This window comes from Mustelus asterias, unplaced genomic scaffold (genome assembly GCF_964213995.1).
Source record: "Mustelus asterias unplaced genomic scaffold, sMusAst1.hap1.1 HAP1_SCAFFOLD_1233, whole genome shotgun sequence".
In the NCBI taxonomy this organism is placed as follows: domain Eukaryota; kingdom Metazoa; phylum Chordata; class Chondrichthyes; order Carcharhiniformes; family Triakidae; genus Mustelus; species Mustelus asterias.
In genome coordinates this window covers 1-106341 of record NW_027591178.1, presented here as the reverse complement: position 1 = coordinate 106341, position 106341 = coordinate 1, and the positions used below count along the sequence as shown (strand labels likewise).

General features: G+C 44.6%; 3 protein-coding genes across 6 annotated transcripts; 1 reads left to right on the top strand and 2 right to left on the bottom strand.

The window, feature by feature from the left end:
• Positions 1-4355: 4355 nt before the first annotated feature.
• zbtb5 (zinc finger and BTB domain containing 5) lies at positions 4356-55910 on the top strand. 3 transcript variants are annotated; one of them, XM_078206065.1, is made up of 2 exons: positions 4356-4916; positions 51822-55910. In XM_078206065.1, exon 2 carries the CDS (start codon positions 51826-51828, stop codon positions 53866-53868), a length of 2043 nt encoding a protein of 680 aa, XP_078062191.1. In that variant the 5' UTR covers positions 4356-4916; positions 51822-51825; the 3' UTR covers positions 53869-55910. The 3 variants fall into 3 exon arrangements, with proteins under 3 accessions (XP_078062191.1, XP_078062190.1, XP_078062192.1); XM_078206064.1 differs by lacking the exon at positions 4356-4916 and adding an exon at positions 5439-5913; XM_078206066.1 differs by lacking the exon at positions 4356-4916 and adding an exon at positions 49978-50108.
• Positions 55911-59195: 3285 nt separating this feature from the next.
• Positions 59196-73815, bottom strand: LOC144488041 (glyoxylate reductase/hydroxypyruvate reductase-like). Of its 2 annotated transcripts, none has more exons than XM_078206063.1 (9): positions 73636-73815; positions 70123-70253; positions 68182-68254; positions 66653-66769; positions 66454-66542; positions 65094-65198; positions 63447-63582; positions 62001-62131; positions 59196-61766 (listed from the first exon to the last, which is right to left on the bottom strand). In XM_078206063.1, exons 1-9 carry the CDS (start codon positions 73719-73721, stop codon positions 61753-61755), a joined length of 882 nt encoding a protein of 293 aa, XP_078062189.1. In that variant the 5' UTR covers positions 73722-73815; the 3' UTR covers positions 59196-61752. The 2 variants fall into 2 exon arrangements, with proteins under 2 accessions (XP_078062189.1, XP_078062188.1); XM_078206062.1 differs by having other exon boundaries at positions 59196-60425.
• An 8023-nt stretch (positions 73816-81838) lies between these two features.
• On the bottom strand, positions 81839-104734 carry LOC144488040 (glyoxylate reductase/hydroxypyruvate reductase-like). The gene is made up of 7 exons (XM_078206061.1): positions 104660-104734; positions 101535-101651; positions 97283-97371; positions 90110-90214; positions 87218-87353; positions 82335-82465; positions 81839-82142 (listed from the first exon to the last, which is right to left on the bottom strand). Exons 1-7 carry the CDS (start codon positions 104704-104706, stop codon positions 82021-82023), a joined length of 747 nt encoding a protein of 248 aa, XP_078062187.1. The 5' UTR covers positions 104707-104734; the 3' UTR covers positions 81839-82020.
• Positions 104735-106341: the final 1607 nt, after the last annotated feature.

Below are 106341 nucleotides of genomic sequence, written 5' to 3'. Positions count from 1 at the left end.
CGCCGCGCTCGCCCTCCTGCCTGCCACCGCTGCGCTCGCCCTCCTGCCCGCCCCCGCCGCGCTCACCCTCCTGCCTGCCACCGCTGCGCTCGCCCGCCCGCCCGCGCTCGCCCCGCCCACGCCGCGCTCGCCCCCCTGCCCGCCGCTCTCACCCCCCTGCCCGCCGCTCTCACCCCCCTCCCCGTCGCTCCCACCCCCCTCCCCGTCGCTCTCACCCCCCTCCCCGTCGCTCTCACCCCCCTCCCCGTCGCTCTCACCCCCCTCCCCCGCTCGCCCTCCTTCCCGCCCCGCCGCGCTCGCCCTCCTTCCCGCCACCGCCGCGCTCGCCCCCCTGCCCGCCCACACGCCGCGCTCGCCCCCCTCCGCGCCGCGCTCGCCCCCCTCCGCGCCGCGCTCGCCCCCCTCCGCGCCGCGCTCGCCCCCCTCCGCGCCGCGCTCGCCCCCCTCCGCGCCGCGCTCGCCCCCCTCCGCGCCGCGCTCGCCCCCCTCCGCGCCGCGCTCGCCCCCCTCCGCGCCGCGCTCGCCCCCCTCCGCGCCGCGCTCGCCCCCCTCCGCGCCGCGCTCGCCCCCCTCCGCGCCGCGCTCGCCCCCCTCCGCGCCGCGCTCGCCCCCCTCCGCGCCGCGCTCGCCCCCCTCCGCGCCGCGCTCGCCCCCCTCCGCGCCGCGCTCGCCCCCCTCCGCGCCGCGCTCGCCCCCCTCCGCGCCGCGCTCGCCCCCCTCCGCGCCGCGCTCGCCCCCCTCCGCGCCGCGCTCGCCCCCCTCCGCGCCGCGCTCGCCCCCCTCCGCGCCGCGCTCGCCCCCCTCCGCGCCGCGCTCGCCCCCTCCGCGCCGCGCTCGCCCCCCTCCGCGCCGCGCTCGCCCCCCTCCGCGCCGCGCTCGCCCCCGCTCCGCGCCGCGCTCGCCCCCCTCCGCGCCGCGCTCGCCCCCTCCGCGCCGCGCTCGCCCCCTCCGCGCCGCGCTCGCCCCCCTCCGCGCCGCGCTCGCCCCCCCTCCGCGCCGCGCTCGCCCCCCTCCGCGCCGCGCTCGCCCCCCTCCGCGCCGCGCTCGCCCCCCTCCGCGCCGCGCTCGCCCCCCTCCGCGCCGCGCTCGCCCCCTCCGCGCCGCGCTCGCCCCCCTCCGCGCCGCGCTCGCCCCCCTCCGCGCCGCGCTCGCCCCCCTCCGCGCCGCGCTCGCCCCCTCCGCGCCGCGCTCGCCCCCCTCCGCGCCGCGCTCGCCCCCCTCCGCGCCGCGCTCGCCCCCCTCCGCGCCGCGCTCGCCCCCCTCCGCGCCGCGCTCGCCCCCCTCCGCGCCGCGCTCGCCCCCTCCGCGCCGCGCTCGCCCCCTCCGCGCCGCGCTCGCCCCCCTCCGCGCCGCGCTCGCCCCCCTCCGCGCGGCGCTCGCCCCCCTCCGCGCGGCGCTCGCCCCCCTCCGCGCGGCGCTCGCCCCCTCCGCGCGGCGCTCGCCCCCCTCCGCGCGGCGCTCGCCCCCCTCCGCGCGGCGCTCGCCCCCCTCCGCGCGGCGCTCGCCCCCCTCCGCGCGGCGCTCGCCCCCCTCCGCGCGGCGCTCGCCCCCCTCCGCGCGGCGCTCGCCCCCCTCCGCGCGGCGCTCGCCCCCCTCCGCGCGGCGCTCGCCCCCCTCCGCGCGGCGCTCGCCCGCCCCCCTCCGCGCGGCGCTCGCCCCCCTCCGCGCGGCGCTCGCCCCCCTCCGCGCGGCGCTCGCCCCCCTCCGCGCGGCGCTCGCCCCCCTCCGCGCGGCGCTCGCCCCCTCCGCGCGGCGCTCGCCCCCCTCCGCGCGGCGCTCGCCCCCCTCCGCGCCGCGCTCGCCCCCCTCCGCGCCGCGCTCGCCCCCCTCCGCGCCGCGCTCGCCCCCCTCCGCGCCGCGCTCGCCCCCTCCGCGCGGCGCTCGCCCCCTCCGCGCGGCGCTCGCCCCCCTCCGCGCGGCGCTCGCCCCCGCGCGGCGCTCGCCCCTCCGCGCCGCGCTCGCCCCCCTCCGCGCCGCGCTCGCCCCCCTCCGCGCGGCGCTCGCCCCCCTCCGCGCGGCGCTCGCCCCCCTCCGCGCCGCGCTCGCCCCCCTCCGCGCCGCGCTCGCCCCCCTCCCCGCCGCGCTCGCCCCCCTCCCCGCCGCGCTCGCCCCCTCCCCGCCGCGCTCGCCCCCCTCCCCGCCGCGCTCGCCCCCCTCCCCGCCGCGCTCGCCCCCCTCCCCGCCGCGCTCGCCCCCCTCCCCGCCGCGCTCGCCCCCCTCCCCGCCGCGCTCGCCCCCCTCCCCGCCGCGCTCGCCCCCCTCCCCGCCGCGCTCGCCCCCCTCCCCGCCGCGCTCGCCCCCCTCCCCGCCGCGCTCGCCCCCTCCCCGCCGCGCTCGCCCCCCTCCCCGCCGCGCTCGCCCCCCTCCCCGCCGCGCTCGCCCCCTCCCCGCCGCGCTCGCCCCCCTCCCCGCCGCGCTCGCCCCCCTCCCCGCCGCGCTCGCCCCCCTCCCCGCCGCGCTCGCCCCCCTCCCCCGCCGCGCTCGCCCCCCTCCCCGCGCTCGCCCCCCTCCCCGCCGCGCTCGCCCCCCTCCCCGCCGCGCTCGCCCCCTTGCCCGCCCCCGCCCACTTGCCGCGCTCGCCCCCTTGCCCACCCAGCTCACCTGCCCCCGCCGCGCTCGCCCCCCTGCCCGCCACCGCCGCGCTCGCCCCCCTGCCCGCCACCGCCGCGCTCGCCCCCTGCCCGCCGCGCTCGCCCCCCTGCCCGCCGCGCTCGCCCCCCTGCCCTCCGCGCTCGCCCCCCTGCCCCGCGCTCCGCCCCTGCTCGCCCCCCTGCCCGCCGCGCTCGCCCCCCTGCCCGCCGCGCTCGCCCCCCTGCCCGCCGCGCTCGCCCCCCTGCCCGCCGCGCTCGCCCCCCTGCCCGCCGCGCTCGCCCCCCTGCCCGTCGCGCTCGCCCCCTGCCCGCCGCGCTCGCCCCCCTGCCCGCCGCGCTCGCCCCCCTGCCCGCCGCGCTCGCCCCCCTGCCCGCCGCGCTCGCCCCCCTGCCCGCCGCGCTCGCCCCCCTGCCCGCCGCGCTCGCCCCCCTGCCCGCCGCGCTCGCCCCCTGCCCGCCGCGCTCGCCCCCCTGCCCGCCGCGCTCGCCCCCTGCCCGCCGCGCTCGCCCCCCTGCCCGCCGCGCTCGCCCCCCTGCCCGCCGCGCTCGCCCCCCTGCCCGCCGCGCTCGCCCCCCTGCCCGCCGCGCTCGCCCCCCTGCCCGCCGCGCTCGCCCCCCTGCCCGCCGCGCTCGCCCCCCTGCCCGCCGCGCTCGCCCCCCGCCCGCCGCGCTCGCCCCCCGCCCGCCGCGCTCGCCCCCCGCCCGCCGCGCTCGCCCCCCGCCCGCCGCGCTCGCCCCCCGCCCGCCGCGCTCGCCCCCCGCCCGCCGCGCTCGCCCCCCGCCCGCCGCGCTCGCCCCCCGCCCGCCGCGCTCGCCCCCCGCCCGCCGCGCTCGCCCCCCGCCCGCCACGCTCGCCCCCCGCCCGCCACGCTCGCCCCCCTGCCCGCCCCCACAGCGCTCGTCCCCTTTCCCGCCCCCGCCGCGCTTGCACCCCAACATCGACCCCCGCGCGCACCCCCTCTGCGCTAACCCCGCGGAGGGCTAAATTCTCCCTCGGCGTACCCGAACAGGTGACTTCGGGATTTTTGCAATAACTTAATTGCAGTGTTAATGTAAGCCTACTTGTGACACTAATAAATAAATGTTGAACTTAAAAACTCCTTCCCCCCCCAATATCCTCTCTGGGGACACCCATTGCAACGAGTCCTCCAGAAGGGACCCTGACTACTTCCTGCACTCAGTCCTCTCCAGGGACCTTGGATTTTAATTGAGCTGTGTCCATTCACCCAGTTTCCTGCAGATCCAAATCTGGTCCCTTGTTCGTGTCGGATTTTCTTCATTTTACAATTACCAACTGTGCCTTCAGCTGCCGAAGCCCTTTATTTTTTTTATACTTTTCCAATTCAGAGTCTCAACAAGTTGAGACATTTCAGATCCAGGCTGACAAGACAGGGCGAGTGACCAAACCACCCTGTCCTGGGCCTGATCTACATGAGCCAAGCTGATTGGAGAAGGGGGAGGTTCCTCCTCCAAAACTTGAGCTCATTTGCATCTTAGCCAAAAGGCCGAGATGCCGCTTTCAAAAATTGCTTCATATGAAACATATGAAGCTTCAGTGTAACCTAATGACCTCAACCAAGTGCGGCCGACCATGGGCTGCCGACCATACTACACTTGATCTTAGCCAAAAGGCCGAGAAGCAACTTACGCATGAAGAAAATTCTGGGCTGGTACCAGCAGGCTGCCTATTGAACTGTTTCAGCAATAATAAGCTGCAGAGGGAGCAGTTTATATCTTTAAAAATTCAGGATATTGCAGGGAGAATTGAGTGGGAGATTTGGGATTAACTGAAAAGAACTGGTGCAGATTTGTCTCCTCTGTGTTGTACTATATACACAAATTTAAATCTCTGCCTTTCTAACCTTCCTACTTTAGTGTAGTGTTAAACCCATCTCCCCATCCTTGTATGCCCCGGTATCTGGTGTCACATTTTGTTTCATAGCTTTTGTGTGTATCAGTTTGAAACGTTCCACTACGTTAACGGTACTATATAAATGTAAAGTTGTTGCACCGCCCCTGTGCATAGCAACCCATCATCCCACTCGGTTATGTCCCAAAATCCGGGCGACTCTGGCCAGGACACCCCAGTTGCAGCGGCCATCCCCATTAAGTCAGCTGTCCGCATCAAATCCACCGAATCTCCTCCAACCTATCCTGCCGTGCAACTTGTCCGCTTTACCTCGGTGCAGTTTCTGGCCTCTTGGCTGCACGATGTGGGATTTGCTTCTCTGGAGCCGCAGTATCGTTACAGCTCGAGTCAGGCCCCCGGAGCTGGGAGAGGCAGCCTCACTCCGCTTGACATTTGCACTCCCAAGTTTAGCATCGGTATGAAGTGGTTTCCTTTTTTTGTGTGATTGCAATGCTTTGTATCCACTCAGACTGTGCAGGTTTTGTTGGAGGTCTGTATTTTCACCCTCTTGTCATAAATCCTTACTCTCATCCAGCCGAAGGATGGTGACAACAATCTAGTTTCATTCCTTCAACGTCAACACCCACCACCCAGCAAAGAAACGGAGTATTGCTCCTCTGGCCACGCTTAGCTGCTGTTTCTTGTAGGCACTGAATACTCTCCCAATGAGTCCTATGCATAGACTTTTTTGAATGTGGTTGGATGGTTATGTAACATTCTTAGGTAAATAACTGAATAATAAACAGACCATTTGCTAATGCATCCGCTACAACGGTGCATTGCAAGATGACAAGGCTGTAAAGAGCCATCAAACACCTCGGCACACTGGAATGGCAGCAGCTCCTGGGCTGAATGTATTACAGTTCCTGAAAGCAGCTGAATTGAGACTGGGCAGGCGCGGTATGGAGGGGGAGGGCAGGTCAGTGCACGGGAAGACTGGTGGGAAAAGGCGCTTGGCAGCCAGGGAAAGCCCGGGTGAAGAGGGAGAGAGAAAGGAAGGAGTGAGGCAGCCAGCAGTTTATGGTGTGCTGGCGGCTGGATTGTGAGCGATTGCATTTTGGCGGATGGCGCTAATCCTTCAATGCATCCGGTTTGCAAATGTGGATTCAGTGTTGTGTTTGGACGGACTGCACACAGGTTATTCTCAGTGCACCGTCCAAAACATGGTGTCAGTGTTATTGCAATGTCAAACGGATTCGTAATGAGAGTAGAGACAGTGCCGAATGTGTCCGCACCAGGGGGAAATTACCTTCCAGTTGGGACGCGAACCATTTACTGAGCAGGTTGAAGCTGTCAAATTGTGTTGAGGTTGGTCAGGATACGGCAGACACCGGATTAGATACACCAGAGCAGCAATAACTGGGAGTGTAGCCCAGGGGTTCAGATCGTGATATAATGTGAAGCTTAAATCAGGTAAGAATTGGATTTGCACCCTTGTCTGAGATTACTGTCTTGAAATCACCCCGTGTCCATTTACTAAACATTGAATTTTAAGCGGTCATTTTACTCCGTTTCTTTGCTGGGTGGTGGGTGTTGACGTTGAAGGAATGAAACTAGATTGTTGTCACCATCCTCCGGCTCGATGAGAGTAAGGATTTATGACAAGTGGGTGAAAATACAGACCTCCAACAAAATCTGCAGAGTCTAAGAGTGGCTTAGTAACAAGTATGCCAGTGTTTTAGACTGCAGATATTTCCCAAATCAACTACTTCAAATCAGCACGGGACTAGAAAGCCTGTTGATTTGTAGGGTTCCCTTTGGGGGTGCTTGTTACTTACCATTGAATAGTTTTCTTCACAGAGCTGTAATTTGAAACGTCCGATGTAACAGGGGGTTTGCTGTTTGTTTTTCTTCGCTCAAAGTTACCTTCTATTGGAAGTATTTTCTCAGCATGCACTATTTGCTGCATTCCTTAATTTCGGAGAGCGCTGTATGTGTAAGTGCTAATCTTGGTCTTTTGGCTAAGATGAAGCGTTAGATCAAGCCCCAAGGGGGTGTAATGCCTCATCCTGTCACTTGGATCTTGTTTAATCGAGTCCAGGATGGGATGCAACGTCTTGTCTTGTCAGCTTGCATCTGATTTGTTCCTCATGTGGGGACCATGATTGGACTTGATTTGATTTTTTTTTGAGAAATACGTACTGAAAGGTACTCAAAAAAAGTTTGCCTTTCACAGTTCCAACAGCAACAACTTACATAGAAGCTATAACATAATTAAATAAAACATCCCAAGGTGCACAAATTCATAAGAGCATTAAGGAGTAATGGCATCAAGTTGCATGAGGAGATATTGGGTCAGATGAGCAAAAGCTTGGTCAACTCTTGCCCGTTGAATTAGTGTTCTGGGTTTATCTTTCAGTATTGTTTGCAGCCTTGTAAGAGGCCTTTGTGGCCCCCCCTCCAATTTAATTCAGATTTAAACCTTCGAAAAGGAAGTTTGGATTCAGTATAACCAACTTGTATTCATTATCCAATGGTTTACTAATTCAGGTTGTGTGCAGTGTTTTAATTTTTTTTGTGATATGAGCATCGCTGGCAAGGCCAAGATTTGTTGCCCATCCGATATTACCCTTTGGGTGGTGGTGAGCTGCCTTTGTGGACCACTGTAGTCCATGTGGTGTAGGTATAGCCACATAATATTGTTAGAGAGGGAGTACCAGGATTTTGACCCAGTGACAGTGAAGAAATGACAATAAGTTCCAAGTCAGGATGGTGTGTTACTTGGAGGGAAATATGCAGTTGTTTCTGTGTTTCTGCTGCCCTTGCACTTCTAGGTGGTAGCAGTCACAGGTTTCGAAGGAGCATTAGCAAGTTGCTGCAGTGCATCTTGTAGATGGTACACACTGGAGAGAGTGGACATTAAGGTGGTGATTGGGGTACTGATGGCTGCTTTGTCTTGGATGGTATCCAGCTTCTTCAATTTTGCTAGAGCTGCATTCATCCAGGAAACTGGATAGGCTTCTGGGAGTCGGGCCGAATTCCCAACCTCTAGCCTCTTAAAGCCACTGTATTCATATGACTTGTAGTTTAGCTCCTGGTCAGTGGTAATCCACAGGATGTTGTTTGCTAACTGAGTTATATATTATCCTTGTGCTGATTTTGCTTTTTGCTGCTGTTCTGATTCAGCTGGGTCTAGCCTTGTTGGATGTGGTTGAGCTGCCACATCTGCCTCTATCCTGCGGGCACCTTGTTGAACTGGACCAGATTGTGAATGTGGACTGTTCAGTGCACTATGGTTAGATGGCACCTTGGGACAGAATAAAGCAGCAAAGGAAAAGTTCTTTACTGCCTCGGAGTCCCTCAATTTCTGGAGCCATGTAAGAATGGGATGTTGAAATTGCAAGTTACTTCTTGGCTGCCCTGATTAAGCATATTCGATCACGGACACAAATGACCTGGTAAAAATGGATTGATCTGACCTGTAGGGTATTTTACCAAATGGAACTTTTAAAATATTAAATAAAAGATTTAAAATAAAATGACAGCTAGTATATCTTTAGGGAAGGTTTCAATGAATATGAAGGCTGTTTTAACAGGTTTGTGTCGGACAGTGTACAAGAGAGAGCTTCATTAGCCCAAGTCAAGAAATGTAAAGCTGCGTGCTTGAGATAAGCTGCATGTTTGAGATAATGCACATGTGAGTTCCTGATCTCTGAGGGAAAGGAGGAGGGTAAATTGGAGGACTGACTGTGGGCCATTCTTGTGACCAGTGTCAGAGCAGCTTTAGTTGGCACTTGGAACAGTGTGTCATGCAACAATACCTAGAGAACAGGGAAAAAAGATCCTTTAGTGGAAAAGTCTGCTAAATAACAAAATATAGCCAGACTGATGAATGGTGCAGTGTACGATGACATATTGCGCTGTGCAGCATAAATACTTCAGGACTGTTTATTTTTTTGCTTCATAATTTCCTAAATTATGAAGCAAAAAAATAAACAGTCCTGAAATATTTATGGTCCATGTTCACAAATGGTGGCAGCCATTTGCTTTTCAAATCTATTTCAGTATAAACTCAGCGGAGTTAAGTGTTTCGAATACTCAGACATTGAACATAATTACCTTGGAGTAAAGAGCAGTATCACTGAGCTGGATGATAAAAGCGAAGCATTGGAGGATGCTGGTCATGTAACTGTACCACAGATGGTGTCAGTGCTTCAGGGAGGATTGACGGATAAAGGAGCTGGGAGAGATGAAAAACAATGTGAGCTGGATGATGTAGGAGATCTTGTTGGGATTTGGACTAAACCCCAATGGAAGAAAATTCTTGTCAGGAATAGCCATATTGGCAAAAATGACAATTGCTAATATAGAATGTAAATTAACAAGGTTTATTGAACAACAAAGATTAATACTTAACATGCCACCAGTCAAGGCATGACACGATACATGAGTCCAACATGTGTTGATCTGTCTTCTGTGGATCCCAGGACTTCTGGGGTCTTCTCTTTCTTTTCGTTCCTTGAATCTGGTTTCTTGACTCACAATGTACTTCAATATTTTAACTGAGTCGGCTTTAACATATATACATTTATATATATATAATTTATATTATTTAACATGTATATATTTAGCATTGTACTACTGCCTGCAGCTGAGTCTCTCTTATTTCTAAAGTAGCTTGACTTTCCAGTATTATGTTTCCAAATACAAGGATTTTGGCTTTAAAGTGACCAATTGTAGGTTCAATATATTGGCTATTGTCAGCTTCACACTTTTTAAATGTGTGTATAGATTTATATTTTCTCAATTTGGAGATCACACTTAAGACTGTGGTGATGCTCCCATGATGGAGTTAGGAAGGAAATTCTAGATTTTTTGATGTAGCAGTGATGAAGAAATGATGATTATATATCCAAGTCAGAATGATGTCTGCCTTGGAGAGAAATTTGCAGTTAATAAGTGTTTCCAGGATTTTGCTGTTGTCCTTCATGTTAGATGTTATGGTGCAGTGAGTTTCTCGTGGAACAAGTAAGCCTTGTTGTTGGCTGCGGTGCACCCTGTAGATCGTAAATACTGAAGTGTACAGGTGGAACAAGTGGACATTAAATTCAGTGTCAGGAGTACTCATCAAGGTAATGCTTTGTCCTGGGTAGTGTCAAGTGTTTTGGCTAGGTATGGATTGGTAACTCCTATGAGCTTTTGATTTGAGTTTGTAGATGGAGAGCTTGAGGGATTAGAAGATGCTTGTCTGAGTATCCAGTGTCATGGTGTTGATGTGGTCATTCCAGTTCAGCATCATCGATGAATACCAGAATTTTGATTGGGAAATTAGAATTTTAAAAAAATGTTCACGGGATTTGGGCATCATTGGTAAGACCAGCATTTATTACAAATTCCAAATTGCCCTTGAGAAAGTGCTGGTAAACCACCTTCTTGAATTGTTGCAGTCAGGAGGTGAATTACTTGCCACAGAATTCTCAGCCTCCGACCTTCTCTTGTAGCTACAATATTTATGTGGCTAGTCCAGCTAAGCTTCTGGTCAGTGGTAACCCCTAGGGTGTTGATGGTGTGGGATTGAGTGATGGTGATGCCATTGAATGCCAAAGAAAGATGGTTGGAGTCTTGGAGGTGATCATTGTCTGGCACTTGTGTGGCATCAGCATTATTTGACACTTAGCAGCCTAAGCCTAAATGTTGTCCAAGTCTTGCTGCATATGGACACAGACTGCTTCAGTATCTGAGGAGTTGCAGATGATTTTAAACACAATGCAATCATTAGCGAACATCCCCACTTTCAGCCTTGTGTTGGAGGGAAGGTTGTTGATGATGGTTGGGTCTAGGGCACATCCCTGAGGAACTCAGCAATATCCTGGGGCTGAGAATCTTCTGCAATAACCTCAACTGTTTTCCTTTGTGTAATTATGGCTCCAACCAGTGGAGAGGTTTCTCCTTGGTTCCCACTGATATCAATGTTATTAAAACTCCTGATGCCGCACATTGTCAAACGTTGCATTGATGTCAGGAGCGGCCATCCACCTTGCCTTTTGAGTTAAGTAAGTTATTTTGTCCATGTTTGGACCAAGGCTGTAATGAGGTCTGGAGCTAAATGGCCTTGGCGGAACCTAAACTGAGCATTGGTGAGTAGGATACGTGTGAGTAAGTGCGACTTGATAGCACTGTAAAAGACCCTTTCCAAGACTTTGCTGATTGAGAATAAACTAATTGGATGGTAATTTGCTGGATTGGATTCATCATTTTTGTGGACAGGACATAAGTTGGACAGGTTTTTACATTGTCAGTTATATGTCAGTATTGCAGTTGCATTTAAACAGTTTGACTTGTGTTGCAGACAGTTCAGAAGTACACATTTTCAGAACTACAGCTGGAATAGGGCGCAGAGCCTTTGCGGTATCCAGTGTCTTCAGCTGTTTCAAGATGATATAAGGAGTGAATCAATTTGAGTTAAAGCTGGTATCTATGGTGCTGGGGACCTCGGGAGGAGGTCAAAATTGATCATCCACACAGCACTTCTGGCTCAAGGTGGCTGCAAAACCTACACCTTGTCTTTTGTACAGATGTAATGGGCTCGTCCATCATTGAAGATGGGGATGTTAGTAGAGCCGCCTCCTCCCATTCGTTGTTTAATTGGCCGCCACCATTTGTAACTGGATGTGGTATGTTGGAGTAAAATCAAAATTAAAGGATACAAGATGGTTACCTGGCACAAAATGGACTCTGGGAAAAGACATTAAGATGTGCTGACTTGGGCACAGACATTGCAAGCAAGTTAAAACCTGTTAGTGTCTAAATTGCTACAGGAAACAGATCAGACCTTGAGGCACCTTAGCTTGAGATAAAGCAGAACTAAAACAATGAGTTTTTGTAACGAGATCAGTCTTTGATGGGGGAAATAAATGCATTAAAAACTCTGCTAACTGCCGATGTCCGTCCTTGTCTACTCTATGTATCACGATGTGCTAACGGCTAATGTCCGTACTTGTCCATTATTTGAAAATGTATAAAAGATACTCAACAGCCATTTTAAAGTTGAGAAGGTGACTGCGCACTGCAGAGAGCCCAGTGCTTCTCCCAAAGCTTTGTCCGCTAAAACTGTGTGTTGAATCTTTAGACCTGACTCTGTGTGGTGATTTTCCCACAACAAATTGGCGCAGCGAGCAGGGTCTCACTGCTGGTGAGTTGATCGGTTGGCCTCGATCGGCGAACTGGAGTAGAGAATATTGAATCTGTGGGAGTCAGACTGAGCCAACAGTGCAGTTAAAAATGGGTGAAAATTAGGGGAATTTATGGTACTATCGGATAGAAATAAGTATTGATTGTTACTTGTGCTGATTGACTACAGACAAGGAAGTGTCTGTCTCAAATGTGCAGCCTTAGACCGGTTGTTAAGAGGGGAAAATCCCCCACGCGAAGGTCAGGACCCTGAAGTGGGTATAGAGGCACAAGGGCACTTAGGATCATGAAGCACAAGTGACAAAGGTCATTTAGCATCAAACTCTGTAGTGGCGAACAAACATGGAGTTTGCCACCTGTTTGCATTAAAGTTTGTGTACTTGTCTGTCACGTTGTAAAGCGGTGCGGAAAAGGAGCTGATCACTCTGACCTAGAGCCGGACTCCGGTGGAGGAAACAGGTTGCCGAGGAGGTAATCGTGGCCGTGAGTGTAAATAGAAACTCTAATGGTGGAGAAAACACGTTGCTAAGGATAGAGAAACTAAGTGGGACCTGCGGGTTCTCTCATTGATAAATATATGACAAACAGACACGTGCTGATTAAGAAGATGCAAAGGGATGGCTGGGATGTTTCTCAGACCTTAGAACAACAGAGAAAGTGGGTAGATGGGGAAAAGAGAGACAAAACAAAAAAGGCAGGGGTATTATTAGTACATCAATTAGCTGGACTAATTGGACAAGTAGTCGCTTCCACTAGAAAGTGGAACGAAGATAAGGATGAGATTAAAAAATTAGAATCCAGAGTAAGGGAATTGGAGAAAAAGAATTGAATATTAGAAGAGAATCAATGGGGAGGGGAAACTGTTCCTCTGCCCCCTTATGAGTCCATACAACAGGGACCAACCGCCCCTCCAGAGGAAGAGGAAGTGCTAGAACACAACTTGACGCCAGTAACCGGGGGGGGGGGGGAAACAGACGCGCAGCCAAAAGGAAATTACAAACCATTTACCCTGGGCGAAAGACAACAGATAATGGCCTCCCTGGGTAAACTACAACCTAGAAGCGCAAATACGAAATTTTGGGAAGAATTAGATACAATTTGGGTAGGACACCAACTGCACCTAAGGGATATACACCAATTGGTTAGGGCCGCATGTCCAGCGGATAAATCATAGAAACCCTACAGTACAGAGAGAGGCCATTCGGCCCATCGAGTCTGTACCGACCACAAACCCACCCAGGCCCTACCCCCATATCCCTACATATTTACCCACTAATCCCTCTAACCTATGCATCTTAGGACACTCAGGGCAATTTTTAGCATAGCCAATCAACCTAACCCGCACATCTTTGGACTGTGGGAGGAAACCGGAGCACCTGGAGAAAACCCACGCAGACACGAGGAGAATGTGCAAACTCCACACAGACAGTGACCCAAGCCGGGAATCGAACCCAGGCCCCTGGAGCTGTGAAGCAGCAGTGCTATAACCACTGTGCTACCGTGCTGCCCCAATGTAGGCAGGTAGCCGGAGGGCCTGCCAGTCCCCCAGCACAAGACTACAGTGGGGGACGTTGGACACACGCAGTAGCCCTAACAGCAGAAATAGATGCCCAGCAGGCACCCTTCGCCCTGTTTAAAACAGAAATCCAGTGTGTTTTAGGAAATGCTCCTACTAATTGGAGTAAAATCACAACGACCAAGCAACAAAAGGGGGAAGGAGCTTCTGAATATGGGGAATGGTTGTTCCAAGTATACCAGGAATGCTCAGGGCAAGGAAACCCAGACCGTGGGGATCGAGCCTTCATCCAGGCTTTCAAGGATGGGCTCTCTAGCGCTCACCAAACCATCCTAAAGATGGGAGTGATCATGTCCCAGGATTATGATGAACTAGTGGAATGGGCTAGTGGTGTACTCGGAGGCGGGGAGGAGAAATCTCAGACGAAGATAAAACCAGGGAGAGTAGCCGCCTACGGTAGTGGGAGCGGAACTAAGCCCAAACTGACCTGTCACAATTGAGGCCAACAAGGACATTTTGCAAAGGAGTGCTGGGTCCCAAGGAAAGGAAATAAAATTGGAAACAGTGGGAGACATTGTAATCACTGTAATAAAAAGGGACACACGGAAGCAATATGTTGGGACAAACATGGGAGACCCCCGTCCCGATCCATGTCCACAGCAGAATCGGAGGAACTAAGGAACCTCCGAGGTCAGCCAGACTGACGGCCTGCAGCCCCCATTCATGAGGGTAAGAAGGAGGGAAGGATCTATGTGTCTGCACTAGTAGGGGGCAGGCAATGTGAGATGCTGGTGGACACAGGAGCATCCATATCTGTCACCGACCTTCCCTTACCCACTACAAGTAGGATGATTTATCTAACAGGGATAGGAGGGAACAAAACACCCGCCTACCTGAGCGAGGCCACGTTAGTAGAAATACATAATTTGTATATCCCTATGAGATTCTATGTATGTAAAAATAACGAGGGTACAATAATGGGAAATGATTTAATGAAGGAGTATGAGATTTTGATTGACTGTGGGAAGGGAGAATTAATCTGGCCAAAACGGGACGGCCAGAAAACCGGAATAGGAAAACTCACAAGTCACCTCGAGACTATCAAGGGGTGGCCACAGCCACCAACAGAGATTGGCGACTAGAAACAGGGGTTTGGAGCCATCTGTGCCTCCATCCCCGGAGTTTGGGCCGAAACGAAATTGGACGCTGGCCTAACCAAAACTGACCCAATAAAGGTGCCCGGACTGGAGCACAAGCCCCACCGACAATACCCGATAAAGCCGAAGCAAAGGCAGCTGTAGCAGAAATAGTTAAAGGGTTAGTAGAGAAAGGAATCCTGAGGGAAACTACGAGTACCACTAACTCCCCAACCTGGCCAGTGAGCAAACCCGACGGAAGTTACAGACTCACCATAGACGACACCGGCCTCAATAAAGTCACGTCCAAATTGCAGCCCATTGTAGCAAGCCCCTCGACAATCCTGAATGAACAAAGAACAATACAGCACAGGAACAGGCCCTTCAGCCCTCCAAGCCTGCGCCGCTCACCTGCCCAACTAGACCATTTGTTTGTATCCTTCTATTCCCAGTCTGTTCATGTGGCTATCTAGATAAGTCTTAAACGATCCCAGCGTGTCCGCCTCAATCACCTTGCTTGGCAGTGCATTCCAGGCCCCCACCACCCTCTGTGTAAAATACGTCCCCCTGACATCTGTGTTGAACCTTGCCCCCCTCACCTTGAACCCGTGACCTCTTGTGTTCGTCACCTCTGACCTGGGAAAAGCTTCCCACTGTTCACCCTATCTATGCCCTTCATAATTTTATACACCTCTATTAGATCGCCCCTCATCCTCCGTCTTTCCAGGCAGAACAACCCCTGTTTACCCAATCTCTCCTCATAGCTAAGACCTTCCATACCAGGCAACATCCTGGTAAACCTTTTCTGTACTCTCTCCACGTCCTTCTGGTAGTGTGGCGACCAGAACTGGACGCAGTCTTCCAAATGTGGCCTAACCAACGTTCTATACAGCTGCAACATCATATGCCAACTTTTATATTTTATGCCCCGTCCAATAAAGGCAAGCATGCCATATGCCTTCTTGACCACCCTCTCCACCTCTGCTGCCACCTTTAAGGATCTGTGGACTTGTACACCCAGGTCCCTCTGTGTGTCTATACTCCTGATGGTTCTGCCATTTATTGTAGAGCACCTCCTTACATTAGATCGACCGAAATGCATCACTTACCGTTTATCTGGATTAAGTTCCATCTGCCATTTCTCCGCCCAATGTTCCAGCCTATCTATATCCTGCTGTATTCTCTGACAATGTTCATCACTATCCGCAACTCCAGCAATCTTTGTGTCGTCTGCAAACTTACTGATCACACCAACTACATCTTCCTCCAAATCATTTATATATATCACAAACAGCAGAGGTCCCAGTCCAGAGCCCTGCGGAACTCCGCTAGTCACAGACCTCCAACCGGAAAAAGACCCCTCCACTGTTACCCTCTGTCTTCTATGGCTAATCATGATGTGGAGATGCCGGCGTTGGACTGGGGTAAGCACAGTAAGAAGTCTCACAACACCAGGTTAAAGTCCAACAGGTTTATTTGGTAGCAAATACCATAAGCTTTCGGAGCACAGTTCCTTCGTCAGATGGAGTGGATATCTGTTCTCCAACAGTGCACAGACACAGAAATCAAGTTACAGAATACTAATTAGAATGCAAATCTCTACAGCCAGCCAGGTCTTAAAGGTACAGATAATGTGGGTGGAGGGAGCATTCAACACAGGTTAAAGAGATGTGTATTGTCTCCAGACAGAACAGCCAGTGAGATTCTACAAGCCCAGGAGGCAAGCTGTGGGGGTTACTGATAATGTGACATAAATCCAACATCCCGGTTTAGGCCGTCCTCATGTGTGTGGAACTTGGCTATCAGTTTCTGCTCAGCGACTCTGCGCTGTCGTGTGTCGTGAAGGCCGCCTTGGAGAACGCTTACCTGAAGATCCAAGGCTGAATGCCCATGACTGCTGAAGTGCTCCCCCACAGGAAGAGAACAGTTTTGCCTGGTGATTGTCGAGCGGTGTTCATTCATCCGTTGTCGTAGCGTCTGCGTGGTTTCCCCAATGTACCATGCCTCGGGACATCCTTTCCTGCAGCGTATCAGGTAGACAATGTTGGCCGAGTTGCAAGAGTAGGTACTGTGCACCTGGTAGATGGTGTTCTCACGTGAGATGATAGCATCCATGTCGATGATCCGGCACGTCTTGCAGAGGTTGCTGTGGCAGGGTTGTGGTGTCGTGGTCACTGTTCTCCTGACACGGATGCCATCATCACGGATGTCCCGAGGCATGGTACATTGGGGAAACCACGCAGACGCTACGACAACGGATGAATGAACACCGCTCGACAATCACCAGGCAAAACTGTTCTCTTCCTGTGGGGGAGCACTTCAGCAGTCATGGGCATTCAGCCTTGGATCTTCAGGTAAGCGTTCTCCAAGGCGGCCTTCACGACACACGACAGCGCAGAGTCGCTGAGCAGAAACTGATAGCCAAGTTCTGCACACATGAGGACGGCCTAAACCGGGATGTTGGATTTATGTCACATTATCAGTAACCCCCACAGCTTGCCTCCTGGGCTTGTAGAATCTCACTGGCTGTTCTGTCTGGAGACAATACACATCTCTTTAACCTGTGTTGAATGCTCCCTCCACCCACATTATCTGTACCTTTAAGACCTGGCTGGCTGTAGAGATTTGCATTCTAATTAGTATTCTGTAACTTGATTTCTGTGTCTGTGCACTGTTGGAGAACAGATATCCACTCCATCTGACGAAGGAACTGTGCTCCGAAAGCTTATGGTATTTGCTACCAAATAAACCTGTTGGACTTTAAGAAGTCTTACAACACCAGGTTACTGTTCTATGGCTAAGCCAGTTCTCCACCCATCTAGCTAGCTCACCTTTTATCCCGTGAGATTTAACCTTTTGCACCAGCCTGCCATGAGGGACCTTGTCAAACGCTTTACTAAAATCCATATAGACGACATCCATGGCCCTTCCCTCGTCAATCGTTTTTGCCACCTCCTCAAAAAACTCAACCAAATTTGTGAGGCATGACCTCCCTCGTACAAAACCATGCTGTCTATCGCCAATGAGAGTATTCAGTTCTAAATGCGCATATATCCTATCTCTAAGAATCCTCTCCAACAACTTCCCTACCACAGACGTCAAGCTCACCAGCCTATAATTACCCGGGTTATCCTTGCTACCCTTCTTAAATAATGGGATCACATTTGCTATCCTCCAATCCACTGGGACCTCACCTGTGTCCAGTGAAGAGACAAAGAATTCTGTTAGAGGCCCAGCAATTTCATCTCTTGCCTCCCTGAGGATAGATGCCATCTGGCCCTGGGGATTTGTCTGTCTCAATGTTTCCTTAAAAACCTAACACTTCCTCCCTTGTAATTGAGGTTTTTTCAAACGGGTCAACACATCTCTCTGAGACAATACCAGTCAACATGTCCTTCTCCTTTGTGAATACTGATGCAAAGTATTCGTTTAGGATCTCTTCTACTTCCTTTGGTTCTCAGCATAATTCCCCTCCTTTGTCCCTGAGAGGTCTGATTCTTTCCCTAACAACTCTCTTGTTCCTAACGTATGTATAAAATGCCTTAGGATTCTCCTTAATCCTGTCTGCCAAGGACATTTCGTGACCCCTTTTTGCCTTTCTAACTCCCTGTTTGAGTTATTTTCTACTTTCTCTATATTCCTGTGTTCCATCTGTTTTTAGCTGCCTGGACCTCATGTATGCCTCTTTTTTCTTTTTGATTAGACCCACAATTTCACTGGTTATCCATGGCTCCCGAATCCTACCTTTCCTATCCTTCCTCTTTACAAACACATGCCTGTCCTGCAGTCCTATCAACTGCTCCTTAAAAGACTCCCACATGCCAGATATGGATGTACCCTCGAACAGCCTCTCCCAATCAACAGCCACCAAATCCTGCCTAATCCGGCTGTAGTAAGCCTTCCCCCAATTCAGCACCTTACCCATAGGACAACACTCATCTTTTTCCATTACTATCCTAAAGTTTACAAAATTGTGGTCACTACTTGCCACATGTTCCCCTACTGAAACTTTGATGACCTGACCGGGCTCATTCCCCAGTACTAGGTCCAGTATAGCCCCCTCGCTAGTTGGACTGTCAACGTATTGTTCCAAAGAACCTTCTTGTACGCATTTTATAAATTCTTCCCCGTCCAGGCTCCCAGCCCTAAGCAATTTCCAGTCTATACAAGGGAAATTAAAGTCTCTCACTACAACAACCCTATTTTTTCTGCACCTGTCCAGAATCTCCTTACATATCCGTTCCTCAACTTCCCATGGGCTGTTGGGAGGCCTGTAGTATACCCCCAGCATAGTGACTGCGCCCTTCCTGTTTCTGAGCTCCACCCACAGTGACTCGTTACCTGACCCTTCCAAATTGTCCACCCTCTGTACCGCTGTAATATGCTCCCTAACCAGCACTGGATTGTCACCAGAGCATAAAATCTTTACTGTATTGGATATAGCTAATGGATTCTGGTCCCTACCCTTGAATCCCGAATCCCAAGACAAATTCGCCTTTACAGTGGGAGACAAACAGTACACTTGGACTCGCCTACCGCAGGGATTCCACAATAGCCCCGCTTTCTTCCATCGAGTAATGAGTGATATCCTGAACAGGGTAGAACTACTAGAGGGTAGCACGATTCTACAATACGTGGATGATACATTAATAGCCTCAGAATCTAAGTCAGGACACCAGGGAGCACTATACCTAGTGTTGAATGAACTGAAAACCGCAGGGTTAAAGGTGAGCCCCAAAAACGCACAATTCGGGAAAGCACAAGTCCTGTACCTAGGACACTTACTATCACAAGGGCTTAAAGAGATGCCAACAGACCGAAAGAAGGCGGTACAACAAATGCCACGGCCAGTCACCGTAAGAGGAGTCAGGAAGGTGCTGGGACTGTTTAATTAAAGCCGAAGTTTTATCCCGGAATTCGCAAAATTGGCATAGCCAATACAGAGACTAGTTAAAGGGGGAAAGCCAGCTTTAAACTCTGTAGAATGGGGACCTGAACAAGAAGAGGCCTATAATAAATTAAAGGCAAAATTGATATCAGCCCCCGGACTGGGACTGCCAGATTCCAATAAAGATTTCCATATTCACTGTAATAATGAAGGGGGGTTCTACTCTGCAGTAGTAACGCAAGATCATGGCGATAAACGGAGACCCATAGGTTACTATTCAACAGCAGAAGGGCCGGTAGTTACCGGACTGCCAAGGTGCATAGCCGCCTGAGATTGCGCCGCCTGGGCCGTAAAGGTTAGTGAACCAATAGTAATGACAGGAAATATAATCCTCCACACCAAACACACCTTGGTGGAAATGCTAAATACAGGAAAGTTAAGGTCCGTCTCGAACATGAGAAGGGCTAAATGGGAAGCCGTCCTCCTACCTCCCAGCAAATCAGTTATAATAGTAAGGGATACAGGAGATAACCCAGCAGAATACAGGATACAGGAGAACCGCATAACTGGAGACGTAGATACAGATGTAGAAGAAGGTAGGGTAAAGGATGAACCTTTAGCAACAGCTGAGGAGACCCTTTTTGTAGATGGCTCACGTAAATACGTGGAAGGATCCCCCGGACGGGATGGGCAGTAGTAAATGACAAATTGCAAATGGTAAAGTCAGAAAGAATTGACGGAGGTCTATCTGCTCAAGTGGCGGAACTAGTGGCACTCACAAAGGCACTAGAATTGTCTGAAGGAAAAACGGTAAACATGTATACCGATAGTAGGTACGCATTCGGGGTAATACACGATTATGTGACGGCATGGGGTAGAAGGGAGTTTGTAACCACGGGAGGAACTCCTATTAAACACCAACAAAGGATCGAGGCATTACTAAAGGCCAGCGAGAAACCCCGAGAAGCGGCAGTAATAAAAATTAAAGCGCATCAGAAGGAACCAGAAATGGATAACCCTGATTGGTTAAATTACAAAGGGTACCAAGCCGCAGATAGAGCAGCGTAATTAGCGTTAGAGCAGGAGGCAGTTGGTGAGCTGCCAATAGCAGTAACGGGCCAGACAGGAGACAAAATAGATATTCGGGACTTACACGAGGATACCTCGAAAGAGGAAAAGGGGAAGTGGGAAGCACAGGGAGCGAGCAGAGGGACTGATGACGTTTGGAGACGAAATGACAAGTTAATGGCACCGGAGTGCATACAAAACACCCTCTTGGAACTACACCACGGACTCTCATATGTGGGAAGAGAGGCCATGGCAGCTAGTATAGGAAAAGAATGGTGGTGGAAAGGAATGGGAAGGGACATAGCCCGACATTGTCACCAATGCGTGACGTGTGCGCAACACAACCCCGGTCGACCCATAAAAATTAAGATGGGACACCAGCCCCGACCAAAGGGGCCCTGGGAACATCTGCAAATAAATTTCACAGGGCCACTACCACAATCCCACGGCAAAACCTATTGTTTGGTTATTATAGACCAGTTTACCAGGTGAGTAGAAGCGTTCCCTACCAGAAATTGTACTGCTATCACGGTGGCTAGAATATTGGCAGAGGAGGTAATCCCTAGATGGGGAATACCCATACAAATTGATTCAGATCAAGGAACACACTTCACCGGAAAGGTGGTAAAAACAGTGTGCCAACTGATGGAAATAAAACAAAAATTCCACATCCCTTACCACCTGCAGAGTTCTGGAATGGTGGAACGCATGAACAGAACCCTTAAGAATGCCCTGGCCAAGGCCATGCAAACGTCAGGAAAAACATGGACAGAAGTATTACCTACTATATTAATGAGGTTAAGAGCCACCACAAACTGGACAACCGGATTAACCCCTTATGAACTAATGACAGGAAGGGCGATGCAATTACCAGAAAGCATCATAACAGGTGGGGCCGATGTAGGTCCACTCAAAGACAAAATTAAACGATATGTTTTGGAACTAAGCGCCCAACTAAAAGGGATGCATAAATTAGTAAAGGCTAATCAGGAAGAGAGAGACGCACAGAGAGAGCTTGAAATGCTCCCTGACGTCCCAACAGCGGGAAGTCGCGTCTTTGTAAAAACATTACCTGAAAAACCAGGGTTTGCACCAAAATGGAATGGGCCATATGAGGTCATAATTAGTGGAGATACCTGTGCCTGTCTGGACATAAGGGGGAAAGGTGTATGGAAATATTGGACCCAGCTGAAATTATACAAAGAAATGAATGAGTGATATTGAAGTGACCAGAGTGCTTTCCCCAAAACAATTGACGACGACAAGCAAGATTAACTGACGCGTTCGGGTTGGCAATATAGCCTTTAGAAAGTTGTTAACATAAAGTAATAAGATTGATACTTGCCTGTTGCGAACATGTCTAAGATTGTGTATATGATTGTATTACTCTATGTTATCGCGATTGTAAAATTGACAGGGCTAGAGGATAACTTATTCTACAAGGCTCATGTACATTTACACGGTAATCGAACCGTGTGTTACCCGCTAGCCCAATCTGTAGAGGCCCTATTTGTGGCCACCCCTGGGTGGGCCCCCCATGACTTATATACGGCAGATACCTCAGACGCACCCTGTAAAGGACAGATAGACAAATATAAAAGTAGTATACAGGGAAGATGTGTGGAACTTATAAATCCCACAGATCCTGTGTGCAGGGGGCTCCAGGGAGTGGGAGGAAGAGTGGGCTCAGGTGATGCAAGCTACCCGCTTTGCTTCTCGGGGCAGGGATGGGGATGTGCATATGCCTTGGTCCCCAAGAATGTTTCCTGTGTACAAACACAGTGTGTCGTTCAGCATTGTCGGGTAAATAGAGGCCAGTTTACTTGTACCTGTGACGAGCAGAGATGCCTGAACGTAACCGCAGGGAGGCAACTCATTTGTGGTCAATGTAATGGGACTCATGTCAGCTCAGCCGAATGGACATACCCGTTTGATACCTACCAAGTGGTAGGATCAGGCAGGGAGCCAAGTGAACCAAGCAATTGGCGGTATACACAAACCAATAACCAGGATATTAAATGCTACCGGACCAAGAAGGGATTTGTGTTCCTCCTCAACGGCACCTTCACGACGGCAACACCAACCCTCCCGATCTTTTTTGCAGTGGGGACAGTAGGGCCACTCACTGTTCCATGCCCTCAAAAGGGGCATATCCGGAGAAAGATAGTGACACGGGCCATCAGCAAGGAATTCTGTGCCGATTGGAAAGTCCCGACCACACTGGGATCGTCACTCGGCTACGGGTTCCTTGGGACCCGGTCTCTGGGGGGGAGAGGGTGGGCAGCAGGAGTAATTAGTGCCAAAACTAGAAATCATATTATCTGTGGATTAACCATCCTGGGAAACAGTACATCAAAGACACTGGAGGCCGTCAACCAAGAACTGGCTGAATTAAGATTATACGCGCAGCAGACCCGCTATGCAGCAGACTATCAGTTAGCCCAACAGGGGGGAGTATGCACAATAATAGGAGACAAATGTATAAAGCAGGTTACAGATGAATCCTACAACATCACCCAAGTCATTAATAACATAAGAAAGCAGCTCGATAACTTTAGACAAGGCCCCAAGGAGGGGAATAGCTGGCTCGAATGGTTATTGGGGGGGGATCCTATTTAATGCATGGACTGATTATTCTCATTGCGATAATAATTGTCGGATGTCTTGATGCCTGCTGTAAAGTCATGATGACTCGGATTGTGCCAGGGGCCAGTGTGGTCATCGAAGAAGAACATCTGGTGGGAACTCTCGAAGACACCAAGGACAACAATGATGAAGGAAAGGGCGAGAAGGTGGACGTCTACCTGTGAACGTGCGACGTGTTGGTTGTGAGTCCGGCATATCAATTGCCAGACCCACGATGCTGCTATTGTTGGTCCATCGGATTATTAAATCATAATCCTGACCAAAAAGGGGAGTTGTTGGAGTAAAATCAAAATGAAAGGATACAAGATGGTTACTTGGCACAAAATGGACTCTGGGAAAAGACATTAAGATATGCTGACTTGGGCACAGACATTGCACAGCAAGTTAAAACCTGTTAGTGTCTAAATTGCTGCAGGAAACAGATCAGACCTTGAGGCACCTTAACTTGAGATAAAGCAGAACCAAAACAATGAGTTTTTGTAACGAGATCAGTCTTTGATGGGGGAAATAAATGCTTAAATGTGTCTACTCTATGTATAACGATGTGTTAACTGCCAATGTCCTTGTCTACTCTATGTATAACGATGTGCTAACTGCCGATGCCCGTCTTGTCTACTCTATGTATAACGATGTGCTAACGGCTAATGACCGTACTTGTCCATTATTTGAAAATGTATAAAAGATGCTCAACTGCCATTTTAAAGTTGAGAAGGTGACTGCGCGCACTGCGGAGAGCCCAGCGCTTCTCCCAAAGCTTTATCTGATAAAACTGCGTGTTGAATCTTTAGATCTGACTCCGAGTGGTGATTTTCCCACAGCAGGTAGGATTGCAGAGCTTAGATTTGTTGATTTTGCGATAATTTAGTTATATTGTATTATACTGCTTCTGCCATTTAGCTTGTATGTAGTCCTGTCTTGCTAGTGGTAGAGTGAGGGATACCCCAGACCATGAGGTTATAGATTGTGATGGAAGCCCAGTTTTTTGTCCTACCCAGTGGCTAGGCTGATGCTTGATTGATCTCTCTTGCTTTATTTGTATTTGACTTTTCTGTAGTGCTTTGATATAACTGAGTGGCCGACGAACCCAATTCAGAGGGTTTTAAGAATCATTCACGTTGCTGTGGGTCTTGAGTCACATGTAGGCCAGACCTGGCAAGGACTGCAGATTTCCTGCCTTAAAGGACATGAGTAAACCAGATTTTTTTTCTCAAACATCCAGTAGTTTTATGATGATTATTATTACAGAGATTATCTTTTAAATTCTGGATTTGTTTGAATTCCCTTCTTGCCTCTGAATTACTGGTTCAGTAATATTATCACAATGCCAGCATTCCCAGTGATGTTACTATAGGTTGGGGAAGATTTCTTTTATTGTTGGAAATAGCCTCCTACTTATGTATTGTGTAAGTGCAAGCTTGAATGATGTTCATGGAGAAATGCTGATGAATATAACCTGATTATTTCATTTTCTGATTGTATATCTTTGTTTTACCCATCAGAAAACCCCTGCTGCTAGATCAATGCAAAATGGTTCATTGAATGACGATGGAATAGAATCATGTAACAGTCACAGTATTCTTCCAAAACTAGATATTAAAGATTATAATCTTGAATTGCCCGGGGTTACAGGGGTAGGGTGGGGAGTTGGGCCTGGGTAAGATGCTCTTTCAGAGAGTTATAGAAACTAGAAGCAGGAGTAGGCCATTCAGCCCTTTGAGCCTACTTCACCATTGATTATGATAATGGTGGATCAACAAATTCAATATCCTGATCTCCCCTTCCCTGCATTTCCCTTCATCTTTTTAGTCCCAAGAGCTATATCTAATTTCTTCTTGAAATTACAAAGCATTTTGGCCTCAACTACTTTTTGTGGTGAATTCCACACATTCACCATCCTCTGAGTGAAGAAATTTATCCTCACCTCGGTTCTGAAGGGTTTACCCCTTATTTCCAAACTATGACCCTTTTCTGAGATCTCCTTTCGCTCATCTAAACTCCAATGAACATAATACTAACTGACTTAATCTCACCTCTTGCTATGAAGGCCAACATCTGGCCAACAGGGTCCACTGTTATTTGTCATTTATATTAATGATTTGGGTGAGAATATAAGGGGCATGGTTAGTAAGTTTGCAGATGACACCAAGATTGGTGACATAGTGGACAGTGAAGAAAGTTATCTCCAATTGCAACGGGATCTTGATCAGTTGGGCCAGTGGGCTGATGAATGGCAGATGGAGTTTAATTTAGACAAATGCGAGGTGATGCATCTTGGTAGATTGAACCAGGGCAGGACTTACTCAGTTAATGGTAGGGCGTTGGGGAGAGTTACAGAACAAAGGGATCTAGGGGTACATGTTCATAGCTCCTTGAAAGTGGAGTCACAGGTGGACAGAGTGGTGAAGAAGGCATTCAGCATGCTTGGTTTCATCAGTCAGAACACTGAATACAGGAGTTGGAACGTCTTGTTGAAGTTGTACAAGACATTGGTAAGGCCACACTTGGAATACTGTGTGCAATTCTGGTCACCCTATTATAGAAAGGATATTATTAAACCAGAAAGAGTGCAGAAAAGATTTACTAGGATGCTACCGGGACTTGATGGATTGAGTTATAAGGAGAGGCTGTAAACCTCTATGACTATACCATTTATTTGCCTTCATTACTGCCTGCTGTACCTGTGTGCTTAATTTCATTGACTGATGCACGAGGACACCAATGTCTCGCTGTGTATCTCAATTTACCTTTCTCAATTTACACCCATTTGAGTAATAATCTGTCTTTCTATTATTGCTACCAAAGTGGATAACCTCACATTTATCCACATTATACTGCATCTAGCATGCCCATGCCCAATACGTACAGCCTGTCCAAATCACACTGAAGCATCTTTGCATCCTCTCTCCCAACCAACTTTGTATCACCTGCAAATTAGGAGATAATACATTTAGTTCCCTCTTCCAAATCGTTAATATATAATGTGAACAGTTGGGGTCCTAGTACAGATCCCTGCAGTACCCCACTAGTCATAAGAACATAAGAAATAGGAGCAGGAGTAGGCCATCTCACCCCTCGAGCCTGCCCCGCCATTCAGTAAGATCATGGCTGATTTGATAGTGGTTTAGTTCCACTTACCCGCCCGCTCCCCATAACCCTTAATTCCCTTATTGATCAGAAATCTATCTACCTGTGACTTAAACATATTTATCGAGGTAGACTCCATTACTTCAATGGGCAGAGAATTCCAGAGATTCACTACCCTCTGAGAGAAGAAGTTCCTCCTCAACTCTGTCCTAAACTGACTCCCCCTTACTTTGAGGCTGTGTCCTCTAGTTCTTGTTTCCTTTCTAAGTGGAAAGAATCTCTCTGCCTCTACCCTGTTTAGCCCCTTCATTATCTTGTATGTCTCTATAAGATCTACCCTCAGCCTTCTAAACTCCAATGAGTACAGGCCCAATCTACTCAATCTCTCCTCATTAGCTAACCCCCTCATCTCCGGTATCAACCTGGTGAACCTTCTCTGTACTCCCGCCAAGGCCAATACATCCTTCTGCAAATAAGGGGACCAAAATTGCACACAGTACTCCAGTTGCGGCCTCACCAGTACCTTGTACAATTGCAGCAAGACCTCCCTGCTTTTATACTCCATCCCCTTCGCCATAAAGGCCAACATTCCATTTGCCTTCTTGATTACCTGCTGCACCTACAAACTGAGTTTTTGTGATTCATGCACAAGCATGTTGTAATTTTTCACCATTTAAATAATAGTCCATTTTACTATTATTCCTTCCAAAGTGGATAACTTCACACTTGTCAACGTTATACTCCATCTGCCAGATCCTCGCCCACTCACTTAGCCTATCCAAATCTCTCTGCAGACTTTCCACATCCTCCACGCAATTCGCTTTCCCACTCATCTTTGTATCATCTGCAAACTTTGTTACCCTATATTCAGTCCCCTCCTCCAGATCGTCTATGTATATGGTAAACAGTTGAGGCCCCAGCACCGATCCCTGCAGCACGCCACTAGTCACCAACTGCCAACCAGAAAAGCACCCATTTATTCCAACTCTCTGCTTCCCGTTAGATAGCCAATCCTCAATCCGCGCTAACACCTTACCCCCAACTCCGTGTACCCTAATCTTCTGCAGCAACCTTTTGTGAGGCACCTTATCGAACACCTTCTGGAAATCCAAAAACACCACATCCACCGGTTCCCCTCTGTCAACCGCACTCGTTACATCTTCATAAAAATCCAGTAAATTCGTCAAACACGACTTTCCCTTCATGAATCCATGCTGCGTCTGCTTGATCGAACCATTTTTTTTCCAGGTGTCCTGCTATTTCTTCTTTAATGATGGATTCCAGCAATTTCCCAACTACAGACGTTAAGCTAACTGGCCTGTAGTTACCCGTCTTTTGTCTACCTCCTTTTTTAAACAGTGGCATCTCATTAGCTGTTTTCCAATCAGCCGGCACTTCCCCAGTGTCCAACGAATTTTGATAAATTACAACCAACTCATCCGCTATTACTTCTGCCATTTCTTTCAGTACCCTGGGATGCATTCCATCTGGGCCCGGGGACTTGTCTACCTTTAGTCCCATTAGCCTACCAAGCACTACCTCTTTAGTAATAGTAATCGTTTTAAGGACCTCACCCCCTACAGTCATTGCCTGCCAATTGGAAAAAGACCCATCTATGCCAACTCTTGGCTTCCTGTCTGTGAACCAGACTTGATGGGCCGAATGGCTTACTTTTGCACTGTAGGGATTCTATGGTTCTAATCCTGGGTGGAGATATGTTCTCCTCAGGGATGCATCTTGACTGTTTTCTTCCCCTGCAGTTGGATGTCATCAAGAATATTTTGGGATGGGGAGGAAGGGAGAAGACAGAAGAAATGTCTGAGATGTTCTGAAGCAGATGGAATTTAATATGGATAAGTGTGAGGTTATCCATTTGGCAGGAAAAAAAGGCAAATTATTACCTAAATGGAAAGCAGATTCAAAACTGTCTGGGCTGAGAGATGTGGGTGTCAATGTTCATAAATCGCAGAAAGTTGGTATGCAGGTACAGCATGTAATAAAAAAAGCAAATGGGTTGTTGGCATTTATTGCAAAAGGACTGGAGTATAAAAGTAGAGAAGGGTTGTTGCAATTGTATAGGGTGTTGGTGAGACCACATCTGGAGTATTGTGTTATGTCTCCTTATTTGAGGAAGGATGTGGTGGCACTTGAGGCAGTTCAGAAGAGGTTCACCAGATTGATTCCGGGGATGAAAGGGTTGACGTATCAGGAGAGATTAAACAGTTTGGGTTTAAACTCCAGGGAGTATAGAAGAATGAGAGGGGATCTGATCGAGGTATATAAAATTTTAAAAGGGATTGATAAGTAAACCTAGACCAAACATTTCCCCTTGTGGGGCAATCTAGAACAAGAGGTCACAGGTATAGGTTGAGAAGCGGTAGATTTAAAACTGAGATGAGGAGGAACTACTTTTCACAGAGGGTGGTGAATTTGTGGAACTCGCTGCCCCATAGCACTGTGGAGTCTGAAAGGTTGAATGGCTTCAAGAAGGAGATAGATATATTTCTAATAAAAAAGAGATAAGCGGATATGTGGAACAGGTGGGGAGGTGGATTTGAGACCAGGGAGAGATCAGCCATGATCTGATTGATGGAGCAGGTTCGAAGGGCTGAATTTGCCGCCTTCTGCTCCTAATTCCTATGTTCTTCTGACCTGCTTGAACTGTATGGTTGATCTTCCTTATGATTGAACCATTCACCCCGTCACCCCTGTGCTTACTGACACATAGACCCCTGGTCTACCAATGCCTCGATTTTTAAATTCATGATGACCGTGGCCCTCCCTATCTGTAATCTCCAGTGTCACACACCTTTGAGATATTTGTGCTCCTCTAATTCTAGCTTTCTGAGCCACCCCCATTTTAATTGCTGTACCATCAACAGCCGTATCTTCAGTTGCCTTGTCTCTACCTTGACCACCTGCCCTTATACTGCCTTATATGATTTGATGCTAAATTTTGATTTATAATGCTACAATGAAATGTCTTGTTGCATTTCATTACATTTACGGCGCTACAGAAATCCAAGTTGTTGTTGAAGATTGTTTAGTTCAATGATGATAAAAGCTTTGTTACTTGGTTATCAGTTTCCTCGTTGAATACATGGAGATACCCTATAGTTGTGTGGAGAATCTGTCAGGAATTGATAAAGTTGTATATCCCCTTTTTCTAAGGCTGATGAATCCTCTCAAGTTGTAGCTAGTAGAAAAATTGGAAATTAGTTAAATTGACAAATAATGAAGCATAAAATTACATGTAAAGGAAAACCTGAGTGGCAAATAAACAATTCCATGTAAATCACGGTTGCTTGGGCCAAATATCCTTGTCTACAAAAAGATAGTGATTGTCAGGGAACCTTTCCTGCATTGGAATAGTAGATGAGAGCATCTCACTGTGAAGTGACCCTTGATTTGGATAGGATTGAGTAGTTAGCTCATGTGTGACATTCTGCTACTCTGCTCGGGATTATGTAGTAATGAGGAATATTAATTCTCAAACCTTGTGAAAAGGTTAGCAGCAAGTCTCTTTTCTTACAGTTAGAATTAATAGTGAATCCTTTGCACTTTGGTTTGTAAATACAATTAGCTGAAACCTGAAAGAATACAGACTGTAAATTAGACTTTTACAAAGTTGGGTTAAACCTCTAGACCAGCCACTGATGAGGCTATCAATCATAATACTGCTGAATTGTACACTCTGCTCTGTGAGCAAGGGAAGATTATAAGATGAACTTAAAAGATGAGCATGGTGTGTCTTTCCCTTTGGGTTCCTTTGGATTAAAGTCCTCTGGACAGATTGCATATCGGACCAAATGAGTAAATATTGAGCAGTTTCTGTGGAGTTGTTTGCACCACTTTAATGCAAAGCAGCCAATGGGCAAGGGGTGAACTTCTTCAATAAGGACCCAATCTTTACTGACAAGAAGGGAAGAATGCAAAATGCATTTTCGCCCATATAAGGCAACATTTGGCATAGCGCCTATTTTTGGGTATAGAATGTGAGATAGAATCTCTTGAGATAGACAATCGCGATAATAAAAATGTTCATTTATCCTTTGGGTGCTTCACCAGAGTATGTCCACTTTGCATAAGTAATATTGAACCCCAATATAATTGCCTATGGGGTTATCCTTTTATTATATTGGTAGAAGATGATCTTTAAAGATGTTCAACAAGATTAATACTTGCAAAATCTTGCTGACCCATTGTCCTTGTAAATTTGGAAAAAGGAGATTAAATAAATCAGAGCTTTAACATGTTATATGGTACAGCTATATGGAAGCTATATGACACAGTGGCTTCCAGTTGGCTGAACAACTTGGAAATTAGATGAACCTCTAGCCTTGTTACTGGGAAGGATGAGATATTGTATTGCACAGATATCCTCAAACTATTCTATTAGTATCATGCTAATTCTCTCTGCTACAAAGCAAATATTTATCTGATGGATAGCAGACACTTTGGGTAACTTAGAAAGAATGTTCTAGTTATTTTAAGATTGTTAGTGTGCTCGTTGATCATCTTCCAACCTCTGGGCACTCCAGTTTGATTCACTGTGGTTGGCATGTTCACTTACCATAGAAAGGCATTTTGTGAAAGTCTTGGTGCTGTTAAAAATCCAACAAGCAAACCTTATGCTGACAACAACCTCAGGAGATAGTATGAATCTTCAGTGGATAAATTAGTCTAAAACTATGATTCTTGAAAGAAAGACTTTTATTGGTGCAAAACATTTTTTGTCCTTGGGACACTTCATAGCTAATGAAATACATTTTCCACATTTCAAATATGGCCACTTATTATTTAGGCAAATATGACAACTCTTGCTCTTCCGATAGCACCATGGGATCTTTTATTTCCAAAGAGCAGCATCTCTTATAAAACAGCTACTTCTCCATAAAACAGATTGTCTGGTCATTACTATTCATGGAAACTTACAGAGCACTAATTTGCTGCTGTGGTCTTTACAGTACAGCAGCAACTGCAGCCAGTGAAGTGCTTTTGAAGTGTAAATAGCTTTGGAATATCCTAGAGATCTTGGAAATGTCTATATGAATGCAACTCTTCCTTTCTACAATTAAACATCAGTCTAGATCACATTGCCAGCCATTGATTTAAAGGTGAAAGTGCTATCACTAAGTTCAGTTTGCACTTGCCTGTAAATCTGTTGATGGGAGCCAGTCATCTGGGTGCTCTGATCAAATCATGATACTTAGAGAAACATTTTGGGTTTGTTCTTTTGCATACACTTGTCTCACCCTTGGATAATAAACACAGATCCTTTGGTACTATTATATTTGAACAGGAACAGCTTGTTTGAGATCTTGTGGTCTTTGATCATTATACATGCTCAGGGTATGTTTACGAAACCGCTATTAAAAACAGTATTGAAACCTGGACTTGGCAAAGTAGGAAGTCTTGCTGCAACTGTACAAGATGCGAATGAGACCAGATCTAGAGTACGAATACAGTTTCTGTCTCTTTATCTATTAGGAGGGTTATACTTGCATTGGGAACCGTTCAGGTTTGATTCCTGGGATGAAAGGGTTGTTTTATGAGGAAAGTTTAAGCAGCTTGGGCCTATACTCATTGGAGTTTAGAAGAGTGAGAGATGATCTGATTGAAATATATAAGATTCTGAGGGGGCTTGACAGGGTAGATGCTGAGAGGGTGTTTCCCTTTCGAATATCTAGAATGAGAGCTATAATTTCAGAACAAGGTATCACCCATTTAAGGTGGAGATGGGGAGGAATTTCTTCTGAGGGTCATGAGTATTTGTAAGTCTTTGCCCCAGATAGCTTTAGAAGTTGAATATATTCGAGGCTCAGATGGACAGATTTGTGAATTATAGGGGAGTTGAGGGGCATGAGGAACAAGCAAGAAAGTGAAGCTGAGGCCACAGTCAGATTAACCATGATCTTATTGACTGATGGCACAGACATGAGGAGCCAAATGACCTACTCCTGCACCTATTTCTTATGTGCTAATAAATTCAGGTTGTTCCCAATCTAAGGAAGTGAAGTGATTTCCTCCATAATGGATTATGTTACAAGATCTAAGGTATCCGTGTTCTCTGAATTAAATTGTAGGATTTTTAAAGTGGAAATCATGGCTGTGTTTCTGTCACCACAATCTCTTCCTTATTTCTAGCCTGTATGCACGGCTATGTGAACCTCTAGAGACATCACATTTTGATGTCGGATTTAAACTGCTTAATATTAATTGCTTTCTGGAGGAAGTTTCTGTTATTGTTTTTATATTTGTGGCTCAGTGAATATGTTCACACTATTTTGCAATTTCAACAGCCTTGAAATCAAGTTGTGGATTCTTTATAGAAATGGATGATTATTTTGTAAGTTTCTATTTGGCAGGTGTCCATTGATCAGGAGTTTTAATATGCTTAATATGGAAATAAAATCTTACTTTATGAAAAAGCAGGCCAGAGTGATTGATCTGTTTATCAAGCAGATAAGGAAAGCTGCAAATCATATTCTGTCTGTCTAGAATGCTGTTGTCCAGTAGAATATTAATGCTCGTCATAACTGAGGTGATCAGACCACCATATTCGCCACATGATGCAAAATATATGCACGATTAATAAATGAGCAATCTTTTTGAAAATACGTTTTGAGGTTTTAAACCGTCAGTAATCGAGATTGATACTGCTAGAGCCAGGAGAGCAACTTCAAAAGGTTTTGCAATCTAACTGTTTCACAGAGCAACCTTCTGTATTCTCTTTCTCTCAAGGTGGTGACACACTGTTAACTGAACTGTTCTCTTTCTGACACTGCTCCAGTTTATTATTTTTAAAGTTTCTTCAAGAATGAACTCACTATTTAATCAGAAGTAACATTCACCCCACACAAATGCCAGGCTATGACCATTACCAATGAGGGACACTCTAACCACCGCCCACTGACATTCAATGGGGTTACCATCACTGAATCCCCCATTGTCAACATCCTTGAGGTTACCATTGGCCAGAAACTCAACTGGACTCGCCATATAAACACAGTAGCTACAAGAGCAGGTCAGAGGCTAGGAATACTGCGGCGAGTAACTCACCTCCTGACTCCCCAAAGCCTATCCACCATCTATAAGGCATAAGTTAGGAGTGTGATGGAATACTCCCACTTGACTGGATGGGTACAGCTCTAAAAGAAGCTTGACACCATCCAGGACAAAGCCGCCCGCTTGATAGGCATCACATCCATTCCCTCCACCACCGACGCTCAGTAATAGTATTGTATACTATTTACAAGATGCACTGCAGCAATTAACCAATGATCCTTAGCACCTTCCTAACCCATGACAATTTCCATCTAGAAGGACATGGGCAACAGGTACACGGGAACACCACCACCTGCAAGTTCCCCTCCAGGCCACTCACCATCTTGATTTGGAAATATATCGCCGTTCCTTCACAGTCGCTGGGTCAAGATCCTGGAATTCCCTCCTTAACGCCATTGTGGGTCAATCCACAGCACGTGGCCTGCAGCGATTCAAGAAGGCAGCTCACCACCACCACCTTAAGGGCAACTAGGGATAGGCAATAAATGCTGGCCAGCCAGTGACGCCCATGTCCCACTCATGAATAAACAAAAATTAATGTAACTGAGGAGACTGGGAGGGAAAAGAATTGGCTTATCGCAAAAGTAAAAGGTCAAATAGTTCGGATGGGGCAGTTTTTGTGCAGTGTGTGCAGGAGGGTTTCCTGACACAATATGTGGATAGGCCGACAAGAGGTGAGGCCACATTGGATTTGGTACTGGGAAATGAACCGGGCCAAGTGTTAGATTTGGTTGTGGGAGAGCACTTTGGAGATAGTGACCACAATTTGGTGTCTTTTGTTATTGCAATGGAGAGGGATAGGGCCGAACGGCAGGGCAAGGTTGACAATTGGGGGAGAGGTAATTATGATGCGATTAGGCAAGAATTAGGGGGCATAAGATGGGAACAGAAACTGTCAGGGAAAGGCACTAATGAAAAGTGGAAATTTTTCAAGGAACAAATACTGGATGTCCTTGATAGGTATGTCCCTGTCAGGCAGGGAGGAAATGGCCGAGTGAGGGAACCATGGTTCACGAAAGAGGTGGAATGTCTTGTGAAAAGGAAGAGGGAAGCTTATGTAGGGATGAGGAAACAAGGTTCAGATGGCTCGATTGAGGGTTACAAGTTAGCAAGGAATGAGCTGAAAAAGGGGCTTAGGAGAGCTAGGAGGGGACATGAGAAGTCCTGGCGGGTCGGATCAAGGAAAACCCCAAGGCTTTTTACTCTTATGTGAGGAATAAAAGAATGACCAGGGTGAGGTTAGGGCCGGTCAAGGACAGTAGTGGGAACTTGTGTATGGAGTCAGTAGAGATAGGCGAGGTGATGAATGAATACTTTTCTTCAGTGTTCACCAAGGAGAGGGGCCATGTTTTTGAGGAAGAGAAGGTGTTACAGGCTAATAGGCTGGAGGAAATAGATGTTCGGAGGGAGGATGTACTGGCAGTTTTGAATAAACTGAAGGTCGATAAGTCCCCTGGGCCTGATGAAATATATCCTAGGATTCTTTGGGAGGCAAGGGATGAGATTGCTGAGCCTTTGGCTTTGATCTTTGGGTCCTCACTGTCCACGGGGATGGTGCCAGAGGACTGGAGAGTGGCGAATGTTGTTCCTCTGTTTAAGAAAGGGAATAGAAATGACCCTGGTAATTATAGACCGGTTAGTCTTACTTCGGTGGTTGGTAAATTGATGGAAAAGGTCCTTAGGGATGGGATTTACGACCATTTAGAAAGATGCGGATTAATCCGGGATAGTCAGCACAGATTCGTGAAGGGCAAGTCGTGCCTCACAAATTTGATAGAATTTTTTGAGGAGGTAACTAAGTGTGTTGATGAAGGTAGGGCAGTTGATGTCATATACATGGATTTTAGTAAGGCGTTTGATAAGGTCCCCCATGGTCGGCTTATGATGAAAGTGAGGAGGTGTGGGATAGAGGGCAAGTTGGCCGATTGGATAGGTAACTGGCTATCTGATCGAAGTAAGAAGTTTAACAACACCAGGTTAAAGTCCAACAGGTTTATTTGGTAGCAAAAGCCACACAAGCTTTCGGAGCTCCAAGGAATTCTTACAGAATTCCCACTCACCTGAAGAAGGGGCTCGGAGCTCCGAAAGCTTGTATGGCTTTTGCTACCAAATAAACCTGTTGGACTTTAACCTGGTGTTGTTAAACTTCTTATTGTGTTTACCCCAGTCCAACGCCGGCATCTCCACACCTTATCTGATCGAAGACAGAGGGTGGTGGTGGATGGAAAATTTTCGGACTGGAGACAGGTTGCTAGCGGAGTGCCACAGGGATCAGTGCTTGGTCCTCTGCTCTTTGTGATTTTTATTAATGATTTAGAGGAGGGGGCTGAAGGGTGGATCAGTAAATTTGCTGATGACACCAAGATTGGTGGAGTAGTGGGTGAGGTGGAGGGCTGTTGTAGGCTGCAAAGAAACATAGATAGGATGCAAAGCTGGGCTAAAAAATGGCAAATGGAGTTTAACCCAGATAAATGTGAGGTGATTCATTTTGGTAGGACTAATTTAAATGTGGATTACAGGGTCAAAGGTAGGGTTCTGAAGACTGGAGGAACAGAGAGATCTTGGGGTCTATATCCACAGATCTCTAAAGGTTGCCACTCAAGTGGATGGAGCTGTGAAGAAGGCCTATTGTGTGTTAGCTTTTATTAACAGGGGGTTGGAGTTTAAGAGCCGTGGGGTTATGCTGCAACTGTACAGGACCTTGGTGAGACCACATTTGGAATATTGTGTGCAGTTCTGGTCACCTCACTATAAGAAGGATGTGGAAGCGCTGGAAAGAGTGCAGAGGAGATTTACCAGGATGCTGCCTGGTTTGGAGGGTAGGTCTTATGAGGAAAGGTTGAGGGAGCTAGGGCTGTTCTCTCTGGAGCGGAGGAGGCTGAGGGGAGACTTAATAGAGGTTTATAAAATGATGAAGGGGATAGATAGAGTGAACGTTCAAAGACTATTTCCTCGGGTGGATGGAGCTATTACAAGGGGGCACAACTATAGGGTTCATGGTGGGAGATATAGGAAGGATATCAGAAGTAGGTTCTTTACGCAGAGAGTGGTTGGGGTGTGGAATGGACTGCCTGCAGTGATAGTGGAGTCAGACACTTTAGGAACATTTAAGTGGTTATTGGATAGGCACATGGAGCACACCAGGATGATAGGGAGTGGGATAGCTTGATCTTGGTTTCAGATAAAGCTCGGCACAACATCGTGGGCCGAAGGACCTGTTCTGTGCTGTACTGTTCTATGTACTGCAGATGCTTGAATCTGAAACAAAAACAGAAAATGTTAGAGAATCTCAACAGGTCTGACAGCATCTGTGGAGAGAGAATAGAGCAAACGCTTCGAGTCCAAAGTTAAAGTTTATTTAGTCACAAGTAGATTTACATTAACACTGCAATGAAGTTACTGTGAAAGTCCCCTAGTCGCCACACTCCGGCACCTGTTTGGATATGCTGAGGGAGAATTTAGCATGGCCAATCCACCTGACCAGTGTGTCTTTCAGATTGTGGGAGGAAACTGGAGCACCCGGAGGAAACGCAGACAGACATGGGGAGAACGTGCAGACTCCGCATAGACAGTGACCCAAGCTGGGAATCAAACTTATGGCGCTGTGAGGCAGCAGTGCTAACTACTGTGCCATCATGCCGAGTCTGGATGATCCTTCGTCAGAGCTCCCCCACACAGAATACATTATGTGCCATTGTCACCCTCAATGCTTCCTCCAAACTTTGGGTGCCAAAGATGCTTGATGGTCACTAAAATGGAATAATTCTCATGTGTAGACCAAACAGGTTGCTCATGTTTTAAGATTAAATTACCAGAAACAAGCAGTATGAATATGAAGGTTATTCATGAAGTCCCACCTTCTCAACCTTGCCAATCGCCTGAGGTCTGGTGATCCTCAACTATAATCACCACCGGTCAGCCACCTCACCCCCCACCCCTTCCCCTTCCTGCAAGGGGGAGAACAACCTACAGCAATTTTATTTAAAGGTGACACGGGGGTGCAGTCGTAAGTACTGTTGCCTGACAGCACCAAAGGCCCAAGCCTTGGGTAACTGTGTGGAGTTTGCACGTTCTCCCCATGTCTTCATGGGTTTTCTTCGGGTGCTTCGGTTTCCTCCGACAGTCCAAAGATGTACAGGTTAGGTGGATTAGCCATGCTCAATTGCCCCTTAGTGTTCCATGATGTGTAGGTTAGGGTGATTAGCCATGTCCAATGTGCGGGGTGATGGGGGGTGGGGTGGTAGGACGGGACAGTGGGCCTAGGTTAGAGTGCTCTTTTGGAGGGTCAGTGCAGAGTCAATGGGCCGAATGGCCTCCTTCTGCACTGTAGGGGATCTATGGATATGGAAGATTAGAAACTCAAAAATGAAGAACAAAATCTCGAATTCACTCATCCGGCAATGAGGTAAAAAAGATAAAAATCAGATGTACCAATTAGAACTGCTGAAAAAAAGCAGCACCGGCATGATGTGGTTCAGTGCCAGCACAAGGGGAAGAAAATAGTTGCAAGTTATTGCACGGAAGTGGTCGAAAAAATGAGGAAGCTCTGCACAAGCTAAGGGATAGAGAAAGAACCAATATACCATTGACTGCCAAGGGAAATTAAATGCGAGGTTGGTGAGTGGAATTCTGGTTAATCCAATTGGTGACTGCACATTAATTCCACTACATTTATCCTCATTCCAAACTTTAAAGTACATCGACTAATTCTTGAGGATTTTTGAATTATTAACAGAAAATCAGAACTGGGTGAGGAGAAATGTAGGTTCTACCAATTAGTGATAAAGACTTCTCTGTCCTCTCATGCGTAGATCTGATGAGTGTGGATTATTATGCTGTAAAATGAGCCCTTCCTACCATTAGATAGAGGCTCAACTGCTCTATATCGGCGCTTATGCACTTCTACAGCCATCTTGCACCCCTTTTCATTCAAGCCAATCAGTTTATCCTTCCAGTCTCTTTTCCCCTCATATACCTGTACTAACTTCCCTTAAATGCACCAAAATAAGCAGAAACATCATCTTCATTTTTACCCTATCAAACCCTTTCATAATCTTACAGACCGCTATCAGGTTATCCATCAGCATTCTCTTTTCTAGAGAAACAGCCCCTGTTTGCTCCGCCTTTCCTGATAAGTATAACCTCTCTGTTCTAGTATAATTTTTGTGGCTTTTATTGCACCACCTCCAGTGTCTCTATGTTCATTTTATAATAATGAATACTAAAACTGCCCAGTCCTCCTTGTATGGTCTAAGTTCATTGCAACTGTTACGAAACCCTGCCGATGTTATGTGCATCATCATCTTCATTTTTACCCTATCAAACCCTTTCATTATCTTACAGACCGCTATCAGGTTATCCATCAGCATTCTCTTTTCTAGAGAAACAGCCCCTGTTATGTGCGACAGTGTTCCAGCCTGAAATACTGGTTTCATATGGTGTATTTATTTTTGGATATTGGCAAAAAATGTTTGCAGAAATAGAACTCGCACCTCTCTTTCTTTAAACAAACAAATGCAAGTGTTTATTAAGTAGAAGGAAGATAATAAAGCACTACAAAGAACAATATACTGCGACATATTAACAGTAAGCACTTAGTCCCTCAAAGACGGAAAACCCAAAAGTATCTGTTTGCCCCATACCTAAACTCTGTTTCCCAGCCAACAACTATAAACCTATTGGTTAAATCTAGACAAGTGATTACCACAATGTACAGCTTAAGTGACCAGGACTTGGAAATGGTCTTTGATTCAGTCAAGATTATGATCTTTTGCAGGAACTGGTTTGCCTTAACACTTCGTCTCTTGCTGAGCTGTTTCCTGAAATTGGCTGACTCCCTCTCTTTCTTGGTACTGCATCTAAAGTTTAAAGTTTATTTATTATTCACAAGTAAGGCTTACATTAACACTGCAATGAAGTTAATGTGAAATTCCCCTAGTCACCACAGTCCGACGCCTGTTCAGGTCAATGCACCTAACCAGCACATCTTTCAGACTGTGGGAGGAAACCCAGGTAGAAACGGGGAGAATGTGCAAACTTCACACACACAATGACCCAAGCCGGGAATCAAACCTGGGTCCCTGGCGCTGTGAGGCATAAGTGCTAACCACTGTGCTACCGTGCTGCCCTTCAACACCTCATCTGTGTCTAAGCTGCTTGCTGGGTCACAGTACTCTAATTGTGTCAATAGCAAAGAGCACTATTCTTTCCTTCCTCTTGGATAAAGTTGAAGTTTATTTACTAGTCACAAGCAGGCTTACATTCACACTGCAATGAAGTTACTGTGAAAATCCCCTAGTCGCCACACTCCGGCACCTGTTCGGGTAAACTGAGGGAGAATTTAGCATGGCCAATCCACCTGACTCTAAATCTTTATGTCTCTAAATCTTAAGTTTTCTGTCTGCAGACCGATTGGGTGGGCTGAGATGTCTTTTGTCTGCCTACTGATCCTACCCCTCCTGCTTTCACTTGCCAGCACAAACAAGCTCATCACAGTTAATGGGAACTTATGGAAGCTAGAAATTTTCCACTGATTTTCTGCTATTTTTGTAATTAAATACACCTAAATTATTCATGCCATAAACTATAGATATTTTCATGTTATAAACATGAAGACTACAAGAGAGTATAATTATTTTAAACATTCTAATTTGTGTTATAAAATTGTCACAATGATCTTCTGAGAAACAATACTTATCTTGCATTTATATTCATCAAACTATCAACAGGAACATAAATCTTGCTTCTAGAACTGCATTGTTCTTGCTTGCACTTATGATGACTCCTGATGTTCACATGGGAACCTTTCTGGTTGTGGGATGTTATGTGAGTGGTGGGGGGGAGGAGGGCTCTGGTCTGTTCTCTCTTATGTTCTCGGCCCTGGCATTGCTCATTAGTGTCTCACAATTTGGATCAGCCCGTGGGCCATCAGATGATTTTTATTATCCAAGCTGTATATGGCTGCCTTATTCTTCCAACCAAGATGTAAGGCTTATTTTTAAAATGTATTCTTTCGTGGGATGTGGTTGTTTCTCACTAGACCAGCATTTATTGCCCATTCCCAATTTCCTTCAAAAAGGTGGTGGTGAGCTGCCATCCTGAACCACGATGTGGATAAGTCTATCCTGAACCACTGCAGTCCATGTGGTGTAGCTACAGCCACAGTGCTATTGGGGTGGGATGGGGTGGGTTCCAGGATTTTGATCCAGTGATTAATTAGTCTTTAGGATAAATTATTAGCCAGGAGGTATCCCATGCTGTATCCCATTCACTCCATGCACACTGTTGTGATTCAGTTCATGATCCTGTGTATGGAAACATGCGTGAATATTATGGGGCCTACCTGAATTGTGACCTAGTTATTGCCCAACCTCAGTGGAGTAACTCATGATAAGGCTTATCTCAGAAGCGGATTGGTCCTCTCGTGGCCAACAAGTGTAGTCAGACATAGAGCCAGAGACACAAGTGAAATTCAGTCACAATCCAATTTTCTTACTACATTCATGGATACTGTCTAAGCAGAATCTCAAAAATATGGACAACTAATATAATCATGTGCTGTAGAATTGTAGTATTAAAGGTACACTTAACAATCTATGTGATCACACATATGACTAAATCACCCAAGACAAACTGGTATTACCTGTTCTGAGGTAGCTGGCCAGGCCACTTCGATGTAAGGGTCGTTCTCCTGTTTGTAGCTTGGGGGTCTTCTTTGCAAAGGTTTGTCTGCAGTTATCGCTGACGATCAGTGAGTCCCGAAACATAGCTTGACTCGGCCGCAAGCAGTTGACCATTGATCGCAGATGTGGCAATCGGAATCCGACTTTTGTTAAGACATAATCTTGTCTTGTTATGATCTCTTGTTAGTTGTGAGACGTAATGTAGTCTTGCAATGATTTCTTTTGTTAGTTATTCTATTATCAGCCTGACTTTGCAACTCTGTGGTCAAAACTGTTTACTTCTGTATTCCTGTGAGGCATGTCTTGAAGTTGGATTACCAGTTTGGCCATTCTTCCCATTATGCTCTGAATTAGAGCCTTAGCCGTGGGGTAGTGATCTCCAAACCTTTTAAGCACAAGGTCACTTTCGGCATCAAAATGCAGCTCGAGATCTACTCTTTAAAAATTCAACTTTACTAAAACCTCCAAAATGTCCTTATGCATGACACTCACCTATTTTGAGTGTGCCTCACTGAGTGCTGTGAAGTCTGGGTCACAGTTTGAGATGGCCAGTCTTATACAGTCCATCAGACGGGCATCTGTGAGATGAGTGCGAGACTTAGACTTGATGATTTTCATCTGGGAAAAAGCCACCTCACAGAGGTATGTGGAACCAAAATAGGCTTCACCTTGAATACACACGATGTCAGAAGAGGGTCTTTTCTGTTTACAAGTCCCCAAAGTCTTTGTCTTTTGATCTAGCTTTCAGCTCTGCTATTTTGCATGGTGATTGCTTCCACATCAAGTCCACTGCTTTGTTCGAACACCTGCTGAAATTTTGCTGTCAGTTCTCCAATGTCCACTTGAAGAAAAGGATTTGAGATAAACATAATGATTTGTTCCATCTTGTCTAACTCCTGAAATCGTCTTCAGTTCCTTTTCCAATTTGTTCAGGTGGTCACAAAATTTGTTTGGGTGCAACCTTTTCTCTTTGACCTGTCGTTGGATTTTCTCCAGATTTGGGAAGTGCTCAGTAATTTTGTTCTTTAACTGGGAGGACCACAGGCCCAGTTTCAACTTGAACACATTCACTGTACCGATCATGTGTGACTGTCTCTGTCCCTCCCCTGCAGTTCACAGTTCAGTTTATTCAATTTTGCGCTTATGTCCGTAAGAAATGCCAAATCTACCAAACGCGCATTAATTATCTGACAGCTCACTGTACACCTTATTTCTTCATTGAAGAAAGGTGACAATTTCAAGGAGCAGATCTAAAAATCTCTGGAGGGCTCCACCTCGCATCTGAAGGATTAGCTCACCATAGGTGGCATCAAACTCATTGGGTAACCATTTGAACAAACAATGTTGCAGAACTCTGGCAAAAATTGAGTTGGTGATCTTGACAACAACTGTCATTACATGAGAAAAGTCAATAATCTTGCTCACTAGTGCTTGTTGGTGGATAACAGTGGTAATTGAGAAAGGAGGGAAATTCAGGATCATTTCTGCAAAATATAACAAAGCCTTGATTGACATGCAGCATTGATGGTGCACCATCAGTTATGATTGAAACTAGTTTCTTGCTCAGAATGTTTTTCTGCGCCATATACTTTTAAATTAATTGCGGACAACCTCACCCCTTGTCCTCTCTTTGAGTGACAAAAGAGTGCAGAAGTCCTCCTTTGTTGTTGTATCTTTGAATACCTTGCGAACGAATCAGTTGGGCTGCATCTGTCAAGTCTACTGACTCATCACACTGCAGTGAGAAACATTCACAGTCTGATAAATCTTGGTGCGTTTCCTGAGACACATCCTCAGACAACAATTCCACCCTTCTGGCTACTGTTAAAGCATCAAGTAGCGTGCTCTTGATGGCTGTCATAATTTAATCTTTGTTTTTAAAGTCTTTGAACAAGATGTCGGCAGCAACCATCATAAGCCTCCTTAATAACTTTGCCATCAGTGAACATGTATGTTTTGCCAGCAGATGGCTAATGTTAAAAGATACCTTTTTGCTAACCTAGCCTTTAGCCACAGGTTTTGAAAAGAGCGACTGTTGAGCTTGCAACATTCCCATTAACTCCCCAACTTTCTTCATCTGAATGGCGCTGTTTAAAGGGAAATTTTCTTGAAATTTTGCATGCATTGTCTTGTGATGCCGTTCCAAATTGCCTCTTTTACTCAGTGCTGCACTCTTTTGAAAATGAGACAAATGGTCTTGCCTTTCACATTCTTGAAAATAAATTCATTTTCCCATTCCTGATGGAGATGATAGGCTTTTGCCCTCTTAGAGGTCCCTGGCTCCTCGCTCTTCATTTTGTCTTGACCCTGCTTAGTCCATGATTTGGCATCTGTGGTTAACAGCCAATGAGCTGATTCGCTCGTCATCACCAGAAGCCCGAGTCCTGTGCATTTTCGGCAACGGTTTTGCAGTCAATGACAGTTGACTTTTCGAGACTCCAGGATCAACCTGTCAATCACGATCGACTATTTGGAGACTACTGGAGTGTGTGGCTATACCATCCAGGCAAACGTTTGGAATCTTCAAACAAAATCTTCACACACTTGGGGAGAACGCTTGATTATTAGTTACAGGATACCAGAGCAGATTCCTGACATGAACTGCGGGGGGAAAGAAATTACTAAAGTAAAGTAAAAGTAAAGCTTATTTATTAGTCACAAGTAAGGCTTACATTAACGCTGCAGTGAAGTTACTGTGAAATTCCCCTAGTCGCCACAGTCCGGTGCCTTTTCGGGTCAATGCACCTAATCACGTCTTTCAGAATGTGGGAGGAAACTGGAGCACCCGGAGGAAACCCACGCAGACACAGGGAGAACGTGCAGACTTCATACAGACAATGACCCAAGCTGGGAATTGAACCTGGGTCCCTGGCACTGTGAAGCAGCAGTGCTCACCACTGTGTGACTGTGCCATCCCTAGTTTTCTGTTTTGCATTCTGAAAAGGAGAGCATATATAACTTTGTCAGATATGAGACTTGAATGCTGAAAATGAGCAGAATTGGAAGATTGAAGGTAGCTCGGAGAATTTCTACATTGAGGTACAACCCTCAGTATATTTCCATCTACAGTCACAATATACTTTTAACTTTGTATCATTACGGGAACTTCAAATTGTATGTTTGTGAATTCATTGTTTTTCTGGTCTTGCAGGTGTCAATCTGGAAATGTGAAATTATACAGAGAGCAGTGTGTATTCTAACATAAGTCACCTGTAGTGTTTAGTTTGTATTTGCTCAGTTAACACCAACAGTCCATTTAGTTGGATAATACTATAGGCATCAGTATTTTGGTCAGAAAATGCAAAACCCAACAAAGCTTTTTAGTTTCTCTTGTTTCGAGATTAGCCTTGGGCAAAATCCAGTAAATCCACATTGATCTGTGTATTTGCATCAAAGTGCTTTCAGAATGATAAATCTTGCCAATCAAATGGTTGAAAGAGAAAGTTGAGTTCTTTACAAATGGTCAGTAGAATTAATTAATTTCCCTGTGGAACAGTTGGCCATTCGCATGGAAATGGTGATCTGTAAACCAGATGCTTCTAGAATTTTCCAATTAGATGCAGGAATATACAAGGGAATGTTCACTATTTGTCATGTAACAGATTTCACACTACATCATCGTGACTGAATCCTAAAATTTAAAAAAAACGGACAGTGACCTTTTAAAAATGACTGAGAACATGCCTGGCTGTGACCTTTGAACAATAGGAGCTATTCTGGCTATATTGAAAAAATTTACGCCTCTGTTATCTTTGAAGAGATGCTAACGACTCTGTGGACTGCAGAAGCTAAATTCAAAGGCCATCTACATTTCATGAGCCAAGTTAGGCCACTTGAGTCGGCTAGGACAAAGAATCCAGACAAAGGAATATGCCACTTTGTCAAAGCCAAAGTGGAGAGTTGGGAGTGATGTGACATGGACCCCCCCCCCCCCCCACCCCCCTCAGGACAGAACCTGTAATATTGCCTTGTGGAGCTACAAAACTCAGGCTGTCATTTAGCAAGCAGCAGTTCAGAAAAAGGACTGTTTCTACTAATTTGAATTCCTATCTCATTTTGGAAGTAATCTCTTCTGGAAAAGTGAATTATCCAACATCAATTTTAAGCCTATCGTCCTCAGTGAAGGATTCTGGACTTGCATGAGACCATAATTCTTTATTCTGCGGTCTTTTCCGTGTAAATTTATCTCTCTCTACCCCCTCTATTGTGTGAATGGAAAGGAGGCTATGTTGTGACACTCTTCTCGCATTTGAGTGTGGGTGAATAAACTAACCCTCTGAGTTTACCCTATCTTGAGATTGTTGTGGGGTTGCAAGAAACTGATATTTAACTCTTCCATTAAACACCAAAAGTCTTTGGAAAACATTCTTTGATCACTCATATAATCAGAACAAGGCCAATAAACCAGTGTATACAGGTGGATAAGAATAGCATAGACACTTTCCATCTCCTTTACCACTAACAAAACTAATGGATTTAAAATACTCCACAGGCGTCATTGCACAAATGATGTCCGGAGTATTCTTCATTGTGGCCTAGAAGTGAAGCAGTAGAGGACACACCATGTACTTTTTGTGGAAACATCTTTTCAACATTGTGATTTTATTGACATGGTGCAGAGATTGCATCTGCCTGTGTTAGAAGTTTCTTCTGTGCCTCTTAACTCTTTGAATTGAGGGGTAGGGGTAATGCAGCTATATTAATAGACCATTTGCTGTAGCTATAACATAGTGAGATTTCAGCAAACAGTGCCAGGTTCTCACAGATGTTTGTAATCGCTTGGCTGATTTTATTGTCAATCACCTACTGTGTGTTCAGATCAGGGCCTTTCCATTCTGACTGACCCTATTTTCCAATGAATTCTGAATGTTTTCGAAGAAAAGAAAGACCAGGCCAAGGTGTTTGATATATTTTGAATATTTTTTTGGATCGTTATTCCCCATAATTCACTGTTGAAAAGATACTATTTGAATACAAACAGCAGAAGCTGATTGTCAGAGCCACACAAGGCTGTGATGCTGCCAGTAGGTGCTTTCTATTAAAGGAATGAACCCTTGCCGCATTAGATTTAGCTTGTGCAAAAGAAAATGTGACAGGTTCTGTGGGATTCCCTTATTTATAGCCCTGCAGAACGTTTTACAAAAAACCTAAGACAAAGGTCGAATTTTCTTTTCTTGATTTTAACCCTCACTGTAATGCCCTCCAGCGAGGATTCTATATCTGTTTTATTAAATCCAGTTCTGCCAAGGGGAAGATCTGTCTAAGTTCAACAATAAAAATATATGATCTGAAAATTGATAGCTCCTGACTGATTATTATTACTGTTGTCACTGTAAAATCATAGCATGGATTAACTAGAATGAAGGGTGACAGTTTGGAGGAGAAATTTGCAAAGTTCTTAATTTCCCACTGGAGTTGAAGTGGTTGAGGACCGACCTAATGGAAGCCTTCATTATCATAAAGGGTTTTGATGAGTAATATATCCTTGGTTTGTCCATGTAATGTCACACTTCATAGTGGAGATATCCTTATGGTAATATTTTGTCTCCACAGACCTCATAAGGACAAAATCTTGACCATGGATGCTGTTGTGTGCATGTGTTTGCAACAGTCAGGTTGATGAGATTAAGTGTTAATTCCTCATACATCACCATCTGATATAGGCCCTGTCAGGTGTTAAGGATAAGATCAGAAACTCCAAGGTATTTTATGAAGTTAGTCTAGACCCTAACTTTTACATTTGATTTTAGCATTAGGGTGAACATAAGGTGTTTCACACCAGGTATGATTCAAGTGACCCAAAGAAACTTTTATCAAAACAAACTTTATTTAAGAACACAGTTAGAATATAACAAAAAGAATTAGCATAACGTTTACCAATTAAAATATTTAAACATGTCAAAATTTAATTCTGAACAGCTAGTTTCCTCTGTTGTTCCAATTTAGCAGTATCCCCCATAGATATAGATCCGTTCTTTAGACCCAGTTCGCACATAAACCAAAGATGCTTACATGGGTCCAAGATTTCTGCCCTTTTAACACTTTGAGAGTGATCCAGACAGACACCTATCTTCTAATTCCCATAAGACATAGGGCCACTCGGCCCATCAAGTCCGCTCCACCATTCAATCATGGCTGATATTTTTTTCATCCTCATTCTCCTGCCTTTTCCCCATAACCCCTGATCCCCTTATCAATCAAGAACCTATCTATCTCTGTCTTAGAGACACTCAGTGATCTGGCCTCCATAGCCTTCTGCTGCAAAGAGTTCCACAGATTCACCACTCTCTGGCTGAAGAAATTCCTCCTCATCTCTGTTTTAAAGGTTCGTCCCTTCAGCCTGAGGTTGTGCCCTCAGGTTCTAGTTTTTCCTACGAGTGGGAACTAGTAGGAAAAACTAGACTTCCTAGAAACGATAAAAACAGCAACTTCCAGAGAGAGCTCCACCTCCAGACTGAGTATCAGAGAAAGGCACTTATTTCTTGGCAGATTCCAGACTCCACTTCAGACAGAGCAAGAGATACAGGGAAAGCGACCTCTCTCTAAAGACCCCAAAAAGCAGACTGCCTTGAGTTCTCTGTGAAAGCCTATCCCCACCCTGTCATATGAACTTATCTGTCAATCAAGCGAGTCAAGACTTACTCTGCAATATCCCATGAGAAAACACAAAATAGCAGAGCCCTGTATTAGTTCATATTAAAACAAACATGGTAGTAATTAAGATCAACTATGCTGCTGCAGTAACAATACAGTACTGCTAGATCCACCCAAAACTGCTCCGAGTGCATAGAGCAGATCCTGCACAAGAAACGTGACTAAAATACATTTCTTAAAGGCACAGTATCATCTCACAGGGATTGTATGGCCAAGCAACTGTTGATGAGACATTAATATTTCCCTATCCAGAACATATTCTGTGCCATTGATTCCCTTTGCTCAGCTAGGAGGCATGCGCTAATTGGCTACTAACTTGATGTTAGGCAGTCAGCTAAGCACGAGAGATAACATTTATCTCAATAATGCAGTGTTGTTTTCAGTTTGGGATTACAGATTGTTGGGACAGAGAATATGAGGAATTTCACACTGCATGTCACTCCTGTTATACTTGATGTGGAAGTACTTGATGCTGCTGCTGAGTTCACGAAATAAGGAAGTGTTTTAGTTCCCCACACAAATCGATTATTTTGATGAACACAGTATATCATCAAAAATAAGGCAGTGACACCCAATATCATTTTTAATGTATTTGTCAAATACAAAATCTTTTTATAAAATATAAAGCAATGTTGTCGTTCAAACTTCTCCAAGTTTTCAGTAATTTGGACTTGGAGGGAATCATGCAACTGGGAAAATTGTCTCAGGAAATTAGAGAATATGGGATCATGAGACCTTTCTTCTGTGTTTTGGTGGGACCACTGACAGCTTGATGAAGGATTGTGTGTTTTCTTTGTAATTCGAACACTGAAGTTTCCTATTCTGTCAGTGTTATGATTTAACAGCTCTTGTAGTGTGTGGATAATGTAATGTATGTACTGGAAGGGAGGGGTAGCATTTCCTGTCGGGGTAAAGAACCCCAGTACTGGATGGCAAACTGATGCACTTCAAGTTGAGAGATGAAATAAAATGTAAATTGTCACTTAACAATTGGAAACCAAACATCCACAGCATTTTAGAATTGATTTTAGAAGGTGCATCTATCTTGGTTTTTTTAAGTTGTTCTCTGGGGGTCTGATGATGCTGCTAAATCTTAGACTGGTAATATTCTTACAACTTTAGATAAAACCAACATTCATGGAGTTCGTTCATGAGCACTGGACTTTTGGAATCTGATTTAAAAGACTGGCGTAAAAATGTCTTGAGAATTTAGGGATCATTCCAAAAAGCCAAGTACTCCATGTTTATGGCTCTTAAAATGCGGGAGTAATAATTCACTCTCACTGAGTGAGTGAACTATACCACCCAAATCCCTACATCAGCTTAAATTTCAAAAGCTGCATTATAGAATAGATCTGTGAGAAAGAAGGTTCTGGAGACTTGGATGAATTTTTCTATTGCCATGGAAGCTCCCATTTCTGTGGTTGCACATAATTTCATTTGGATCTACCTGTCCTCCAGATTGAGGGCGAATCAGTACTGCCTCAGAATAGGTTTGTATGATGATATAGTAGGAATCCTAGATGGGTGAATTTGTGATCCAGTTAGTGTTGTAAATTGAAAAGAAGATCTTATTAGAATGCGTGATAAATAATCAAGATATTTTGCTGTTACAGTGGATAACCATGTTAAAAATAGATGCCTTTAAAAGTATCTTGAATGGAATACAAAGGCAAAATTCTCCAGATGCTGGAAATCTAAAATCAAAACAATGCTGACAATGTCCAGCAGCTTGGGGGCGTACAGGACAAAGAAGCAGAGTTAATGTTTCTGGTTGATGTTGGGATGAGGGTTTCAACAACAGATAAACTGAAGGAGTAGTGGAGTCACGCTGTTATGGATGTGGAATTATGACAGGGATCTGTATTCATTAACTCTCACCTCAGGGTCAAATACAAGACAAGTAAATATTGTAGTTACAACTACAGATGCTACTTTACCAGCCATCACGTGAACATGTTACATCAATCTAATTAGCATCAGTAATAGAACCATTTATTTCCTCTCTGGTTTTCATTCTTTCTCTTTTCCCAACATGTACTAGTGTTATAGTTTAGTTGGCTTTGCACCCCTCCAACACTTTAATATGAGACTTGATGTGGGCAGTAATAACTGGTAGAATTGATTGCCAAACACACGCTTGCCTTTGCTGAGGTGTGAGAAAGTAGAATACAGATAAAGGGTTAACGCAGAAAATATGGGTTAGCATGACTTGACAGGGGTTAGGAAGGATAGCATGAGTCAAATAAAAACAAAATGAAGGCATACAAATAATGAAATGCTCTAGGAAGAAAGCTAAAATCACATAAGTGATTTTGGGTGTAACATTGTATTCTGGTAAGGGCCTATTGGGTAAACAAGGTAGGAAATCCATTGTATTGAGGAATGTGATTAGATCTATACAGAATTGAATATACTTGTATGACTAGATCCGTATATGATTAGATCTGTATAAAAGACGGCTATAACAGAAGAACTTTAAGTAGATTCTTCTGATCACTGCCAATGGCCATTGTAAGTACAAAATCAAATAATGTGTGGATTTGCCGCAATGTAGGTTGTTCTTTAAAATTTTCTTTTAACAGGTGAACTGATGTGACTTTCCAGTGAGCATTGTTAACTGCATGAAGGGAAAATCCGTGTTTCATTCTGAGCATCAAGAATCAAAGCAGCTGAATTAGAGTCGTGGTTGAAACTCAAAATTTTGAAAAGGACATTAAGATCTGTCACCTCCTGTGAGAGCTTAATTGAATTTTTAAAAAATTGCGGTTGATGTACTTTTGGTTACAACACTGACATACTGTATATTTATAGTATGCAATATATAAGGATTTTAAATTTGCATTAATGGCCCCAGTGAATGTGAATATTTCTAATCTTCACCATATGATTTTAAAGAGGGCGCAGGAACAGAGAGAACTTAGTGGTTCGTGCACACAGATCTTCGAAGATGACAGGACAAGTTGTTGATGCCGTTAGAAAAGCATAGAGTATCCTTGACTTTCGAGATAGAGCCAATAGTGTCAAAAGTAAGCTAAATTTTTATAAATCACTGATTAGATTTAAGCTGGAGCACTGTGTCCAATTTGGCTGGGGGAATGTGTGTATATGAATAGAGGTGCTCATATATTACAAAGTTCTTGATAGAGTAGATGAGGAGAAATTATTTCCACTAGCAGTCAGGTCAATTACCAGAGGTCAGATTTGATAAAATTGACTAAAGAACCAGTGAGAAGACGGAAATTTTTTTATGCAACACGATCTGGAATGCATGACCTGAAAAGAGAATGGAAACAGATTCAAAAGTAATTTTTAAAAGATATACGTAAAGGGAAAGTAAATGCAAGGCTATGGGGAAAAGAATATGGGAGTGGAACTAATGAGTGGCACGCTGGGTTGAAATTCGTATTGTGTAAGATTCTATAATCCAAATTGTTCCTGATAATTCAGAAGTTGTATGCTTCATACAATTATTAGTATATATTGCTCCTGCAGTATTTAATTTTCAGTGCAGTTTTTAAGCCATTTCTTCAGCTCTGGTTATTTTGTTAAAAAAAGTTTTAAAATGAATATTTTGATTTAACTGATTGCAGTTGTCTCTAAAAGCAATCTGGAATCCTCAGAAAACTGTCCCTGACTAACAGCCTAGTTGTGCATGCTTGGTGTCCGTGCTGTCTTGTCCGATGAGATGGTCAGATGTATTGTGTAATTCAGCAGATTTTTGGAGACGTTGACAGTTTGGCCACATGGAAGATCGTGGTTTCAGTTTGCTGCTGTTAGTGCTCAGCTGTTTTGTCAGGTATAAAATGCACATGTGGCCCGCTGTATTGCTTTTAAATTTATCACAGACAAATAAAAATTAATCTCTTTTTAATACTGACAGAAATGTGCAGAGGAGCAGAACTCTTATTTTTCCTCTCTGCATTAGGGAGAATATCTATTTAAAATACTGTCAGAAATGCTCCCGATACGGTAGTGCTTTGTACAGTGTAACTGAGGCAATGAACATCTGAAAGTGCCCATGTCAAGATACAGCTTTTCAAAATTCAGTTTTATAAAAACGTCTTACTAGTGCTGAAATGGATAAGTACTTTCCTCTGTTGATGGCAATCCTGCATTCCTCTGAAAGGGAGAATCTGAATTCCTTCATTTCTGTGTCATCTGGGCTAATAATAAGTATTGTAACATGATCTAACAACAGAAAGCGCTGACAGTCTTTATTGCAAGCAGTAGCTGCTGTCAATAAGTAGAATCATTCATTTTGAAACTGTGCATTAATGAAATCATTAAGCACTTGCTATATAATGACATTTATCTTTGTAAAAGGAACAGCTGAGTCTAAGGCCATTCCATTGTTTTAACACATTCCTCATTATTATTCACTGACTGCAAATAGAATGATTGTGATGAGACTTGTTCAATCACTGACTTTCTTTCTGTTTTAACAGGGTCATGGATTTTCCAGGCCACTTTGAACAAGTCTTCCAGCAGCTGAACTATCAGCGGCTTCATGGGCAGCTCTGTGACTGTGTGATTGTTGTTGGGAGCCGTCATTTCAAAGCTCATCGCTCTGTGCTTGCAGCATGCAGCACCCACTTCCGTGCTCTCTTTACTGTCCCAGAGAGTGATCAGTCATTGAACATGGTTCAGCTGGACAGTGAAGTAGTTACAGCCGAGGCATTTGCAGCCCTTGTTGAAATGATGTACACGTCCACGCTTATGCTGGGAGAGAGTAATGTTATGGATGTGCTGCTGGCGGCTTCCCACCTCCACCTGAATTCCGTTGTGAAGGCTTGCAAGCATTACTTAACAACCAGGACTGTACCCATGTCCCCTACAAGTGAAAGGCTTCAGGAGCAAAATGCTCGTATGCAGAGGTCCTTCCTACTTCAGCAGCTGGGTTTGAGCTTAGTAAGTTCTGCTCTCAGCTCCAGTCAGGCAATGGATGAGCAAGTCAACGTAAACTCATCACTCCGCCATCACTTGGAGGATCAGTCAACTGCGTTTCCTGTCCAGCGACTACAGAAAAGGAAAGCCATTCCTGACGAAAGATCGAAGAAAAGGATGAGACCTTCCGTGGACGAGTCTATCATCACCGAGGAAGCGTCGGATAATGGGCCAGCCGTGGTGCATACATGTGAGGAACTCTTTACCCCAGACTCCCTGAAGCTGGGAGATGGCTCTAAAGCTGATGGGACTGTTGAAAACAACGTGGACAGTGCTATCATATTTGAACAAGCCTTTAGCACACCAGAGGATAATCAGGTACCCAGTCAGTCTGATAACAGTGGAGTGGGCCATTCACAAACATCCATGGCTTCTCAAGCCACTCACATTGAAACTGCTTTTAGTCAAGATTCTGCTAATGAGAAATCGGATTTTCACTCTGAGACCACAGAACTTCACGTGAATGGAAGTGAGGAGCAGGTCCGAATTGTTGTCAAAGCTGAACCATTGAGCTCACCCGATCCTCAGGATGAGACAAGTGATGTTGCCTCACAGGCAGAAGGTAGTGAGTCGGTGGAGGTGGAAGGTGGAATGCCTGGTGCTGAAAAGCTGGAGTTGAGCCCCGAGAGCAGTGACCGGAGTTTCTCCGATCCTCAGTCTAGTACCGACAGGGTCACGGACATACATATACTAGAATCTGCAAACACCGACTCGAAAGCTCCCTTTCACATTTCCACTTTTTTAAATAAGAACCGGACAAACAGCTACAGTGGGATCCAGAACGCTGATGATAACATTCCAAACACCACAAGTGATGGCAGAATAGAAAGTGAAGCTACTTATTTAATGAGCCCAGTGAGCGGGGTTTCCGCTGGTACCAACCCTGCAATTGTGGCAGCTCGAATGGAGAATCCATTTAATGATAGTCCTGAAACTCATTTCATGCGACCTATGCATGACTTGCTGGGCCTGTCCTGTGGCCAGTCCACTGGGTACAAATCTGCAGCAGAGCCATTCAGGTTAGATTTTCCTAGGCCTAGTTCTGGATTGCACGCACTATCCAGACAATCTATCATTTCATCCCGAGGAGGAGCCAGTACTTTCCCAGGTTATCGTCGCATTGCCCCAAAAATGCCCATCGTAACCTCAGTTGGAGATGGAGGCTCTGGTTCCCAGGACAATGGTTCTAATTCCCAGATCCGTATGTTGAACAGTACTTCTGCTTTTGAAAATAATCATTCTTTGCAGACAGGCCCTCCCCAGTTGACACGGGCATCTGCAGATGTACTTTCAAAGTGTAAGAAAGCCATGTCGGAACACAATGTTTTGGTGGTGGAAGGTGCTCGTAAGTATGCCTGTAAAATTTGCTGCAAGACCTTTTTAACATTAACGGATTGCAAGAAACACATCCGTGTTCACACAGGAGAAAAGCCCTACGCATGTTTAAAATGCGGGAAAAGATTCAGTCAGTCGAGCCACTTGTACAAGCATTCCAAGACAACCTGCTTGAGATGGCATGGCAACAGCTTGCCAAGTACTCTGCTTTGAGATTAGACTTTCAGCACAATTCTAAAGGATTTTTTTTTTGATTGCTTGTAAAGTGGAAGTTGAAAGTAAGACTTATGATTGATTTTAATTAGCAAAGTGTCGGTAAGGTGCTGAGTCCAGGGCAAATTACATTTTGTAGAATTTAGTAACTGTATATATGTACTGCACTTTTATATGCTCTTAAACTGTTTGTTTCAGTAGTTGCACACTAATGCAAATCTGCTCAGTGATTAGTACAGAGTTGTGTCTGTTTGTGTACCTTTCAAAAGTTTAGCTTGTGTTTTATCTCTAAGATATTTCAATTAAAGAAGGAAACCAGTAAGCGGTGGGAATGTGGGGGGTTGGGGCATGGAGGATGGGAAGGGAAGTGGAAGTTTGAACTTCATCAACTATTGAATAAACCTTTAATAACCACAGCACTATCGTGCTGGAGGATGCCAGGAAAAATGTGTTCAGTGCTCAGCACATTTTGATTGCTCACTTCTGTAAACTATATTCTGGTACTATTTAGCACCATTATCAGCACTAGTAGAAACATTAGAAGTCACTTTCAAAAGGAGAGAAGTATTGCAAAATTAGGGCAATAAATAACAAGATAACCACTTCTGGAAATGGATCAGAAATGAAAAGAACCAATTTCTGCTTGGGGCTCTGTTTAGGAGCACAAAATTGTCCAGAATTTATTACTATCTCTTTAATGGTGTTGGAGAGATACTTGTACAGCAGGTTTTGGAACTTGAGGTGCATGGGCAACTCCATTTTGCACTTATCCCATGCTGTATATGTCTTGTAGTTGCAACGTACATCATTTGCAGCAGCCTGTCTGACCAGACAGAAGTGCAAGTAACACAAACGTATCTGGTTGATTTTCTAGACTGGATTACTGGTTTGTGTTGATGTACTGATGACACATACATTAACCTTCTCTTCCCAGGAGCAAGAGACGATGGTTTCCTGATTTTCCAGCTTTTGCTACTGATTCTGAATTTCCTGATCCCACTGCTTTAAAGCTCCCCTTTCCTTCATTGGCTGATGAACCTGTCCCACTCAATATGCCAGATTGTCATCAGTTATGGATGAGATGCTATTTTGCGGATCAGTCTGTCATTGACTTGAACCTGTGATACTGGAGTGCAGTCAGGTAAAATATTTCCCATTTCTATCTATCTTTTACAAGCACAAAAATATGAAAAGACAATTTCCAGTAAATCTAACCAATTCAGCTCAACTTTGTTTGAAAGGACAATAATAAAATGGGAGAAAATCAGCCTGTCAAAAGCAAAAATACCAGAAGCTTCGGGTATAAATCACGCTTTTAAGGCAATTTGCTTGTAAGATAGTGATGGTGCAACAGTATACTTAGTCTGGAATATTTATTCATGGATTTTCAATGCAACACCCCTTTCCAGGATATTACATCAAGTTTATGGATGCCAATGTGGTCTTTGTAGATTTCTGAATAAAAAACTATGATTCCATTAAAGATTGGCATTCATTGAGTGCACAGCACTTTCTGAACATATACTGCCCTTTCTTTATGAACATTTAAATTGTCTTTTAATGACGAAAGGAGAAACTTTGAATCGATTCGGAGAGCCCTTAAGTTTTTTTTTCACAAGTGATGAAATATTAGCATTCTTACTACTCAGTATTTGGAGAATCTCAATTACAATGTGAGGACCAGGTTTATTAGCAGCAAATCCAAAGTTTCACCCGTACGGATCTTCTGCCAAAAGTTATTAGAATCTGGAGCAATGTGAAAGGTGTATTTATTATACTAGAGTTTGTGAAGAGCCTTATGCTACTAGTTACCCTGACTCAAGATTGATATGCCAAAAAATTGCTATGGAATGAGAATAATGGTGAAAACACTGTCAAAGTATACTATGTAGTATAAAGTAATTTTGTACAGTATAAACATGGTCTCTGTTAAAGGTCAATATACTGCATAATGAATAATAAAATTCATGTCCACCAAAATTCTTCAACTTGAGAATATTATTTAAAGATTTGTTATTTTATACGAAATACTTTAAACTGTGGTAGTGTATATTTAAAATAAAATGCTATAATCCACAGGATCTCTCTCAACCACATTCAAAGGAAAGAGAAATCATTCAAGCAAAGATTGATATTATTCAATGAAATAAAAAATAAAGTGTGAAGTTACTCTTATTGCTGAAAAAATGTTGAAGCTTCAACATGTCTCTTTTTCAGCAATACTCAAGTTCTATACCACTATATGACTATAAGTTGCTGCTATGTACATTAGTTTAGTATAAATATTGATCATTAATCTGGGATATAAATAGTGTGTTGTAGAAACTGCTGGTTTTTGGCTCGTTGTGTGTAATTGACTCCAATTTTTTTAAAAAGTGAACTACTGTTCTAACATCGATTATAGTGAAATATAATGGGGGTAAAATTGAAGAAGTGAGAAGGGCAAATAATTTTTGTCTTTCATTTCCCCTCACATCCCCTAAGCATTTTACAACCAAGTAACTACTGCTAAGGTACAGTTACTTGTATGGGGCAGACTCAGCAGTCAATCTGTATATAACAGAGACCTGTAGACAGCAGTGAGGTGAACGACAGGTTAATCTGAGTGTTGATTGAAGAATAATTGTTGAGCAGAACCCAGTGGGATCATTATACATCTGCCTCACGTAGTACACAGGCTGCTCACAATGCTGTGACCAAGCTTGGAAAAAATTTCATTAGAGAAACAGGAGTAGGCCATTCAGCCCCTCAAACCCATTCTGCCATTCAATTAGATCATGGCTGATTTATAACTCAGTTATGATTACTATTGCTCATTATCCTTTGATATTCCCAGCATACAAAACTCTATTGATGTTGATCTTAAATTTCAACTTTGTAGCCACAGCCTTTAGGGGAAGAGATCTAGGTTTCCCCCATCATCTACCAGTGAAGCCCCTCTGTGTCATGATATTATTCAGACTCAATTAATTCCACTGCTGTCCCAAAATGCTTCATATCTTCCCATCTCCATACACTTCAGCTCTTTCAAAATTCTGCTGCCCAGACACTGGCCCGCTTACTCATTATCTCTGCTAACCAACAATGGCTGTCAGTCCTACAATACCTTATTTAAATTTTTTCATTTTGTTTAAATACCTCCATGTCTCTGCAACCTGCTACAATTCCCGTCACCAAACTGTGCCTCATCTTTGTCCTACCATGGTGCCTCCAGTTATCTAGTCCTTTGTTCTGGAATGCCCTCCACCTTCTTTATGAAAGATCTTCCTTAAAGTAAATCACCGTGACTATGCATTTGGTCAGAAATGTGTCCCATCTTCTCCAGCTAGGCTCAGATTCAAGCATGTGATACACATCTTTTTGAGGAAGTCTTATCTGATTGTCACCTAGTTATTGACAGTAATACACACGATTTCTGTAGTAAGAAATTGAACTTTTCTTAAGAGTTAGCAGAGCACAAGACAAGCGATCAGGAAACCAAAAGAAAAAATGCTGGACAATCTCAGCAGGTCTGGCAGCATCTGCAAAGGAGAGAAAAGAGCTGACATTGAGTCCAAACAACCCTTTGTCAAAGCCTGGACTTGAAATGTCAGCTCTTTTCTCTCCTTACAGATGCTGCCAGACCTGCTGAGATTTTCCAGCATTTTCACTTGATTTCAGATTCCAACATCTGCAGTAATTTGCTTTTGAGTTAGCAGGAAAGTTGTTTCTCTATTATGAAAAAAACAGTCCCTAGAAAAGTTGAGGTCTCCTGATTCAGGCTTCTGTGGTGACGTTTATACGCTGTTAAGAGGTACAAGTCCTATCTTTCCAAGAGTCTAGTAAAGGCCAACAAATGGCTCCCAGCATAAGGTAAACTGAAATATGACCTCAAGTTAAAATGATGGACAAGGGGAATGGTAACCATTCCCACCCCAACATCTTGGATGTCTGCCCTCCGGTCACTGGTCAGAGCTATTCAAACAAGTGATCAACAATATGCAAAACTCACAGCCAATAAGAAAGTATATAATTGAGTGCTTCAGAACAACGGGCAGTCCTCATCACGCAGCTCTTCTTCAGATTGAAGATCAAGAAAGACTTCCTAACACTTCAGCTACTGAGTATATGGCTACCACCACAAGCTGCAGAGATCAACACACTGCACTCTGTCCATTTGTTCCTCGGATTAGTAAACTGCACTCAAAAGTTAAGGGGCTTTTGTGTTTCCTGTCTAGCTTATGCACCATATCTAATCTGTTGCTTCTTAATAAACAACCTAAAAATCACAAGTTCTTGACCACCAATTTTTGGTAATGTAATCTCGGATTCCCAAACCTTAAAACTTAAACTGCCCATTGACTAGGGATAGCTGGAATCTAGAGGAGTGCTCTATTGTTGGGTGTTATCTTTTAATCTTCAATACAACTAAAAGCAGATAAATTGGTCACTTGGTTGTACTCAAATTGTCTACCATATTTGCATTCAGATAATTAATGCTGAATTATAGATAAGGTCGCACAGCTAGCAAGGTGTGCTGGTTGAACAGCACCGTGGTATCTTTTAGATCCACCTTAGTGATAGAGAGATTCTTGGTTTGACATTGGAAAGACTTACGAACTGTTAGCCTGGATATTTTTAAGGTCTGAACCCACAACTTTCTGACTCAGGCATATGCTACCAACTCAGCCAAGCTGACACCTATTCACTGTCAGGCAACAGTAGGTAAACTACAGCAGATCCTCTGTCCTGAGACAAGTGAGCATTACTCCATGTCTTCTCACTATTTTGACAAGATGTGGCGAGGGCCAGACTAGTGATGTAGCGAGATGCAGAGTGGAATTGTTATCTTTTAAAAAACGGATTCAAACATCCCAAATCTCATTTAACTGTTAACAGCAACACAATAGGTGTCAGGGTAACAAAGTAAGAGAAAGCCAGTGTTACACAGAAATTTGTTGGTTAACCCATTTTGTAAATAAATATACAACTGACATCCAGTAAATACTAGTATTGTGATTTTAAGATATCTTGCCACTAATTTATGTAACTTGTCATGGAAGTTTTGACATTTCCTTGTAACAAGGAGGGAATACCAAAGTCATGACTTTGCGTGTTCTTTTTCCTGTTGAAATCATTTGATTTGAAAGCTACATCTGAAATAAAACCAAAAAATGCTGGAAATACACAGCAGGTCTGTGGAGAACTAAGAGCATGCGGAAAATGTATATAGAACATTGCTGTCTATGCCAGAGGTTATACTGAGGTTTTATAGTGTACTTGCTTCAATAAGCATGTGTGTGTGCAAAAAAAAATCCAGACAGCTTAATATGCAAGTGACACCAGACTGTTTCAGAGTCATCTTTTTTAATGTTAACAAACTCTCATGCTTACAGTACACATTTGCTGACTAAGGAAAGTTAATAGGAGTGTTCATACAATCTTCTGAAAAATCAATTTCCTGACAATAGACAGTTCATTCTCAACGTATGGAAGGCATGCGTTCCCTACCCTCTGATGCACCAATTAACCTTTTTGTATTCTCGTGAATGAAGAAGTTCCAATTCTTAAGACAAACTGCTAAATTTCCATTTGCTTTGAATTCACTTTGTGAACAAGACTGTAAAATTCAAGACTGGGGAGCAAACAAAACTGGGAGTGACCATCCACAGTCCAACCCATCCAAACTTTATACTCAGGTTAAGTTTATGAAATATATTCACAGGGCTGCAATCTAGATGCTTACATTTGGAGTAGATGACTCGAGAGGTATTACACTTGCATTTCGTTGCTCCAATTTATCATGGTTTGGAAGAGGAAAAGCATCAACCAATTAGCAAACATAAGCAGATGCATCATACCACTTCAACCTTGCAACCTAGATTGTGCACAACTAAATGAATAAATTAGTCATGTTCTATAATATGAAATGCATAACATTAGTCTGATGAGTAGTAAAAGGAATGATTCTATATCTGAGTTAAAATGTTTACAGAACATCCGTTCCACACTTATAGCTTTCGATAACATTAAAACACTTAAACTGTATAGAATCCCTACAGTTCAGAAGGAGGCCATACTGCCCATCGAGTCTGCACTGACAGGGCATCTTACCCAGATCCACCCACCCTGCCCCATCGCCATAACGCCACACATTTGCCAAAACTAATCCACCTAACCTACACACTTTTGGATTGTGGGAGGAAACCAGAGCACCCGGAGGAAACCCACACAGAAATGGGGAGAACGTGCAAACTCGACAGTCACTGAAAGCTGGAATTGAACCAGTGGGTCCCCAGTATTGACCACTGGGCCACCGTGCTGCCCTCGCTTCCAAGTATATTCCCCTCTTAATAAAAGTTGTCTGAACAATAACAAATTCACACATTTAACTTATTGATGATTCACAAAGAAAAATCATGTATATGTACGCATGATAAGAAAATTTGTTTCCAGTTACAGTTTGAGTTCACTTGGCATCAGCTCTCCTTTGAGTCCAGCCAGGAGGTTGTTGGCTGTCAGCACAGACATAGTGTTTCTGGTCGCATAAGTGGCACTTCCAATGTGAGGTAGTATAACTGAAATGAAAACAAATAACTAGATTTCACGGCCCACACCAACAAACATTTATGTGCTCCTGATCTTAATGTCAGAACACTTCAGAATGTTTACAGCTGCGTGCAGCCTTTAACAAACATGGACATGAGTGTCACATTCAGCATAAAACTGGAAGTGATAGTCCCAAGGTCTTTAAAGTGGCTTTCATGCAGGACATTGAAAACGCTTTTTGGTCAATTAAGTAATTTTTGACCTGTGGAACCTGCTGTAATTAGCCAGCTTGCTCATTGCATAGTCACACATACAGCAATGAGATAAGTGACCAGATAATTGTTTTTTTGATGTTGATTGAGGGATAAATATTGGCCAGGACACATGGAGAACTCCGATTCTCCTCTTTGAGTAGTGTGGTTGGATTTTTTTCATCTGGCTAAAAGACAGCACCAGCAAGTACTGCACACAAGAGTCAGTCCAGATTATGTGCTCAACTATCAATCATCACAAGACCACCAGAGAGGATCAAGAAGAGAGAATTTTTTATTTTATCAAAGGGTAGGTCTTTATAAATTGGCTCTCACGATCATCATAGAATCAAAGAATCCCTACAGTGCAGGAGGAGGCCATTCGGCCCATCAAGTCTGCACCTACCACAATCCCACCCAGGCCCTATACCCATAACCCCACATATTTACCCTGCTAATCCCCCCTGACGATGGGAGAGGAACTTTTATTCCACCGAACTATCACACCTGCTTCCAGAGCCACTGAACCTGCTCAACATTACTTGTAATTCCTGCTTCCCATTTGTCTTGGCTCTCTCCCTTTTTTTAAGGCCTAATTTTAAGTTGTCTAAATTGGCATCAATAAGATGTTTTGTCTCAAAATGGTGTAAGAAGCAGATTTGGTGAAACAGAAAAATCCAGCTATGCCTAAAAAAGGGATTGCAAAGATTGCCATCAGGTGAGGGACACAAGGTTGTTTCAGAATCACAGGAGGAAAACTAATGTGGGATTTGGAATGGCAGGAACATTGGCCGATAAGCACCTCCGACCCAAAATGTTTCAAATAAAAGGGAACAAGTGGAAATACTCCGGTCAGTCAACCTGTAGAAAAGCTTGGTAAATGTCACTCTAGGTGTGTAACCCTGCATCAGAATATGATAGATATAAACAAGGAAGGTTAAGAACTTGTTTCCTCATTCTGTAAATGCTGATTTCCCGCTGTGAGTTTTCTGCTCTTATTCGAAAACATAATCAATTTCGTTCATATTCTAGACACAACTATTGCTTTTTTAAACACCTGGTTTCATCCTTCCTCACATACTTGCTCTCCAAATGGACTTGGCAGTCAACCAACCTGCACTGTGAAACAATAGGTGATTTTAATACTTAATCATATATCACAATGAACAAAGTTTTTTGCATGTTGTGTGAATACAGTGGATAACTGATTCACAATAGCTTTACAATGCAATACTGAAAAACTATCCAGTTATAAAGAAATTTTTCTCAAATTATTCCTACAAAGTTCTTAATTATGACTGATAGCAGCTTTCCAACCCCACAGCTTCCAGTAACCCGCTAATTATAACTTACCACAGTTTTTCAGTGACAGCAGAGGGTGATCAGTGGGTAATGGCTCAGGAACCGTGACATCTAACCCTGCTGCAGCGATCTGACCAGTACTGAGAGCGTGATAAAGATCATCCTGGTTCACCACAGCTCCTCTGCAGGACACAAAGAAATCATCAGAAATACTAAATGTGTTTCAAGGCCATGTGGGAATATTGTTACTTTTGTGTAGGTTCAGTAACAGCTAGACAATGTCTAGAATACATACATAAGGAATTGCTAGACAAAAAATAGCTAATGCTGATTTAGTAGACCTAGTCACACAATGCAACAATAATGGAGTTGCTGACCAATAGCTATCAATCGCTATTGATTAGTCCGGAATGGAGGAAAACCCAGTGAGGAGCTTCGGGAATGATCAGTCCAAAGTCACCAGTTCCTTTCAGTCATTTTTCACTTATGTCCCAAATTATTAAGAGTGCATCCCAAAATGTTGTTTTCTAAAAGAAATCTACAGTTAAGTCAGTGGTGGGCAACCTGTGGCCTGGAGGCCACATGCAGCACATCTGGGTGCTGAGTACCTCTCATGAGATATTTTCATAGAATCCCTGCAGTGCAGAAGGGGGCCATTCAGCCCATCGGGTCTGCACCGACACCAATCCCATCCAGGCCCTATCCCTGTATTTACCCTGCTAGTCCCCCGGACACTAAAGGACAATTTAGCATGGCCAATCCATCTAAGGTGCACACCTTTGGACTGTGGGTGGAAACCAGAACACCCCGGAGAAATCCACGCATTCACAGGGAGAACGTGTAAACCCCACAAAGACAGACATCCAAGGCCAGAATCGAACCCGGGTCCCTGGCGTTGTGAGGTATCATTGCTAACCACTGTGTTGACCGTTGCATATGTGCAGGTTGCCACATTCCGCTGATTCCCGTCTGTGTAGTTTTTGTTTGCTACCAGTGTGACTGAAGTGATCCACACGTTACGCAAGTGAAGGGAGGTATATGGTGAGTGCACACAACATGGACTGTGTGAGCCATGTGTCCAAAGTGTAAATATTTCTTTTGCCATTTGAAGTTGATGACTTCTATTAATTTATAAATAATTACGCATATTCTATAACTCGTTATGAAATATCTGGCATGTATTAAATGTGATTGATCTCGATCATGCGGTCATGGTTAATGAGCAAACCTAATTTCAATCTTGCGGCCCACTAAGATGAGGAGGACACTCACTAGCCTAAGTTACCTATCACTGATTTAAGTGAATCAATACTAAACTCCCTCCAGTTCTCCCCGAGTAATATCTTCCATGATAGGCCACTTTCTCATGGAAATATTATTCCACAGATTAGTTCTAAATAGTTTTCATGAAATTTAATGTACACTTGTCTAATTCTCCTTCATTTAGCTTCTGAAAAGAGAAGGGGTTAACCAGGAGTGAGTTATGATGTCACCTACCTGCTCGTATTGATAAATATCGCTGTCTTCTTCATTTTGGAAAAAAGGTCACTGTTACACATTCCCTTTGTTTGGGGACTGAAGGAACACGATATGATGACGAAGTCAGATTCTTCAGCTAGTGTATTCAGGGACACTGCATGTGATAAGAACGTAACAGGTTGAGACTCATTAGGACCAAGATGTAAAATGCTCACATCTGAAAACAAAGGCGAGAGCAGCTGTGCTGACTGCGAATAGACTTTCAACTCCAAGTTTTGAGTAGAAAAGAGAGAGGGTCTCACCGAGGGAGACAAAGGACTGTGGCTAGTGTGGTCAGCAGAGAGGAGCAGCACCTTTTCTGTAAATTACTAAGCATTCAAGCAGGATGCAAGAAGGAATATGGTCTCTGGTCAAAGCGCATCCTGTGGCATACTAAGAAATCTGGAAGGTTAGTCCTAACAAGACTGGGAGGAGAAATCACTGGAGCGAAGTTTACTGCTCTGGTTGGTTTGGAGACTCTCCAAAAACAGGGATGAGTCATTCGACATTACAACTTGGCAAAATGGAGAGAAGTTGGAAACTGGTTCTGACTGCTTGACTGATGCTCATGAAAACTGTTATTTTGCGGACAGTGGGGCATAAAGTATACGGCCTAGGATTGGTCATCTTGAAAGTTGAAAGGAGATACACTTTTTGCAGTTTAGTGTACAAGTTGCCCATTACAGTGTTTACCCAATGTTGCTTTTAGTTTGTTTGTTGCAATAAAAGTCTTAAAACTTGAAATTTGGTTGTGTGATCCTTTCTCTTGGTACCTGAGAATTCAAATCTCTTGTTTAAAGTTATCGCCTCTACGGGAATCGTAACACAGGTTCCTGTGGGTGAAGGACATCGGACTGTGTGCATGTAAACTCTATCCAGTGATAATTTATGGGTAATCATGGTCACCTGGAACTTGCTTTTGGAGTTTGGGATGAGACGATGACAAGAATTTCAAATTGTCCAGAAGATGTTTGTCTTTGTTTCAGCAAGCACTGACATTAACAAAATGAGTAAATACTTCTGGTAATTTATGGATCTAAACCAGGTGTAAACTGAACAAGATATTGTGTGATTCAGGGGCAACTACTGAAATGACAGCATGAACCCGTAGAGAAGTGGGAAAATCTCAAACAAAAAACTAAAGGGAGATCCATGACAGACACAAGTATGGAAGAGAAGAAATTTAATCATAGAATCATAGAAACCCTACAATGCAGAAGGAGGCCATTCGGCCTATCAAGTCTACACCAACAATCCCACCTATGCCTTATCACCATAACCTCACATATTTATCCCACTAATCCCTCTAACCTATGCATCCCGGAACACTAAGGGGCAATTTAGCATGGCCAATCAACCCAACCCGCACATTCTTGGAGTGTGGGAGGAAACCAGAGTACCCGGAGGAAACCCACACAGACATGGGGAGAACATGCAAACTCCACAAAGACATTGACCCAAGCCGGGAATTGAACCCAGGTCCTTGGAGCTGTGAGGTACCAGTGCTAAACACTGTGCCACCCTAATGTCACAACTTTTCTCTAAATCGAACACAAAACTATAGCTGTGCATGATAGGCATCTAAAAGGACAAGACCCTAAAAAGAATTTAAGATTCCCTTCTTACCATATTCACCCTGTATCTGGGCAGCAGCATCAGGCCTGGGCTGACGTCCAGTGTAAAATAATTTCTTCACTCCAAATGGCTTCAGACGGTTTGCAATTGCAAGGCCTAAAAAAAAAAGTAATGTGCTTAAAAAATTATAAAGTAACTTCTTGCATTCATATAGTGACTTTCACATCCTTAGCATGTCACAATCAAGAAATTGTTTCTGAAGTGTGATCACTAAAATGTAAGGAAACAGAGCAGTTAATTTGTGCACAGAACAATCTCACAAAGAGCAAACGAGATAACTGGTACATTAATGTATTACTGGTGATGTTGGTTGAGGGGTAAATGTTGGCCAGGACATCAGCAATGCTCCCTGCTCTTCTTCAAAAAGTACCCTAGGATCTGTTTTGTCCACCTGAGGGGGCAAGTAGGGGTTTTAATGCTGCATCCAAAATTTAGAATCTCTGTAGTGTTTCAGTTCGAGTCCTGGAGCAGGGTTTGAGCCCATGATCATCTTGAGTAAATCAAGTGAAATGCAGATTAATGATGAATGGTATGGTGTGGAAGTGCTCTTGCTGACTCCCTTTAACAGTGTTTGAACTCAGCCATATCCACACTAGACAAGCAAATCTCAATTGGAAACCAGCAACTACAGTCTACATCCAATCACTCCCAGTATACACACACACACATATATTATATATATATATATTATCCTGTTTTACTTCATATTGAAACATGGTCCATGGTGAAGCACCGTTTTGTCAAAACATATGCAGCCCACCTAAAAACAAAATTTAATTATTATGGAGTTCCTTCCTTATAGAATTTTCTCCTTATCACAGTGAAAGTTTACAGTGCAGTATTTTCTCCTTTGCTCCTTCGCCCCCAAGTCAGGTAGAGAGAGAGTTCATTGTGTTCATCACAGTCCCACTTGCTGCCTGAAAGAAACATTCGACAGGCAGAAGGCAAATGAAAAGAATCCATTATTTCTAAAATAACAGCTTGACTGGGAGCATGAATTGTTCCCACCATCTAAATGGAATTAGCTGTTAACTATCATAAAATGAACAATTTCTACCATCTGCACAAATTAAGGCACATCACTTTTATAACTATTAGTTATTCCTGCCTGAAATGCAGTTTGCACATAGTTGAAGCTATCACACCATCAATCCATTTAAGTATCTTCTGGATACAAAAACATACTTTAATAACACAAATTATATTGTAAACAGCATTTACTGAACGGCTGCAAAATGTGTTGAAAATTAGCATTTTTTAAATAAAATCTTTTGTATATTCCACACACAGAATCATCAGCTGAATCAATGTGCTCTGAAAATTGTGTCTCTAATTTTCCTTATGGATGTACCTATTCTTCCCAGTCCCACGATTCCCACGGTGCTTCCTGCCAGTCCATAGCCACACATCCATAGGGGTTTCCAGCTGGTCCATCCTCCACTGGAACAAACCAAACAAATGAGTTACCCTCTCCCATTGCTTAGTGAAGTCGCTGGTAAATAACAGCAAGATCTTCAAATAGCTCTTTGCTTCTTGTACACATCACCTACTTTCTCACTTCTGCAGTTGCCTCTATCAGTCGACGAGACGTTGCCAGGAGCAACGCCACGGTGAGTTCAGCAGTGGCATCGGTCAGAACATCAGGGGTGTAGCCCACTCGAATTCCCCTTCAAACACAGGAAACATTTTTAAAAGTGGCACTGAAATAGTGATAAGTTGTCTGCGCCTGGCAGTGAGATGGTGACGAGAGGCAAGTTAAGGCAAGTAGGAAAAAATGCAGAAAAGCAACATGTTCACTCAGAGAGTAGTTTGTCGAATACTCCATGATATGATGTTGTTGAAGAAGAAGCTAGAAATACTTTAAAGATAATTAGATAATTTTAAGAAGAGGAACTTTAAAGAATATGGTGCAAGAAGGAGAATAGGATTAGACTGCGTAGAATATTCAAGGATCGGGGCAGTGAGTGGGATTAGAATAGGTGGGATAGTGAAGGATATGGGAATGAACTGGGGTTTGGGGCTCGGTGGGATCAAGTACTAAAAGAAAGGCAGTGAGCAGGTTGGACTAGTGGGATATTGAAGGATGTGGGGAATGAACAGACAGAGATGAGATGAGAAAGTAGCAGATATGAAAGTGATTGGAAAGAACCTGATCAGTTAGAGATGGAGACCTCAAGGAGGCAAGCCAGATGTGATGACAAAGTCAAGAAGGTGACCTTGGAATGGATGTGGAGGGAAAGAGTACAAAGTAGCCAACTAAAGAGGTGGAGAGAGATTCTCAGTGCAGAACAAGAGGACAGACAATGGAGAGTAGCCATGATGTGGAGATGGAGGCGTTGGACTAGGGTGGGCACAGTAAGAGATCTCACACCAGGTTAAAGTCCAACAGGTTTATGTGAAATCGCAAGCTTTCAGAGCGCTGTTTCTTCATCTGATTCTCACCTGATGAAGGAGCAATGCTCTGAAAGCTCGTGATTCCAAATAAACCTGTTGGACTTTAACCTGGTGTTGTGAGACTTCTCACAATGGAGAGCAGAATTCAGGTTTCAAAGACCCAAGCCTGCCTGGAGAGGATTCTAAAAAACGTGATATTTTAAAAATTAGAACAAGTCTTGAAAAATGAGACACAAAATTGTGTTTTAATTTATTTGATTCCGAATTACAAGGAGGTTTGTAATTAGCTCCTTTAAAGCCTGACTTTTAAACATCATTGTACATTTATAAAAGTAATTTGATTCTAAAAGATCACTCACTAACTGCAATTGACAGAATCTACTGTGGAGTTCAGCATTTATCTAGCCAACAGCTCAGAGTATTGCATTAAAGCATCTCTAGGTACTTGGGTAAGCATTTATTGTCCATCCCTAAATGCCCTTGAGTTGATGGTAATGAGCTGCCTTCTTGAACCGCGGCAGTCCCCAAAAGGTGTAGGTACTCCCACAGTGCTATTAGGGAGGGAGTTCCAGGATTTTGACTCAGTGACAGTGAGGGAACAGCGATATAGTTCCAAACCAGGATGGTGAGTGAGCTGTGCCCACATCCCAAGAATAAAAAAAACACACATTAAAATAGATCCTACCGTTTCTTAATTCCTTCCAGAGAGAGATGGTCAAATCCAACGGATAGTGTGCTGATAACTTTCAAATTTGTCCCTGGAACAGAACAAGAACAAATAAATTTCTTCAAAGTGAAGCATTACTTTAAACCAGCATGGAACGTTGCTGAATTGGTCAGGTAAAGAACAGACTGAACCTAATCGCTGGGGATAAGGAAGTCCAAGAATGCATGGGTTTCCTCTCTTAGTCCAAAAATGTGCAGGTTAGGTGGATTGGCCATGGTAAATGCGTGGAGTTATGCGGATAGGGGCGGGGTGGGCCCGGGTGGGATTCGCTTTTGGAGAGTCGGTGCAGACTTGATGGGCCAGATGGCCTCCTTCTGCATGATGTGGAGATGCCGGCGTTGGACTGGGGTAAACACAGTAAGAAGTTTAACAACACCAGGTTAAAGTCCAACAGGTTTATTTGGTAGCAAAATCCACACAAGCTTTCGGAGCTCCAAGCCCCTTCTTCAGGTGAGTGGAATTCTGTTCACAAACAGAGCATATAAAGACACAGACTCAATTTACATGAATAATGGTTGGAATACGAATACTTACAACTAATCAAGTCTTTAAGAAACAAAACAACGTGAGTGGAGAGAGCATCAAGACAGGCTAAAAAGATGTGTATTGTCTCCAGACAATAGAGTCCAGACAATGTGTATTGTCTGGAGACAATACACATCTTTTTAGCCTGTCTTGATGCTCTCTCCACTCACGTTGTTTTGTTTCTTAAAGACTTGATTAGTTGTAAGTATTCGCATTCCAACCATTATTCATGTAAATTGAGTCTGTGTCTTTATATGCTCTGTTTGTGAACAGAATTCCACTCACCTGAAGAAGGGGCTTGGAGCTCCGAAAGCTTGTGTGGTTTTTGCTACCAAATAAACCTGTTGGACTTTAACCTGGTGTTGTTAAACTTCTTACTCCTTCTGCACTGCAGGGATTCTATAGAAGAGTAAATGTCGGTTCTTGCAGCAGTTTATCAGCAAATCCTGACAGTTAAAGCCTGGAACAATTCTCTTCAATGTAACCCCTCCATTTTAAATCCAAGTCTTTATGTTTTGCTGCACCCCCACATTGAAGGTGTTGGTTCACAACCTTTTCATCCACGTGACAGGACTCTTAATGATCAGCAGCAAGACACACTATCAATGAACTAAGTCAGAAAAATGCCAAACATTTTCCATTTAGGATCACTCTGCTTGCAGCTAGTCAAAGGAGTTGCACCAGCATGATGGAAGTCAGATCTTTCTTCATAGTGCAGCCATCATATCATTGTGGGCTCTCTCTCCCTACATCAAAGTCTCGATCTGTTTTCTTGGTGGTCTGGAAAGAATAATAAAGCTGCTGCACACACACTATCACTTAAACAGAAAGGAAGAGATATACAGGAAGGATATTCTCTTTCATCATCCCCCACCATTACTGGCAGGTTGCAGATATTTGTGGTCGACTATGTGGCTGCTGGGTTTTCACAATAAAACACTGCAGTTGCTAGCCAGCCCCTCTATATAACAGTCAGTTTTTTTTATTCATTTATGGAACATGGGTGTCGCTGGCTGGCCAACATTTATTGCCCATCCCTGGTTGTCTTTGTTCAGAGGGCAGCTGAGAGTCAACCACATTGCTGTGGCTCTGGGGTCATATGTAGGCCAGGCCAGGTAAGGACGGCAGATTTCCTTCCCTAAAGGACATTAGTGAACCAGATGGGTTTTTCCAACAATCGACAATGGTTTCATGGTCATCAGTAGATTTTTAATTCCAGATATTTTTTATTGACTTCAAATTCCACCATCTGCTGTGGCGGATTCGAACCCAGGTCCCCAAAACATTAGCTGAGTTTCTGGATTAAGAGTCTAGTGATAATACTACTAGGTTATCGCCTCCCACAAGTTTTGTGACAAAACATTGACTGTATACCTGCTGCTTGTAAAACCTCATCATCGATCTTGTCCGTTAGCATACAGAACAGGCCATGCGCTCCTGCAATTCCCTTCAGCAACTCTTCCTTAGGAACTGGCTCATCAGAATCCCATTGCTGAATATTGCAACTGAAACATAACAGCAGAGCAAAATCAATCAGCCACAACTAACATATACTCGCAGTTAAATACAAGTCCCACATTAAGCTCCAAAATGCTGTACTGGACAAAGTAAAACCACTGAAAAGTTACACCTTGCAGAAAGAGGCCATTCAGCCCATCGTGTCTGCGCCGGCCAAAACAGAGAAAGAAGAAACTAGCTGCTCATTTTAATCCCACTTTCCAGCATCCGGTCCGTAGCCTTGCGGGTTACAGTATTATAGGTGCAGATTCAGGTATCTTTTAAAAGAATTGAGCATTTCAGCTCAATCACCAACTTGGGCAGTGAATTCCAGATGCCTACCACCTTCTGGGTGAAAAGGTTTTTCCTCATGTCCCCTCATCCTTCTATCACCTTAAATGCCTCTTGCTACCCTCTTTCCTGTCTACCCTATCTAGTCTCCTCATAATTTTGTACACTTCACTTAGTTCACCCTTAGTCTCCTCCGTTCTAAGGAAAACAACCTCAGCCTATCCAATCTTTCCTCATTGCTGCAATTTTCAAGCCCTGGCAATATTCTTGTACATCTCCTCTGCACTCTCTCCAGAGCAATTATGTCTTTCCTGTAATGTAACCAGAGCTGTACACAAAATTCCAGCTGTGGCCTAACCAGCATTTTATACAGTTTTATCATTACATCCCTGCTTTTGTATTCAATACCATGCCCAATCAAAGAAAGCATTCCATAGGCTTTTTTGACCACCTTGTCCAATGGTCTTACCACCGTCAGGGACTTGTGCACATGCACTCCAAGATCTCTCACTTTCTCAACCCCTCTCAATATCCCCACAAGGCTGTGTCCGCAGCCCCTTGCTATACTCCTTATATACCTATGACTGGGGGGCCAAATTCCCCTCCAACTAATTTTCAAATTTGCTGGTGACACCACCATAATGGGTCGGATCTCAAACAATGGTGAGACGGAATACAGGAAAGAGATAGAGAATCTGGTGAACTAGTGCGACGACAATAATCTCTCCCTCAATGCCAACAAAATGAAGGAGATAGTCATTGACTTCAGGAAGCGTAGAGGAGAACATGCCCCTGTCTACATCAACGGGTGTGAAGTGGAAATGGTTGAGAGATTCAAGTTTTTAGGTGTCCAGATCACCAACAACCTGTCTTGGTCTCTCCATGCCGATGCTATTGTTAAGAAAGCCCACCAACACCTCTACTTTCTCAGGAGGCTAAGAAAATTTGGCATGTCCGCTATGACTCTCACCAACTTTTACAGATACATCTGGTTGTATCACAGCTTGGTATGGCTCCTGCTCTGCCCAAGACCGCAAAAAACTACAAAGGGTCGTGAACGAAGCCCAGTCTATCATGCAAACCAGCCTCCCATCCATTGATACTGTCTACACCTCCCGTTGCCTTGGAAAAGCAGCCAGCATAATCAAGGACCCCACGGTCCCTGAACATACTCTCTTCCACCTTCTTCCATTGGGAAAAAGATACAAAAGTCTGAGGTCACATACCAATCAACTCATGAACAGCTTCTTCCCTGCTGCCATCAGAGTTTTGAATGGACCTACCTTGCATTAAGTTGATCTTTCTCTAAACCCATGCTATGACTGTAACACTACATTCTGCATTCTCTTCTTTCCTTCTCTATGAACATCCCGTTTGTCTGTATAGCGTGTAAGAAACAATATTTTTCACTGTATGCTAATACATGTGACAATAATAAAATCAAAAATCTTCCTGTTTATTGAGTACTCCCTTGCTTTGTTTGCCCTCCCCAAATGCACAACCTCACACTTTTCCTGATTGAATTTCATTTGCCTGTTCAAAATGAAACTGATTTTGAAGAAACATCGTTCAGAAGCTAGCTAAAACCACAAATTGAATGTCAACTCATGATAAAAAAAATTGACCTAACCACATGATACTGTCCAACTGTTGCTACTGTTCCTTTACACCCAGAGTGGAAGAGGGAGATAAGGAGTCAATAATATGCAGGCATCATATTAAGACAATGAAATGCTATTTGTGGTTATGACACTGAAGATCAACTCAGGACAGTTCCTTTTGCTTCTTAGGGTCATGGAGAATCAATGGTGTGTGAGCTCTGGGATAGCATCTACAGCCTCAAATGTAGAGACTGGATAGAACTCAAATTAATGGAGCAATCATCAATGCTCCAATTGGGACAGAGAGTGTGTCCTGAATACACCTTGCCACATTCTCGTTTTACTATTGGAACAGAGGTGATTTAAAATTGTCAAAATTATGAGCATAAGTTAAATCAAAAATACTTCCACAGCATTGAAAACTAATGGCAGAAATTTAAGATCAGCAAAAGAACAAAGGCAGCGGTTAGAATAATGTTTTAAGCAGGGAGTTGTTAGGGTGCTAAATACTCCACTGAAAACAGCACTTAAAGTGCTTTAAAAAGGGAATTTAACTATGTTTGAAAAAAGATTTACAACTGCAAGGACCAAGGCGATGGCTTTTTCAGAGAGCCACCTTAGGCTTGACGGGCTCCTTCTCTACAACTACAGTTCAACCAGATTAGTTAAGTAATTAGAACAATTAAACTTTGATTGGGCAAACTTGATTGGGAATTAAACTTGTACAGAGTTTGCAGAATGTTCATTGATTCAGTGATTCAAGGATGAAATGTGTTCCATTTGTCAAATACTCTGCATTAAGTTAACACATTATGTATAATCAGCTCCTTGAGCAAAGATCAGTGACAGAGGGAAAAAGCAATGAGAGTTTCCATGCAGTTCACAGGGAGGTTTCACCAGTGAACAACACACATGGTTTCTGCAGGACTACAAAAAGATTGAAGTATATCAAAGTGGTGTTGTGGAGATGCCGGCATTGGACTGGAGTGGGCACAATAATAAGCCTCACAACACCAGGTTAAGGTCCAACAGGTTTATTTGGAATCACGAGCTTTTGGAGTGCAGCTCCTTCATCGGGCGAGTGGAGGTCGGTTTCTCAAACTCATCGGAGGAAGGAGCAGCGCTCCGAAAGCTCATGATTCCAAATAAACCTGTTGGACTTTAACCTGGTGTTGTGAGACTTCTTGCTATATCAGAAAGTGCAGTAAAATGATGTGACCTTTTGCTAATTAACCCTCACTGGGCCCTATAAAAAGTTATCCAAAAGCTTTTGGTGTAATCATTGAAACAGTTTTCACTGAAAAAGTGAAGGAAACTCTAATCAGTGTGTTTCAGAATCTGGAAATTGAGTGCTGGGGATACTCAGCAGCAGGCAGTCTCTGTGGCGACAGGCAGAGATTTCAATGTTGATGACCTTCCATCTATTGCCATTGCTCCTTTACCTCAGGACAAACTCTGAGGGTTTGAGTGCTGCCACCCCCGCCCGGCGCTTACTCACATCCCGGACTCGGACAGCACCTTCAGCCCCTCCTTCGGAATCCGGCGGGTCACGAACACTTTCATCAGCTGCTGAGCGGCCTTCATCCCCGGCACCAGCGAGCCGTCCTCGGCCTAGATCCGGATCCAGCAGCGAAAGCAGAGCCCGGCACAGGACCGCCACCTGCCGGGAGAGAGCAGTGTTGCAGTGGAGAGGGGGCGGGGGGGGAAAGAGGGGAAATGCCAGGGGGGGAAGTGGGACCGAAGGGAGAAGGGGGTGTGGAGAGGAAGGTTCACAGTAAACATAGAAACATCAAAATATACGAGTAAGATAGGACTCACTCTTCAAGCCTGCTGCACCATTCAAATGATCATGGCTGATCTCAGTGGGTTCCCAACCTTTTCAGTAACATGGCACACTTCAATGCGACAAACAATTCCACAGCATGTCCTCCTTTTTTCAGCTGAATGGATTGCTCCAAAACGTCACATTTACTTGGAATTATTATAGTTACGGTCTTACTAGAGGACAAACTTCAGTTCTCAGCAGGATAAAGTATTCCTGAATTCCTGCAGTTTAACCACAATGGTTGTACTGCAGCTCTGGAACTGCAGATTGTCGACATGACTGAGTCAAGCAAAGTTGCACTGAGATGAGGCTATTGCAGGCAGACATGGGGTATTAAACAGGGACGATGCAAATGGAGCTTTTTTTCATAAGTACTTTGCAGTGGGGAGAGGGGTGGAGTATCAACATGTGATTACTCCTACTCCATTACATTGTCAGCCTTGTGTTTTACTGCCAAAGTGAGGTGCCAGGTCTGAAGGGAGTGTGCCTGTCACTGTTATTTACTGTGCATGATGTGGAGATGCCGGCAAACTGGGGTAAACACAGTAAGAAGTTTAACAACACCAGGTTAAAGTCCAACAGGTTTATTTGGTAGCAAAAGCCACACAAGCTTTCGGAGCTCGAAGCCCCTTCTTCAGGTGAGTGGGAATTCTGTTCACAAACAGGGCATATAAAGACACAGACTCAATTTACATGAATAATGGTTGGAATGCGAATACTTACAGCTAATCAAGTCTTTAAGATACAAACAACGTGAGTGGAGAGAGCATCAAGACAGGCTAAAAAGATGTGTATTGTCTCCAGACAAGACAGCCAGTGAAACTCCGCAGGTCCAGGCAGGCTGTGGGGGTTACAAATAGTGTGACATGAACCCAATATCGGCCTCAACGTGCGATAACGTGGCCACAACGGCCTCAACCGGGATATTGGGTTCATGTCACACTGTCTTTATATGCCCTGTTTGTGAACAGAATTCCCACTCACCTGAAGAAGAGGCTTGGAGCTCCGAAAGCTTGTGTGGTATTTGCTACCAAATAAACCTGTTGGACTTTAACCTGGTGTTGTTAAACTTCTTACTGTATTTACTGTGCAGACATGTCTCCCAGTAGCAACCTGCCTGCAAAGGCAGATCCCAAACTGTCTGCACACTCACAACATGCACGCCCATTAGTAACTTTGGCTAGAATTCATATCATTGCCTGCGACATGTTATTTAAGAATGAAAAATGAAATTGAAACTAAGTGGCAGTATTTTTGCAAACGGGGTGAGTGCTAATTTGGACGGACATTTCCCATTGCGTGTGATGAGGAAAATGGGAATGCACTTTTGTAAAAACGAGGGAAAACTTTCTCACCTGCAATGCAAGACCCCAAGGAATGTGCCAAGAAAATGAAGGAGAGGTTTCTGGAAAGTAAGTGCATCAGCAGCATCGGGCAGGTCTTCCTACCCCTCAGATTTTGTGGCTGCCAAGTGTTCACTAAAGAAGGCATTTACACTGGGCTCACATCAGCCGTCAGAGCTCTGAACCTGCCACACTCCTGATCCCCCTTTCTTTGCTCTCCTCACTACCACACTAACTCTGAGTCTGCTACACTCCCAGTATTTTTCTTGATCTTTCTCGGGTTCCTGCGGCGTGCACTGTTTAAAAACTGCAACAGGCTGTGGCAGACTTGCAAGCTTCCTTGTGCCCTGCCACAGCGATTGGGAACCACTGCTCTATCTCAACCCAATATTCCTATGCTCTCCCCATACCCTATGACACCTTTAATGTGGGGAATTCTATTTTCTTCTCAAGTACATCGTGACGCCTCCACAACCTTCTGTGATAGAGAATTACACAGATTCACCACCCTTTTAGTGAAGAAATTTCTCCTCATCTCAATCCTAAAGGGCCGATCTGGTATCCTGGGACAGTGACCCCTTGTTCTAGACAACCCAGCCAGAGAAAACAACAGGGTATGTAGATGAAGGCAGGGAGGGGAAATGTATGGGGACCCAGATGATTTTCATTTTCATTGATCGGCAAGATAAATGAGAGAGCACAAATCATAGAATAGTTACAGAACAGAAGGCCATTCAGCCCATTGTGTTTGTGCTCACTCTCTAAAGGAACAATTCACCTTTCACCCATATGGGCAGAGGTAAATAAATAACAAGCGGAACAAGACACAGATGGGAGAAGTCTATAGAATCATAGAATCCTTACAGTGCAGGAGACCATTCAGCCCATCAGATCTGCACCGACCACAATCCCACCCAGGGCTTATTCCCGTAACCCCACATGTTTACCCTGCTAAACCCAACACTAGAGTCAATTTAGCATGACCAGTCAACCTAACATGCACATCTTTGGACTATAGCCCCCTGTTGGGTGTTGGGGCTAGTATATTAGCTTTTATAGAGGATTGGCTAACTCATAGAAGACAGAGAGTTGGGATAAGAGACATTTTCAGGATGACAACCTGTAACCAGTGGAGTACCACAGGGATCAGTGCTGTGGTCACAATTATTATGATATATATTAATGACTAGGACAAGGGAAGTGAATGTACTATTACCAAGTTTGTAGAAGACACAAAAATAGGTGAGAAGGCAAGTGATGAGGATGACACAAAATGGTGAGAATGCGTTCACATCCTTCCTAAAGTGTGACGCCCAGAACTGGTTGCAATACTCCAGTTGAAGACAAATCAGTGATTTAGACAAGTTTAGCATAACTTTCTTGCTTTTTTGCTTCATGTCTCTATTTAAAAAGCTCAGGATGTTCTATGTTTTATAAACCAATAATTACAAAAAGAATTAGAGGTTAAGTAAACTTCTTTACATAGTGGATGGTTAGAGAATGGGATTCTCAGTTGCAAACTGGTTGAAGCAGGCACCATGGGGCAATTCTCCTGCTCCAGTAGTGCAGTGGGTTGGGAGACATCAGTGGGGGGCCTGTAGCAGGAGTCAAGACCTGCATCTGGCCGATCACAACCTCTCAGACATGCTTTTTGATGTAATCAGCTTCATGCCGGAAATCTGTGCAAGGCTGATTACCATATAGAAATTGACATTTCAATATGATTAGCAAGCCCAGGATGGTATTCTCCAGGCTTGCTAATGTCTCCCTCCGACACCAGGAGAGGTTCCCACCAGCGAGGATTAAAGCTGGTCTCCATCAACGGGAACCAGGCATGATCACCCCACCCTATGGGAACAGAGGTCAGGGAGACCTCCCACGGGAGGTCGGGGGCAGGTAGTTGCCCTAGTGGGGAGTGCCAACCTGGCACTCCCCACTGGGCACCCTGGCACTGCCCAAGGGCAAACTGACACTGCCCACCTGTGGGGGGGGACCCACTATGCACTGCATTAGGGATCGGTTGGAGAGGTTACGTGGGGGTGATCAGGGTTGCACATGGGGGGTAAATTGGGACTGCACATGGGGAGGTAATCGGGTAGGGCGGCAATTGACGGGGATGGGGAGGGTTGGGAAGCCAGCGATCGGATGGGATGCCTGGGAAGCAATCGGAAGGTCGGCGATTAGGTGCTGGCAATGGGGGGGTCAGTGTGCATGCACCAATCTCCCCACTGCCAAATCGGCACATGCGCAGTGGGCCGCTGAGCACTATGCTGCCGGCTTCTCCAGCGGGTTCACGCCCACCCCCTACTTACCAGGCTGAATCCCTCTGCAGCATTCTGTGATGCACCAAGTGCCAGAGATTCATTCAACTAAATTTGCCCAAGAAACGGGTGGAAAAATCTCCCGTTTTCCTGCCCATCGGGCATTTTGTTTTTTTGGGACAATTCTGCCCCCCCTCATATATTCTTCTAAGATGGAAATGAGGTAGTCCTGATTATGACATAAATTTTAGCCTCACCTGATCAATGAGTTTTATGGCGGGGTGGAGCATGAAATGGCATGAGGAGATACCCCCAGCATCCCATATGCCCCTACCCAGAAGCAATTTTATTGTGGGGTGGGCAGGGCCTTGGTGGCAGGAAGAAGCCTGCCCTCGCCCCAGTTAAGCCCCTTAAGTGGCCACAGCTCATGGAATGCAAGGGCCTTTTCCTACCCAGACTCAACTTGACTCGGGAAAGGAATAGTAAAATATAAAAACCTACATCTTGGGTGGGAAAGAGGCTGCTCCCATCTGAAGTCTTTAGGTATACCCGCCCCCCCCCCCCCCCCCAGCCTATCCCCCTGAAGCCCCCTGGACCCCAAATGTACCCCCTCCCCACCCCACTCCAGGTGCTTCCTGCCTTCCCCTCCTCAGGACTCCTACCACTTACCTGACCTCCATGTCCCGACACTTAAGAGTGTCATTCTCCCATCCCACCATGGTATTTGGTGACGGGTGGGAGCAGAGAATCCAACAGGAGCTCAAAAGTCAGCTGCTGGCGTGGAAACAGTTTAAAATTCTCCCAGTGGTATTTCATTGGCAGGTCAGTTCATCCATTGTCTGGTGGCTTGCGTACCATTTGTATCTCTTGAATGCTCATTAAAACAGCTGTCCACTGACATCTTGTTGGGCCAGCAGGAAATCATGTCAGCCTTAAACCCATTTGAAAAAGAGTGGCGTGCACTAAGGCAGACCTCAGTTCACTCAACACTTCGAGGTGAGGGCAACACACATATCTGTAGCCAATCCAGCAACACTAGCTACCAATCTTCATGAAACATTGGCAGTAACATATTTTGGTGGTAACAACCTTCTCTCACAGCTTCCTTTGGGAAGAGGAGCCTTCACCCTCATTAATGCTTTCTCAAAACAAGGTATTGTTAATTTGTTCACATAGCTGGGTGAAATTGCGCATTGTTATCACACAGCTTCACCTGCCTGCAACCTCTGTTGGCCCTCTTCCCATTGCAAAGAGTGGAATATCATTTTGCCATTGGTACTAATGGTGGCATTGGGGAGAGGAAACTAAGCATTTACATCAATTGCAATTGTAAAAGACAGAATTTATTTGCTTTCTTACTGCCCATAATCAATATGTTTTATATTTAAAGAGGGGTGTCTTTTCTTACCTTTGGAGTGTAAATGCCAATTATATAATTCGCAAGCTTTTGTGAGTTTAAAATAAGGCCATTTATTTTCACCCACTTACCTCAAATTATTGCAACATTACACATGTGGTCTCACTCATGCATACACACACACACAAAGATTGGATAAAGATAGTGCACTTAGATTACAATTAATTTAGTATCTGATTTCAATTTTCCAATCTTCCGTGTGGCAGACCTGTGGTGTCTTGATTGGATTTGGTAATTTAAAGTTGAAGAGAAGGTCTTGTATGCCCCTACCAGAAGCAATTTTATTGTGGGGTGGACAGGGCCTTGGTGGCAGCGAGAAGCCTACCCTCGCCCCTAGGAGGTTGGTTCTCAGTTAAGGGATAGCACAGTGGCAGTGGTTCGCACTGCTGCCTCACAGCAGGACCCGGGTTCGATTCCAGTCTTGGGTGACTGTCTGTGCAGAGTTCTCTCTGTGTCTGCATGGATTTTCTCTGGTTGCTCTGGTTTCCTCCCACAGTCTAAAGATGTTCAGGTTAGCTGGACTGGCCATGGTAAATAGACTCTGTGTCCCAAGATGTGTAAATATGGGGCTTAGCCATGTGCGGGATTATGGGGATAGGGAGGATGGGAGGGACTGGATGGGATGCTCTATCAGAGAGTCGATGCAGGCTTTATAGGCCGAATGGCCTCCTTCTCCACTGTAACGATTCTATGGTTCAGTTGAACTTTGAAATGGAAAACAGGTTAAATATTTTGGTTGCATGATGACTTGCAGTGTGTTTGAAAGTCTGGTTCTCAGGTTGGCTGATGACTGATGGTTTTAATGGACCTGTTGGGTGCAGGGATAATAAGGGTGCAGTCCCTGAAACCAGCTTCAATCTGATGAAAGCTGGGTTAACACTTTTGAGGCCCACCCAGGCTCGTGTGGATGGGGGAGGGTAGATTGGAGAAACTTGGGATCTCCAGCTTGAAGGGAAGGAACCTGATAGTACTGAGCAATATAGTAAACAGCGTCAGCTGTAGCTCAGTTGGTAGCACCCTCTGAGTCTGAAGGTTTCAGATTCAACTCCCACTCCAGGAATGGAGACAAAAATTAAAGCTAACATTCTAGTGTAGTAAAGGGAATGCTGCACTACCAGAGGTGCTGTCTTTCAGCTGAGATGTTAAATGGGGGCCTGGTCCTTTCTCTTCGCTGGATATAAAAATCCCATGCCACTATTTCAAAGAGAAGGGGAGCTATGCCTTATGTCCTGGTCAATCTTTACCCCTCATTCAACATTACAAAACAGATTATCTGATCATTATCACATTGAAGTTTGTGGGAGCTTGTTGTGCTCAAATTGACCCTCAAGTTTCCTGCATTACATCAGTGATCCTACTTCATTTACTGTAAAGCACTTTGAAATGTTTGGTGGTCATGAAAGACACTATGGGTGGAATTTTATGAGATTTTTTCCAAGTGTCCAGCTAGTCTGAAAATGGGAGAGTTCCAGATCCGTTTTTTGGGTGGGTTTTCACACCCAATCTTATGTACACTGTCTCTAAAAAGATGGGCCAGTTTCTAGCCAAAGAGGCTGTGGGCCAGAGAGCCTGTAGAGGTAGGTATTGCACATGTGCAGACCTCTGATGCTGCACATGCGAATTAACAGTAGCAGGGGTCTGACAGTGAGAGAGAGACCTGTCAGGCCCCTGCTACTGCAGGCAACCTCAACGCGCTCCCCTCCCTGCAATCGTAGGGGCCCACGGCCCAAGACGCAGCATCCGCTGCTCCCCAGACCAATCATGGCCCCCCTCCCTCCTCCACTAATCACATGCAGAGTGGCAGCAGGTCCCCTCCCCCGTTGGCCCCATTCCCATTTCACCCACCCCGACTCTGCCCCCCACAGGCCCTGCGGGCATTGCCCAGTGGACATTGCCCAGATGCCAGGCTGGCACTGTCCAAGAGGCACCCCTGCCTTGCACTTGGCCTCCCTGGGGTTCTCAATGGCCTCCAGTTCCACCGGTGAGGCCAACACAACTGTTCTCCCCGTTCATGGGGAGCAGGTGTTTTCCTCACCGGAGAGAACCTCTCCCAGCGAGAGGCTGACTGCACCAGAAATCCGGGTGTCGTAAAATCATGACAGGCATGAAAACCGGCACCATTCGCGCTAGCCGCTTTACGCACAATTTTATGACATTTTGCCACCGCACTGCGTAAAGACCGTTGTAAAATTCTGCCCATTATATTCTTTCTGTTCTCGACAGGATGGGGCAGCACGATAGCAGAGTGGTTAGCACTACTACCTCATAGTGCCAAGGACCCGGTTCGATTCCCGGCTTGGGTCACTGTCTGTGTGGAGTTTGCACATTATCCCTGTGTCTGCGTGGGTTTCCTCCGGTTTCCTCCCACAGTCCAAAGATGTGCAGGTTAGGTGGATTGGCCATGTTAAATTGACCCTTAGTCTCAGGGGGACTAGCATGGTAAGTGCATAGGATTATGGGGATAGGGCCTAGGTGGGATTGTGGTTGGTGCAGACTCGATGGACTGAATGGCCTCCTTCTGCACTGTAGGATTCTATGATGATATTCACTGGAGGCCAAAGGCTTAAAATTTTGATTGATAAATTTGCACCTAACAATCTTTCCTTGCATTCAAACAAAAACAAAAGATGCAACAGTAGATTTTGAATGTGATTTAAGAGATTTTTGCAGTCATGTGCAACCTAGTTGTTTTTTCCTACAGATATCCTCATCTCCACACTCACCACTAACTTGGCAATTACCGAATCAGGGTGAAAGGTGCAGGTCAATCTCAGAATGCATGTTTTCAGGATATTCTGAAAAAAACAACTAGGTTGCACTTAAACTGTGAGTTTTAATAACCATTCTGTAGAGATAAATGACTCACTTTACAGTTTGTGAGCAGTTCCAACTTTATTAGAAGCAAGTTCATTTTTTTGAAACAGCTGAACAAAACTTTGCATTTTTGTAATCATATAACTAATCAAGGCTACATCAAGTTTCAGGTCATGGACTCTACGATAAAAGTCCCCGCATAGCTAGGGCACAATCTCCCACCTCACAGGGGCAGCTCCTTCAGCATTGGTTCATTCTTGAGGCCTGCCAGGAGGTTATTGACAGTCAGTAGAGCCATGGCAGTGCGCGTGGCAATAGTGGCACTTGCGACATGTGGCAGAATAACTGGAATTACAATGTGAAATAAACCATTTCTTAGATATAGACCATGCCTCACTTCACACCATTTACAAACTGAACAGAGATCTGATGATATTGAACTGTAAGTGACAGTATAAATTAATATTGCAACATAGCAAAATTTAAATTACATAAGGCATAAAGAGCAACAAGTTATTTTTCAATATTATGACTCACCACAGTTTTTCAGAGCAAAGAGAGGATGGTCAGTGGGTAATGGCTCAGGAACAGTGACATCCAATCCTGCTGAACCAATCTGACCAGTAGTCAGAGCCTGATAAAGATCATTCTGGTTCACCACAGCTCCTCTGTGGAAGAAAAGAAGACTCTAAAAATATACAGCAGATTTTAGATGGTTTCCTATGCACTCTGCAAACAGGATCTAAATTAGAAAAGATACACAAGTCTGAAGTCATGTAACAACCACTCAAGAACAGCTCCTTCCCTGCTGCCATCAGATGTTTGAATGGACCTACCATACATTAAGCTGATCTTTCTCTACGCACTATGGGGGGGAAATCTCCCATCCCACTGTGTTGCTTTTGTAGCACAGCGGGCTGGGAGATTCTAGCAGAGGCTGTTTTGCAGGCTCCCCGTTCGGCGCCAAAGCCTGCGCGCATCGTCAGCTCAGAAATTGGCAAGGAACTGAATAAATTATTTAAATTAGCATTTTACTACAATTTAAATAGCATTAGCAGGCCCAGGACCGAAGTCTCCAAGCCCCCTTAGCCTCTCCCCCGTCAGGAGTATTTCATTCCAGTGGGGTTTAGTATAGCTCCCCACTTGTGGGGAGCTGGCGACCCGACCCCGCTGGAGTGAAGAGAGGGGGCATTCTAAGCTCCCCCCTGAGGGTTGTGTGCCGGGGTTGCCCCCTGGGCATTGCCACCTTGGCAGTGCCAGCCAGGCCCCTTGGCACTGCCCAAGGGGCAAAAGTGCCCATGCCTATCAGGCATCAGGCAGTGCCAAGCAGGCGGGGCCTGAAGGGAACGTGACCCCTGATGGTGATCGGTAGGGATGGGGGATCGCGCTGCCACTCTGCATTTGGGCTGAGTGACAGAGGAAGAAAGGCCAAGGTAGGCCAACAATTGGGGCTGGCCATTGGGGTGGGCAGCCTGCTTGGGGGGGGTGGGGGAGTGGTGTTGGTACTGCCAGTGGGGGGGGGGGGGGAATCAGGAGATCGGTGCTTTGGGATGAGGGTGGGGGTTGAGGCTAGCCCAGGCATGTTCAGGAGGCCAGCGATCAGGCTGAGGGGTGGTGGGAGGGCTGGCAATGCGGGGGTCGCGGGGCTAGCTAGCGATTGAGCTGGCCAGCAATTGGGAGGCTGGCAGACAGGGGCCACTGCGCACTGCCAATCTCGGCACTAATAGATCAGTGCATGTGCAGTGGTCCGCCCAGCGCTATGCTGCCGGCCTCTCCAGCGTGAATAGGCCCTGCCCTCAGCTTTTTGGACTGATTCACACGAGTGCACTCAGCAGTGCTCAGAGTGTGGGAAATCCATTTTGAAACTCCCGCTGAACAAAAACAGCATGATTTACTCCAGTTTTTACGTGAATTCAACACTTAGAATTTTTTTGGGAGAATTGCCCCCTATATTCCGCACCCTCTCCTTTCCTTCTCCCCTATGTACTCTATGAACAAAGCATTGTTTTTTGTATAGTGTACAAGAAACAATACTTTTCATGTATCCGATTCATGTGACAATAAATCAAATCAAATTAAATCAAAAGAAAATGAAGTACTATCATTCTACAGTCTGCAGGATTAAACCACGTCTGCTCCAGAAACATTGTCAGACTTGTTTTAAGGTTTCTAACTGCTGGTTAAAGGTTGCTCAGAAGCAGACCAGGGTTTATTACTGGATTCTCACCAGCTTATGGTTTACACATTATCTGTAAAACTGAAAATGCTGTTGGCCATTTTTATGGTTCTATTTACCTCTTCAGAAAATTATATATTTCAATCATTAGGGTCACTCTTTTCATTCACACCCTTTAGCGTTCTTCCAACAATTGTATGGTCCCAATCATTATTAAAGTAAAGTTTATTTATTTGTCACAAGTCGGCTTACATTAACACTGCAATGAAGTTACTGTGAAAAATCCCAATATCTGTTTGGGTACACTGAAGGAGAATTTAGCATGGCCAATACACCTAAGCAGCACATTTTTCGGATTGTGGGAGGAAATCGGAGCACCCGAAGGAAACCCACGCAGACATGGGGAGAATGTGCAAACTTCACACAGATAGTGACCCAAACCAGGAATCGAACCCAGGTCCCTGCTGCGAGACAGCAGTGCTAACCACTGTGCTGCCCCATTATGTTTCCTCCCAGAATGTTTACCTCACGTTTATCCACATTAAATTGCATCTTTGGCCTTCCTGCCCATTCTGTTAACCTATCTATATCTTTCTGAAGTTTTACAATCCAGTTCACTGTTGAGTAAGCTCCATACAGCTATGTCGATTGCAAATGTTGATGTATGTCCCTACACTCAAGTTGAAATCATTTCTATATCAAGAATAAAAGTAGACCCAGCCCTGACCCCAGGTGTACATCACTTCCAACCCTTTTCCAATCACAGCAACACCCTATTACCCAAAACATCAACCAACTTTCTATCAATGCCTCTTATACCATATACCTGAATTTTTCTAACAAGCCTTTGAGTCATAGAGCAATATAGCATGGAAACAGACTCTTTGGCCCAACTGGTCCATGCTGACCATGGTGCCCTCCCAGCTAGTCCCAATTGCCCGTGTTTGGCCCACATCCCTCTGATCCTTTTCCATCCATGTACTGATCCAAATGCTTTTTAAATGTTGCTATTGAACCTGCCTCAATCACTTTCTCTGGCAGATCAATCCATATACACACCACCCTCTGCATGAAGAAGTTGCCCCTCAGGTCCCTTTTAAATTTTCCCCTGCTAACCTTAAATCTATGCCCTCTAGTTTTCAATTAAGACTATGTGTTCATCCTATCTATGCCCCTCATGGCTTTATGCACTTCAATATGGTCACCCCCCCATTCTCTTATGTTCCAAGGAATAAAACCCTAGCCTGGCCAACCGCTCCCTATAACTCAGGCCCACTAGTCCTGGCAACATCCTCGTAAATCTTCTCTGCACTCTTTACAGTTTATCAATGTCTTTCCTATAAAAGATGACCAAAACTGTACACAATACTCCAAGTGTGGCCTCACCAACGACTTATACAACTGTAACATAATGTCCCAACTTATGTACTCAACGCCCTGACTGATGGAGGCCAGTGTGCTAAAAACCATCTTCACCACTCTGTCTGCCTGTGGCACCGCTTTCAATAAACTATGTACTTGTACCCCTAGGTCCCTCTGTTTCTCAACACTCCCCAGGGCCTTACCATTCACTGTATAAGTCTTACCCTGGTTTGACTTTCCAAAATGCAACACCTCACACTTATCTGTATTGAAATCCATTTGCCAATCCTCGGCCCACTTCCCTAACTGATCAAGATCCCGCTGTAATTTTTAATAACTTTCTTTACTATCAACAATACCTCCTAATTTAATATCATCCGCAAACTTACTAACTATGCCTTGTACATTTACATCCAAATCATTTATATAAATAACAAATAACAAGGGTCCCAACACCAACCCCTGAGGCACACCACTAATCACAGGCTGAAACAACCTTCGACCATTACCCTTTGCTCTGGAAAAAAATAGGAAATATTGCATTTTTCAATGCAAGATCACAAATCTTGATAGTGCAAATTTCACTCACTTTAGGGCCTAATGAAGCCTGGATATATTTTACATGGAATAAAATTTTACAGCACAAGAGGCCATTTGGCCCATCATGACTGTATTGGTTCCTTGAGAGAGCTATCCAATTAGTCTCAAGCCTAGGCTCCTCTATGGCTCTGCAAATGTTTCCTTTTCAAGTATCTACCCAATTTCCTTCTAAAAATTACGAATGGGTCTGCTTCAATGACCTTTTCCAGATTATGATAACTCTCTGCGTAACAAAAACTTCCTCATTCCACCAAATACCTCCATACTTCCACCCACCCACCTCAGCTTTTTTGCCAATTAGCTCCAATCTGCGTCCTATCTAGTTATCGACTGTCCTGTCAGTGGAAACAGTTTCTCCCTACTCCATCAAAACCTCTCCATTTTGAACTCTATTAAAATACTACTTGTCTTAATAACACAGGTTAGTTCCTGTTTCACTACCAGCCATAGATGTAACCCAAGTAGGCTCCTCTCTCATTAGCAACGGCTCAACCAACTGAGATGAAATTCCTGGTCATTTCCATCCAAGCTGTAAGCTCAATTTATTTCTTTAGTCATTTACATATAAAGGTACCAGGTAGGGTTAGTCCGACTGTCAGTGCCAGCTATAATTCATTTGCGACATTGTTGTTATGGATAGGAGGGTAATTCATTTAAACAGCCCTGAGAGATGACATCACTCAGATCGGAAGCAGATTCCTGCATATTTTCAGCTATGGTGCTGAAACTCCTTGGCAGGCTCTCAATCAGGTACAACTGTGTGTTTTCTTTTTATGGCTGGTTCTCTGAAATCCTCAATAACATCTCTGTCCTATTTGGAGCTGGGAGTGGCCTCAGTCTACAGCAAGCTCTCTCCTGGGCTGTCCGTGACCTTCTAACTCTTGTGGAGTGGGAATGTCTGTGTTGGAAAGGTCTAAATGCTGAGAAGTACCCGCTACACCGTGTTCAATATAATCCAAAAGTGGACTTGTGCATTATATTGGATCAAAGTGACAGCAGTCTAGCATTGAGGTAAATAACCCTCAATACTATTATAATATATTTTATCAATATAAATTAAGGACAAGCTATGGAGAACACCCTGTTTGAGAACATCTCTGTTCATCAGGAATGGGATAGCCATTTATAGTTGGTAAACACTAAAGTAAATACATAGAAATACAGGAGGTTTGTTTTAAATATGCTTGGAGGTAAATTCTCAGCCAGTCCTTTACTCAGTATGCAAGGCTAAAAATAAAATCCCATCTGAAAACACCTCAGTAAACCAGTGTCCACGTCTTACCTGCTCGTGTTGATAAACACTGCCGTCCTTTTCATTTTTGAAAAAAAATCTTTGTTGCACAAACCGTTTGTCTCAGGAGTCAAGGCACAGTGCACTGTCACAAAGTCCGATTGCTCAGCCAGTTTATCCAAGGGCACTGCAATGGAGGAGTCACCATCAGTACTTCTATTGGCCTAAAACAACTGAACTTTCCATTTTCAACATCTTTCTCAATCTGATTGGGTGGCAAATATATATTCAATAGTGCTTTCAAAGGTAAACTGGATTTCCCTTTGAAAGGCTTGGTACTGACTCAATTGACAGGATTTTACTGGGCCATTTAGAGTGAGGTTAGAAATTGTAGAAAAACAGGGGGTTGTGGCATCTTCCTGTCACCATGCCAGCTTGCCAGTGGTACAGAGTCCAATTGAACCACTTGAATGACCTCTTCCTGTTTCCTTGGCATTTTACCGGTGGTTGGGAGTCCCTCCACCGCATGGAAAGATCACATAGTGATCACATAGGCTTCTTGACGGGCTACGGGAAGGGGTGGGGTCATCTATTTGGACACTCTTTGGACCTTGGAGACCCACCTCTGGTTCTCATGGGCAGACAGCCAATGTAGAGCACAGTTATGACTTTTAGAAGTAAATCTGGCTTTGGGCCTGATCTGTCACAGCTTTCAATAGAAGAGTTCAATTAATGAGAGCTACTTCTAAATATCTGAGGGCAGGATTGGCAATGGCTGCCCTTCGTCAAATAACTGTCTGGCACTCATGGCTCAGACTCACACAAGCAAAACAGCCACTAGAGCAAGGTACTGGAGGGCGAGTGCTGCCCGTGAAAGTTTTCCCAAAACATTGAGTCAGCACCATTGGAGGAAAATTGGCATGAAAGGGAAAGATGCAAAATAAAAAGATTTGATTGAAAAATCACACATTGTCTTTAAAATATGAATTTATTTGAATATCTATAAATTATACTTGTAATTACTGGAATAGATTACTTGCATAGGTGGCAGAAGAAGAAAGAAATCCAAGATGGCGCCGGAGCGAGATGACTTCTTGCGAGCGGTGCCTAGTATACCCTCTAATTCTATCTTTTACTCTTGTTCTATGCTTCTAAAACATTATAACTCTTTTAAACTCTCTAGCAGTACTCTAATTCAATCTCAATGGACCTATCTCGTATTACGTTGATCTTTCTCTACACCCTAACTATGACTGTTACATTGCATTCTGCACTCTCTCCTTTCCTTCTCTATGAACGGTATGCTTTGTCTGTATAATGTGCAAGAAACAATACTTTTCGCTGTATACTGATACATGTGACAATAATAAATCAAATCAAAAAGAAACTTTAAATTAATTTTGAGTAAGAATTAGACTAGGGACGGAATTTTACCAAAAAACGGCAAAGTGTCAGGATCTGATTGAAAAGCGGTGTGTTTCTCCCCAGAGAAACAGACAGATTTTCTCACCAGATCTTATTGCATTTTGTCAAAAAAATGCAGGGTGGTGTGTTTCACACCATTATTTTGAGGGGCAGAGCCTAAACACGCTGGTAAAGCCAGCTGCACAGAGATTGGGGTGCTGTTTTTAAAGGACGCTCCGATCAGACCAAGAAATAACCTCCCCCTACCCCACCACAGACATCGGAGGGGCTCCTCTCCCCCACACCCTCTCCTGATCAATGCATCTCTCACCCTTCCCCCCACCTCCCTGATCAAAGCCAACATTTCTCACTCCTCCTTCACCAATCAATGCAGGCACCTCTCACCCATTCTTCCCCCGATCAGCGATGGCATCTCCCCCTCTCCCAACTCCCATCCACGCCGGTATCTCCCCCCACCCTAACAGTTAACACTGGAAACTCCCTCTCTTCCCCCCCAGCAGTCCCTGCCGGCATTTCCTCCCCCTTCATTGAATGCTCTCTCCCTCCCCACTATACATACATGCCCTCTCCCCATAAGGCTCCCACTAGGGTCTGCCTTGAACACAGGATGGCACAGTGCCAACTTGGTAGTGCTCAGCTGTACCAGGGCAGTGCCAACCAGTGCCTAGGACTTATGGGCATGTCCCAATCCCTCGAGGACTAAACTCACCTTTGCACCTCCTGGAAGATCCCCACGACAGGTTCATGTCGAGGTGAACCTGTTGTAAACCTCGTCGGCGTGACATCACGACGACGAGGTTTAAAGTTATGGCCGGGGTGGAGGGGGGGGGGGGGGGGATGGGGATCATGTGGCTGGAGGGTGATTAATTATATTCAAATTTATTTAAATAGAAAGTCAAATCTTGCTGGCAAGATTTCCAATTTCCAAGTTTGCCGGACCTTGAGCTTCCACCACCAATACAGTGGACTGAGAGGGCAAGCTCAAGATCACCCCCCCCAAAGTCTTGTCAACAAGTAAAATTCAAGATTATAAAAAACAAATCCAAGTGTGATTAGATGAGCTAGCAGGACCAAAGATTTTCTGCAGCTTGAAATGGCTGTGATGCTTTTTTAAAAAATTACTCTTGGTCAGAATTTAATTATGGCTATTATTACAGCATTTAAAACTGTCTTTTCTGCTCATCTCTGGTAGGCTGCTGTTTATTGCCCATGGCTAGTTGCACTTGACAAGGTGGTGGTAGGCCTTCTTTTTGAGTTGCCATTCTTTTATGCAACTGAGTGGGCTCTGGAGCACATCAGAGAGCATTGATATGGGACTAAAGAGACTAAACCAGACCTGGTACAGACAGCCAGTTTCCCTTGGTAAAGGACATTACTAAATCAGTTGGATTTTTGCAGCAACTGACAGCTTCATGATCACGGTACCGCGATGCAAATATTCACAAATTATCATTGATATGCACAAATATTTTCACAGTTATAAATGGGTCCGATAGCCTGGGGCCATTGGTCCCTCACCATATTCAGCCTGTATCTCTGCAGCAATCTCCGGCTTTGGCTCAAAATCCGTGTACAGAAATTTCTTCACGCCAAATGGCTTCAAGCGCTGTGCAACAGCTAAACCTTTGGAAAGACAAAAGACAACATCAACCCATCCTGTCATTAATACACTTTTAAATATGGTCTGACCCCCTGTGGGATAGCACATAGCAAGAGTCAGGAAAATGTGGCGTCTTCAGGTTGTGAAGATAAAGAGCCAGGGTGATCATTGGTCTACCATGTACAAACTTAATAATTCATCTTCAGTTCATAATCAGACCTTCTGCCTTTATTTTAGTACTTCGAAATTGCACAAGTTTCCACTGGACATAGGACAGAGCACATCCATTTCAGATTTTAAGTAATTACACCAAACCCACAGATAATTGTGTTTACTGAGAGCCTGTGCTGGAGAACCTGGAATTTGTTGTGGGGGTAAGGGGTGCATTAAATCAGCTACCCTAAGAAAACAGGAGTGGGGATCACATTACAAAATTAACACATGCTCATTCATTGTGTTACAGTCAGTATGTTAAATTCTGCTTGCTGTATTAAATCATTGCTGTGTGCAACAAGCACTATTCACTCTGTTCTTTGGCGGCACACATCAGCAGGGGAAAGGCAGCCTGTATCTCTAAAAGGGGAAATTCACTGTGGTTGCAAGAAATGGTGAGAATATTTTCAAAAGTGATTCTGGATTGTGATGTTGTTCAGCAGTGGCTGAATAAGTGAATGAACATCAACGTCTTCTGACTGGAGGTCTTGGTTCAAGAAGTGGCAAGCAGAGACATCCTTTATCTGCACGAGGCCCACTAGACCCCGCTCAGGGTGCAGTAGGAGAAGTAGCAGTGGAGGGCCCTGCCAGGGGTGTTGCTCCAAGAACATGCAGGGTGGCACGGTGGCTAGCACTGCTGCCTCACAGAGCCAGGGACTCGGGTTCGATTCCCGCCTTGGGTCATTGTCTGTGCAGAGTCTGTACTTTCTCCCTGTGTCTGCGTGGGTTTCCTCCAGGTGCTCTGGTTTTCTCCCACAAGTTCGAAATAGGTGATGGTTAGGTGTATTATTGGCCGTGCTAAATTCTCCCTCAGTGTAACCGAACAGGCGCCGGAGTGTGGTGACTGGGGGATTTTCACAGTAACTTCATTGCAGTGTTAATGTAAGCCGACTTGTGACACTGATAAACTTTAAATATGCAGTGCAGGAAGAAAAACAATGATCTTCATACGGCAGATCCTACCAACTGTATACTGACCATATCCAGTGTTTGGTTGACTCACCCCATCACCCACCTAACATTCATCTTTATCAATCAGTGTTCAAGCCTAACACTCATTTCTTCACCTCACCCTCACATATTTAGCACTGTTGTAAGACTCACTACTATAATTTGCAGCTTATACACACAGGCAGCTATTCTCCATCATGACAGGCACATCACCATAACATATTGCAGGATCCTGACTGGCACACATTCCTCTTTCTTGTAGAAGAAGGTAGCAGCAGGAAAAAACTAAAGGAGAATGAGCATGCCTGCATGTTTGAACTTTCATTGCACAGGCAGGACTGAAATAATTGATTATGAAGGTATCTACAGACCTAATCCTCCTCACATCCAACTTTGCCTTAATTTACAAACTCTACTGACTCACAAGCTGTAGGTGGCGTAAGCATGCACTCATTATTTTCTCCTCATCCCAACCCAACCTATGGCCCTTTTTCACTTCAAGAACTGGAGTCTTCCCAGTCAAAGTAGGAAGAGGAAAAAGACAGTGAAGATGAAGAAATACCCTCATTTGATCTTACACTTAGCTATTTGCTCAGAGACCGATACTGTGTGTATTTTAGAGGCTAGGATAGAGGAGGAGGGATCTCCCCTCAGCGAGATGCAGGACTGCAGGAACCGGATGGCAGGGTTGGGCAGGTGAGCAGTAAACAATTTCTGGTTCACCTATTTGTTCCTTGAACGCCTGCCATTGCTGTCCAGTGTCCTTCCTTTCAGCAATGTTTCCCAGTCCATCATAGTCAATTCATGTTTCATACCACCATAGTTACCTTTATTGAGATTCAGGACCCTGGTCACAGAATCAACTACTTCGCCATCCATCTTGACAAAAGAATTTTATCATATTAATGGTCACTCATCCCCAAGAACTCTCTCACAACTAGATCACCAACTAATCCTTTCTCATTGCACAATACCCAGTCCAAGATGGCCTCCTCCCTTGTTGGTTCTTCCATGTATTCGTCCAGAAAATCATCCCGTATACACTACAGAAATTCCTCCTCTATTGTACTGTGACTAATTTGACTCTCCCAATCTATATGCAGATTAAAATCACCCAAAATCATGTATCACAAATTTATTTGAGTTTTTTGAAGGGGTAACCAAGAAGGTAGATGAGGGCAGTGCAGTTGATGTTGTCTACATGGACTTTAGCAAGGCCTTTGACAAGGTACCGCATGGTAGGTTGTTGCATAAAGTTAAATCTCACGGAATCCAGGGTGAGGTATCTAAATGGATACAAAATTGGCTTCTGTCGGGTGGTTGTAGAGAGTAATGTTTCAAACTGGAGGCCTGTGACCAGCGGTGTGGTGTGCCTCAGGGATCAGTGCTGGGCCCACTGTTGTTTGTCATTTATATTAATGATTTGAATGAGAATAGAGGGGGCATGCTTAGTAAGTTTGCAGATGATACCAAGATTGGTGGCATAGTGGACAGTGAAGAAAGTTATCTCCAATTGCAACGGGATCTTGATCAATTGGGCCAGTGGGCTGACGAATGGCAGATAGAGTTTAATTTAGACAAATGCGAGGTGATGTATTTTGGTAGATTGAACCAGGGCAGGACTTACTCAGTTAATGGTAGGGCGTTGGGGAGAGTTACAGAACAAAGAGATCTAGGGGTACATGTTCTTAGCTCCTTGAAGGTGGAGTCACAGGTGGACAGAGTGGCGAAGAAGGCATTCGGCATGCTTGGTTTCATCGGTCAGAACATTGAACACAAGGGTTGGGACCTCTTGTTGAAGTTGTACAAGACATTGGTCAGGCCACACTTGGCATACTGTGTGCAATTCTGGTCACTTAAATTCCACCAGCTGCCATAGTGGCCTTTAAACTTATCTCCCTGGAGCATTAGTAAGGGCCCCTGAATTACTGCAATGCTACCATTCCTGTAGTTTTTTTCTGCACCCTCTTTAAAACCTTCAAATCCTTCCTAAAGTGTGGTGTCCATAATTGGACACAATGCTCAAATTAAATCTGAATCATTGTTTTATAAAGGTTTATCTAAACATCATTGCTTTTGCACCTTATATCTCTATTTATAAAATCCAGGATCCCACATGCTGTATTAACTACTTTCTCATCCTGCCTTGCTGCCTTCAATGTTTTGTGAAAATATACCTTCTTGCCACTTCTGCTCATGCCACCAGTCTGTCTATGTCCTCTTGATGTTCATCACTATCTTTCTCACAGTTTACAATACTTCCAAGTGTCAGATGTAAATTTTGAAATTCTGCCCTATATACCCAAGTCATTAATATAGATCAAGAAAAGCACTGCTCCTAGTGTCAAACAATGGGGAGCCTCTTTACATACCTTCCTCCAGTTCAAAAAACAACCATTCACTGCTGCTCTCTGTTCCGTGTCACTCGGTCAACTTTGTATTCACTGTCCATTTCATTCTATGGGTTCAATTTTACAGGCAAGCCTGTTAAGTAACACTTTCGCAAACTTCTTCTTCCTCATGCACCTGCTCCTTACCTGATAAATGGTCGCAAGGACTATTCTCTCATAATGGTGAGGCTGTGCAGCATATTACTACAAATTTAGATATCTGCTCAGCTGAGTAATGTAGGACACCTCCAGAGTGATCCATGCAATGGAAGTTTTGCTTGAGATACAGATGGCATACTTCACAATGTTCTCATTGTAGGCCCAATGCTAATGTGCATAAGTTCTGAACTGTGGTCAAGAGCTATGTATGAGGGGCTAACCCTGGTCACCAAGTAGTTGGCCTTTGACTTGCCATGGTGGGTCAAATATAGGTGGCACTGAAGAATTCTGCAGAATGAAGGAACCATAAATATTGCCAAGTTAACTGGCATTCATTTGCATGATGCGCTGCCTGTGATTGTGCAGCAGCTGTACATTGAGGTAGTGGAATACAGTTCAGTTCATGAAAATGGTCGCGTTCACATGATGTTTGTGCAAGACATTGTGCTTGCAATTAATGGTAGCCTGCACCATAGGGCAGCCTACAACCGTGTAAACATTGTGTACTCTTTCCTGTTTTTACTGGCAAGAGGAAAGAAGATGAATCTCTCTCTATGTGTAAAGAGAATCTAAGTGAGCTCCTTTGTGCAGCAATGCACTGCAAATTGTGAGATGTTCCATAAATCTCTACCAGTGGTCACCTGGAAAGAATGAGATGCATATAGGTTAGACCCACTGTCCCTTCACAGTCACTCTGCTAACCTAGCCCTGCTTTGAGGTTACAGCGGATTGCAGCAATTGGGAGGTTTCAGTGAAGTCTTCTTTAGTGAAGTAAAGACATCTAAAGAATTGGTCCTTGCTGAAGTTGAGGTAAGAGAATTGCTCCCTTAAGACCCTCAGTGGATATGGCTTCCTGCTCAGAACTCTTCCCTTTTCCTCCTCCTTTCTCTTCTAGCAACGTGCCCTGTTCAGCATGATCTCTTTTCATTCTATTCGTCATGCTTAATTCCGAGATGAGACCCTGCCAGCCCGCCCATGTCTGGAAGCAAAGTAAATGCTGGAAAATTTCAGCAGGTCTGACATCATCTGTGGAGAGAGAATAGAGCCAACATTTCGAGTCTGGATGACCCTTCGTCAGAGCTAACAAAACACTGATGAAGGGTCATCCAGACTCGAAACGTTGGCTCTATTCTCTCTCCACAGATGCTGTCAGTCCTGCTGAGATTTCCCAGCATTTTCTGTTTTTGTTTCAGATTCCAGTATCTGCAGTATTTTGCATTTATTTTATGTCTGGAAGCAACCCTGTTTTCACCAAACAAACTGTTCCTTGTAGACTATTCAAGCTTTAGTCAAGTATACAAAAACTCCACAACTGGGTAGGATTGTACCCGGAGCTAGGAGAAATAGTTCAGCAGCCAATCTGTAGCTAACACTGGTGAGGGTGGATTTGCTTCATGCCATTTCACCTCGTGATCAGATGTGGGAGGTGGAATGTGATGCGCGGAAGCATCAAAAATGGCAACACTGGGATCAAATCAGTGTTGCAGAGACATTTTAACCTGCTTGAACTGCAAGCTACCGGCAGTCAGTAGGTGTGCATGCGCAAACCCCTTTGCTGATGCACTTCCCATCAGTAGTGTATATGCACATTTCGGATTTCATGAGTGCTCAGTAGTCCCGGGGGTGGCCCACAAAGGTACAAACAGTCCAACTGTACTGCACTCCCATTCATTATTAAAGTCAAGCAGCAAATGTATGCAGATCTGAAAATCTGTCCGAACTTGCTCATAGAATCCCTCCAGTGCAGAAGGAGGCCATTCAGCCCATCGAGTCTGCACTGACAACAATCCCACTCAGGCCCTATCCCCATAAACCCACATATTTGTCCCGCTAATCCCTCTAACACATTATGGGACACTGAGGGACAATTTAGCATGGCCAATCAACTTAACCCGCACATCTCTGGAGTGTGGGAGGAACACAGTAAGAAGTTTAACAACACCAGGTTAAAGTCCAACAGGTTTATTTGGTAGCAAAAGCCACACAAGCTTTCGGAGCTGCAAGCCCCTTCTTCAGGTGAGTGGGAATTCCATTCACAAACAGAGCATATAAAGACACAAACTCAATTTACATGAATAATGGTTGGAATGCGAATACTTACAACTAATCAAGTCTTTAAGAAACAAAACAGCATGAGTGGAGAGAGCATCAAGACAGGCTAAAAAGATGTGTATTGTCTCCAGACAAGACAGCCAGTGAAACTCTGTGGGGGTTACAAATAGTGGGACATGAACCCAATATCCCGGTTGAGGCCGTCCTCGTGTGTGCGGAACTTGGCTATCAGTTTCTGCTCAGCGACTCTGTGCCGTCGTGTGTCGCGAAGGCCGCCTTGGAGAACGCTTACCCGAACATCAGAGGCCGAATTCCCGTGACCGCTGAAGTGCTCCCCAACAGGAAGAGAACAGTCTTGCCTGGTGATTGTCGAGCGGTGTTCATTCATCCGTTGTCGCAGCGTCTGCATAGTTTCCCCAATGTACTCCGAAAGCTTGTGTGCTTTTGCTACCAAATAAACCTGTTGGACTTTAACCTGGTGTTGTTAAACTTCTTACTGTGTTTACCCCAGTCCAACGCCGGCATCTCCACATCGTGTGGGAGGAAACCAGAGCACCTGGAGGAAACCCACACAGACATGGGGAGAACATGCAAACTCCACACAGACAGTGACCCAAGCCAGGAATCGAACCCAGGTCCCTGGAGCTGTGAGGCAGCAGTGCTAACCACTGTGCCACCCACTAGCTGGCACAAAATACAGCTGTGTCCAGTTTCAGCTCAGTTCCACAGAGAACTCCATCAAGTATTGGTAATGGGATACAAACCAAGACTACATGCAGGTCTGAGAATCAACTTTGTAATTATTATTCATCCTCAGTGAAGTGTAGACAAGGAGTAACTGAAGTTTGAGAAGAATCCAGCCCTCACAGAGCACGTGAAAGCCTTGTTCTTAAATGATGTGAAAGGCAGTAAAGTCAACCTGCAGAATGTTTTTGTTTTAAAATATGACCTTCCAATGAGGCTGTGTGTAGTGAAGTAGAAACACATATATTTTATAAATAAAGATTTTTCTTAAAAAATGCTTTATTCCCCACCTCCCAACTAGATTTCCAGTCGGAATTGATTATTCCAATTTTTTTTCTTGAAATTTTTTGTTTTGAGCTGAGGGCTCAATCTTTTCTCCTTGTGTGCCATCCACCATTTTTTTGTCAAGAGAGTGGGGGTAGACCCATCTTCCCAACAATTCAGCCTTGTGTCTAACCAATGGAACCTTGCATGAAGTGCAAGATGATTCTTCCTTGGATTTTCTTTTCCTTTCTGTGAGGATGGATTAAGATGGGCTGAATAGCCTTCGTGTCCTTAATTATCATGTGATCAATGACTCACCTATTCTTCCCAGTCCCACGATCCCCACGGTGCTGTCAGACAGCCCATAGCCACAAAGCCACATGGGTTTCCATGTGCCCCAGCCACCACTGGAAGTAGAAAGATTTCAGGTTATTAGGAGCATCACAGCTTGGAATGAATCAACTTGAAATCATTTTTCAAATTGAACATTTTGAAGTAAAAGATGAAAGGACCATTCTAATCTATAAACCTGCTGAACTAGAAAAATATACAGGTCTAGGCATTGGCTATGGTCTGTTTTTGATCGTAGGGAGTGTGTGCCTCATCAAGCAGACCCAAGATCAGCCCGAGATTGGGCTTTGCGCCTTATTCACCTTATTTGGAGGAACTGCTGAATATAAGGTGCTTGCTTCATTGGCAGTGGGTCCAAGATAATTCCCAATTTGTGGTGGAGTGTTAACTGCTGGGGGCCTACTATGAGTACCACGGAGCTGAATGGGAAAACTCCTGCTGCCTCCACAGCAATGTCTCTTTAGCACAAATCCAAGGCTCCTGCTCTGCTTTGTGATATCTAATTTAGCAGAGGAACATAGACTCTGATTTAAAACTGAAATTAGGCAAAAAGGGCACAGCAAGGTCAAATTTCCACCCAATCATGTTTGTATACAGCTTAGCACATGTGTTTCCAACATACAAGTTCATACAGACCTTGAGATCTTCAGCAAGAAGTGAGGATTACCATCCTGGCAGGAGGGAAGCCTGGGCCATTTTGAGGGGCTGTGCTTTATTACTAACCTTCTGGTGAGCTGTGTACACTAAATGAACACCATGTTGCAATATTGTGCACTATATGGAAAATGACCCAGCCAGCAGGATGGTAGGTATGGGTGGTGGAGGGTGGGTACAATCTATGGTGGGCCAAGGTCAGAAGCAACCCACTTTACTTTTGTGGAGCTGCTGCTCCTCCTGAAACCACTGAAATACTTTCTGGGAATTCTTCTGTGCTACTGTCATGACAAACCAGCAGGGCCTCCACTCTGCATGTGCCATCCAGTTACAAAATGGTAACTGGCATCACATAGGCTGACTGCCTAAAACTGGCAGTGTTTGTGCTGACTAGTCAGAGGTTCCTTTGAGTATGACAGCAGTCAGAGCTCTGATGTAAATAAGGCAGCAAGCCATTTCTGGGTGGTGAACAGGGCATTCTGGGGTTGGAATCCACAATAGAGACTCACTCATTGCTCACTAGAACAGTTTCACCGAGTTAAAGAGATGTGCTGCCTTTCTGTGACATTGAGGGAGGAGATGGACTTTCAGAGGCAGGAAACAGTAAACAATCTTTAAAAACTCTAAAATTAAAGCAAAGTACTGCAGATACTGGAAACCTGAAATAAGAACAGAACGAGCTGGGAAAGCTCAGCAGGTTTGGCAGCATCTGTGCAGTTCAGAAGAAGTCATATTAGATTCAAAACATTAACTCTGTCTCTCTCTCTCCAGGATGCATTAAAAACTCTGTTTACTTGAGTTATTTGCTTGGCTGAATATAGCTCTGTGTCTCTTGAAGTGAAGCAAGTTATCAAATTAACATTCATTAGGAACTGGGTGGGTGAATATAGTTAGACGATTTGTTCATAAATATTATCATGGACTGGTTGGGCTGAATAGCTGGTTGCTATCTCTATGTATTTCTGCTGTTAAATCCTGATTTTTAGTAACACATATTACACCAATTTATGAAGATTGTTCATGTTGCACCATTTTCCTCATTCAAACATTAATATTTTAATATATCATACTTGGTTACTGCAGAATAATTGTAAAAGACTACAAGTTAAAATAAACATCCTTCTAAGCGTTTAGCCTGCCCGAAGTTGTGAAAGGATAGTTCTTGAACTTCTTTGCCAATCTCATTCTGTTTCGCTTGCCGTAGCAAGTCTACTTGGGTAAATCTGATTACTTCAGGTTTCCTGAAGTCACTGGCCTAAACTGGGTTCACACAGAAATCCTCAGTGCTTGGGGTAAAGAAATAAGCCACAATATCCTAGACACTTGAAGTTGTAAGATGTAATATGCACTTAAAGAACTCAGCAGTTCCAAAGACAATTGTATCATCTGGCTGCCCCCAAGTCAGACCTCTGTCTTCTAGTAGAATGGTACATTAAATGAGAGGAACCAAAAAGGAGCAAAAAATCTATGTAGAATAGGGAGAAGGGGAGGTCTGAAGAATGAGCAGAGACTAAAGGAGGCACATCTTTAAACAGACCTTAAAAGCATTGACCTCAGTGAGGTCTCAGAGAAACTGACTAGCTATCTGCTTTGTTCTGAGATAGGAGCTCAGACAACCTCTCATAACAAGGATATACCAGTAAACAGACGTTAGTCTAATAACTGAATGCACACTCCAATCTTTCTTTGTAATTCAAACGGAGGTATTATCAGCCTACTTCAGCTGAATTAATTAGGAGACATAGGAATAATGACATGTTTGTGTATTGTATATGTTATATTCATTCAGGGGTTGTGGGCATTGCTGGTAATGATAGAATGGTTACAGCAGAAGCCATTTGGCTTCATTGTGCCAATGCTAGCCCTCTGTAAGAGCTAGTTAGCTAATCCCACACCCTGCCTTTACCCCATAGCCCTGCAATTTTTTCTCTTCAGGTAATTATCCATTTACCAATCTTCCTCTAACACATTCTAAGGCAGTGCACTCCAGATCCTAACCATTTCCTGCATAAAGGAGGTTTTCCTCTTGTCGGTTCTGTTTTTTTGCCAATCACTGCCTCTGAATCATAGAAACCCTACAGTGCAGAAAGAGGCCATTTGGCCCATCGAGTCTGCACCGACCACAATCCCACCCAGGCCCTACCCCCTTATCCCTACATATTTACCCGCTAATCCCTCTAACCTACGCATCTCAGGACACTAAGGGGCAATTTTAGCATGGCCAATCAACCTAACCTCTGGTTCTCGGCCCTTCCACCAATGAGAACAGTTTTCCCCTATCTACTCTGCCTGGTGCAGAATTTTATTGTCCATCCTTAGTTACCTTTGGAAGGTGATGGTGGGTCTGAAACTGCTCCACCCATGTAATGAAGCTACATTCATAATACAGTTAGGTTGGGGCCAGCAATAGTGAAGTATTATCAGTATAGGTCCAAATGAGATTTTGATGAAAAGTGGCCACATTATTCAGAGTGGAAAACTCAGAACACATCAGACCTTGAAATAAATGCACATCTGCATTTTGAACACATGACCTTCACATATTACAAAATAGAAAAATTAAATCAATGCTTTTCCTTGTAAAATCTATAGTACCCTGAAGGACAAAGTAAATCTCTTAACTGAAATGGGTACATGTTATCTTCAATTCAACTGACATGGTAATTGCACGCAACTGAATCCAAACCCCTTTGCTTTAAATATTAAGCGTTCATTTCAGAAAATTTCAGGTGTGGCCAAACGGGCCATCTAAAATGGTGATTTGTAAAGCACTCTGGGACAATTGGGCAAGAACTAAAACGACAGGCTGCAGTGTAAAAGACAGAGACAAACAGGCTGCAACCCAGACGGGTGAATACACAGGATATGGGTCATCTCCAGGACAAAAGAGATTTTCTGGTCAAACTGGGTTGTTTACCAGACAAAAGGGCCCCGTAACCCCTTAGTTGGGAGGGAGGTGTGAACCCTACGTGCCCCCAGCATCTGCAGACATGGCTGTTGGGGACACACCCAGAGATTGGTGTGGCAGCACCCGATTGGACTTTATCGATCAGGGTGATCAAGTCCTGATTGATTGATTGGCAATGGCCAAAAGGAGCACGAAACCCAACGGGGTATAAAGGGTGCTGCACAACCAAGAATCTCTCTCTCTCTCTGACCCCACGGACGAACTACAACAACGGTGACCATCGCCAGCAACGACCAGCACGAGGAGAGCCACCACACCCGAGAAGGAAGGAAGACCAGAGCCAGAGTGCCACACCAGACCAAAGGACCAGACTACGCAGAGGACGACCGAGACCAGCGCACAGATAAAGGCCAATATCTGCTTGGGTACTTGCCAGTCACGCAAAGTTAAGTCAAGGTCTTGTATTGGACTTGAACCCTCGTATTTTCTGTAAAGATAACTTACTGTTGGTTGGGTGGGTGATTATTGATTGTGTGTCTTAAATAAATATTGATTGAACTAATCGGACATCTACTCACAGTTATTTGTCCAGCGTATAAGGGTTAAACAGACTGTGCGGCAGGCACAACACAGGCAATAAAATAAAAGTCAGCTTACTTTTTGGCTTCAGCTACTGCCTCCATCAGCCGACGAGCCGTTGCCAAGAGCAATGCCACGGTGAGTTCAGCAGTGGCATTGGTCAGGACATCTGGGGTGTAGCCCACTCGAATTCCCCTTCAAACACAGGAAATATGGAAAATAATAGGCTTAGTAGTCATGACAATGTATAATTTCCAAACTTTTCTTGAGTTTTTTTGTATAAATTTAAAGCTAAAGGCTGGCTTTGTCTCACACCTAGAAACCAAGAAGTGCCCTTCGTTTTTTATCCTCAGACTGCTTTGATGGAGAGACTCTGTCATAAATGACGAACAGACTTGTGAAACTAAACTGTAGTGACTGAATGTCAAACTGAGTGACAGAGAGTTTTCATTATCATTGTCTTCTTGTTGTTTCATAGAATCTTACAGTGCAGAAGGCCATTCGGCCCATTGAGTCTGCACCGACCACAATCCCACCCAGGCCCTATCCCCGTAACCCCATGCACTTACCCTAGCTAGCCCCCTGACACTAAGGGACAATTTAGTATGGCCAATCCACCTAACCCGCACGTCTTTGGACTGTGGGAGGAAACCGGAGCAAACCCATGCAGACACGGGGAAAATGTGCAAACTCCACACAGGGTGACCCAAGCTGGGAATCGAACCCAGGTCCCTGGCACTGTGAGGCAGCAGTGCTAACCACTGTGCCACTCTGTTTCTTCATTGAGTGGCCAGATTGGATATCTGAAAGGAGAAAGGTAATAGGGTATGGTTATGGTGGAGGGAGAGGAGGAAAGCAAGAGGTGGATGCTTACATCATTACTCTCAGGAGTAAGTTGTGCCTTAGAGAGCTGCCTGTCAATCTGATTGGCCGACAACTCTCTAGTCCCTGAAGTGCCAGGAACTACAGCGGACAGAAGAGGAAGTTTATCATAATGACAGAGCCTCAGTTTTGGGTCTGGATGGAAAGGGGTGCCAAGGTGGGGAGGGTAGAGAAGGTCTGAGGGGGTGGAAAGTGGGCAATTAGGGATTTGAAGGAAGAGGGAAGTCCTCCCCAGTGTGGGAGGAGGAGGAAGGTGGCCCAGTAGCCACCAAACTTTAAGAGGCAGGTTCCTGAACTGAGAAGGGGGCTTCTGATGGAGGTGCCCTTCACCTTCCTGCCCAAGGCTTAAGCCCAATCATTTTTGGGCTTTTCCCATGCCTGGGAAATCCTCCCGCCAGCCTAAAAATGAGGTTGGGCAGGAAACAATTGCCTCAAGACCTCAATTGCCCACCCCAAAGTAAAATCTCTATGAGGTCGGGTTGGGTGGGACCCCAGTGGAAAGACTCTTCCTTCCATTTCTCACTGCCACCCTGCACCCACCAACCACCCCCCCCCCCCCCAAACTAAAAGGCTGCTAGTCGGGCAGTGTGAAATTCAGGGCATAGTACTGTCACACCATCCAAAGTGTTTGCCAAAATTCAAATTATTTGCCATAGGAAAGTTGGTAACTATTTGTTATTGGCCAAGATTGACACAGGTACAAATGTCAAAATCCTACCTCTGTGATTCTAAAAGACATGGAAGGCTATGGTGAAACCTACTACTGTGCAACTTTCAGTGTTCAATGGTTCACTAGTTCCATGCACAGGATCTACACATCCTGGAGTTCAAGTACAATCAGTCCTCCTGGATGTCACAGACGTTCTACATTGTGGACATTAAAGGCTCAGTGATTGCAGGTCTACCAGCCTGCTGTGACCTCGCATGATGTGATCTCACCTGACTGACAATCCATGGAATCAATCAAACCTGATCAATCTCAGAAACTACTCCTATAGCCTCAGTTCATGACCTAACATTGAAATATCTAGAATATTTTGACAAAATTAGAAATGTCGTAAGATTCTGCACCACAGAAACTGGAAAACCATCAGTGAAAGATGGCCTGATTCACTTCAGCATGTTCATGAACACTTGAGACCATTTTGGTCTTATTAGGGTGAGGTAGGCATCTCACGAGGAGTCAGTTTTAAAGTCAAGTTGGTCATCATACCGGAAACTTTGCAATCTGGTATTCTTCAACAACTTCATCGCTCACACATGGACAAGAAGACTTGCAAGAGAAACAGTCTGTTTCATGGGATGTGGACAGCACTGGAAAGGCCAGTGTTTGTTGCCCATCCATAGTTACCCTTGAACTGAGTGGGTTGTGAGGTCACATCAGAGGACAGTTAAGAGTCAAGCTCATAGCTGTGAGTCTGGAGTCACATGGAAGCCAGACTGGGTAAATGTGGTATATTTTCTTCCCTAAATGATATTTGCAAACCAGATGGGTTTTTACAGCAATGATAGTTGCCATGTTTGCCGTTATTGAGATTAGCTTTATATTTTGGATTTATTAATTGAACTTAAATACACATCCCATGAAACAGACTGTTTCTCTTGCAAGTCTTCTTGTCCATGTGTGAGCGATGAAGTTGTTGAAGAATACCAGATTGCAAAGTTTCCGGTATGATGACCATGATGGGATTTGAACCATTGTCCCCAGGACATTAGCCTGTGCCTCTGGGTTACTAGTCCAGTGACAAGACAATGGTATGCGAGAAGCCTGCACTCAGTGCAAAATCTAGCCCTAAGAAACACTGCTACACAAAAAAGGTAGTGGAAGTTTGAAACATTCTTCTGGAAATGCCCATTGATGTTAATCTTAAATTGATAGATTTTTGTCAAGCAAAGGTATGAAGGGATATGGGGCAAAGAGGGACGTCTGGAGATAGCTCACAGACTAGCTTTGATCTTATTGAATGTCTTATTCCTGATTCTATGTGGTGGCCCTATTAATTTAACTCCTACAGCCAGAATTCTAGAGAGATGTTTTTTCCCCCACTCGTTAGGGCTGAAATTGAACCCAAATCCCAGAGATGAAAAGGTTAGGGTCTAATCCACTGTATAACTCAATTCAAATGTATATATTTCTCAAAAGTATAGATATCAGATACCAATACTTTTAAATAAGACAAAAAACAAAGCACATTGCAGTACAGTTTATGAGATTTGAAACTCTGACAAATTGTTGAGTTAATGAGAGTATAACATTGTGCCTAAGGATCTTTTAGTGTATGAAATTGATAACATTGGCATTTTATTTTCAAATATTTTACCTTTTTTTAATTTCCTCCAGAGAGAGATGATCAAACCCCACTGACATGGTGCTGATAACTTTCAGTTTGGGCCCTATATCAGGAAAACAAAATCTCAAAATGAAACCAAGCTAACTTAGCATTTCTGTACAATGTTAAATTTACCCTGAAAACTGAAAAGTTTTCACATTTTACTGGCTAGAATTCTATTACAAAGGTGGGAATTGTTATTCCATTTCAAGCTTCCAACTGAAGGCCTGGGTGAACCTTGTCTCAGTTGCAGAAGTTCTGCCTCAGAGTTGGGAAGTTATAAATTCAAGACAGTTTTGAAGATGAGAGTTCCACGTCTGGATTTAACATGGAACTATAGTAGCCCCTCCCTGCCCATTGGCTAAAATGTCAGTGAGTCTGATGGCTGCCTCACAGGAATTAGGCAGGCTATTGGCTATTAATTGAGTTGAGGCAGGACTTCCATCCCTCAGCAACAGAAGTCCACCGAAGAGAGCTGCTGGCCAATCAGAGGTTGTCAGCTGTCCATTATTGGCAGCGCCACCAGGAGTGGAAGTCACTGCTGTTAACGTAATGAGGCCCACGAGGAAACATGCAGCACTCCATCCAAAATGACAGGCGTGTTTGGAGTCTTGTCAGGACTAAGCTGGAAGGCCCTGTTGAGGGGAAAAGAGGGGCGAGGGGCTGGGGTAAAAGACCAAAAGGACAGGAAGCTGGGGTGGGTATTACACCTTGTGGGAAGAAGAATCTGATGGGTCCAAGTGGCTGCTTCACTATTTGATTGGGCAGCAGCTCTTGAAAGAGGGGTTTCCTCTCCAGATGGAGACAGAAAGATCCTTCATTTAAATGGCTGTGGGAGTAAATTTAGAGGTCATTCAGCTCATCATTTCTGGTCAACTCTTTGAAAGTGTTATCCAATTCATCCTACTCTTTCTTTAAAAGTGAATCAAATGCTCAAGGTAAATATGACAGCGAAGCTGTGGGAATGTCAAAATCAAACTGATTCATTAGTGTCCTCCAGGGAATATAACTTGCCATCCTTACCCGGTCTGTCCTATGTTTGACTCCAGGCCTATACCAACATGGTGGACTCTTAAACCAACTCCTAATGTACCATAGCTGTATCAAACCACACCACCTTCTCGAGGACAACCAGAGATGGGAAATAATGGTCACTTGTTGGTGATGCCCACATTCTGATTCAAACTTAACAAATTGAGGTAATGGTCTTGTTTCATGAACATTACAATCCCAGAGATTACAAATGGATGCATCATGGACCCATTTGTGGTAACAACAAAAGATCCCAGAATACCAAACCTTGCAAAAAACCTCAGAATCACATGAAATAAAAATTGAATTTGATCCACTCTGTCACCATAAATCCTGCTGTCTTGAAGTGTTAATAAGAAATAAAGACAGAGAAGGAAAGGTATTACAAATGTGAAGTTTATAAAATTGTTATTTTTTGAGACTGTGGGGGGAACTTTACCATTTTGAGTCTAAGTGCCGGGTCTGGGCATCAAACTGATCCACGCCTGGAATCCTCTTTCCAGCGCGCCCATACGCGTTTTGCCGGCTCTGGCCCGATCCGCACTGTGGGTGGGGCTTAGCGCTGGCGAACTGATTGGAGCTCTGAACTGTGCATGTGCGGTTCAAAAAAAATCTGACAGCGCGCCCGGGCGCGAAAAAAA

Excerpts from the sequence above, each read along its gene's own strand:
- zbtb5 (XM_078206065.1), top strand. The coding sequence starts at position 51,826 with ATGGATTTTCCAGGCCACTTTGAACAAGTCTTCCAGCAGCTGAACTAT.
- LOC144488041 (XM_078206062.1), bottom strand. The coding sequence starts at position 73,721 with ATGAAGGCCGCTCAGCAGCTGATGAAAGTGTTCGTGACCCGCCGGATT. Across the intron at positions 65,199-66,453 it reads CGTGGGACTGGGAAGAATAG|GCCTTGCAATTGCAAACCGT; the intron begins GTACATCCATAA and ends TTTTTTTTTTAG. Across the intron at positions 60,426-62,000 it reads GCTGTCACTGAAAAACTGTG|TTATACTACCTCACATTGGA; the intron begins GTAAGTTATAAT and ends TTTTCATTTCAG.
- LOC144488040 (XM_078206061.1), bottom strand. The coding sequence starts at position 104,706 with ATGTCAGTGGGGTTTGATCATCTCTCTCTGGAGGAAATTAAAAAAAG. Across the intron at positions 97,372-101,534 it reads GCAGTAGCTGAAGCCAAAAA|TGGTGGCTGGGGCACATGGA; the intron begins GTAAGCTGACTT and ends TTCTACTTCCAG. Across the intron at positions 90,215-97,282 it reads CGTGGGACTGGGAAGAATAG|GTTTAGCTGTTGCACAGCGC; the intron begins GTGAGTCATTGA and ends GTCTTTCCAAAG.